This window comes from Acomys minous, assembly GCF_964271855.1.
Source record: "Acomys minous genome assembly, chromosome: 15".
Taxonomy (NCBI): Eukaryota; Metazoa; Chordata; class Mammalia; order Rodentia; family Muridae; genus Acomys; species Acomys minous.
Genome location: NC_140497.1, coordinates 60,556,153 through 60,680,812, shown reverse-complemented (window position 1 = coordinate 60,680,812; position 124,660 = coordinate 60,556,153). Strand labels below are relative to the sequence as shown.

At 42.8% G+C, this 124,660-nt stretch overlaps 2 protein-coding genes and 1 long non-coding RNA gene across 9 annotated transcripts; 1 reads left to right on the top strand and 2 right to left on the bottom strand.

Annotated features, from left to right (window-relative positions):
* Positions 1-13,484: 13,484 nt before the first annotated feature.
* EXOC1 (exocyst complex component 1) lies at positions 13,485-61,466 on the bottom strand. Of its 7 annotated transcripts, XM_084758418.1 has the most exons (21): positions 61,327-61,466; positions 56,359-56,492; positions 53,112-53,242; positions 49,126-49,285; positions 46,187-46,207; positions 44,517-44,704; positions 43,417-43,644; positions 43,091-43,223; positions 41,804-41,913; positions 41,068-41,121; positions 37,472-37,621; positions 30,710-30,815; positions 26,826-26,870; positions 25,326-25,489; positions 24,691-24,798; positions 22,990-23,066; positions 21,931-22,159; positions 19,716-19,899; positions 17,159-17,358; positions 15,772-15,966; positions 13,485-14,147 (listed from the first exon to the last, which is right to left on the bottom strand). In XM_084758418.1, the coding sequence occupies exons 2-21, from the start codon at positions 56,480-56,482 to the stop codon at positions 13,995-13,997; spliced, it is 2,760 nt and encodes a 919-aa protein (XP_084614544.1). In that variant the 5' UTR covers positions 56,483-56,492; positions 61,327-61,466; the 3' UTR covers positions 13,485-13,994. The 7 variants fall into 7 exon arrangements, with proteins under 7 accessions (XP_084614544.1, XP_084614546.1, XP_084614547.1 ...); XM_084758420.1 differs by lacking the exon at positions 26,826-26,870; XM_084758421.1 differs by lacking the exon at positions 41,068-41,121.
* LOC311584273 lies at positions 60,530-102,025 on the top strand. The gene is made up of 5 exons (XR_014774814.1): positions 60,530-61,133; positions 61,307-61,715; positions 68,753-68,889; positions 87,337-87,518; positions 100,346-102,025. It is a non-coding gene; the product is annotated as an uncharacterized lncRNA (long non-coding RNA).
* Positions 73,927-102,818, bottom strand: EXOC1L (exocyst complex component 1 like). Its single transcript, XM_084758425.1, has 3 exons — positions 102,546-102,818; positions 86,322-86,452; positions 73,927-74,310 (listed from the first exon to the last, which is right to left on the bottom strand). Exons 1-3 carry the CDS (start codon positions 102,664-102,666, stop codon positions 74,044-74,046), a joined length of 519 nt encoding a protein of 172 aa, XP_084614551.1. The 5' UTR covers positions 102,667-102,818; the 3' UTR covers positions 73,927-74,043.
* Between the last annotated feature and the right edge of the window lie 21,842 nt (positions 102,819-124,660).

Sequence of the window (124,660 nt, the reverse complement as noted above, 5' to 3'; positions counted from 1 at the left end):
CAGACCTTTTCCTGCCTTTTCATTCTTTAAACCAATGGGGAAAGGAATATATTCCTACAACCCTGGATGACATTATCGCTGCTGAAAACCATGAGCCAGTAGGAGAGAGGCACAGAAAAGATGGTTCCTGGTGGTCCTCAGAAGGAAGTAACACCGTGGGTTCCTTGGCCTAGAGTCTGACCTTCCAGAACGGTAAGGGGATGCCTCTCTGTTGCTTAAGCCAGGCAGTTGTCAGTTGCAGACCTTCCAGGTGGGTCCAAGTATCAAGTGATGCTACCCAGAATTAAGTAACAGGAATCAGAGATGGAAGAAAATGCAGGGACTAGCGTAGCTTTTCAAGGTTCCTCAACACAAGGGACTTGGTTTGGCCCTTGAGACAAATAGAACTCGCAATCAAGTTCATGAAGAACGGAGCTCTAGGGAAGGGGAGAGAAAAGATGGGGTGACCGGGAAGATACAGATAGAGAAGAAAACACTTCTGTCGGTGATAACATGGTTGTCTGGTAGGACCTGGACAGGATGAGGCGCAAGCATCCTGATAGAGAAGAGTTTGTAAAGGACCCACGGCATGTGAGATTGCAGAGTCGGACTTTATTCACTGCATCACCGGAAGCCAGTAAACCTTTACATATGGCTTTGGGTGTTTGCTGTGGCCAGCATAGTCACTGACTGTCCTGTATCTCTGCTTAGGAGACTAATGTGCCTTTCTCTGTAGGTATAATCCATGTGAAGTGACAGGCACCTGGCAGAAGATGGGGTATATGAATTGAATTGATTGGTCCAGGTCTTTCAGCTGATGTTCCTTCTGGCATCCCAAACCATGTGATGGTTTGAATGAAAACAGCCCCCTTAGGCTCACAGGGAGTGGCACTATTGGGGGGCGTGGCCTTTTGGAGTAGGGCTGACTTTATTGGAGGAGGTGTGTCACTGGGGGTGGACGTTGAGATTTCAGATGCTCAAGCCAAGCCCAGTGTCACTCTCTCTTCCTGTGGATGCAGATGTAGAACCATCAGCTCCCTCTCCTGCACCATGTCTGCCTTCATGCCCTGATAATGGACTGAACCTCTGAACTATAATCCAGCCCCAGCTAAATGTTTCTCTTTATAAGAGCTGATGTGGTGATGGTGCCTCTTCACAGCAATAAAACACTGAGTAAGACATACTGCTAAAATGTCAATACTGCCAGCTACTTGAATTCCTTTTATTTAAACAGCAGAGACTCAATTGTCCTGCTGCTGACGCTGTATACTTTGGCTGGCAACATGATTATCATTGTCAAAGAACATGGCTGGGTAGTTCCAGTCCATCTAGGGCCCAGTGGCAGGATTTGTAGTGACCTGGCAACAAAAAGATGTCTTCACTGTGTAAATGAATAGGTGTTGCAAGAAACTATTCTTTAGCAGAAGACACTGGGAAATTCCTCTCAGGAAATGATCACCTTAAAGAGCTCGGGCCAGAGCATCTTTTTGATATAGTGATTTCATTTTATGTCCTCAAAGTCCTGGGACCTTTTAATTTCAATATTTTTTGTACAAGAATCAGTCTTTCTTCACCTTTTGGATTGAGAAGGAATAGAGGCAGGTATGGAAGCTCTGAGGGCATGAAAAACTCAAGAAATATTACTGAATTAAAAAACTAACAAGCCGGGCGTGGTGGCACACCACTTTAATCCCAGCACTTGGGAGGCAGAGGCAGGCAGATCGCTATGAGTTCAAGGCCAGCCTGGTCTACAAAGTGAGTCCAGGACAGCCAAGGCTACACAGAGAAACCCTGTCTGGAAAAGCAAAAACAAAAACAAAACAACAACAACAACAACAACAAAAAACCAAAAAAAAAAAAAACACCCTAACAAAAGAGCAAGCCTTGTACATGTCAAACATTTCATGACAAATGACAAAGAACAAAATATTTAAAACTAATACCATAGACTGAAACATATTTCATTTCTACAAATTGATAATAAAACGACAACAGAATATATTAGAAAAATAATGTTAATATAGGCAAAAGTATGAAAATACAATTTGAAAAATGCCTATTATATCAAGAGACTCAACCCCTGAAAATGCTGGCCATGCATGTCTGTCATTTTTCATCACTGTGACAGATACGTGAGAGGAACAATTTCAAGGAGGGAAGACTGATTTTTGACTGGAAATTCCAGAAGCCTCAGACTGTGATGGCGGTGGACACATGTGGCAGAAGACGATGCTCACATATGGTGTCCAGAAAGCAGACAGAAACAGGAGCCCAGGACAAGCTAGAGGCCTCAAGAACCCAGCTCAGTAGCCAACTTCCTCTGTCTTGGAAGGGCTCTATCCCATCCTATCTCAGTGATGCCATCACATTATGAATCCATCAGGGGATACTTTCCTAGGTCAGCAGCCTCCTGAGCTGATCACTCCTTAAAAGCTCATCACCTGGAAATTAACCCTTTAATAACTAAGCCTTTGGGCCAGGCGTGGTGGTGCACGCCTTTAATCCTAGCACTTCGGAGGCAGAGGCAGGCGGATCGCTGTGAGTTCGAGGCCAGCCTGGTCAACAAAATGAGTCCAGGATAGCCAAGGCTACACAGAGAAAAAAACAAAAAACAAAAAACAAAAAAACCAAACAAACCAAAAAACAAAACAACAACAAAAACCCAAACAAACAAAAAACAAAAACAAAAACCCAAGCCTTTGAAGGGATACTTCATATCTAAATCAGATCAACACACAAATGAAAACTTAGGTGTGGAAGATGAGTAGTCATGTGGCTAAAAAAAAAAAAAGATGAGACAACGCGCTGAGAGACTAACAAAGTAACTGCTGCTGCTGTAGTGGGTTAGTGCTTCTGAGGTTCTCTTTAAGTGCTGGCTACACTCAACAAGTGCTGTCTCATGCCAGCACATAGCAACCCTATGAAGGCACTAATACCAGCATCCGCATTTTACACAAGGGCTTCGTGACTTAGCAGAAGTCACAGAACAAGTGCTAGCAGCTTGACTTGAACTCTGAGGAGTAAAGCAACTGTGTGTTGGACAGGCCATCATGAAAGCCAGTCCCAGAGCACAAGGGCACACAGATGCTACTCAGAGAAAGATCAACTCAACTTTGCGAGGACAGAATTTCCAGGGTCCTCAAAGGTCAAGGAGATCAACCTTCTAAGTAGGGTACAGATTTCCTCTCCCCCAAAGTCCCCATGGGAGCTGATGTAGGGATGTAACCATGACAACAGAACTGTGCTTTTCAAAGCAGCTCATTGCATTCCTGGCTATCTTTGGTCAAATGAGTTTCCTTTGCGCAGCTGAAGTGGGCTCCGCTCTGAGTGTGTGCCATTTTGAGCACTCATGAGGAAGTGAAGCATTTCCCTCGTGCACATGATGACCCTTCAGAGTATTATCCTAATTGTCAGTTTTTTTTCTCATAGGCTCTAAAGCTATTATTTATCTGGCTATAATCCTCTGAAGTAGAGACACTCCAGTTTCTTAGTCTTATTAAAATGTGTCCCTGAAAATGACTTGAGCTCAAGACCAGAATATATTTATTTTCTTTGATATGTCTGCACAGTGTTTTTCATGCACAGCAATACATACTAGTATTAGATTAGCTTTTTTAACAGTCATGTTACCATCTCCAGTAAAGAACTATGCATGGTCCTCTTTCTGCAGCTCATGGGCTTTTAATATCTACAATTGTTTCTGTTATCCTTGATGTTGAGTGTCACCGGACTTTTCATGACCCAAAGGCCTGGAGTGCTGACCTAAGTCAGTGGTTTTGGCTTTGCTATTTCATGTCTATGAAGATTAGAGACCACCAACGGCATATACGGAGCAGAAACAAGCTTTATTAAGAAGTACAGAAATGTGAGAAACTAAAGAAAAAATAGAAATAAGGAAAACTGAAACTCCTAAGACTGGAAGAGATGGGACTGCCCTGTCTAAGATTTTATGGGATGTAGGCAGAAACTGGACAAAAGCTGATGTAACTGCAATGTGAGTCATTGGCTATTGTGGGCTAGGCCGACGAGGGCTCACCCCCACCTCTTCCTTATTACAGGTTCCACGGACTCTATGTAAATATTGGTCAAATGTTTTTGTCTGTATTTCACAAAGACACATTTGTCATAAGGTCTAGTCATTGGTTTTAACAAAAGCATTTCATGCCTATATGGACACAGACACACACAGACAAAAGGAGGAGTGAGAGGAAGAGACAGAGATTGCCTGACAAAATTAAAGATTAAAAAAACTATATATACATGTACCTTATAGGCCTCTCCTCCCTTACCAGGGAGGACAGTGTCTCCCAGCACTCTGGCTGAGTTCTCTTTACTGGACAGAACAACATGGAATTTATCACTAAAGCAATCACTGGCAAAAAAGCTAGGATTGGTTAAGGTTTATTGCCAGACACAATTAGGTGTTGATAACCAAACATGACAAAAATGCTATAACACTTTAGCATGTTTGAGAAAGTTCTGTTCCTATCCAGTCAAGGGAGAAGGGATTTGAGGAAAACCACTCAGTAGACAGCCCTTGAGTGGAGGGTCTTAGCTGAGGATGCTTATTCAGGGCTTATCAGAATCACATGTGCTTTTCCCTTAACCAGACCTGCGCGTGCCGTGACAGCTGACTTTGGTGAGGGAGCTTCAGGGGCACCCAGTCATGGTCCCGTCCACTGGGAGCTATTTCTAGGAGCTTCCACCTGGAGTCTATTCTACCAGCCTCTCCCAACAATTCTGTAAGCTTCTTCCATTCTGCTCAGACTTGTCTCTCCGAAAGGTCTGCTGTCTGGACTCTAACAGGAAAGGGTCTGGGACGGTCTCCAGGGAAGACCACTTTTCTGCCTAGTGAAGTGGAGGCGATGGCAATTCTAGAGAATAAAGAATGAGCAGTGATGGGGCCAACAGAAATAGAGATGCATGGACCCCCAGGCAGGGGCTGCAGGGAGAGGTTTTCCGGGCAGAAAGATGGCTTTCTACAGAACACATTGAAAAAACAAAAAACAGCTGGGCGGTGGTGGTGCACACCTTTAACGCCAGCACTTGAGAGGCAGAGTCAGAGGCAGGTGGATCTCTGTGAGTTCGAGGCCAGCCTGGTCTACAGAGTGAGCTCCAGGACAGCCAAGGCTACGCGGAGAAACCTTGTCTTGAGAAACCAAAAAAGAAAAAAAAAAGTGAATAAATAAATTAAAGAAAAAAATAAACTAGGAGCATAGCAAAAACACACAAAAACAAAAAAACCAAAGAAGTCAAATTGAGGGGGCCTGTTTAAATAATCCTAACCGACTCGACGACGACAGGCTTCATTTTCTCACCGAGCCAGCCTAGGCCTACGCTTCTGTTTCTCAGAGATAGAAACTTCAGTTATAGGGAAAAAACACAGAAAATGGGCAGCCAATCAGAACTGGTCAAGACATCTGGCCAGGGGAGAGAAGGTTGCTCAACTGCCAGCTTAAGCAGGGCTGGGGCTGGGGGTGGGGGTGAGGTGAGGGGGGCTGGGAGGTGGGGGTGGGGGTTAACTCCTGACTAACTCCCGACTTGGTGCCACCCAATCCCCAGTGCACCCGACCCCTGCTTCTAGTTCACGCCAATGGAGATGAAGGTGACCTAACTGCATCTGGAGGGCCCCCACCTGGCTTTGAAAAGAGTCTTCGAACTCACCCCATGGCCTCCATTTTGTAAAGTGGCTGACTCCTGCGTGCAGGATTCTTATTTTCTTTCTTTTTTTTAAATTAAATTTTATTTTTTACACATACATTTATATTATTACACACATATACAATAGATTACCTATAGCAAGAAGAACCATGACACAATCAGGAATTATATAAATGTTACATTCTTAGTGTTTTGGCTATTTGTATTTGACAGCCTTGAAGAAGACATCTTTCCTATCCTGGTGCATCTAAATTTCTAAATGTAAACCAATCTCCATCACATACTGTCATTATCAACTTAGAACACCTATCTAGACCTAAAAACATCTTAACCCCTAAACAATTAAGCTTCATTGTAAAACTAAGCTACCTGGTCTTCAACTCCCTCAGAGACTTAAGAAGGAATAAACCTGATTACCTGAGTATGCCAGGAGTGTAGGTTAGTAGCTTTCCAAAAGGCTGAGGAAGATGCTCCAACGTTATAGGATTCTTATTTTTGAGAAATAAAAACACTCTTACCAATTGCATGTGTGAGTGGTGGTCTCCGAGTGGGGATTGCATTCTTAACAAAAATCACTCAGCTGATTACAAAGGAGTGTGAAAGTTTAGGCAAGATAGGCAAACGGATTGATGAATGGAAGAGTAACAAATTTATTATAAATACAAAAGGGATCTATATGCACATTATGGAAGAGCTGGTGACCTCTGGGGTAAACAGTAAAGACTACAGATCATCTCACACAATGAAACAGCTAGGCCAGGCAGACTGCTCACCAGGCTCTTCATGATCAGAGCTGCCACAGCGCTGACCAGCTCCCCATCTCTCCCCATCCTAGGAACGGAAATGAAGGTAAAGGCGACACAGCAACCAATGGAGAATAAGCTGAATAAAAGCCTCGTGGAATGAATTAAATTCAGAGGATCCAAGTGAATCCTATCTTCTGTAAAATTCAGGTATGTGCTTGTTGGGAGAAGGGCTGTCTACATGTACCTCTGTAAATTCCTCTGCTAAAGTCTAGGCTACGGGGCTGCCCCGCCCTCATTAACAGACCTCTTCTTTGTCTAGGGTAGAAAAATGCCCAACGAATGCAACAAACACAATCGGCCCAAACCATGGTCTTTCAACCTGTCCTTTCTTTTTTATTTAACCAATTAACTTTACATCTTGCTTGCAGCCCCCTTCCTCCTCATCTCCTGGAAGGGCAAAATTAATGCTATATTCTATACATATGTAATGTATATTCACAATTAAAGATGTTGTCCTCCATGTGACTTCACTTCCTGCTTTCCAGGAAAGACCACACACCGCCATAAACTTGACCTACCAGCAGTCTCCTGAAACTCCACTGGAGCGATTAGATACAATTAACTCCCAATGTTCCTCTGAGATTAAACAAACAATCAAACAAAACAACAACAACAAAAACCAAGCTTCCCCTCCAGACTCAGCCTCCACCCAACCTGCCTGAAGGTTGACATTCCTGAGACCCACAACTCCCACTCATGGGTTTTTTCCTTACTCCCCTTGACCCCATCCCCCAATTACAGTTTTTTCCTTATAAACCCATTACCCTTTTTACCCTTGAAGCTCTAGTATCATTCTCCTATCCAATCAGGAAGGCTCTGAGCCCATAATACAGGACCCTGTGTATGTTGCATGGGTATGGAGTCCTGGTGGTCATTTTGGGGGGTTTCGCGATCTGGGTGATCTCGGTATTTATGTTCCTGATCTAAAGGCAGGCACAGACTCCATGTAAGACTGTGCCTGGCCCACTTGCTAGGGGACCTGCATGAAGATCAAGCTGCATATGTGTCGGGGGTTTAGGTGCAGCCCATGCATGCTCTTAGGTTGGTGGTTCAGTCTCTGAGTCTCCAATGGGCCTAGGTTAGCTGACTCTGTTGGTATTCCTGTGAAGCTCTTGTCCCCACCAGGTCCTTCTATCCTTCCCCCAACTCTTACACAGCACTTCCTGAGCTCCACTTTATGGCTGTGGGTCTCAGCATCTGTTTCAATCTGCTGCTGGGTGGAGACTCTCACAGGACACTTATGCTAGGCTCCTGTCTGCAAGCATAGCAGGGTATCATTAAGTGTCAGGGGTTGGTTCTCTCCCATGGGGTGGGTCTCAGTTTGGGCCAGTCATTGATTGGCCATTCCCTCAATCTCTGCTCCATCTTCATCCCTGAACATCTTGAAGGCTGGATAAATTTTGGGTGGAAGGTTTTGTGGGTTGGTTGGTGTCCCCTTCCCTCTACTGGAAGTCCTACCTGGCCAGGAAGTAGCCTCTTCAGTCTCTATGTCCCCTGCCGCTAGGAGGCTCAGCTACAGTCACCCCCACATCCTCCCAGAAGTCTACCCTGTTACGGGTCTCCAGCCTGTCTCAGAGATGCCCCCCCTCAGTTTCCCTCTTCTCTCCCAGCTCTCTCACCTCCCACCCCCACCCCCGCCCCCGCCCTCCCCACATCTGATCTCCACCCTGTGCCCCCCTCCACTCCATTTTCCACCAGTTCCCTCTCTTCATCCACCTCCACGTCTTGTCTACTTCCCTTCTGAGTGGGATTCAAGCTTCCTCCCCTGGGACTTCCTTGTTACTTAGCTTCTTTGGGTCTGTGGGTTGTAGTATGGTTATTCTGCACTATATGGCTAATATCCACTTATAAATGAGTATTTCTGGGTCTTTCTGGGTCTGGGTTGCCTCACTTAGGATGATATTTTCTAGTTCTATGCATTTGCCTGCAAATTTCATGATTTCCTTGTTTTTAATAGCTGAGTAGTCTTCCATTGTGTACAAGTGCTACATTTTCTGCATCCATTCATACCTACAGACATTTGGTTTCTGACAAAGAAGCCAAAACTATACAATGGAAAAAGGACAGCATCTTCAACAAACGGTGCTGGCGTAACTGGATGTCTACATGTAGAAGAATGCAAATAGATCCATATTTACCACCCTGCACAAAACTCAAGTCCACATGGATCAAAAGCCTCAACCTAAAATCAGATACACTAAATCTAGTAGAAGAGAAAGTGGGAAATAGCCTTGAACTCATTGACACAGGAAACAACTTCCTGAATAGAACACCAACAGCTCAGGCTCTAAGATCAACAATTAATAAATTGGACTTCATTAAACTGAAAAGCTTTGTAAGGTAAATGTCACTGTCAATAGAACAAAACAGCAGCCTACAGACTAGGAAAAGATCTTCACCAACCCTACATCCAACAGAAAGCTAATATCCAAAATACATAAAGAACTCAAGAAATTAAATACCAACAAACAAAATAATACAATTAAAAATGGGGCTAAACAGAGAGCTAAACAGAGACTTCTCAACAGTAGAATCTCAAACGGTTGAGAGGCACTTAAAGAAATGCTCAAGTGCTGGGTGTGGTGGTGCATGCCTTTAATCCAGCACTCTGAAGGCAGAGGCAGAGGCAGAGGATCTCTGGAGTTCAGGCCAGCCTGCTCTAGAAAGAGAGTTCCAGAACAGCCAGGCCTATTACAAAGAGAAACCCTGCCTTAAAAAAACAAAAAACAAAACAAAACAAAATACCCCCCCCAAAAAAACAAACTGCAAAACCACCAAAAAACAAAACCAACCAAACAAAAAACCCCCAAAACAAACAAAAAACTCCAAACCTCAAAAAAACAAACAACAAAAACCCCTCAAGTCTTTAGTCATCAGGGGATTCCCTCTTACATCAGTCAGAATGGCTAAGAACAAAAACTCAAGTGGCAGCACACGCTGGTGAGGACGTGAAACAAGGGCAACACTCCTCCCCTGCTGCTGGGAGTGCAAACTTGTGCAACTTTGGAAATAAATCTGGTGCTTTCTCAGAAAACTGCGAATAGTGCTACCTCAAGACCCAGCTATACCCCTCCGGGGCATATACCCAAAAGACACTCCACCATACAAGGACACTTGCTCAACTATGTTCATAGCAGATTTGTAATAGATGGACTCACTTTCTTTTCCTTGAGGGCCAATTTCTTTACAAAAATTCCTAGCACTGTGGTTCTCAGCCTTCCTAATGCTGTCACCCTTTAATACAGGTAGTTCCTCATGTAGTGTGGTGATCCTCCAATCATAAAATTAGTTTCACTGCTACTTCATAAATGTCATTTTACTACTGTTCTGAATCACAATGTGAATATTTTTTGCCAAAGGGGTGTTGACCCACAGGTTGAGAACCATTGTGTATGAGGTAGGGAAAGGGAAGGAGGGAAGAGGAGAGAGAGATGGAGCGGGAGAGAGAACATGCCACAGTGCTCAGTGTGCACTTCATTAGGCACGGGATTTCTGGCAGGCCAGGGGTGGCCTACAACCTCCTGGCACCTCAGTGGTGGATGTGGCTGTGTCCAACCCCACAGGCTACTAAGGACATCCGCAGTTATGCTTTCCGCCCTCCAAGAACTAGTATCTGTTTGCTTTTCGCTCTTTACCTCAGGACTTAATAAGCAGTTAAGTGCTGGAGACAAGAGTCCACGGGGCAGCCCTGGCCCTTGCTGCCAAGCTCATCAGCAGAGATGACAAGTAAACTGCGTGAGAATCCCAAATGAGCATGTCTCAAAATGACAAGTCATGCGGGTTGACAATGGTTACTTATGAGAAGGGGGTGGGGCAATGCAAATTGAAAAGGGACCTGGAAAAGCTGTGGGTAATCAAATGGAGATTAGTACAAAATGCAGACTAGAGCCCAGCCATCAGTTTCCCAATTCCTTCCTAATTCCTCTCTCCTCTAGGCATTTAGGAACAAGACCTACCTTCAAGGCTCCACGTTGCACGAGGCCCACACGGGGAGGGATGCTGCGGAGATGCTCTCAAGCTGCCTTCTCAGACATAGCCACTGCCCGCCGACTGGTCGTGCTTTCTCCTGCTTGCCAGCCTGTTGTTGCCTCTAGTACCTATTTCCATGTAACCCTCTGCCCTGCTCCACCTACCCCACCACCTTCCGACTCCCCTCTTAAAAATGAAGATTGCTCCAAATACGCTTAGAAGTATACTCACTCAGGAATTTAGGTAAATGAACACTATCATCACGATTTGTCGAAAATAACCAGGGGACCTTGTTTAAACTGCATGTAAAAAAGCCAGCTGTCCCTCAAGAAAGGGCAAGTAGTCCTGACTTGTGTAGGGGTAGACGGTCACTGTCCTGTGAAGCTGTGCACCTCAGATTGAGGGCAGTGCAGCAGCAGTCCTGAAATGGCCTAGGAGATGGTCAGAAGGCAGACCTGGGCCACAGAGAGCCTACTGCCTAAGGATTCCCAGCTGGTTCATCACGGCCCCCATGTGCTGAGGCACTGGTACCCAGGATCTAAAGTGAGGGACACATAATCTCATCTCATTTATGTCAATCTGATATTATGTATTTTATAAAATAAAATAGTAACTTCCTCAGCTATTTTGACTCATGTTTTCATCCATATACAAGTATTCTCTCATGATTTTGAAGTGCATGTCTAGAAGTTCTATTTTCCTTTCTCCATATCCTTCCGGTAAATAATAGTACTGTTCTTTAAGGTCTGGAAAAACAGCAAGCAGATGGGAGCTTTAACTTAAAGAAAAGCCAAACTACCTGTTAAAGTTACCCTTTGCCCATTAATATGGTTTTCAGATATTGTTTTGTCTTTAGATGTGTTTGATAATATATGTATATTATGTATTCTTGCTACCAGTAGAGAAAGCAGAATTTGGTATATGGAACTTCACTTCAAATCACTAAGTCTCCGTTGGCTCTAAATTTTTAACCCTTCCATGTCCAAGTTTTGTATTAGTAAGTATGTGTGTGGATATGCACATAAATGAATATATTTAAAATTTTAAGTGCTGAGCTGACAGAAGACCTAAAGGATACAAGTGGGTACATACATATACGTGTATGTTCCTTCTGCTTAGAATAAGTAAAATAACCTTACCATGCGGACCCCCCTCACCCCTACCTGTGTGACAGTGTATCCAGTCCTGGCTGGCCTGGGACCTGCTATGCAGCTCAGGTTGGCCTTGAGCTTTCAGCAATGCTTCTGCCTCAGCCTCTTAAGTGCTGGGATGACTGGCACGCACTACCAAATGACGTTTTAATCCTCTATGCTCCTGCCAGATTCACTGATGATTACACCAGAAATGTGCAATTATCTACTTGGAACCCCAAGCCAAAATGGCTTGTTTTTAAAATGTTATATTAAAAAAAATTCCAGTACATACAGATGTTCCTGGTAATGCCTTTTACCTAACAGTATTTTCCTGGCATTTACCTCCATTTTCATTCTGATATCACTGTCCAGAGTACATGTTGCAGTAGAATAGGCCTAAAGATTAAATATCTTTGATGCTACTATAAATAGCTTTTTCTTATTATTCTATTAGCTTTCTTACTGTTAAAATTCTACATGTTTTATAGTATGAAGTCTTACAATTAATTTTGATACATAGATTTTGTAAGAGTTTGCTTTCATATGTAAGATATATAAAACCTAAGAATATTACCAAATACTAACTTTTTTCCTTAAAAAGTACTTTATTTTTAAATATTAAAGAGATTAACAATAGTCTTATTATTATTACAGTCACACAAACTCAGTTGAAAAGTCATAAAGTTGCAAGCTCATATAGTTCCCAACAATTCCTAAGTAGTCACTAAGAGACTTATAGACTGGAAACAGTGGATCAGGCCCATAGTCTCAGCACTTGAAAAGGTCATTCAGCAGGATTTCTTAGTTCCAGGCCAACCTGGATTTCCAGGTTAACTGGAGGAAGAAAACAAACAACAACAACAACAACAACAACAACAACAAACCCTCCATGTATTTTCAAGACAGGGTCTCTCTGTATAGCCCTGGCTGTCCTGGACTGGCTTTGTAGACCAGGCAGGCCTCGAACTCACAGTGATCCGCCTGCCTCTGCCTCCCTAGTGCTGGGATAAAGGTGTGTGCCACCAACCAACCTGGCCAGACATAATACATTTTATGTGCCTAGAAAGGAACAGAAAATGTGAATGAGAAGTATCTAGATAGAAATAATCCCTCTTCCCTGCTCCCTCCCCCTCCCCCTAAGAGTGGCCTTGAGCGCAATCCTCCTGCCACATCCTCAGCTGTTGGCACATATTACTAGAAATATAAGCTAAAAATGAATGACTTTTTCAAGTAAATCAAACAAATTTTGACAGGTGTGGTAGTGGTAGTTGCACATGTTTGATTCCAGCACTTGTAATTTGCAGCACACATCTTCTACTCTGTTGTTTCTGACTAGAGTCAGGGCCACTCTGAGAGTTTCTTGGGCACTTTCTTGAGCACTTTTTTGGGTACAAGACCATGGGCTTCCATAGTGAAGGCCTGAGCTCTGCTGAGCAGCGCCTTCATCTCCAGGGCGCTGAGCGTGTGGAGGGGCGTCTTGGTCAGCCAGGCAGCTCACCTGTTCTCATTCCTCATGAAGGAGTTCTCTTTCTAGTTTCTCTTTCTCGCCTTGCATAGCATCAGGGTGGATCTTGCCGTCACTTATTTCCTTGACAGCGCCAGGCTCTTGTCCTTTGGCTCCTGTCGTTTCTTCCTCTCGGTAGTTTCCTTCTCCATCTTTCCCAAGGTCTGCTCAGGCGTCTTCTGCTGCTTTTTCTGTACAGCTACGCTTGAGCAGACCTTGGAAGAGATGAGAGGGGGACGAAACTGAGAGGAAGAAACAACAGGAGGTAACGGATGGGAACTTTAGCTGTCAAGTCTACAGAGAGAAATGGAGAAGTTAGTCCTGCAAGCTCAGGGAAGACGGAGCAGCTGGGATGTCTCAAGCAGGAAAATAGGCAGCTCTCTCTCAGCTTAACTGACCAGGAGGGGCAGTAGAAGACCCTTGACCAAATAGCAACTTTTAAACATGTTCTTTATTCACTATACAGAGCCACATAGTCCTCAGCATCCAGGCTGGTAGCTGATTACCATGTCAGCCCCCTTTCCCATCTGTACACTTGTTAGACAAGGGGGCAAACACCACTGTGCAATGTTTTCATAGTTCCCTCGTTTGTGAGCAACTGGCACATAGTGAGTGCTGACGAACTCCCACCGTTCTCCTCAGGACCGCCACTCGCAAACACAAGAAGCTGGCAGTAGCAGAAAATGTCCTACCCTGCCACAGAGAAGTGCTAAAGGCATTTCATGATGCGATACATGCTTAAGTAAGTATATCACCTGGCGTCACAGAAAACTAAGCCACAGGCTGCTGCTGCCCCAAACACCTGAGTTGCGCGTCACTCAGTTACTTGACACTTAGACACAAACGCTTGAGTCTGGCTTCTCAGAGCATGCGCCTCACTGTTAATGTAGTGCTTGGTGCACTGAGAATGCCTGCTCACTTCCTTTCTCTCTGTCGTAAGACTTAGTGGGACTGTGCGATGCTGGAGCAGTAATCCAGAATGTCCTGAATAGTGAACTCCATTGTGACCCCAGAGCCAGGGTAACAGCGAGCTATCAACCCCTCGAAGTGCTTGTACTGACGTATGAATTCATCTTGCATGGAGTGCCACACTACCTGTTACAAAACACAAAGGGAAAGCCAGGAACCGTGAGCGGAAATGATGACATACTCGCACATGCACAGCAGATTTCAAGGCAGAATCTAAGAATTTGGTATAACATGGTAGTTAAGAACATGCAATCTGAAGCCGGGACCCTCAGTCCTACTTAAAAGACTTATGACCTCAAGAATATGCCACTGGTTCTGTGCGCTGCATGTTCCTGTCTGTAGCTGGGAGTGGAGAGTAACACGTGGTCCTCCTAGTTTAAACAAGGGCTAAGGCAGAACACTAACTAGGACAGGCCTGGCATGAGCACGTCCCCATTATGCGTTAGCTGTTATTTCATAAACTCTAGTAACAGGTGCAACTTTGCAGAATTACGTAGGGAACCAAGACCACCATTTAGGAAGTGCAATATTTAACAGTTTAGTTCCATTTCAGACATATTTATATCTTCTCTACATTGCTTGATGCTGTGGAGGGAGCGCAAGATGATCCAGGCTCACTGCCTGCAACTGCGTGAGTAATGACCTGGCCACTGGAGGTGGGGGGTGGGCAGACATGTAGATAATCTCAAGACAGACTTCTATACACACAATGATGCAAGGGCGTAAATTCGCCAATATGCTGCATCAGCACAGCTCCTGAGGACCTGGTGAGGGCAGGAACTTTGATCATATCCCAGCATATGGGGCTGTGTTCTTCTGGAGTTTTTCTCGTGACCCTCCCCTGTCCTCCGCTCCATCTGTTTAAGACCAGTCCCTCCCCACAGCATTACACCTTTTTCTTCTCATCATTAGCTTGTGCTGTTTCTTCCACCGAGCATCACACCTGCCACCCATTAGCAGGTGTTGTCCTTTGGAAGTGAACACAAATGTAGCATCATGGTGAATGCTCCTACGATGCTCACATTAGAACTATTTTCTTTCACCTCTGGGCCTTTCGACATAGTTTATAAAGAAGACAGCTTCCTTCCATCAGACCTGGCCCACTGCACATGAGGTAGGCTCGCTACCACCTCTCCATGCTCACTCTTGTATGAACTGAAGCAACGGCAGTGCCCACAGAGGCATCAACTGTCACATCCGGGCATTTGAAGCTCAGAACTCAAGTAGCTTGGCCTGAATTGCGCAGCTTAGTGTGGATCTAGATTACAGACCCATTCCTAGCTCCAACCTGCACTCAGAGCCACTGCACCATACGAGAAACAACACTGCATTCACAGTCACCAGAAATACAAAAACAATGGGACAAAAACTCAGTCAGAAAAGCAATGTCTCACCTTAGAAGAATGCAAAAATTAAAGGAGAAATGATTACAGTTACAGAGTGACACCTTTTCTCCTTACAACTCATCACCTGGTCTGTGCTTTATAGAACTTTCATTTGTCTTTACTTTTGTTTTGCTTTTGTGAGGCAGGGTCTCCTGTAGCCCAGGCTAGCCGTAAGCTTACTATATACTCTAGGATGACCGTGATCTCTTCATCCTGTGTCTCAGCCTCCCGAGTGCTGGGGCTGCAGGCGTGCACACCACTTGGCTATGGAACTTTTCTCAGGCCCCAAGACTAGCAGCATCTGTCGAGAGAGGCAGGCGCCTCCGAGCCCGCGCCCACCTGCAGCGCCCACTTGCAGCGCCCACCTGCAGCAGGTTCTCCTCTTCACACAGGTGCTTGTCAACCTTCTTGTAGAGGTTGTCCAGCCCCTTCTTCACCTCCTTGCCAGGGTACTCCTTAATGACTTTGCGGAGCTCTTGCTTGTTGAATGCGAGCTGGTAGCTCACTTCCTCCTCCCGAATGCCCTGGGCTACGCGGGCTTCAACGCCTTCAAAGAAATGCTTCAAGGAAATGAAAATGAATACTTTTATTATCACTTGAACGTCTTAAAAACCAGATTCAGAAGTGTGTAGGTGGATGGGAGCTGACATGCCATCTATTTCCGTGCTACTCAGTGACAGCTATTGCTAATCTTTTGGACTTCCTTCTATTTCTTCAATGTAGGTATATAAAACTATAATCTCGTATGCTGTATTTCCTGCATTTTCCACTTAATATGCTTACAGATTCAGAGTTTCTGTCTCTTTCAGCCTCCTGCATATTGGGATTACAAACACAAACCATTATACCCAGAAAAACCACCATGTCTTAATTTAATTATGTACCATTTATGCAGGGGGATAACTCAAGTCAGGAAAGAAAGGAAAGGCAATGTGCAAAATAATCTGTGTGTGTGTGTGTGTGTGTGTGGTGTGCGGGTGCACACGTGCATGGGTAGGTGGGCATGGATGCCAGAGGTTGACATCAGGATGCTTCCTTCAATTGCTTCTCTACCTTTTGAAGCAAGATCTCTCACTGAGTGTGGAACTCGCTGTTTGGGCTATATTTGCTGGCCAGTGAGCACTTGGGATCTGCCTGTCTGTATGTTCCTGAACTGGGGTTAGGGCATGCTTTTATGAGGGCGTTAGAAACTCAGAAGCAAGCCAAGTGTGGTGGCGCACGCCTTTAATCCCAGCAGTTGGTAGGCAAAGGCAGGCAGATCGATGTGAGTTCGAGGCCAGCCTGGTCTACAAAGTGAGTCCAGGACAGCCAAGGTTACACAGAGAAACCTTGTCTCGAAAAACTAAGTAAAACAAAGAAACTCAGCAAGCACTTCCTCCCTGAGCCATTTCCCCTGTCCTTTTATTTTATAAATACAATTTATATATTATTTATTTACTTTGAGACAGAGTTCTGCTCAGCTGCCCATGCAGGCACTGAACACAATTATGCCCCCTTCTTCAGCCTTGCAGGCAGTGAGGGTAACAGGAGTGCCACCCACACCTGGTACATCGCTGTTTACAGGAATTGAAATAAACTGGGGTACATCTATGAGGGTCTGGCATGTTGGCAGCTTCGTCAGGCAAGTCCTTAATCCTCATGCCCCTGTGTCACTACACAAGAAATTTGTGATAAGCATCTGTATGTTATTCTTATGTAAACTGGTGTATATGGAGTCAAGACCAGGAAAACACTGGATGAAAACATATTTACATTTAGTTTCTCAAGCGGCTGTCCTAAAGAGTAGATGACGTAAGACTGAAGGTGATCAGTGTACTTCTGCTTGGCTTCTTTTTTCTCAGCTTCCAGACATGAGATTTTCAAACGAGAAAGAGTTGCAAAAATATGGTGAAAGTTTTCCATCATAACCACATCCCTCGGAGTCTTCTGGCTCTCATTTGCTACTTTCTCCACTAAAATCAAAGCAGAAAAAGACTTCTCGGATATGAGTCAAATAGTTTAGGACTAAATACAATATTCTTCATCACAAGGTCCTCACGGCCTCCCAAAACAGTAAGTCATCTTCAAACAACACCATGCACACATGGAAATTCAGTATAGAGGAAAGGTGAATTTTCAAATCAGTGGAGAAATTATGAATTATAACTGGTATGCAAGGATAGCTAGATAATTCACATCATGGTTAGACTCAATCTTCTGAAGAATGACTCAAACACACGAGTTGAAAAAAAAATGACACAATCTGAAAACTACAAGGACACCCTGAGCAAAATCACACAGTGCAGCATATCGAGGGAGGACATCTAGAGCCTACTGCTCTGGCGAGGGGTAAAAAGACTAACAATAGGTCGTCATTTGCAGCATGGTAGAATATACAGAGCAATTAAAATTTCACCAAATGCTCAGAGCACAAAACTGGCATAAGCTCTATGCACCATGATTTAGCAAAACCTTGATATATACATAAACCTTTGAACCACCAGTTGGATTGTAGCTGGAAATACTAATGGCATATTCAGTAAGTAAACAGTGACATATGGAAGACCATGTGGTCATTAAAATGATTATAGTTACAGAAATGTTAGTATTGTCAGCTTGAGAGAGTCCAGAATAATGAGAGAGCAGGCCTTGGAGCTTGGCTGTGGGTGCGTATCTTGACTACACTGGCTGAGGTGGGCAGAACTGCCCGCTGCAGGCGGCACCATTCCCTGGGCAGGGGATCTTGGACTGCACAAGCATGGAGAAAGAAAACTGAACACTAACGTGCATGCGTTCATTGATGCCTGCTTCTGACTGTGGGTAAATGTGACCACCTGCTTCTAGCTTCCCATGACCTGACTTTTCGGCCATGACACACTGTACCTTGAACTGTGAGCTAAAATTTAATATTTCTCTCAAGTTGCCTTTTAATCAGAGTATTTTATCAAAGCAGCAGGAAAAACAAAACTAAGAAATCTATATCAGCTGACAGGGAAAGACAACAGGATTATGGAGTTAAGCAGTTCCAGTGAAAAAAAAATCACATTAAATTTTTTCTATTACAAAACCATATACATAAAATGTGTATATATACATGAGAGACATAGAAGGGCATGGAAAAGTATATACGTAGAAACATTAAATGCTACAAATAATTTTATCTTTCCCCCTCGATTTAAAATAGCCTATTTTCTAGCTTTGTGAATGTATAATAGCATTTTTTAAAAATTTATTTATTTTTATTTTATGTGCATTGGTGTTTTGCCTGCATGTATGTCTTTATGAAGGTGTCAGATCTTGAAGTTGTAGACAGCTGCAAGCTGCCATGTGGGTGCTGGGAACTGAACCCGGGTCCTTTGGAAGAGCAGTCAGTACTCTCAACCGCTGAGCCATCTCTCCAGCCCACATTTTTTAATTTTTAGAATCAAATAAAACAAACAAAATTATTTTTATTAAGTGTATGTATGTGTCTCTGTCTATTGTACAGTTTTCTACAGGTAACAGTAGCACCTGTGTAGGCAAAAAGAGGGCATCATATCCTGAGTTACAGTTACAGTTGAAAGCCACCTGATGTGGGTACTGGAAATTGAACCTGCAAAGGCAGCACATGCTCTGAACCACTACGCCATTTTGCCAGCCTCCAACTAAACTATTTAAAACTTAAATATCAAGCACCCTGTCATGAAATTTATCTATGCTTTCTCTAGACTGGCTTTCACAAAAAAGTTATGCGCAATATGACACTATTCACCTTCCTATTCAATTTTTGCTTTTGAAATCATTGAGTATAAGCACCAGACACATTTTAATTAAATAATGTCTCAGAATGTTTCTAATCGAGTGGGCTCCCACACAGGCCTGCCTAGCACCTTCAGAAGACCCCCGTGGTGGCGCACGCCTGTAATCCCAGCACTCGGGAGGCAGAGGCAGGCGGATCACTGTGAGTTCGAGGCCAGCCTGGTCTACAAAGTGAGTCCAGGACAGCCAAGGCTAACACAGAGAGACCCTGTCTCAAAAAATAAAAAATAAAAATAAAAAAAAATAAAATAAAATGCAAATGTACTCCTCCCTGCTGAGGTCTGCATTTAAAAAATGGCTTTCAAGTTTGCACCGTAATAAAGCTCTGGGAGCCTGGAGCAGGAGTGGCTCTCAATGGCCATCAGTCTTCTTAGGACCAGCTTAGTCTTCACATTGAGAGATGCTCAATTTCAGACAGCCTAACAAGACTGCAGACTACTGAAAACAGTAAGCATGTTTGCTCCGAGCTTCGCTACCCAGAAAAAAAGGAAAGAGTCCTAGCATGCTTTAGAATAAACCCACATGACCTCACCGTTAACAAACACTCCTCTGATTAGTTTGGTGTATGCTTTGTCCAGATCACCGCGGCGTTCAGCATTTTTGAAGATTGACTCTGCTAATCCAGCGAATTCTTCAAATTCGGCAACAAATGGAAGAATTCCTACTTTACTTTTCTTCGAGATCTTTACTTCTTCCATTTGCCTTATTTGGTTACTCTAAAGTTAGGGAGAAAGCAAGGGAGAAAAAGCCAAGTGACTTAGAAACCTCACATGTCCAAATGGCCACATCAGCGTCTACAGCACTGCGGGTGCTTGCTCAGAACTGCAGCCAAGAAAAGGGTACCGAAGAAAACCAACCCTCTAGACAAACACTCTATACTCTACTTTATTTAGAAAAAGAGAATTACATTTACTTAAAACCTGTTTCAATTAAGGATTTTGAACTTCAAGTCTGTATTCAAACTAGAAGCAGTACATATTTCTATTTTTCAGAAAGTCAGGGACAAGGCAGGGACCCATTAGCACTGGAGCAGAGCTGAGGCCAAGGCACGTAGGATGTCCCTAGCTTATTTCTGTTTGGTGGCCATGTGGCTAAGTTGAAAAGTGTAACCACTTCTAATTCCTACTCATCTAAAACTTTCATTTAGACAAACAAATTCTTGGAGTGGGAGGTTAGCAAGACAAGAGCAGAGGAGGAAGACACAAAGCTCTACCATGGAGTGCAGTACATCCCGAGAATGCGGCCTTCAGCATCCAGAAAGATCTACAGACTCAAGTACGTTGCTTCTCAGGGGGGTCGAGGCCTACTCACAAAGAATTTCATGTCTACTTAAAAGTTCAGTCTTAAGGTTTGGGGACTATAAGCTGAAAAACCACATGCTATACGGATCAGAGGATCAGATAGTAATTTCTAGACTGCAAATATTAGGGTAGAAAGCTCTGCGACAGAAGCAGCTGATGATAAACACGTACTATTTTGAAATATGTGCTTTATATTTCACTGGAATAAATGGTTAAAAAAAAAAGCTCTGCGAACTCTGTAAACAACTTGGGCTTAGCCTTTGAATGCTCTGCCTCATCAGCATAATAAGCCTGTGGCATTAGGTCAGATGCAGAGGGCAGTAGAGGACACAGAGCTGCCAGCAGCCTCCTGGGTCACTTTTTATCTGCTGCCTCTTGACCAGATGGACTGTGTGAACTGCTCAGGCCCATGCCACACTGCTGTGAATTACACAGGTCTGAAGCACTTAGGTGTTCCCTGCTGGGGAACATGCTGACAGAGTGAACAGCGCCTCCACGACTTTCAGCCGTGATGCTCAGTAGTTATCCCAGCCTTTGTCAGCTCTCTCTTATCTAGTGTCTTCCTGTAGTAAGAAGTGTTGTTTGTGTGATGCTGGGCAGGAGCCAGGCAGGACAAGTGCCACTGAAGTATGCCCCAACCCGGAGAGTGCTATTTTCTTAAATATATATATAAAAAAATGGCATGGGCTTTAATTGTCCTTAATATTTTCCCCTGCTGTTACTCTATGGATATTTAAGAATTAGATATAATTTATAGGCTATATTGGAGAACATTCAAATAATAAAACTCCAAAAGTACAAATGAAAGTGTTTTAAAGAACCAGGCCTTGCACAATTCATTCCTGCCTAACAGGAAACAATAAAGCTACTCACACTGCTTCTTATGGGGGGTTTGGGGAGGGGGGAGACACACAACACACGATGACTGCTAGAAGTTCTCCAGGCTGTCCTGGAACGCTACAGGAAGACCAGGCTGACCTTGATTGAGCTCAAGAGATCTGCCAGCTTCTGCCTTAGAGTGCTGGGACTAAAGCCATCGCCCTCATGCCCCGCAGCAAGTGATTCTTAAAGAAGTATGGTTCCTAGACTTTGTATACTATTAATTAAAATGAATTATAACAATGCAAACTATCAACTAGAGAAAGTTAATTTTACTAGAATTTATGAAAATAACAATAAATCCAAATACCTTTCAATTGTTTCATTAAATCAGAAGTCTCAGATCAGTAAACCGAGTCATCGGGAACCCAGCAGGCCACTGAGGCAGCAGCTGTCCTTATGTTGTATGCTACAGAGTTTGCCTGTCCCCAGCTGAGTCTGTTCAAATGAGCGAATGCCAACTCCCTACTTCACAATTTTGGGGAGGTCATGAACCCTAGACCCTGGGTTAAATAAATTAGCCATTTTACATAATAACTTGTTCTTGAGTTAAGTTTTACAACTTACAATGCATTTGTCAAAGTTCCTCTTCACGGTCACCAAAACGTTTCCCAACGTAGTACTTAGGAAAGAGGCAGGGTCCACATTCTGTGCAGTCCACACGTGATGGCTCATTTTGACTAGCATGTAAAGAGAGTTAAAGCTATCAATTTTGTCTCCCAATGCAATTAGGTTGTTCAATTCTGGTTCAATGCAACGAAATATTTTGATCATCATTTGGCGAATCATATCTTTCCTGTTGAGAAACCAAGAAAAAATATATAGTTAGCATAAACTTCACGTGAATTCATGTTTAACTACATAAAAATATAGCTAAAGCTGGTACTGCAGCTAAAAGTGTCAAGCTATGCTGAACTATTCTATAGCAGTTTTGAATAGAAAAAATGGACAGTGACAGTGAGGTTTGCCATTCCAATGAGCTTTGTTTCATTTATAAAGCTGGGCGCTGAACTGTGCTTTCCCATCTAAGAAATCCACCACAGTTTGAAGGCTACTTTCTAGCAGCAAATGCAGAAGAGTTCACGAGCCCTAGAACAGGACCAGTACCAGTTCCTAGTGAGAGAGTGAGTGTCACCTTGACAGGATGCAGAGTCACACCCAATAGGCAAGACTCCATGTACATCCTGACTGATTATCTGTGCTAGATTGCTTCTGGACACACCTGTGGGGACTGTCTTGATTACGTTAGTGAAGGTGGGAAGATCTGCCTACTGTGGTGGGCACCACGCCCTGGGCTGGATTCTGGATTGTATACAGGAGAAAGTGAGCTAAGCACAAGCATTCATTGCTCTCCTCTTCCTGATAACTGATGGAACATGACCACATGCTTCAAGTTCTTGCTGCCTTGACTTCCCCACCTGAACTGAGCGCCAAAACACACCCTTTGCTTTTTTCAGGGTTTTTCACCATCACAGCAACAGAAACGTAACTAGGAGAGCATCAGGTCTGTGTGGGTACCAGAAGGCTACTGAGAATCAGGCGGATGTTTCAATGAGAAACACCTCCTATGCCTCACTTAAAGTTTATTTTTTCCAGAACAAACAAACGATAGTAATAAATACATACTCAGACGAGACAGGCAGCAGTGTTCCAGAACTATGCTGCCGTGACAATAACCCTCCATCCGGGTCTTCTGCTTCAGTCTGAAAAGATATTCTCATACTTAAAATAATGAAAGACCACCACAGTGACAAGTTTACACATCAAAAGCCTGCTACTTTAAAAATACCTACAAGAAAATACATAATGGAAAATAGTTTTTATTACTATTAAAGCAACAATATTATATGCATTGTTCTTAGATTTTTAAAAATTAATTTGCTAAGTGTGTGTACAAATAAGTGCCCCGGCGCATGTGTGGCGGGCAGAGGAGACCATCAGGGAGTCTGTTCTTCATTCCACTCCTACCTGGGCTCCAGGAACTGAAGTCAGGTCATGAGGTTTGCTCAGCAAGCACCTCTACCCACTGACCCATCCTACCAGCCTGTTTTGTGTAAAAGTTGTATTTGTGTATGTGTACTGTGGTAACAGTTGTAAGGGGAAGAGAGAATGCTCAAGGCCAGAGGTAAAGAGTGTTTAGTGCATGTGCATATGTGCACACACACACAGACACAGACACACACATACACACACACACACACACACACACACACACACACGAAAACATCTCACAATTCCAGAATGAAAAAATCAGCATTGAAAAATGCTGTCAGGCCTGAAGATGGCTCGGCAGTTAGGAGCAGAGGCTGTTCTTCCAGAGGGCTCAGGCTGGATTCCCAACTCCCCCATGATGGCTCACAACCACCCGCAACTCCCCCATGATGGCTCACAACCACCCGCAACTCCCCCATGATGGCTCACAACCACCCGCAACTCCGGTTCCTGAGCATCCTACAGCCTCTTCTGCCTTCCCTGGGCAAGGTGCACATGTGGGACACAGACATACATGCAGACAAAACATGCAGACAAATAAAATAATAAACATATAAATGCTGTTATGGATTCTTTCTGGAGCTGAGCAAGCAAGTTTACCACCAGTCTTACTATCAGGAATGCCAGACTCAACAATCATGAACCTCTAACTCATCTTACGGTGGCTCTCTACATGAGTTGCCTGAGGCATGACATTTTGAGATGACTCTCATTTGAACTGTGGTTTTGAGTTCTTCTGTCATTTCATTCTTTCACCCTTATGCCCTGAGGCGTGCTGAGGAACAGCTATACTCACACGACACAGTGGGGACTGGGGACCAGGGTAGCAGCTAGTGTTCACAAGACAAAATCAGACTCAAATTCTCCTCTGTATATTATTATCCCTTAGGTTGGATTTTTTTTTTGAGAACATTGAAATATTAAAATTGGTAGGATTTCTGGTTTTTTAGATCTGATACTCTGCATCCCAGGCTTGCCTGGAACTCATGCAATCTTCCCACCTAAGTTTCCCAAGTGCTTGAATTACAGACATGAGTTATCACATCTTGCTTAAACTTGCCTTTTGAATGATGCTCCCCACATAGTAAACATAGACATTTCGTCTTGTATTAATTTAGAGGTTGTGAGCTTAAAACATTCTGGAATACTAGAAATCCAAAGCCAACTACTTCCCTGTTAGTATGTTAGAAATAACAAGAATACTTAAGCATTGATTTACTGCAAATCCTTCCCTTTTCTGTTTGGATACTGAAACTGTCCATACTGTACTAGAATAGTAAATAGGTTAATTATGTTACAGACTGTAAGTACTGACCAAATAAATGTTAGCCATACCATTGACGCAGACATGTTCTGATGCTGCTGTAGTTTGAAAAATTTACTGATGAAGTCCTGTTCTGCCAGACACAGCGGCTCCAGCTCACTTAGTACCTGTTCAAAGATCTGAAGGAAACCAAAATGACCCAAGGATTAAAACACCACAGGGATCCTTAAACAACACTGCACAGTTAGTTCACTTTTCAGCAAGGACACACATCACAGTGTGAACAATCTCCTAAGTCTAGACTCCCCCAGTATGGCAAAGACAGACTCTCCTAGACTGAGGGAGTAATGCAGTACCACGGCACGGTTACTCACTTCAGATCTGGAAGAAGGAAGAGAACCTTTGAAACTTGAGGCGCTGCAGCCACAATGAAGCTGTTACTCCCTGTCGAGTCTGTCTTTCCTCAAACAAGTTACATGTGATTTTCACTTGCACATCATATTTCTAACAAGTAAATGTTAATCAATCATTTATGTTAATTGACACGCCATATTTTAGTTGCCCCTTTGACTGGCATCTTTTTTTCAGATTCCAGCCAGACCTGGAAGGATGTGGTAATGACTGTAAAAGGTATCCCGAGAGCCCGCATCTCTGGAAACGTTTAAGGCAACCACGATGCTAATGTTAAGAGCCACTGCTATTTTACCTTATCAAATTTGGTTCTGTCGGCAACATCGAGGTCAGAGGCGGACATGTTCCCCATGTCCAGCAGGGAGGACGACTGGGACCTGCGGTTGCCTGAGCTCTGCACGCTCAGTTTATTCAGACTAGACGTCGATCCCGTGAGCTTCCCAGAGCTTCCATGGAGACCTAAGAAACAAGAGCACTTTGAAAGCTGCGTCTCCCAAATGGAAGGCCTGTGGTTTGCCCAGAGCTACCTTGTGCGTCTTGGTCTTCCAGGACTCGTATACTACGACCTGGTCTGCAGAGCCCTTGCCATTCATTACCGCTCGGGTCTCACTGCAGAGACTACTGCAGTGGAAGGAACCCTACACCTGTGTGTGGACGAGGACGGAAAGGACGCTCTCATCCCAGAGGTAAAGCCATCTGCTGCTCTCTAAGCTAGAGCAGGCGAGGGTCACTGAGTACTACGCTAATACCACAGCTGACACAGCTCGGTGATATTCCTAGAGAAAACCTTTAGCTGAGTATTAATCGTCTCTGAACACCACTCTGTTAAGGTGAACCACATGAAACTATCACTTAGTAATAAATTTTCCCATACAACTCAATCACTTATGATTAAACTTAGTATGTTCCTGCGTCTAGAAATTCTTGTGTTTCTGAGTAGGTGACTTGGCTAACAATAGAGACACGAGTGAAAACATCCTGAGCATCTGATATCTTTAAAACATAACAGAAATGTAACATTTCACTAGCCATACGAGTAAAACACATTTGTGCTTAGGTAAAATTTAGAAATTCACCATGGCTATGGGGAAAATGAGAAAATAAGGCTGAGCAACAGTTCCCATACATTAAGAATTAATGGTTCACTCTTAGAACATATAATATTTAGATTCAGAATATAAACAATAAAACATTTTTTAAAAACCCTACACTTTTTGAATACTGCTCCGCTAACTTGCACTACTTACTAATGGGCAGAAAGTTAAAATAAAGTCATAACAGGGACAATTCAAGCTTTGGCCTCAATATACAAACCACTATCAGACCTCTAAGACTTTTTCAAGAGTGAATTTTTTTATTAGTTTAAACATGTGTGTGCAGGTGTCAGCAGAAGGCAGAGGTATGGTACCCCACTGGAGCTGGAGTTACAGGTGGCTGTGAGGCGCCTGGGGTGGGTGCTGGGAGCTGCACTCACGCCCCTTAGTTGCTGAGCCATCCCTCCAGTGCCCTACAGTAAGAGCTACAGCTCCTCTAAACACAGCCTGTAACAGAAGCATGATGTTAAGGTTTCCCATAATTTCTGATAACAACGCTTTCTCTCCCTTTAGTGTAACTGTAACCACGTCTCTTATTTCTTGGATGTACACACAACCACCATGCTGGGTTTCTTTTTCCAATACCTGGCGATTCGGTGCAATCAACATATCTGTATTAAGGTTTTTCAAGACAAGTAACTAACATCTAGACGTTAACAAACATGCACTGAGGGTGCCTGCTAGCACAGAAGCATACTCACTCTCGGTCTCCTGTTTGACAGCACTTTCTTTTCGAGGCAGTGTAGCTGTGATGGATTAGGTTGCAAGCATCAAAGACAAAGACAAGTTAATAAACTGCAATTTGCACAAACCATGCACAAGAGGCAGTTAAAGCTCTAGTTTAAAAGACACATGCAAAGAGCTATGAGCACTGACTAACAAGAAGTGCAAACACACGTGTAGTTGTCAGCGACTGTTGAGAAAGTGTAAGAGAAGTTTTACAGTTCTTTAATGTAGGGTTTCTACTTATATATTCAGAAATAAAATATAGTGTTGAACCTTCTTGCCCAACCTTTTAAATGTAGGGGTTTGTTGTTTTGGTTTAGGAAGTTGGCACACTTTCACTCAGCGAAGAATGAAGGGGGAACTTCAGACACGAGCAACCTTGTGTCTCCCGAGGCCCTGAGCGGAGCTCCACCACACTACTTCCATGTTGTTAATGATTATGTAAGTGGGGCTCTTAAGATAACTTTAAAGTGAAAATCAGGTATCACGCTGCATGACTTGGTAACTAGCCTATGAATACAGGACTGAAAGGCAGGTCAACAGCAATCAGGAGCTGTGTGGGAGAGCGATGCTGAGGACAGGTCAGCTAGGCAAGTCTGAACTCTCTCATGGCCACTGGCTTTCTTTTATTCTCAAACTGCTCTACATAATATCTAGAGATCAGTTTTAGAGCTTATGCTACGAAATATTCTGAACTCAAAGTCAGAAGTTAAGGTGAAAGACAAGAATTAATCATGTCTTGGAACTAAAGAACAAGCTACAACCTAACAGCATCCTGCAGAGAGCACTGTGTCGACTGGCAGGTGCCAGGCAGCAGCCCGAGAAGAGCTCTAAGCTGGTCACTCCAGTGCTACTGCATCTTGCCAGCTTCGGCCGCTGAAGCTCAAGGGGACGAGGGACAGGAAGCAAAGGCCACAGTGCAGTTAGCAGTTCAGCCAAGTGAACACTACTGCCCAAGGCCCCACACTGCCATGCTGTCTGCTCACCTGCCCTCAGTAAAGTCTAACTCATAGGGGTTTGTGTGTTTTTTGTTTTTTCCCTCCAGCAGCCAATCATGCCTAATCTCCAGCACTGCCTGTGTACTACAAACCACTCTAGATTCGCTCTCAGCAGCACACTCTCCTGTAAAGTGTGGATAGGGCCTTTGTTCACTGCTGCCATTTCAGTGCAGAACTGTGTTTATGTGTATAAAGGAGATTTATAAACATTTACTCAAGTTAGTCTTCCACCAAGCCTTGAATCCAGCCTTGAATTCAACTACCTTTGGAATCAAAAGCTTACTTAGTTTAATTGAGAAACATTAAGATGGTTTCAGGTATACTTTAAAGGTTTTACAATATTAAACAGGAACATTATAATTATAAAACTATATATACGAATGAACTAAAGCTCATGTATATTTTATAAATAACTTAATTGTTTTTTTAATATATATGGTATCATATATTATATGCCAAACTCAAAGCTAAAGTTCAACTGTTAGCACTACCTTGTCAACCCAGTGACACATCTGTCTTTAAGTGAGGAAGGAAAAACCAATAAATATAGTAATTGTAAAAGTAGTCACTGTTTCCTTTGCCTCCATCATATTAAGTCCATTGAAAAGAGAAATGGAGGACCCCATTGAAATACCAATCCCAGGAGGAAAGCCTACGCCCTGAGAATATTGAGGTAAAACTATTCACCAAAAAATGAAATAATTTACATAGAGACCTTATCACAAAGAACAGATATCCTCTTGGCACCTTTAACCTGACTTTCTTGAAGTAAGTGACGATAAAGATAAAATCAAGTTCTCAAGAAGAAAGAGACAAGCCCATCCTGATGACGTCCATAACATCATGCTCTTCCTTTGTGAGAGCTGTGACACAGGATTTCTAGAGCAAGTTCAGAGCAGAAGCTTGTATTTAAAGCAATCAATTCTTGAGTCATTGAAAACCTAACTTTCCAAATTTGGGGGTTTCAGTTTTAATTATAATTACTATTAAAATTAATTTAAACAAAATCTGGATCATTGAAAAAAATTCTCTTGGGAATAATTTTCTATCCTACTTGACTCAGAATTTCTGAAGTCATGTACGTTTAACTTGAATTTTACTTTTAAAATGTTAACAAGTCAAATCTTAAGAGATGAACAAATTGCTGTTATTTTCTGAATTGAGTTTTTCTTCTCTTGTATTTGATAACAAAATAAGTGATACTGTAATTTTCTGCAATGGATTAGCACAAATTACTCCTATCCATCAATATTTAGCAGATATAGAAAATTTATCATTTTGTTATGACATTGTTTTTTGTTTTTGTTTTGGGTTTTTTGAGACAGGGTTTCTCTGTGTAGCCTTGGCTGTCCTGGACTCACTTTGTAGACCAGGCTGGTCTCGAACTCACAGAGATCTGCCTGCCTCTGCCTCCTGAATGCTGGGATTAAAGGCACGTGTCACCATGCCTGGCCTATTATGACATTGTTTTAAAATTATAAAATACATTTTAAACCTATAATATGTAAATTAAGATATTTTAACAAGATAATTTAAGAATTTAGAGTAGGAAAAGAAAAAGATTAAGCTTTAAGATAACCTGATGATAATATAAAGGTGCTATTGTATTTTATTTAAGTTGTATTTTTATTTCATTTATCTTAATGTGTATCCAACATTGTTTTCACATACCAAAAAAGATTTCTCAGCATTAAATGGTACACTAACAAGTGATGACAAATATACTTAATGAAAACATTAAACATGTAACTGCATTAATACTATGCTCTTTGCCCAAAATAGGCATAACATAACCACAGTGAAAACATCAACAAGGATATAAACACACTGCTGTTTAAGAACAATTAGCCTTTAGGATGAGTTAGCATTTCTGTTTTCAAAAGCCTACTGCCCCAAGACAGTGTTTTACAAAGTATAGCATATTAATAGACAAATCCAAACCACTTCAAATTCATCAATTAGACATCTAAGGACAGTGTTCTCTGTCCTAAAGACAAGAACGGCAACAGGAGCCAGCAATCGTCAATGCTGCTGTCTGCTTCCTTTACTCACTTAGGGCACAGGCTCCTTTCAACAGTAAATGCTAAACTCAGTGTTCTAAAGGGACTCCGCAGGCACACTGAGGAGTGCACACTGTAGCCCTTAAAGGCCAGGTTTGGACTTGAGTAGGCACAACACTCCATCCAAAGAGAACTCCAGAGATGGGTACATGCAAGAGCAGAACGTGGCCTCAGCACATCCTTTCTTAGCTTGATACTTTCACTGGCTCTTCTTTCAAATAATGTTTTATGTCTTTAAATATTAGGAAATAAAAAGCAATATGCACCAAATATATTGCTTTACAACAATCATGTACAACTGGGGATTCTGGTGACATTTTTATATGCCATTGGCAAGAGAGAAGAGAATCACCTTTCCCCTAAAGTTCAGAGCAGCCGGTGAGAAGTTAAGAAGCCAGGAACGACTTTGAGCTCTTTCTCGGTAGAGCGATGACTTGCCCCCACCTGCAAACAGTCTTCTGGGATCAGAAAGCAGACCCTCGGCAGTCTCTGTCTAAACCTTCTCTACCAGGCTACACTGCACTTTCCCAGCTACATTTTCCCTATCGACAGAGGCGTCCAAACCACAGCACGAGTGTCCCCTGTTGCTGGACTGATACACTACATAACCCTAGCTTGTAAAAAAACAGAGAGATACACATTTCTTTTCAAGCACATTTTCTTTGAAACATCTGTAAATTAAATGTATTAGCTAGCCTTCCTTTGTCTTGTGTTTTCTCCCACCTTGTTAAAGGCCTCAGAGTTACTTGTCAGCGAGTAAGACCCCTCTTAGTAGGAGGCGCTGAGCCACGCGAGGCTTACCAAACTTCTTGCTCTCTTTAGTGGTGCCAGTCATCTTGATCTTTGCAACTTCAAAGAAATCCTTGATTTCTCTTTCATATAGTCGGGATAGATAATCCATGTAATTCTTAAAATAAATGGAACATGCAGTTATTGGTAAATAATTAACAATTTTCTCCTTAATCTTCCCCTTAAATCCTTCATGCTTGTAAAACCTTAGTATATTTCAGAGAATATAAAAAGTTGGGCTATGTTCTCTTTGAAAAAGAAACAAAGCAAAATGAATAGGTAACATATCACTACATATGTCATGTTAAACAATCATACTTACATTTCCACTTTTAAGTGTTACCTTGGCACATTGTAACTACAGTTGCGACCACACTGACTAGGATATGTGAACAAGAGCAGCTGTGCTTCTGTATCACTGTGATGGCAGTGTGTGGGTGTGTGGGTGTACCACAGGCCTGCACGTGAATTCCCTAACAAAGGACACTGAAGCTGGTCCAGTGTTTGCTATGACAGTGTCCCAGTGAGCTTTCTGGTTCCTTGGGGACTTTCCTACGGGCAGATTACAGGGTCAGAGAGTACGGGATCTTTCTGAGACTGCTGCTGCTGCACTTGGAAGACCACCCTTCCTCCACACTGCCATGCCACCCAACAGTGCCACTGGAATGCACCACGCCAGTTCTGACGGAGGACGTCTTCTGATTGCTGAACCCTTGTCAGCCTTGGGTACAGGCCCAGAGGTCAGAATTGAATTAATATACATACAACACAATTTTCAAAATTATTTTTCTTAAAACAGATTTGATTAGTTGAGCCTTAAATGAAGATATCTATTATTTAGCGTAAAGACTGATTTTTAAATCACACCTGTTTATCCTTCCATGAAATATTCAGGGTCCCAGTAAGGACTCCTCACTAGTCAGAGTCCCCTATCTCTCCAGGTCCTGAGTTAAATGGCAGGAGAGAATTTAGCTTAATTTAAGGAAACTGACAGCAGGAAAATTATTACAGTCATTCTCTTAAACTTGGGATGGAATTTTATCTTCAATATTCTTATCTCAAATTAATCTATCATTTTGTAGAGCAGGCTCTATAACAAACAATAGCTGGGTTACACATACTTTAGAGCCGTCCCCTTTTCAGTGTAGAGCAGATCTGTAAGAACAGTTCCCACTCAACTGAGCAGTTATTTTCTATGGCCCCTGCATAAACTCAAAAGGACTTAAAAATGAAAACGCACCACACAATTAATTCCTTTAACATCTGACTTGAAATTTATCTTGTGTTTAAATACTGCTGTCCTAGGTGGCTTTTCACATTTGCCTCCTGTTGGCTGTACGGTGTCTTCCAGAGACCTTTTATGCTTTCATCTCTTCTTGCACACTCAGGCACAGTCCTCAGATGTGGAGCTAAGACTGGGGGTAATACAGCTACTTTCACAGTGTTAAATCTGCCTATCCTTGAGTATGGGATGATTTTCCATCATAAAAACATGGACTGCTTCACGAACACGCAGCCTTATGCACCCACATAGGGCGGTGCTGTTCCAATCTTAGTGTACATGCTGCTGGACTGGACACTGGAACAAAGATGGAGATGTGCTTGAGACTCTCAGGACTGCCAGCCTCAGACTGCTACTGCACAGGAAAGCCCAAGGCTCTCCTCATCACCAGTCAATCATCCTCGACATGCACAACCCAGAAACACAGACAGACGCTGGAGTCCTGGGAGAGGTGGGATCTGAGTAGATGGAAGACACACCCAAAGCCCTTGTCTTCCAAGGGCTCTAATTATGTAAACAGAAATAAGGATTCTGCCTACATTCAGCCTGAGTACAGCTGGGAGACATGGCGAAAACTAACTTCTCATGCCTCGGGGTTCTGCAACAGGCTTTTCCTATTCATTCCGTAAGAGTGAGCAGTGTACACCCAACCAGGTGCTTAGAGAAACATGGGGTTGCTTGTTTACTCGAGTTCTTTTTGTTTTTATGTCATTTTTCCTTCCTTTTAACACATAATTCCTGATTTTCCACAATATTTTAGCAGCTATTGGCTATATAAGGTGTGTGTGTACCAAAAGCTCAAAACAAAGAATCAAGTAACATTCCTAGGAAATGTCAATTTCATTTAATACATTCATTAGTAGTGTCATTCAAATACTCTCTAAGCAGAGAATGGTGCATAAGTCACCACTAGACTGGTGCTAATCTTATTTCTTCACTTTAGATTACAGTCACGAATACTGCATAATATATAAAGACAAGATAATAATACTCTGAGAACACAATTAGGCAAAAAGCTTATTGATTACTTATTTGAATAGTCACTAGGGGACAAACCACTTGTTGGCATGGAACTCTTAAGAAGACTTAATTATTTAAAATATTGATATCCTAAAACTTCAAAAAGGAAAGAATTTGAGTACTATAAATATTTTTACTTAACATACCTCCAAATCAGAATTCTATTGAATGAAATAAAACAGAATAACACAACAGAAGAATTGCATTTTTATAACACTCAATAGATTCATTCTCAGGAGCAAAAATAACCTTATCCACACTAGCAAGCCAGGTGAGATTCACACAGACACTTCAGGGGATAAAAATTTGTTTTGAAGAACATTTTTAAAAATTTTGTGCACTCACACTGTGTGTACATGTGTAGTGTATGTGTGTGTGTGTGTGTGTGTGTGTGTGTGTGTGCATGGGATGGGGGTGGACAGCTTGTGAGAACTGGTTTTCTCCTTCTCCTGTGTGGGTCCTGGGGATTGGCAACAGTTACCTTTACTAGCTGAACCATCTCACCAGCCCTTAGGAGGCATTTTAAATTATCTTCTTTTTCTTAAAATCTCAGTTTATGATGGTAAGGCCCTATAGCTGAATACAATACTTCCAAATCTCACTGACTATGGAGAAGTCAAGCTAGTGCCTAACTGGAGCCTTCGCCCTACTGACTAGTGTTCGTAGTGCGGGAAGATACTCTGCACACTACCAGAGGAGGAGGGTCAACCCAGCTATAATCCCTGCGGTGACAGTGGTGACCTGCCTGCATGAGATGCCAGTGCAACGGTGGGTTGTGTTTTGTTTTTCCTGTTTGGTTTCTAAAGAGAGACAGAAAGGGTAAGGATGGGTGGGGAGGTATGGAGGGTCTGGAAGGAGCTGGGAAAGTGAAAACCATGATCAAAATATAACGTATGACAAATAATTTTTTCAATGAACAAAAGAGGGTTGAGTTACAGGACAAGTTTTAAATGGTTCACCACCAAGTGAAAATACTTATATTAAAAAAAGAAACAAAGAAAGAAAGAAATGGCACGTAAGTCCAGATGAATTTCAACAAGAAGTGTAAGCAGCCTCCATTTAATCACGTGCCTTTTCTCCAGCAAACCCCACCCAGCTGTAGTAGCTGCACAACCACCTAAAAACTATGACAACAGAACACCAAGCGAAGAGGAGGGTCTGATGAGAGCACACCAGGGTGGGGTGCGGTGGGTGCTTTGCCAATTCATGAGGGAAGTGAAATAGGAAGAGACTGAACTACTGAAAGCCAGAAAGTAAACTAATGAGAGGAGTGTGCTGGGCGTGTGTGCAGGGTGGAGGAGCAAGCAAACAAAAAGCCCACCGCAGGTCAGGAGCAGAGGGAGCCAGATTTACTTCAAAGAGAAAGCATGTGTGGACTGATTAAGCTAACACAAGCCAGGCACACTGTCTGCCTCTTTCTTGAATCCCCACCTGTCCCTCTGCCACCCCTGAAGCAGAAATTTAAGGCAGCTGCTAGGAGTTGCTGTTTTGTTTTGTTTTGAATGGACAATTTTAGTATTCTTACTCTACAAAGACACAACCTCTCATTTCAATTCCACGATATTTTTTAGTGCCCTATTATATACATAATTATTAAATTACGAGAAGAATTTAATATATTATTTGAACGTTTTATTTTCAGCTCTCAATTCACAAAATCTTAAAGACAGAACAATTGTAATGTTTCTCATAATTTAAACTGCTCTCTCAGCCTGTTCTATCCAGGGTATATGAGCTATTTATGTCTGAGATAGGTGGGTGACAATTCTTTCTGTCTTTTTAAATGGACATTGGTGTTCAGTTTCTAACGGTGATGCATAAATGCCACTGGCTTTTGCTACACTCCCTGATGGTATGAAGGCAACGGTGGATTACATCACTCTGTCCCTTAACACCCAAGGCTCTTCCCTCTCCACTGTCACACAGACTGCCCCCTTCTGGTGCTCTACATCTGCCCGCCCACAGAGGCTCCACCCCCAGTTCACAGTGCTGGGACCACAGTGGCCTCCTGGTGGAGTCTCAAGAACATTGGGCATGCTTAGTGCACAGGCCTGTACTGCAACAGGAAATTCTCACTGTTCACTCCTCACTTACCTCTATGATAAGTGCTCCCGCCCTACTTTTTCATGACTCTGTGCCTCACTACTGGAGTTAAAACCCAACCCTTCTCCAAACACTGGCTTCCCCTCCCCCGCATTTCTCCAGCGCACTCCCAGTACTTCTTTCACACATATAGCTAACTTCCTTTGTCTTTCTTAAGACACACACTGACTTGGCAAGTGCTTGCCTGTGTCCTTCACTGCCAAACCGCCAGTGCTCGGCACAGAATGTGCCGAATGTGCTATCGATGACTCAGACACCTGGGTCACTGTGTGCGTCACTGTTGTAATGACCAATCCTGGCAAGTTAGAGGCATCCCAGTTCCTCTGCCTCCGGAGCCACGCTTTCACGTTACATGCTCATCATCGCCGTCCCGAGTGAAACCTTCGCTCCTCGGAATCATTACAGTAGATCCAGAATAGGCTTCCCCATCTTTTTTTTGTGTGTGTGTGGTTTTTTGAGACAGGGTTTCTCTGTGTAGCCTTGGCTGTCCTGGAGTCACTTTGTAGACTAGGCTGGCCTCGAACTCACAGCGATCCACCAGGCTCTGCCTCCCAAGTGCTGGGATTAAAGGCGTGTGCTACCACCGCCCGGCTGGTTCCTATTATTCTTATTCATATAATTAATTTGTTTGAGACAAGCGTCTCACATGTAGCCCTGGCTGGCCTGGAACTCAGAGAAATCCGCCTGCACCTGCCTCCTACGTGCTGGGACTGAGGGCGTGAGCTGCCACAGCTGGCCATCCCCATCTCACTATGTCTGAGCAGTGCTGCTGGGTACAGTGACTCATCTGCTTCAGTCTCTTTTCTCACCGCTCTGGAGACTGAGAGCTCTACTCTGGTCCTGCTAATCTTCCCCGCTGTCACATGACAGGGACATATGGTCACCACTTTTATCTGTACATACTGTGCGCACACTCCTTTGTGCCCTTCGTCTTATTTCCGGTTTATCTAATCTTACTTGTTATTTATTTAAAGGGAACAGGTTACAAAGCTCATTGTAAGGGGCAGCGGGCCCACCGGCAGCCGTGTTCACTCTTTAAAACTCAGTCCTGGTAGGCACCTCCCAAGAAGCCTCCCCCATGGCTCCAGAACCTGGACTTGGCTTCTCCAAACTGCCATGTAGTAAACAATTTCCAGGTCCGTACTTAGGTTTTTGCTGAGTGTTTAATATGTCCTCCCAGCCATTCTTAAAGCTCTTTGGAGGTAGAGATTTGCATGTTACATTCCAGGAGCCTGTGAGTAGAATGTTTGCTTAATAAACATATAACTTCATTTTTATTAAAAATGGATTATTTTATGTGCATTTTCCTGTCTGTGTGTCTGTGTATCATGTACATGCCTGGTACCCATGGAAGTTAGAGGCACACATGTGTGGGCGGGTGGTGTGGGTGCAGGGGTGCTTGGGTTTCCCTGAAGTAGAGTTCTGGTCGGTTCTAAGCCAGCATGTGTGTGCTGGGAAGTGAACCTGGGTCCCCTGCAGGAGAGACAAGCGCTCTTCAGTGTGGAGCCTTGCTCCCAGGACCTCTTCTTTAGAACAAACAAAAACCCCAACAGGTTATAAGGTCTGAGGAAGGTAATACTCGGCTCACACACATTTATATCCTCTCTACTGCACATAAAGAATCACCCAGGAGGGACTCAGGAGCTAGCTCAGTGGGTAAAGTGCTTGCTGTGTAGGCAAAAGGACCCAAGTCCGATCAGAGCACCATGCCACGGAGAGACGGCTAAACAGTTCAGAGCAAGCTCTGCTCTTCCAGGGAAGCGGGGTTGGTTCCCACCACACACGTCAGGTGGCTCATAATGCTTGTACTCCAACTAGGAGCCACTGGCAGTGGCACTCACGGACACATACTCACACACAAACACAGAGCTAAAAGTAAATCTTTACATAAAAAACTAGGTGTGGCCAAATAAATTGTAGGGGCAAGCAGAGACAGGAGGATCTTTGGGACCTGCTGTCCAGCATGCCTAGTTAAAAATAAGTCCCAGGTTCAGTGAGAGACTCTATCTAAACAGAACAAGGCAGACAGCAACAGAGGAAGACTCTCAATGTCCTCCTGTGGCCTCTACACAAGTGCATACACAGACACACAGACACATACAAAAGAAAAACAAAGAAGAAAAAAGCATTGCTCATGAGAGCATTTGACTAAACAGACAAATATGTCAGGTTACAGTATGGCTTAATCTTATTTTCACACTGAAGTTCAAAATTTAGCTCTTTTTATCCAAGCAAATAAATGAGCACTCAGAAATTCAATTATCTTTTGCTTTGTCAAAAACATACTTCAGTATTTCAAACTTAAGGAACTAAACACACAATTTAAGACTCTACTGTTGGCCCAGTGAGTACTGAAATCAAATCCGTACCTTTGTCAGTCCCTCGTACTTCCCGTAATCTGTACTCTTTAGCCACTCCATCAGCTTGGCATAGCGGAGCAGGTCTCTATGAAATGGATGGTGGTTGGGTAGGGTAAGCTCAACAGAGTGCTGAGCAAGAGTTGAACTCTGGTCATGACCCTAGAGTGAGTAAATACGGAAATAAACATGATGGAATGTTCAAGGGAACAGTTACAACAGGAAATTCTAAACAATGACCAGATGTCATCAAGCAACACCAACCTAATACAGAAAAATAAAACTGAGTACTTACTTGTCTATTTTATCGTCCTGCACAGCCAAGGAATATACCACCATTACTACTCACAAACATGCATAGGTGGCGCTGATAAAGCGGCACTCACTCCATCTTTGAAGAGTTGAGAAAGTCTGCATAAGCTCGTCCCTCTACATCACTCTACAACTTACTAAGCAGATTAACTTCTTGATACAGACTGTGTTAGGAAACACACTAGAGGGAAGTCATTCCAAAACAAACTGTCCACTTTAAAGAGATTTCCATTAGAAGCTATAATTTTTTGCAACAGACAAAAATGTACAAGATATAAAATTTAAAATTAGCTTTCCATGATAATCCCTAGTAACAATGCAATTCTACTTTTTCCATTAAAGCGATATGCTAGTCAAACTTTTGTATGACTATTTTAAATTTTGACAATTTATGTAAGTAAATTAATAATAAATAGTCTTAGATCATATGTCTTGACTTTTGCTTTAGAAAAATACAGACTGCTGTATTATTGACCTATTAACCCTATTTTCTACAAGAACCCCAGGCTCAGGCACTAAGTGACTTACTCAGGTCACACAGAAGGGGAGCTATACTTGGAATCGTGTTCAGCCAAGATTCTACCTTCTGTCTTCCTTTAAAGACATTTGAACTAAAACCACTTAACCAGAATCAAAAACTGCAACTGCCAACTAGCTCATAGTGTGTGGAGAAGAGTGTGTGCATGCGCGCATCTCTCCATAAGTGTATCATGCGTGAATGAGTGTGTGTGTGAGCGCACATCTCTCTCTATAAATGTATCATGATTCAGTGTGTGTGTGTACACATCTCTCCATAAATATAGTATCTCTGGCTTCTGTTGAACTATCTGGCTTTCTTGCTCTTCAGTCAACATCTGTGATGGAAGTTAAAAGTCAGTGCGCCAGAGATGAGGAGCTGCCAGATCAGATCTCACTTGAAACAAGTTCCCAAGGAGCAAGCAAAGCCAACACAAGCCCTTTTACTTCAAGTCACTTTCGTTCATTTGAGTTGCCTAGTCAGAGGCTGTTTCAGTATCTTATGGAAATTATTAAATTTACAAAGGCTGCTGAATTGGGGAGGGGAGTTGGGTAATTTCCTGGTAAAGTCACTTAAATGTATATAATATTAGTTGAAAATCAATAGTCTAATAAGCACCTCAAGTTTACAGACTGAAAATTATTTTAAGTTGAAAGACTTATCACTTTTAATTTACATGCTTTATTATGTATCCCACTGCTCTCTCTCCATCTCTACCCTTTCCAAGGTCATACAATACCACATTACACACACTTGTCGCACTCATGACACACAGGTGTTGATAAACGCTGCACTTTCAGGTGTCTCTTACCCAGCTGTGCCAATAGAGGGAAGACGGTCTCCCGCTTCACAAATGTTCCAAATACTGTGCCAGTGAGCAGCATCACAAGTGCTTTCATCACCCAAAATACTCTTCTCCATTAGCTTTTCTCAGTGACTCAAGACACAAAAGTATGTTTTGTACAACTATTTACTTAGTCTATTAATGTGTTAAGTTGCATTATTTCAAGTTGAGAAAGCTTTAAAATCATTAAAAAAAAAATCTCTTCAGGGGAGTGGAAGAGTTAATCAATAACAGTTGTGTGGGGGACCTTTCAGTTTACAAAGCTCCTTGCACTGACATGATGCTAAATTTTCTTAGCATTTCCATGTCACAAACACCCGAGAAAGTGGTGTTTCACATACTGATTACCATTGCCTTTAAATATCACTGTCAAGATAGCCTGAATGTTACGAAGACATTTGCTTTTTACATAAAATGGTTCAATAATAAGTATAAGAAATTGTAAAATTGTTTAAGTTGCTTAATTTGATTAATATTATAAAAATTATCACATGCAAAACATGTAAATTTTTTCTTTATATGCATAAAAACATTAAGCATTTTAAAAGTTTATATTATACATAATAATAGATTACCAACAACTACAGAATTACTGAATGCCCACTGCCTAGGTACTTTTTATATATAAATTTGAATTTTTACAATAACCTTGCAATGTACTTCTCTATCTGAGAAAACAGCAACTCTATGAGTATCATAATTCACAGGGTATTCAAATTAAAAAACATTATATAAAAACTTGGTGAACCACAAGATTGTACCAGCATATATATATATTAAATACTGTAATTTTTGTTTTTGAAACAGGGTCTCACTATGCAGCCTTGGCTAGCTTGGAACTCTCTATGTAGAGCAGGTTAGCCTCAAAGTCATAGTAATCTGCCTGTCTCTGTTTCCCAAGTACCAGAATTAAAGTCATGTGCCCCACATCCAATTTGATAACAGAAGTTTTAATAAAATTTATTATGGAACAACATCCTATAGCCAAACACTAGTCTAAGTGAACTAGATACTTTTATTATCTCCATTATTAAATTAGGCAACTAAGATGGGACTTAACAGAGGCTCACGGCCATATGGTAGTCAAACCCCTCAGCCATTTCCCCTCCATCTGGAGTGGAAATCTCTGACCTGATGACTAAGTTCAACAGCAACATTCTCTTTCTTATACTTGAGACATCCTTCTCCATCTTTGGCAACACATCGCAGGCTGTTGCAACATTCTGGTTTTTAACATGCATCATTCACATGTTAACAGTACATATTAGATTTTCAGAAATGGGAAGCACTCATTTTAAACAAAGCCATTAGTTTAAAAGGCAAAGAAGAAAACAGTATGAATAACTGTACATTATAACCAATAGTTAAGGATACAAAAAGACCACCATTGACTGATATTTTTCATGGCATCTACACATGTGGCTAGCATCATAGCCAACATTAAAAATAAAAAGCTAAGAAAAATGGGAGTTTCCATGTGACTTTTCAGTTGACTTCTTTGTGCTTTTTGGGCCCAGTGAAACGTTCAGGGCGTCTGCCCTGATCCCGCCTCCCATGCTTTATTAGTGAGGCGGCCTCTTCTTTTATGCTCACAGCACCTTCACAGCTGCACTCCCAAGTGTATCTGTCCGTCTCCCTCGCTAGACTCTGAGCTTCTCAAGGACAAGGTCTGCCCCGTTTATCCCAAAGCAACGTCTACTATGCACCTCAAGCACAGATGAGCGTTACTAAGCAATCAGGGCGAGGGGAAACAGGGAGAAAGGCAAGCAGAGTGAGGTGAACGGCCTTTTGGCCAAATGGGACATTTAAAAACTATTATAAATATAGTTAACGGGTAGCTCAAGTCAGTAAGTTAAGCTGGAAGCATAAATATTGCTAACTTTATAGACATGTTAAAAAAAATCAGAGAAGCTTGAGCCAACTGGATGTACTCACAGGAACCGAAAGAAAGTAGGACCTGTTATAGAGTTGTAGGAGAGCTTGAGTAAACTAGCCGGGAATAAGACACAACAAAGACAGCCGTTTAGAACACTGCAAAGAGAATCCAATGTTTTCAGAGAGCATCTGTTGATTATTAAGATTTCTCATTATTTTTCTGTTCAGTATATGTAATAAAGTAAAAGACAAAACCCCCATGAGAACATAATTATTAAAATATCTTTTGTTCAAATCCTATAAGGTGCCCTTGGCATTAATAAAATATTGCTATCATATCGTTAATTATAGCATCTCTCTCCATAAAAACGAGGCAAGTTTGTAACACGGGGACCCAATCAACTAAAATGCAGAGTTGGGCTAGTTGTCTCCTTACACGGACACCATGTACTGGACTACACAGAACCTAGGGAGCACGGAAACGTACTAGAGGCTCGACAGTTAGCACGTAACACCCATCTGCCAATTGTGTCTCTAACTAGTGAATGTAGCTATGGATTGATCCCTAGTGTCAGTGTCAGCTACAAGGACCGTGCCGTCTGTGTAAAGGGTTACCTGAAATCCAAGGCACTTCTACAGAAACTACGCACGTATTTCAAAAATCTTAAAATCATAGAAATGTGTGAAGGAATATAGCCCCAAATGAGGAAATTAAATTTTTGTGGTAATTTAAGTTTAGGGCAACATATAAATGACCTGTGGAAACATGTCAATATTAATAGTAAATTAAAATTACCTGTTGAACAAAAACATTGTTGAGATGGCTGGCCAGTCTCCGGGCGAAGTGCTCCCTCAGGTCACTGAAACGCTGCTGCTGCTGCTTGACGGCCAGGAGCATGTCGTGGCCTGCATCAGAACACAGGCCTCCGTGTTCCAACAAGGAACACCACGCCACAGTGTGCGTGTGCAGGTCAGAGGACAATTCTGTGGAGTCTGTTCTCAGCCTCCATCTTTACATGGGGTCCAGTGATCCAACTCAGGGCGCCAAGTGGTACAGCAAACACCTCTTCCGGGTGGACCGTCTCGCTGGCCTTCCCTTCATACTTAATAAGCCCATTTGCCCCCTACTCCGCGAGGCACCTAGAGCCTTGTTAGGCAAACAGTCTCCACTGAGCTACAGCTCAGATCTATACAATCCTAACGATAAGAATCTAAGGCTGTAATGGCTTATTGATTTGCTTTATAAAATTTAAGGAGGAGGAAAAAATAATACAATATACTGGTTCTTCTTCAGTATCACCTGTCAACCACTAGAAATGTGACTTCTAGGGCCTTACCCCAGACCTATGGAACATGGGCATGCCTGGTGCTCTGTTTTAATGGGCCCTCTAGGTTATGTGAATGCACGCTCAAGTCTTGGAGTCATTGCCTGGAGAAACCTTATCTCCGCTGCCCTAGCTTAACGTTTACTTGTGCTGGTTCTACTAAGGAAACACTGAAAGACTGTGGTAGGGCAGTGAGATAGCTGCGCAGGTCAGGTGCTTGCCACACACACAAACCCAGTGGTCTGAGGTCAACCCCTGGAACCCACAGAAAGGTGGAAGAACAGAACTGAATCTACAAAGATGTCCTCTGACCTCAACATGTACACTGTTATACACAGTGTGCACGTGCACATATGTGTGCACACACATACAATAATAAATAAAAGTATACTTTTGAACAAGATTATGGTGAAAGCACTGCATTGTGATGTCTGCCTGTACTCTTAGCACTTGGGAAGCAGGGGCATTGTGGGTTTGAGGCCAGCCTAGACTATGTAGTGAGATGCTAACCCAAACTAAACGAAATAAAAACTAGACAAACCATAGTAATGCGTTTGTGAAGTGAAGCTGTTGGAACCGATGACAGACCATTAGCAGGAAGTGACATGCAAAGGGTCTTGGAGTTACAGAGAAGTGTGAAGCTCACCCACATAGCTACGGAAGTGACCCCAAGTCACTCAGCCTGAGCTGTTTCTTGTCAAAATTTCCAGTGTTGGTCTCAGCTCTTGGTCAGATTTTACCCCGGCTACTGAACACACCTGGTCGAAGAGCGACACTCATGCACTGCAGAAGGGCGTCAGCAGCATTGGTGCAGGCCTCAATGCCTCTGGAAGAAGCGAGGTCTCCTTCCTGAAGGGCCTTTATGTGACCCTTGGCCAAGTCCATGTGGTTCTGGAACACATTCAAACACACCACTTGCACGTGTAATGTGGGGAAAATACAGGCAGGACCTACTCAATCCCATCGCTCTGTCTTGTAATTACTTTAAATCCTGACCTCCCAAGGAAGTTGGTTTGTAAATGATTTTACATAGCATTGCTAGGCTCCCTGCCCTGGCTGTGCTGGTAATCTATGGAACGCTCACCACGAGGAACTCTATCTCTGACAGCAGCTTCACGTTGTTCGTGTTGCTGAGATGAATCAGGTGGTTGCTTTCCGAGATCTGGTCCATTTGCTCTTTCACACTCTGGAGCATTTCCTCGTAACTGCTCAGCTTCAGTTCGATCTGATCCACCTCCTTCAGGGCCTCATCCAGCAACTGCATCAGGATGTTCACTTGCTTCTCCGAGGCCATGATTGACTGGATGTTGGCCTACAGCGTGAAGGAAAAGTTCATGCCCTTTCAATGTGTAAAGGGAGCAGAGAGGTGAAACACTGCCAGCGCTCTCTGCAGTTAGTCAATTAGTTTCTGGGTCACTTCCTATGCAGTGTCTTGCAAGGCTTACCTGTCTCTATATTAAGGTTTGAGACTATCAACGGAGGGCTCTGTTCCAAACCCGGTCAGCAGCAAGCCCTACCTACATCCTTTCCTGTTCCTACCACACGTACCCTTCTCTCCTTGGTAAATGATTTGGTTATTTCAGCTGCATTTCTCTTATTTTAATTCGTACTTATTTTACAAACAATAAAAATGCTTGTTCTTTGGAAATGGACTACTCAGAGCCTAAGGGAATTGGCCCTAAGACAGTACCTGGCTGTCTAACATCTTCTTCCACACTGCATACTAAGAACATTCCAAAATCTAAAACCTTAGGCAGATGTCTTCACTGGAAATGGTTTGTGTGAGAGGGGTGCGTGCGTGCATGTGAATCCCTTCGGGCAGGCGTGTCAGCGAGCGTGGACACTTAATGTAGGTGCCTTCCTTAATTGCTCTCTCCCTTATTTTTGAGACAGTCACCTAAACCCAGAGCTCCTGGATTTGTCCAATCAGCTTGTCCTAGAGACCCGCCATCTCTGACTTATAAGCACTGGGAACAGATAAGCTGCTACGCCCACCCACTATTTACTTGGGTTGTGGGGATCTGAACTCTGGTCCTCAAGCTTGCAGGAGACCATCTCCTCAGTACCTGGCTCTGTCTTTGGAACAGCTGACAACAAGCTTACAAAGACAGCAGTACACGTGAGCGTCACCAGCCTCTGCCACCCACTGTGCGCCGCTCAGTCCATCTCATGAGGAATCCTTACCCCGTCGAGCACCTGCAGCTCTCGGGACAGCTTCTCTGCAAAGGCTTCGGCATTAGAGATGGCACATTCGCAGCCTTCCATCATTATCTCAATATCCTGCTCTTCTCTCGCGTTTAGCTCTTGGTACTCATCTACTGCCTCCTCATCCCCGCCTGTTACACTCTGATTCTCTCCACTTGGAACAGACTCTTAAAGAAGGTAAAAAACGTAAGGAAAGAACGCCATCAAAATGGGAAGAACTAAAACATGGAACCTGAAGTGACAGCCAGTTAAGACTGATGGTAAGCACAGCGCACACTTAGTGGCTGAAGGGTAGAAAAGAACGATTCAAAATATATGAAAAAAAAAAGGCTCAAACCTTATTTTCATACAGAATCACAATGTTACTGCAGTGAGGGCCTAAGAGCCACAGAAAGCATGCAGTCTAGTACGCTCCCTGACTCCTGGGTGTTAAAATGGGCTTTAGTCACAGTCTCTCAAGACATAATTCCACTGACCTAGAAAGCATGAGGAAGTGGACCTGATCCCTCTTTCCCCACCGGGGTGGCTGCTGCCCTAACACAACAGCACTGAACTGTGAACATGGAAAACACTCTTTCATTTCTTTCCAGGCCACATTTTCCCTTGCTGATTTTGCTACGCCTCCCGCCCCCAACACCTTTCGAATAACTTCTAATTGAGGTGAGAAGTGAGTGTATTATCCATAAGAAATTGAGAATAGTGAAAATATTAACTGCATTTTCTTTTTTTTTTTTTTGTTCTTTTAAAAATTTTCACATGTATAGATCAAACAGCTAAAGAAGTGTCCTTAGTAATTCTACTGAGAGAACAACAGTGTGGCAACCTGATGTAAAATCGGATAGTTTCCATGCTGTCTAACAAATGTAAGAGGTCAGGTCTGAGGTGCTTTCTAGGTCAACATCTCGATCCACTTTGGGGAAAGAACACACATAGAACGCGAGCATTTTATACAAAACTGAGTTTGGTAGAGGTGAGATGAAAATCACTGTTAGTTCTCATGACAGCTCTAAAAAACAATCTACTGATATTTCTAGTCTGCCAGTAACGGGAACTAAATCACAAAGTTTGGATGCTGTTATTTTACATGAAAATGAGTATTTTCGGTCAGCATGACTTGAAATATATTTGTTTCAGAACAAAAACCTGGTAATTCCAAGTGAGATGGGATTTGTTCTAATGAAGATAATAAGTTAGGCAGATTTTGTTATATCCCAGGAGGAAAAGGAGATGAAAATTTCTGGTTCAGGCAGTTCACAGACCACACTCTAGAAACGTTTCTAGAGAGGCACTGCCGAGTTCCTTGTCTTTTCAATGATGCTGGGTCATTGTGAAAATGCTAACCTAGCAGCTGTGACTCTGTATTAACCACTAGAGGGCAGGGGTGGCCTAAGTAACCCACCGTTGCCTTACAGTAAACATTTCAAATAAACAAGTGCTTTAAGTATCCATACTGTATTAGTTGTATTTTCTTTCCCTGAAACAGTACTTTGGAAGCCACTAATGAATAGTACTATTACTTTTATTACTATATGGATTTTGTAATAAATGTATCTTGCACACAACTCCATAAAATATGCAACCAACGGTATATAACAGAGGCAAGTAATACATATACATGGAATAGAAAAAGAAGAAAAGGTGTTACGCACCTTCTGTAACTTTAGGCAGTTCTGGAGTGAAAGGTATGAGAAAAGCAGAGGAAAGTAAGCACAGAATATTAGCTGGGTAGAAAAGTCACAGATGTAAAACTTTAACTACTACCCGTATCTCATCCGAACTTTATGACAGACTTGGGCTCTCAGCTGGCTCAGCGAAGCCAACCACGCAGTTGGAAGGCCCCTAAGACGCTAACTTCCATGCTTGTTGTTTGTTCATTGTCTAAAAGTGTATTTCCCTATTTTCTCTCACAGAAACAGGACCGACTAGTCCTTGAAGAAAAAAAGCTGGAATCAAAATCATTTCCTGGGGATTATTTTTAGGTCAGTTGTGACTCATGCATTTAATGTTGTTATTTTCACTCAAGGCCCAAAGCTTTGCCAGGACATTCCCTCACAAAGGATTAGTCACAAACACTGTTTCAAAGAATAAGGCTGAGGCAAGAAACAAACACAGGAGAGAGCAGTGCGAGCAGGCATTCAAGGATTCAAGTGCAAGATTGTTTAAAAATCTGGCTGCAAGTCAAAGGATAAAAAAGAAAAGAAGGGGGGAAAAAAGTTCCATTTCTAAAACTCCAACATCTCACTGTCATTTATAAAACTACAAAAACTGCTGCTGTAACAGTGTCAGCTTACTCAGGTGATTACTGAGCTCTTCAAATGAAGTAGTAATGAAGGTTTTCTGTTTGCCTGTCTTTTTTTTTGTTTTGTTTTGTTTTTCTTCCCCTAATATTATGTAAAGCCTAGAGACATTTACTTCTTTAAAAAAAAGGGGGGGGGAATTAATGGCTGTGACTTTAGGGCCCATTAAAACTAGTTTTTAGATATTTATAAAGCTTTTCCCTGAATACTAAACTAAAACAATGGTTATTGATCAACAGAAAATGCTTTCCAAAATGATACCCTGAAGGATTTTAACATCCTTAAAACTGATCTCAATTGGAGTTAATCTTTATAAACATTGAACCATCTACATTTTTGTTGTATGTCCTGAAAAAATAAGTACTTTAATAAGAATTTCAATGCTATCCTTAAAGTCAGCAACAGTCTTTGCATTCTTTTGGTACTGTGTTTTAGTGAAAGATAAAGTATGCATTTTTCAATATGGCTTGCCTAATGAAATACATTAGCTTAAAATATAGATTAGGAATACAAAACATGTGGAAACACTGAATATTGAAAACAGTACAGCAAGTTTTTCAATGAATGACTAACTAATCAGAATACTCTTGCCTCAATTGGTAAAACAACAATCCCCAAAGTCATTCAAAGTAAATGAATCTGTAGTTGAAGGCAAGAAAAATTAGTGCACATTTCTAGGAAGTCATTTCCTCAATACACCCCACATGAAGGCACTGGCTTGGTGGGTACAGGTGCTTGCCTGGTGACCCAAATTCAATCCCTGGAAGTCATATAAAGATGGAAGGAAGAACCAACTGTACAACGTTGTCTCTGACCCCCACACAGGTGCCATGGGATGCATATGTCTTCCTCCCAGGAAAAACATGAATAAAGTTTTAAGGCAGATTTGATGGCTCACTAGGAAAGTTAGGTGCAGGAGGCCTGCCATGAGTTCAAGTCAGCCTGAGGTATACAATGAGTTCCAAGCTAGCCTGGGTTTCATAGGCAGACCCTGTTTGAAAACAACAACAAAACAGTTGGTTTCTTCTTCTATGAGATAAAGAATACTAAAGCAATGGCATCCATAGGGCATTCCCAACCATTTCCATACTTCGCTTCACCGTTAGGGAAAAAACTTCCAGAGAAAGAACTCTCACTGAACATTTAATACTTCAGAGTAGAGGTTGTCTTGCCCCACAGAACAGTCCACAGTAACATTTGCAAAGGCAGACAAATCACAGATGCCCTCGACAACCTCTTGTCCAAGGGTTCTACTACCAAGAAGAGATGAGATTTGTGGAACATGTACTATAAACTTGACACCTTTTGCATCATGTTTACATACTAAGAAATGGGATATTTATAATAACCATAGGGAGATACTATCACATCTCCTATTTTGGAAATAAGGGAAACTGAGGCTGCCATTAACTATATAAAGGCAGGCAGTAGCTGGCAAAGCCAGAATTTAAATGTAGACAGTATAACATCAGAACTGTTTTAGGCATAAAAGTACGGCTCTACGATCATTTATCCCACAGCCATTTAAAATAAGAAAGAACAGAAATTTAATAAATAAATAAATAATGGTATAGCCAGATAATGGAATACTATGGTGCTAATAAAATTTTGGAGTAAGTATTTAGTAACATTAAAAAAAAAGTTTGTGTTGAATTCATTACATAAAAAAAGAATGTTAGGAAACAAAAGTGTAAGTTGCTCTATTTAAGTATTCATAGAAAAAAGGCCTTGAATATACGTCCAAATGTTAACAGTAGCTATCTACAACAGTAATAGCTCTAAGTTATTTTCATGTGTAAAAATATTTATATGTGAATATTTTTAAGTTCTGAGATTGAATCCAGTATCCCTGCACATGCTAGGCAAGTGCTCTACCAACGAGCTGTCTCTCTAGGTCATCACTGCTTATTTTTAGACAGATCTCACGAAGTTGCCCAAGCAACTTGCTCTGGAACTGAAGCAGGGCCTGGAGCTTGTGGTCCTTCTGCCTTACCCTCCCAGGGAGCTGAGGCCGCTGGCCTATGCCACTAAGCCCAGAATAATGAGCAATTTTACTTTTAAACTTAATATACCAGTATTTTACAATGTACGCATATAATGTCTTCAAGAAGAAAAATTACTTTGAAGTTTTTTATGACATATTGCAGGGTAAACTCAGTATCCTAATTACTTTAAATAATGCCAAGTTTTATATATATAATATATATAGTTTACATAATGTATTGGTTTATATCATGCCAAGTCATTTAAGGATACATGTGATCATGCATACACATTTTCTTTTCCTTTACCTTCCAAAAGCTGTGAGCTAACATTAACAAAATCGATTTTCTTGCGGAGATAACGCTGATTCAATTTCCAAATGCAGCAAATGAAAGCATTCTTTTCAGCAGTGCTGCTGGCAACCCACTTATAGATTTTCTCAAAATGTAAATCAAATTCAGGATTTTCCTAGAACAAAAAAAAAATATAGAAATAGGTTTTGATCCTATCACTTTTCATTGCCAATATAAAAATCTTCTTAAAAATTAAGAATGGAAGTTGTTCTTGAGAGGCAAAAACAAACAAACAAACAAACAAATAAAAACAAAACCATTAAAAACAGTGTAAATGGCTAGGTGTACACTTGCGCCACATGTTCAGGGGCCTGTCTTCAATTACTACACACATACACCAACCAAATGACTTGAACTGCTTAGAGAACACAGTGTATAGGAGAAACTGGGCAGGCAACAACAGCCTCTGTGCCCTGAAGCCCAGGAGTGAAAGGTCACGCTACACACCTGACGCCTTTGTGCTCAGCTTCCTTCCCTGCGGCGACATGACAAAGGCGTCTAGATTTAATGTGGCTCTCCTTTTCTCTTTTTAAGTTTCTTATGACGCTTTGGTTACGTATTTCTCTGACAAGGTGTGACTTGATACTAACACCCTACTAAGGAATATACCTAATTAAACCACCAAGGAAACATTTAATCTAAACCCTCGTATACTTTCTAAGACCAAGCAAAGTGAGAAATAAGAGCTGCACTTACTGTTCCCTGTTTTGAAAATGCAGAATTATTAGAGGCATCTCAAAAGACAAAAATGTCGGTAACCCTTCAAAGCGTTTAAGAAACTGAGGCAATCTGACCACATTGTGTCTTCTACAGGTCTCCAGGTCAGAGCTTAGTCTGCTTCTCTGTGGCTGTGATAAAACGCCGACCAAACCAACTTGGGGAAGGAAAGGGTTTATTTCATCTTATACTTCCGGGTAACTGCATTGCAGAGGGAAGTCAGGGCAGGAGCCATGAAGGAAAGCTGCTTGCTGGCCTGCTCCCATGCTCTCCTATGTTTATTATACCTCCACGGGCCTGCCCAGGGATGGCCCCGCCCACACTGGGTTGGCCCCGCCCACATCAGCCAACAACCAAAAAACGCTATAGAGATACGCCTATAGGCCAATCTGATGGCGGGAGACATTTTCTCATGGAAGTTCCTTCTTGGTGACTCTACTTTGTCTAACCAGTGCAGCCATCATAAAGCAATATTTCTTTCTTGACTATAGGACTACTTGACTCTTACGTGGAAATGAAATCATATGAATGTATACTATTGTCCACTTCCAAATAATTAAAAAATAGACTCAAATGCACCACAGCATAAGGTAGTAATGCATTCCAACATATTAATCTTCTACAGGGTATAGAGTAATTCTATTCATTAAAAAGCACTAGTTAGGGGGAACAAAATGTTAGCAGACCTTCAAGGCAAGAAAAGTTAGACGAGGTTATTTGAAGAGCAGGGTATTTTAAGGAGCAACACTTGAGTTTTTCCTTGATAGTCATAGAACAGTAGGATACAATTAGTAATTTGTTCAACTTACATCTTTTTTTTTTTTTTTTTTTTTTTTGGCTTTTCGAGACAGGGTTTCTCTGTGTAGCCTTGGCTGTACTGGGCTCACTTTGTAGATCCACCTGCCTCTGCCTCCTGAGTGCGGGGATTAAAGGCATGCGTCACCACACCTGGCTCAATTTACATCTTAAATAAACTGAGCCTAATCTTTCAAGAAACTATAAACCTGAGCTGGTGAGACGGCTCAGCACGTAAAGGCACTGCTGCCAATCTAACAAGCCGCTGCACACAGTGGGAGGAGAGAAAAGATGCACAAACTGCCCTCCAAACGCTACATGCATGCTATGTCACATGCTATGCTACATGCATGCTATGTCACATGTGCAACCCCTCACTAATGTAGTAAACTAACTGTAATTGGAAACTTGTATTTATGATTGAAAAGTAATCTCTTTCCTACTTATAACCATATCTTAGAGCACTGGCAACGCGTGCGAGCCTGATGGGAAACGGTCACTTTCTTGGGAGTCCTTCCCATTACGCCAATAATGGGCTGAGTGCTCCAGCAGCAGCAGCAATCAATGCACGGTACTAAATGAAAATCTTCCTATTTTATATCCATCTATAGTAAACACACACCAAGGTGCCTACATAAAATGAAACAACTAAAAAAAAAAAACCCAGTAAAAAAAACCCCACCCATTAAGCAAGTCGCATAGGGGAGTCTGTCTGAGAAAGCACTGGGCTGTGTGCGTGAACTTCACAAAGGCCATGCTCCTGCTCCTGTGTATTTCTGAAAAGCTGCCAACATCCTTCCTCTTAAAACTTTCCAAAAGGCTTCCTTCTCTTGCTACCTGAGTATCAGAAATTATTTAATGAAGCTAAAAAAAAAAAAAAATCCCCCACAAAACCAAAAACCTTTTACTTTTCCCAAATATTCCTCCCTCTCCCCCCACACTTGTCAAACCACTTTATACATTTTCCTAAACCCTGTGTGCTTGTTAGGAATAAAGGAAAAGTCTAGCTTACAAAAATATACTCTCTCACACACACACTCTCTCTCTGTCTCTCTCTCTGTCTCTCTCTCTCTCTCTGTCTCTCTCTCTCTGTCTGTCTGTCTCTCTCTCTCTCTCTCTCTCTCTCTCTCTCTCTCTCTCTCTCTCTCTCACACACACACACACACACACACACACACACACACACACACACACACACGGGTGGGGGGATTGATTGATTTAGGAGGAATCTGACACAGATTGGCAAGGATTTCCTAAAATTACCCTTGCTTTTATTTCTTAGTACATGCCTCAGTTGCCTTCCATTTGACTCAGCGTTGTGATGCCTAGGTTTATGCCACAGTAAGAGTGAAAGCGGAGTCAGCCAGGTGTGGTGGTGCCTGCTGAAGAGAAGCGTTTGGAGACGGAGGGTAACAAGCAGGAGTTTACAGACAGCCGCGGCTACCCCAGTAAGTTAGATGCCGACATGGGTTACAGGAAGTCCTGTCTCAAAGTAACAAACAAAACCCTGGACTTTTGTCTCACCAGATTACTTTACAAATGTCTAAGCCATTTGTTCTTCCTCATATCTTCCTGATAAACAGACACAACTGCCTGAGTTGCCGTAGGTCTGACAGTTGCGTTAGTGCACGCCTTGCTCTGAGTCCCAGCTATACAGTGGCTGTGCTCTGGAGGCATACAGAGGACAAGACAAGACATGGCAGCAGAGGGCAGAGCCAGCCGGGAGGGGAGGTGGAGGAAGTACCCATTAACTAAGGGAGGGAGCTCTGCTTGCTCTCACAGGGCACCGCTGAGAACTGGCGTGAGCTGCCAGGAATACAGGTGGTCCTTTAATGTGATTTCTTAATTATTCTATGCCAAGTTTGAGCGCACTCCTAGGTATAAAAATTTACATCCCTAAAAATGTTATTTCATCACCTCAAAGTGAGGTGTGTGACCCCTATCACTTCCTTTACTTGATCCGCAAACATCAAATGTCCAGATTGGCTGCGGTGGCTGCTGAGCCTTCGCTTCACTCAGGACGGTTACAGAAGGACCGCCCCCCTCCCTACGTATGTCACACACACCTCTGAATCAACTCTTACCACAGCAATGACTATGTTTTAGAGTTAACTCATACAACATATTAAAGTCCATACTAATTTATAGAATTTTAAACTAAGTATATTTAATTTAAATAAAGAACTACACGTATTAAGGTTAATTTGCTCTAGTTTATAGTTTGAACATAAATATAACTTGAACAAAGTAAAAAATGGAAACAAGCTTATGTATGTAGTTATTTTAGGTAGTCTAATAGTAGGGCTGAAGAAGCGGGGATTAATGTATTTTAGACTAACAGATGGCAGACTTACAGCCACAGAACAAGTTTGATTATATAACAAGAAAGACACTTCCTGAATCAGGTCAAAGGACCATGGAAAACATACTTTGATGGCATCTTTAGCATCTACCACAGCAAGGTCTCGAAGGGCCCAAGCAATCTGCCTTTTGTAGAAATCTCCCTTGTCAGACTTCTTGACTTTGACCACCTTCACCTGCACGGGGCGTTCAGTTGTCACTGTGGAACAGAACACACATGACGGTTAGCAATACCAGTCACCTGCTCATTCTTCATTCTCTCACTGTAAATGTGGCTTTTAGGTGCCTGATATGGTGACACTAAAGTAATTGCAATGTTTTGTAATATGTCACCTGAAGAGTTCATAGAATCCTAAAGGCTTGGAGGCCCTGGGAGGGAAAGCTTCAGGCCTCTTTTACACGGTGCAGGAAGAAAAATCTAGTGACTGACACATACAGGTGCGGAGAGTCCCCACAGAGCCTAATGTCTTCACACAGGGCAACAGTAAGTGATTCAACATGGAGGCACAGTGTAATCCAAGGTGGGTGGGAACGAAGCCACCACCAGGGCCGGGTGCTCAGCTCTTCAAGGCGCGCGCCGAGGCAGAAGCCTGCAACTGGACAAGTGGCATGCTCTAGTTTCAAAACACGACTCTGGCAACAGAGTGCAGTTTGGATTTGAAACGAATACTGATACATATCAAAATAAATGGCTTTCCAAACAGCAATAATGAACAAACAAAAAACAACAAACCCTTAAATACATGGTTCAGAATCTTATATACCAAGCAGAGTAGAACAGAGGTTCTCAACCTGGGAGTTGAATGGACCTTTCACCAGGGTCATCAACGACCATGAGAAAACAGAGATATTTACATTACGATCCCTAACAGTAGCAAAATTATAGTTATGAAGTAGCAACAAAGATAATTTTATGGATGGTGGTCACCACAATACGAAGAATTATTTTAAATGGTTGAAGGTGTTTTTTCATTATTATTGTTTGGAAAGGTTGAGTGTTGGGGGATTGGTCTGGTTGCTGCCCAAATGAGCAGGCTCATGTATTCCAAAATGTTTGTAACCTTGCCTAAGAACTTATTTCTGTTGGACCAATAAAAGCCAATACACCTGGGCAGGGCAAATGGGATAGGCATAGCTAAGGTTCTCAGGTTTTTGGGAGAAGACTTGAGGAGGAGGAGGAGGAGGAAGAGGAGGAAGAGGAGGAAGAGGAGGAAGAGGAGGAGGAGGAGGAAGAGGAGGAGGAGGAGGAAGAGGAGGAAGAGGAGGAAGAGGAGGAGGAGGAGGAAGAGGAAGAGGGAAAGCTGGCACTATGGGTGAGGTGCAGTAAGAAGCACATGGCAGGCGTGGATGGAGATTTGGACCAGATGACAATAATTAGCAAGTATTTAGGATTCTGGATGGGAGGTAGCTCGAGAGAAATTATTAGAAGCAGATGGCATGGGATTGGGGCACATAGAAGATATAGGAGGTAGTTTAGGTTCACCTGCTCCAGGTGAACCAAGGCTACTTTAAAATATAACAAGTGTCTGTGTTTTCATTGATTGTTAGTGGGTTAAAAAATACTGCTGTAATAATAATTATAGGGCTAATGACAAACCTTTATTAGACCCTGCAACAGTTGAAAACTGGGGGACAGAAAACACACCTACTAAACTGTGTTTGCTAAGCAAAATCTGTCATCATCTCTACTCCCCTACTAGTCCAGGAGTGTTACCTGCATCTCCTGCCAAGTGTTCTAGGAAAGAGTAGCTCCAAACACACAAGTATTCCAGTGAGAAGCAAGGGCTGGGCCTTCATTTCTTTAATAACTGGTTAACAAGCCCAAGGTAACAAGAGGAAAATTACACAGACAATAAACCAGTATACTGGCAAACAGGGTATTTACAAAAGGAAGCATTTTGTTTTGCCAAATCTTACACTATTACTGGTAACAGCACACAGATCTAAGAAAAAATAACTTGTAGCAAATATAACATGCAAAACTATTAGAGAGAACAGTGAGGCTTATAAAAACAGAACATGAGCATGGTCACGAACATAAACATACCATTAAAAATGCAAGTTCCCCACAACTTGAACAATAGCTTAAAAACAATTCCAATCAAAACTGCAACAAAATCTGGAACTTAAGACGTTGGTCCTAGAGCTGGAGAGATGGCTCAGAGGTTAGGAGCGCCATCTGCTCTTTCCAAAGTTCAATTCCCAGCAACCACATACTGCTCATAACCATCTGTAATGAGATCTGGTGCTCTCTTCTGGTGTGCAGATGTACATGCAGGCATAACACTGTATAAATAATACATAAATACATCTTAAAAAAAAAAAGAAATTGATCCTAAAATTAGGGTGAAAGAGTAAGGAACAAAATAAAACAACAATGAGATGTAAGAGAAAAATCATGAAATACACACGTGTTCGTGCACAGACACACAGACACACACAAATACACCACTCTAAGACACAGTGAATCAAAACCTTTACAAAACAATGCTGTAGAAGCCATAATGCATCAAATTATTTTTATTTAATGACAATTAAATTTCATTAAAACTAACTATAAAAAGTACAAAGATAAAGCCACAAGCCAGAAAGTATACAACTACATAAGAGAAATATCTGTGCTGCAGCTAATAGATAATATCTATCCAGATAATAATAATTAAAAAAAAAAAAAAGATAACAATCTGTGTTAAGGACAACCAACCCAATAGGAAAATGAGCAAAAATCTTAAATGATACGTTTCATAAGGAACGAAAAAGGCCAAAAACTTCATGAGCAGATGCACAACCTCAGCTTTAATTAGCAAAGTGCATTTGAAACCACAAGCTCAAAAACAAAACAATAAAAAGCACCAAAATAAAACAAAATTCTCATGAACATACTGATGAACAACGGGAGGGGGGGGTCACAAAAAATTATAAATCAGTTTATTGAAAGTTTAAAGTCAAGTAAAACTAAATAGTATAGTTTGAGTTACACATGGGGAGTGATAAGACTCAGGGTACCAGACACCTGTTACTGGCGAGCAGAAAGGAATGGGGGGAGGAAGACACTATGACATTTCAAAGATAACAGTGCTGTAATAGTAAAATGTGTGTAGAGTGTTCTCCCTGACTTGTTATCCACCTTAGACACAAGTTATAAAAATTCTCTTATACCCACTCATCAGTCAATAAAACAATTAAAATTAACTTGTCAAATTTATAACAATTAAAAATTAACTTAATAATTTTCCCAGTTACAGAAACAAAGAGAATGTGACCCTAAGGAATGGAGGAATATCAAACAAGTGTTTTTGCTTAATAAACACCTACCTGTGGCACACAGAAAACAGTTCTTTTTCTTCTTGCCTGCTTTGCAGACGTTCACGATGCTCAGCAGGCGTTCATCGTTTGGTGTGAAGATGTCCCTCTGTAACGCATGCTTGATTGCTGTCATCTTTCCTCAGCTGAAAAAAATTTGTGATAAAGGTAGTGAGCTCCTTGTCAAAATATATATTAATATATCTACATCATAAAAGCATGGGGCTTCGAGTTTGGAAATAAAATCAGAGATATCAGTGTTGCCAAAGTCAAAATTTTTCTAATTGTTCAACAACAACAACACACACACACACACACACACACACACACACACGCCCATACAGACATGTACAAATTGCCAATAAATATACAAAAAAGAAAGTTCGTTCGTTCAGTCAGTGCTGGGCTGGGGCGATCACTGGCTGTAGTAAGGCAGGAGGACACAAGTCCAGTCTTGTTTAAGCTCGAGAGCTCACACAACAGGCAGCGCATGGCGGGGCCTGCTTTCACCCTAGTGCTGGGGTGGCAGAGACTCCCTGAGCAGATAGCCTCCCTCACCTATTTGTGGAGTGCTGGTCTGGGGAGAGACTGTGTCTAAGGAAAAGGGGAGGAGTGTGAATGGTGCCTTAAGCAAAACACATGTGCAGCTGCCTTTTGGCTTTTGCAAAGATTTATATCAAACCCAAAAGCTTTCTGTATTATTAACTACTTGGGAAGTACAAATGAAATCCACAGTGAGAGAGCTACTACTTTCACCTGCTAGGAAGGCTACACATCCAAAGGACACACAGCCTCAAGTACCAATGGAGAAGACGCTCCCACATGGCTGGTGGAATTACAACTGGTAGTTGCTTTAGGAAACAGTTCCACAGTTTCTTCAAAAAGTCAACTACCATTATGATCCAGCATATTACTCCCAAAAGAAACAAAAAAATCGCCACAAAAAAACTTGCATGTAGCCAGGCGCAGTGGTGCACTCCTGTAATCCCATAATTAGGGAAGCAGAGGCAGGAAGATCTCTGAGTTCAAGGCCAACCTGGTCTACGAAGCGAATCCAAGACACCCACGGCTAAACCTGTCTCAAAACAAAACAAATAAATAAATAACTCCCATGAGAGTGTTCACAGAAACATAACAAACACTTCAGTTTATGTGGCAAGGCACCAGCTCCAGGCTTCCTAGATACCAAAACCTACAGTGTCCAAGTCCCCTACACAGGATGCTATAGTATTGTTAATAGAATATGATACACAGACTTGTATAATCTCTAGATTACTTTTGATTCCAAGTGCAATGCAGATGCTATATAGTTATTCTGTATTGTTAGAGAATATTTAAGAAAAAACCCTCTGTACATGCTCAGTACAAAAACCATTTTTCTTCAGTTGGAGGCTGGTTGGAAGCACCTAGAACCAGCAGACACAGAAGGCGAACTACATTTGTTCAGGAACAACCCAAACACTCATCAATGGAGAGATAAGGTAGATGTGACACAGTTAGGCTGAGAAAAATAACAGGGATGGAGAACGGATACAGGCGCAATGTGGACAAACTGTGAAACACTGTGCTAAGCAAAAGCAATCAGGTACAAGAGACCACATATGATAAGATTGCATTGATAACAATGCCCAGAAAGGGAAAATTTCATGAGGACAGATGAGAAGTTGTTAGGAATGGAGATAAAGAATATAAACAGCTGCTAAAGGGGCGAGAACAACGTTCTTCAGCCACTGGGATGGTGTACACACTTGTGTGTACACTAATTGATGAAGAGATGCTTGAGATGGGGATGCTATAAGTGAATTACACAGCAAACCATTATAAAAGGAGCTTCCCTTCTCCTTTCTTCTCATCTAATTCAGTCTTTCTTCAAACATTAATTTGTGAAAATCTTCGATTTTTAATGAAAATAATTTAAATAGTTTCCTGTATTTATCAATTACTGTTTTCCAAGGAAAATATGCCTATGGCATTAATTTCTTCTAGTACCACTTATTTTAATGGGAAAGGAAGAAAACAAACTTTAATTAAGTATATTTTGATAGAACAATGACTTCTTTATAGAACTTAACAAACTGTGTCTCTGCAACATTTTACTCGCTCTCGAAGCTTCTGTCTGTACTCTGACACCTTCCATCTCCACCCTCGTTCCCCTCAGCTTGAGTCTTAGTCGTAACTTCTTCTGCAGCCTAGCCGGAGGCAGTGCTCACTTCCCCACACCCACAGAACCCACCCCCCTTGATTACTTCACCATACACGCAGACCAGTCTAACCTCACGTGTTTATCAATCTCATAAACTGGGTTTCTACTTCTCCACGGCCACTAGGCAGTTAAAAGAGCCACATCAATCACAATCCCTGCAAACACCTAAGCCCAGTCTGAACTGGGGTTCTGAGCTGCCCAGCAGTTCTTTACCTCCACCCTGACGGCCCTTCCCGGTCCCATCACTCCTGTGGCCCTTCTTCCTGCTCTCCTATTCTCAACTCTAGAACCAGTCTCCTCCCTCCCCTGTCCCACAGAGAGGAAACAGGAAGTTCACTCTCTCCCTGGTGCTCTCTTCTCCATCTCTGCACACTCGCCTGTCCTACCCTCCGCTCTAGCACAGAGTGTCTATGCTCCTAACTCCTTGCCCACGTTAGGGCTATTCCTGTGATGAAACACAAAAGCAACACGAAGAGGCAAGAGCTTATTTGGCTCATGCTTCTACATCATAGTTCGTCAGAGGAAGTCAAGACAGAAACTCAAACAAGGCAGGAAGCTGGAGGCAGGAGCTGATGCAGAGGCCATGGAGGAAGGAGTGCTGCTTCCTGACTTGCTCAGCCTGCTTATAGAACTTATGACCACCAGCCTAGGGTTGACACCACCCACAATGTGCTGGCCCCTCCCCCACCAAACACTAATTAAGAAAATGCCCAACCTTCCGGAAGCATTTTCTCAACTGAGGTCCCCTCCTTTCAGACTATTCTAGCCTGTGTCACATTGACATGAAACCAGCCAGCACGCCCCTTAATGTGTCCTAGGGCCTGGATGTGACATTAAAGCTCTATTCCATCTTATCCTCAAGCCAAACTGGACACGGTCCAGTTTACTGTTCTGTCTCTGGGCTTTTGTTCACTTTTTTTCCTTTTTCTGAAATTCTTGTCACTGCATCAAATTCCAACTCGCCCCCAAAGATACTGATAAAACACACTGCCTCTTTTTGAAGCCTTGTCTCCTAGAAAAACTCCTTTACTGTTTACTCACCTCTACTTTGATAGTAGCCCTTCCACATTGTGTTTTTTAGCTAGTGCACCCTAGCCCTTATTAAAGTAGTTCTCTGTTGGCAAGGACCGTATCCTAGCCATGTTCCTAGCATTGGCAAGAGGCACGCAATAGGTGCTTAGTGAACATTTAAGGGAACAATGTAGCACCCAATAACAGACCATGGATAGTTCCCTCAAAGTTGCCTCTTTCCAACTTTCACATCTGTAAGCAAATACTCAGGTTCAAAATCTGTCATAATTAGTCACTTCCTCCACGTCAGTGTGAAATCTGTTAACATAGTCTTCGACTTCTCCATCGACAATTGACTTTTCCTCTGCTTTGCTGCCAACACATCAGCCAAGACCTATTACCTTTAAGTAACAGCATCTGTTATCTCTTTTTAGGCTTCCACAACCTTGTAAAACTAGCAAATAACTTTAGAACAGTTCTCATTACACCGCACACCTGTTCAACAGTAAGCCAATGTTCTCAAGGCAAGCCTTTCATTCAAAGCACCTGTCCATTTCTGGCTTGCTCCCTTCACTCAAGCACTTTCCCATGCAAGACATATGAAGCTGATCCAATAAAGATCACAATCCACATTGATCTTTCATCTCAATTTCTAGAGCACTTACATTTACTACACAAGGGCTTGCTATCTAATTGGGAGGTGTGTGTCATCACCTGGGTCTCCATTGCCATCTCTGAGGGCAAGGAGGAGGAGCAGGAGGAGAGGGGTGCTCTATCATAGGTTTGTGGGTTAGTACTTACCAACAACCTCTTCAAGTAACCTGTTTTACTGCAACAATTAACAGCTGGCCAAAAAAACAATTAACAATGGCCAATGTTCAGCACACTGGAGACTCAGTGCATGGTAAAACTGGAGATGGTTGTTCATTAAGTCCTAAAGGAATTAGATATAATTCAACAAATATTGCTATGTGCTAAGTGTCCAGCAACACTCTAGGGTATAGAAGAGAATCTGACAGACATGAATGGGATGACGTAGCTACGTGACAGCCAGTCATCTCTGGGGCTAGTAATGGGCGCTCCAGTGTTCATACAGAACTTTTCATTATGCCAACAACTAAATCAATAGACGCCTTCTCAGCGATTCCCTAAGTCTAAAATCCATGCCCACACTTTGGGTTCTCTTTGGATCTTCACCTTCTAAAACCGCAAGCCTGTCTGTTACAGAGGCAGCTAACCAGCGTTCACAGTGGGTCTCGTTTCCTTCAGCCCAGCAGGGCTATCATTAAACTGTCAATGCAAGTGCGTTAGTGGGTTGGGCCCATCTGCTGCAGAGATCTCAGCGCGGAGGGAGAGATGTCATTCAGAGGAGAAAACTGCTCAGAGGCTGCGCAGGGCACTTATGAGATTTATAAGGACATGTTATGTTGCTTTGAACCAGGGGAAGCCATGTCACGCCCTCCTTTCCCAGGCCACGCTAATTTGGCAAAATGAAATCTGTCCAGGATGGATGGAACCGTGGGGAGAGAGTCTCCCGGCTCCGCCTTCTCCCAGCACCGGGGACAGCCGAGGGGTAAGGACCGGATCCACAGGCCCGACGTGTGCGTGTGTGTGTGTGTTTGGGTGTGTATGTCGCGGGGAGGGGGTAACAGGGAGCCGGGTGGGTGGGTTGGGTCACCTGGGAGTGGCCGACCCGGGGAGGACAGAACATAGCCTCCACTTAGGCCACCACCTCCATTACCGCAGGCCCCGGGTCAGATGCTTACCGCGAGGCCGGGCCAGGCCGAGGAGGGTGCGCCGAAACCGACAATGGAAGGGAACCGGCAGCGAAAGACGCTAAGAAGCGCTTCTCATTGAGCAAGAAAAAGCAGCAGCCAGAACCCGCCACTTCCCGTATCCAGTCACATGAACGCTCTGCGCCGGAAGTTGACCCTGTGGGGAAGGAAATGGAGGCGGTGTAGGAAAAGGGACTGGCCAATGGATGTGGAGGAGGCGGGACATCGCCCTTGAAGGGTGGGGCGTGGCCACATTGTGGGCGTGGAAAGGTCAGGGACGGGGCCCATATGCTTATGGGCTGGTGGTTCGCAACCTGTGGGTCTTTGGGTTCAAACGACCCTTCTGTTGCCGGTAACGTATCAGATATGCTGCATATCAGGTATTTTACACTACGATTCATAACAGTAGTGAAATTACAATTGGGAAGTAGCATCAAAAATAATTTTATGCTTGGGCTCACTGCAACCTGAGGAAGGCATTAAAGGGTCACAGCATTAGGAAAGTTGAGAACCACTGACATAGGCTTGATTGGAGGAGCTGATATGGTGTTATCTCCTTTTTCTAGAAATACCCATTCTGGTCTTTACAGCAATTCATTTGAGAGCTCATTAAATGTTTTCTCCTTTACATACGCAAAATCCTGTAAACTCGAGATCCGTGGGAGCACTTCAGTGAATTAAGTCAGGATCTCTGGAAGAGGAACCTAAACATCGTTAGTTTTCTTAATTTCTTCCCACGTAATTCCCACAAACACTTATGAACGTCACACTCTTCCCGGACTGCGCAGGCCTTCTTCTTGGGCGTCTTATTAGAAAGTACACCCTCACCGGCTCACATCAATTCTGAATCAGAATCATCGTTTTAAGATGATGCTTGTCTCAGCGTGAGAGGCATGAATGATGCCAAGATTTGGCCACATCTCTTGACAGGATTTGAGTGCTGGGAACTTAAAGCCTGTTCTGAAGAAGTTCACGGCGAAGTTGAACTAGACAGGGTGATTGTGACAGGAAAGCATATACTGCCAGGATGGATTTGTTAAGAAAATGACAGATACCTGTGCAAAGCATATTGCACCATTTATCTGAAGACAGAACGTTGTAAAGATTAGGAGAAATAATAAATAGGGACCTGTTTGCTGCTGAGATTATTGTCACACTACTTGGGATGAATTTCACGGAATCTACTCCTATATTTGGGAGTGTTGTGGGGTCCACTTCAATCTAACATAACTCAAACACCAGGTCAATGCAGGTGACAAAAGTTTATTGTCATCAAGCCACTACTGATCGATCAGGGCTGCAGAACAGACTCCCCGGAGCTAAGCTACAACCCTGAAGGGACGTTGTACAGCATGTTTAAAGGATGAAACCGTAAAGCAAGGAGGGCAAGGTGGGCTGTAGCACTGTCGGATCACATTTTGACCTAAGGGGTTGAGCAAGGGAGTTTCCATCACTCAGGATAGGAGTAGCTTCCTGGGCCTGGGAACATGAACTTAGTTGACCCTGCCAGAAAGATGGAGAACTGTCTCTGAGATGGCTGCAATCAGACAAATGTTTTCTTACAACAGGTGCCGTTCAGCTATTGGGAAGTCCCCAGCTCCCCTAGGCCTGGGAACTTGAATTTAGTTTCTCCCTATGATTAAATGGGAGTCTGAAAACAAAATGGGATTTAGAATTTAGTTTTTTAGTATTTAGTATTTAGAATAAGTTTCTTTTGCTTGTTCCCAACATGAAAGACTTCTTGGGTCCCTCCTTCTGAGTTCCAAAATGTTTGCCTTGGACACCTTACCTGGCAATTGCATGTGGGTGTATTTTGTTGTCCTTTTGTGTGCATGTGTGTGCGTGTGCATGTGTGTGCGTGCGCGTGTGTGTGCGTGTGTGTGTGTGTGTGTGCGCGCACGCATGTGTGTGCATGCGCATATGTATGTATATATTATATATACATGTATATACATATTATTATAGTTCTCCTCAGGGTCCTCTTCTGAACACCAGATTTGTGTATTCACTTCTCCACCTCTGATATTTCTGTTTGGATAACTGAAAGGCAATAATAATAATGATAATAACATATATGTTCACAATTAATTCGATAACATATTTGTATAAATTATAAATATTTTATATAAAATATATTTATGTAAAATAAAATTTATGTCTGTTAATCATATTTAATCGTTGTTATTATACTGATTCTCCTCCCTCTCCTCTGGATTTTTTTCATGTGCTATAGTCTGTTTGAGGGTTTGACCCCAGGGGGCAGAAAGGATTGGAGTGAGGGTAGAAATGAAACATTGCAAAAAGGTGCAGTCAGAGGAGGCATCGTGGTTGATCATCAACGCACTTGAATATTTTCTGACTCTCTTAGGACTTTTCAAAAACTTATAGTTACAGACATAGGGAGTAGGGGGGAAGTGGGAGGGAGGAAGGAATGGGAGGATACAACGGACGGGCTAACATTTGAGATGTAATATGAATAAATTAATAAAAAACGTATCAATCTCTGGACTGTCTACTTCGGGCAAGAATGAAGGAGTCACTCATATGTCCGCCCCTTCCTTTGATCAAAAGCTAATAATACTCCTGTGCATTAACTACTCTGCACTTTGAAATTGCCCAGTTGGGAAGCTCAGCTCTCATCAAAGATGTACTGCCGCGGGAGCAAGGGAAGAGGTGCTGCTGTGGTGCCCTGCAGAGCTCATCAACCCGGCTCAGAACAGGTTGTTGGAAACAGCAGTTAAAATTATGAAGGAATTTGAAGTGGTAACAGAAACTGTGCAGAAATGCATTCATCCTGAGGGTGCTGTTAAAAAAACAAACAAACAAACAAACAAAAGGATTTGTCGGTTGAAGTAGTGATGATCAGTTCTGCTGTAGCTTTAGTGACTGTGGACATTGGCATAACTAAGGAGAGAAAGAAAAGTCTTACTTCAGGTCACCTCTTTCCCCTATTCATAAAAATAAACAGTAAAGTGTGTTTCTACAAGCTCTGCTGACAGCACAGATTCCCGGGGGGGACTTAATGTTCCTAAGAGCTATCCCCGAGTGGGAATGACATGCAGCAACAATTCCATGTCACCAACCAGTTAGTGTGATCCAGAATCCAGTCCCCTGTTCTGTATTTGGTAGTCACAAAGAACTCCTACGTGGCCATGGAAGTGAGTTGCAGAAGAGATGTCAGCGTTGGGTAAATAAATGATGAGGGAGTTGGACCCACCCATTCTTGAAATGGCTTGTGTTTTCTAGTCCCACTCAACTTGATCCTGTGCCATGTTCATTCTTCAACAGGTTCCTCTGAACTAGTAATTTACCCATCTCATGGTAGATGACCCTCATGTTCCCAGGAGAGAATTATTCTCTGCTTCAGAAAGCATGTCTTGCAGAACAGTAGGGACCAGTGTAGCAACCCTTAACTGTAGTTTTCTGGGGATGCCACACAGTGCTTTTCTCCATCACAGATTCCAAGCCTTCTGTTTGGATAACTGAAAGGCAATAATAATAATAATGATAGTAAAATATTATATTTATAATTAATTTGATAACATATTTGGGGCAAACAGTCTGGTAGTAGGGCAACTTGACATCCCTTCTGGGCAATATAGGGAAGAGGTGATTACCATATTTTTGCGTTGAGTTCATTCCAATGTCCATCCTTCTGGGAAACAGTGTAGTAACTGTTCTTCCTTCTTCACAGAATTAATTCATTCATTCCCCATCCAATTAACTCCCAGCACCCAGTCGGCACTGTTGTAGCATCTCACTCTCACCTGGCATAGGTCATCGCAGGTCCAGGAAGCACAAAGGCCGTGTTTTAGAACTTACTCCACCTATCCTGGCCAAACCGTTGAGTGTGTGAATCAGCTGATGTCCTCTACTTTCCTCTCTCTCCAGCCTTACACCTGTATTTATTCTTCTGACCTAAAGCGTTCAATGTTTATTCACACCCCACTTGTTTCTATTGGTGCGTATTAGCCCATTTTTGCTGTATCTTTTGAGTTAGCATAGTTCAGTGGATCTCATCATCCGTGGGGGGACATTTGACAATGTTTTGAGACATTTTTGGTTGTCATTACTGAAAGAGATCTGCTGACATCTAGTGGGTAGAAGAAGCCAGACTTGGTGTTAACCAATCTATAACACTAAGGATAGCCCTTCACAACAAAGAACCACTCACTGCAAATATCCCAATTGTCCAAATCGAGAAACCTTTGCTGTAGTTATTTTGTTTTGGTTTTTGGTTTTTGTTTGTTTGTTTGTTTCCCCTAGGGTAGATATTGAATTTTCTCAAAAGGCTGGTCTGGCTTAGCTTGGTTATGTTGTGGAGGCACTAGGGGAGGGATTTTATAGAGATGGGAAACAAAGAAATAGAGTTATATTTTGAAGCAGTTGTTTTTGTAACATTTAAAGACATGGGGGAGATTGCTCTTCAGTGTCAAAAGGAAAAAAGACATTGAGATTGAGAAAGATCTGATGGTTTAAGAGTGTGAAGCCTGAAAGGAAAAGTATCAGCTTAGGACCCCAGGGAGCAAGGTCTCAGCTCAAAGGACATGTCTTTGCTGCAGAGAGACTGAGGGCAGGGACTAAGAGCCAAAGACAGGAGAGAGGGGATGAGGGAGAAGGGGAAGGGAACAAGGAGGAGGAGGAGGAGGAGGGTGTTTGTTCCAGAGTGTGACAAAGGACTGCCTCTGGATAGCAAAGGGACAGGCATGGCACAAAGGAAAATGGTGTTTTATAAAAGTAAAGGGGAAATCTGGTTTTAGGATGAGGTGTTTAATTTTGATTGAGCATGTCGATTAGGTGAGCCAAAGGGGGCTTTTGGTTGCTGGATTTCAATACTTTGATAGCTGGACCTTGGTAGTCAGCCTCAGGAGGAGGAAGTGGCCAAATAAGGGAATAGACTTCGGTGGCTAGCTTTAGGAATGTAATCTCATGGTTTTGTTTGTTTTTTTGTTTTTTGTTTTGTTTTTTTGTTTTGTTTTGTTTTTAGCAAGGCAGAGGGAATAAGGGAGAAGGGCAAGGCCTGCCAGTGCCATGCTGGCCACATGTGAGCTGACCAGAGTCCTTTTAAAGATTTCACAGTGTCCCCATTCTAGATTTCAACAACCCATCACTTTCCTATTAGTGCCCTGGCTTGGTGTAGATGGTATTTCTAGGCTATGAATTTATATTCTCTTGAACTTCTATTTCTTTTTATTATTATTATTATTAAATACTGCACAGGCTGCAGAGTGGTTCCACTGCCCCTGAGTGATTTTTGTGGTACTTTCTGAGAACCTTAGAGATGTGTCTTACAATTCCACACAAGTGAAGAAAGAGAAGTGTTCACCTGTCGGCTTCCCCTGCCACCACTGCCTATTTCAGCACATCTGAGTGCACGTGTGATGGGAGGGCCGACTCATGCAGGTATTCCAGGCCCTGGCATTGTCTGGATTGCTAGGGAGTGGGAGAAGCAGCTGTCATGTCATCCTTGCGAGAAGCTAGCTGATGCCTCTGATTGGTCACTGCAGCAAATACCTAGACTAAGAGATGAAGCTAGAAGGCTTTTGAGTAGGACTCAAGGAAATGAACACTGCTGGTCCCTCAGTACATCAGGGTTTGATCTAATCTGCATGGGAGGAATTTGGGCATGGTGCTACTGGCAAGCCCAGAGTCGCCTCTTAGAAACATAAGCAAGCCAACATAAACATAACCGGATCCTTGGGTTTGCTATATTAATTTTTATTGAAAATCATATTTCATGTTAAGCGTCCAAAACACATTTTATTAAGCTTATTTTCCTCCTTCATCCTAAGAGGTATTAAATTATGATTTTATTTGTATATATTCAGCTGGAGAATGTGTTCTCACATAACCCAGTAAGCCACATTTAAACACTAGGAAGTATTTTTCTGGAACGTGGCATTTAAACCACACAAAGCTAGGTCTGTTCTTAATGAGGCAGATTCAGAATTAGCATTTTCCTTTAGTGAGGGCCCTTGAGAAGCATGGCCTTCCTAGGAGAGACATGGGATGCATCCTGAAGAGTACAGTTGCTTTGGGGTACTATATGAACCTAGTATTTCTCTAAGAGCTTGTTATCTATTTCTATAGACTCTTGAGTCTCTCAGGAAAAATACTTTAAGTCAGTAGGAAGCTAACACAGAAACTAAACAGTGAGATGGGCAAGCGCATAGGTGAGAGTCAGTGCTTGACCTCTACAGTAAAATCTCCTGGCTCTCAGAACAAAACAGCAACAAAAAAGTTAATTATCTAACTGAATCCGAAAGTGGTATAAATAAAAGGTTTCCGAACACAATGAATTTACTTTTCTGCACATTTTACTTAAAAATGTAAAAGTGTAATGTAAGTGGGGGAAAACCCAAACCAAAGCAAACCAAAACTGGTCTCTGCCCTGTGATTGGTGACATCACACAGGTGTGGGTTCATATTTGGTTCCGGCCTTTGCTGAATCATTTAGCCACAAGGAAAGTTATTTGACCCTCATTTTCCTCATCATCAGGAAATTAAAAATAATAGACTCCATCTGTGAATCTGTGTCCACTCTGGTGGAGAGCGTTGTGATTTTACTGCTGCAACGTTCTCATCAATGTTAATTTTCAGGGGAACCTACAGCCTTTCTGTTAGCTGATCTTTTAGTTACTGGTGGGAGAAATTTGAAAATGTAATACATTGTTTATAGGCTGTGTTTTCTTTTTTTTTTTTTTTATTGCATTTGAACTCATGTAACACAAAATCTAACCATTTTAGTCACTTTTTTTTTTTTTTTTGAGACAGGGTCTCACTGTGAATCCCTAACTGGCCTGAATCTAACTATGTAGATGAGGCTGGCCTTGAAGTCATAGAGATCCACTTGCCTCTGCCTGCAGAGTGCAGGAGTAAAGATATTCATTACTACACCTGTCCTTATTTTAGTCACCTTTATGCATAGAGTTTGGTGGTGGTTTTACATCCATTCATTGTGCACAGAGGCACATACTTGGAATCTCAGCATTCAGGAGGCTGAGGCAGGAGGCTCTATATGAAGTCAAGGCCAGGTTGAGATACAGAGACCATGTCTAAAAAAAATATACACTGATATAATGTATAATATTGTGTGATGTTGCCAGCACCCACTTCAGAACTGCTCTTTTGTTGCAAAACTGAAGCTCTGTATCTAAGAAACAATGGCTTCCCTTATTTTCCTTACCCTAAGCTGACAGCCACATTTTACACAGTCATGTTCCCTCTACTTCACAATACAGTATTTCCCTTTCAATGGGATTTTGGGGGTAGAGAATTTTATAAATATTGTTGTAAGATAAATATTTATGTAGCTCTATTATATCTGGAATCTATGTTAATTAATAATATATTGTCCCAAATTTTACCCAAGAAAGCAGAGATGCCTGCTCACAGTCTTGGTTTGATCCCCCGTTAGGTGGAGCGCAGTTGCCCTTTTCAGACTTTGGGCTTGACTTGCTTGCTGTGACCAGTGGGTTGCTAGTGGACTTGACCTGAGCAAAAATTTGAAATGTACCTGGAAAATAGCCATCTTCTTTATGTCGTTGGATACATGTAAGTCCTTGGATCTTATACCTCTGAAAATCTATTTGTCATCATTGTGATATTTAGACATTGATGAATAAAGAAAAGGGGCAAGCATGTTTGTATTTACCTTTTCTGATAGGAGCTGTAGTGCAAGTGACAGCAGAGAAGGGCACACCATCAGGGATCAATCCCAAATAATAAGGGAAGAAGGTGTGACAGAGCCAGAAAGCAAAATAAAGTTGAGAATTGCTTGAAATCCCTTTTTGTAACGAGGTCTTTCAGCTCAGGAACAGCTGCAAGAGAGAAATATTGCATGGACTAGGATAACTAGTGCCAGCTGATGAGGAAGTGCTCTAAAAACCCATACACAGATGTATAAACATCCATAGGAAATATTAACTATTCGGGCTTTGTCAGGGGAGTGTTGTAGACGAATCATATGCCCAATATTAATGCCATTATGAACAAAGGATAAGAGAGAGAATATAAGCACATAAAATCAAAGAAGAGGAAACCTCAGCCTGCTAAACTTTAGTTGTAAATACTGACATAAACCCACTAACATGAGTGTCTGTTTTCAAAAGCAAGCATGCATTTCCTGTCTGTTTGTCTTTAGGCAAAGCATGTGGGTTAAGCACCCTCACCAGCTAGGTGGTCCTGAGTTTCATCAAGAGGACCACATTCAGGAAGTGGTACCCACAGTCCACCCCACATGGTAAGCTGCAGGTTCAATATTATCAATTAACCTGCTTGCTTCAGGTATCAGTGAACAGACCTAGGGAATGTAGGCATGTTTCAAATAGATTTTATGCCTTTATTGTATCTATGTCTTAGTTACTGTTCTCTGCTGTGAATGGATACGATGACCAAGGCAATTTAATGAACTATAGAACTGATCCCTGAAAGTATAGTCTTGACCAAGGCAATTTAAAATGAAGCATTTAATTTGGGATTTAATATCATAGTGTTAGTTTGCAACAGGCATGGCACTGACCATTAGCTGAGAGCCTATATGTGTGTGCTTTTGAAATCTAAGACTGTTCCTCAAATAACATCCCTCCTCCAAAAAGGCTACACCTCCTCCAGCAAGGCCACACCTCCTCCAACAAGGCCACACCTCCTAAACTGTCCCAGACAGTTCCACATACTGGAGACGAAGCAATCAAACACAGGAGCTGAAGAGGATTCTCATTCATACCACCACAATCTCTGAGTATGCTTTTAGGTTTGCTGGGTTTTGACAAATTTACATAGCTGTAACCACGACCACCACGATGATACTTCTGAGTAGTCAAACAATGACCATGTTATATGCAGAAACAGAACCCTGGCTTACAACCTGCAGCAAGCAGCCCAAGACCCAACATGCTACATACGGTAACTAGTCCATGCTGTTATCCACCGTATATAGTATATAGTCCAGGCAACTAACCAAGACACTCTGGAGCAACAGGACCCATGTGGGCAGGACTTAATCATTAATGGTGCCCCTAATTCTTGGCTCCTCATTAAAAACTTAGGACGAAACTGAAGAACCCAAATACGTATTCCTAAGTAACCATATAAGACTCCTGCTTCTAATTATCTACCCCAGCCCCAGTCCGGTTGTACCGAAGCCTTTGATGTTTCCTTCTGCACACTGCCCCATTTTATATATAATAGTTTACTCATTCTGTTAACCTTCCAATGTTACATACTTGAGCTCATGTAAACATTTTGCAAACAACATGTGCCTACACAAGTGTCTTTGAGAACACACACACACTGAGACAATATCACTATTTTGGGATTTTTTTTCCCCTATAAGACAAGAAGTGAGCTCACCCCACAGATACAATGTCTGCTTCTCTCCTGAACCAGGTTGAGCATCTTTTCAGGCTTCCCAGTGCCATTTACGATTCCTTTCCTCTGAACTGTCTGCTCATGTATTTTCCAATTGGTTGCTAACCTTTTTTAAAAAAGGGTCTTCAGCTTTAGGAGTACGTACATGCATGTTTTTATACAAGTTGCAATTTTTCCAGGTTTGCAATTCATTTTGTCTTTGTCATTTTTTTCATATATATTTTATATAGTTAATATTATTTACCCTGTTTCTGGATTCTGAGCGATGGCAAGGAAAGTTTTTCCCATTCTTAGTTTGTGGAAAGTTTATATAGTTTCCTTCTAGTAGACTCAAGGATGTCCTTTTTTCCTTTTATATCTTGATTATTGTATAGTTATTCACCATATAACCTACCATTTAAAGTATAGTATATGTTGTTTATTTAACACATTTTAAAGTTATGTTCAATATATAATATTATGTTGACCTTTTTAACCATTTTCAATGTACAATAAGGTGGTATTAGTCCCACTTGCCATGTAGCACAACCATCTCCATGTCTAAAGCTTTTTCACCACAGAATCTGTATAACAATAAAAAAAAATCTTCATTTTTCTCTCCTCCAGTGTGTTAGTTAGCTTTTCCTCTAGTCTGTCTCTGAATTTTTCTACTCCAAATATTTCATCAAGTAAAATCATGCAACAATTGTCCTTTCCTTTGTAGTGAGCACCAAAAGTTTTGTCCCTTTAAAGTCTGAATAATATTTCATTACTTGTTAATTCATTCATCTTTGATGGACACAAGATGTTTTTCTCTTTTTGTATTACAAGGAATGCTGCAGACACAATTATAAGCCGATTTATAATATTATGTACATTGGTTAGCAACTATTTGCTCAAGTCACAGTTTTGAATTTGCTTGGGTCTGCACCTAAAAGCAAACTGCTAAGTCATTTGGTAACTTTACTTCTTCTAAGGAAATGCCTGTAAGGAATGAGACTTCTTGAACTGTGCATTCCATGGCTGGCCTTGAATATCACTGCTCAGTTCTCTCTTTGCTTCCTAGAAAGTATAAACAAGTCATTAGAGTAAAACGTGTTTTACCACTGAACCCAGAACGATGAGGGCACCAATACCAATTCTTTAAAAGGGACACTTTGCTACCGAGTGTGCTTAAACAAGGCGCATTCCAGCTTAACTGAATTCACTTGTGTCCTCACCCAAATTGCAGGGATCCAGCTGGTACTCTGATCACCAAGACCTATATTTTTTTCAGCAAGTCCCCAGTAGGCTGTAGTCTGTGCAACCCTAGATCCGTGTGCATCTTTTCTTTGGCCCCATGACTCCCTGGGGCTGGTTCTTGTACTTTGGGCGTGGCTTGCTCCAGTACACCATCAAACCCATCTCTTCTGTGCCTGCAGCATTTACATCCCCACAGCCATGGAAGGGGACTCCAGTTGCTGTACACCTTCACTCACTCCTCTCTCCCACTTTTATTTCATAAAGACATAGTGTAATAAACATGTCAGGGCTTGTTTCAAAGCCCAGTGTAGAAAGCAGCTGACAGTCCAAAAAGCTGACGTGTGACCAGATGTGTGAGTGATAGATAAAACCTTAGTAGTAAATTCTGACCTAGGAGCAGCCACGACTGCAAGTTGGTGATAAGAGTGACGCAGAAAGCTAGATGTGTGAATTAGAGAGGATAAGGTTAAGTTAAGTATAAAAACCCTGAGAAGAAGCAGCCAGCTCTCTGGCTGTCACCATGACTACCTGAAATGCTGCCAGCCGATGGGGCGCTCTCCCTGGACGGAGCAGACAGACATGCTGTCAGATAACAACCCGAGAACTGATTCAAGTCGCAGCAGCGAACCTGTTCGACAGATCATCGCGATATCAGGTCGTATACCCTAATGGCATAAGCTCCCAGAACATTGATATTATAAGATGCTAAATGCTACTCCTATTGGAATTAGGATAGTTTTAAGAGTATAATGGAATGGTATTGGTGGCTTGGCCTTGGAGCCTTAGCTGCTGCCTTTTGCTGTAGTTGCCTTTGTATTGCTAATAAATCTCTCTTGCTAAAACATACCACTTGCTCTTGGCCTGCCTCCTTTGTTCCGGATCCTGAGTGTAAACTCTCTGCTTGCGACACATAGTCATCCTAGTAGATGTGAAAGCAGATCTGACTTGGCATTTCCCTAATGACTAGTGATGCCAAACATCTTTCTCATGCTTGTTATGTCACCGAGTTCTCTGTGTCTGGGTGGTAAATCTTCAGACAGGTGATTTGAAGATATGTTCTTTCCTCCAAGGCTTGTTTTCAATTTCTTTATAATGTCCTTTGGTGCAAAGATATCTTTATTTTTCATGAAATTTAGGTTAGTTCTTTTTTCTTTTTAGTTATGATTCTTTTGATTATAAGAATACAGCATCAAGGCCAGGCATGGTGGTGCACACCTTTAATCCCAGCACTCGAGAGGCAGAGGCAGGCAGATTGCTGTGAGTTCGAGGCCAGCCTGGTCTACAAAGCAAGTCTGGGACAGCCAAGGCTAACACAGAGAGACCTTGTCTCAAAAAACTTAAAGAATACAGCCTCAATCTCAAAGTCCTTAAGATTTACCTTATATTTCATTATAATAGTTTATGGATTTAGTTACTATGTTTAGGTTAATGATTCATTTAAAATTTTATAGCTGGTGTGAGGTATATGTCCAACTCATTTTTTCTGTGTGGGTATCCAATATCCTAGCCTTATCAGTTGACGAGACTATTCCTTCTCCCCTGGATGAACTCAGTAGCTTTGTGTTCTGGGACTATTTTTATGCTAATACCATGCTGTTTTAATTATAATAGTTTTTTAGTGAGTTTAAAAAGCAGACAGCATGAGTCCTCCAACTTTGTATTTAGTTTTCAAGTGTTTTTTTTGTTTGTTTGCTTGTTTTTCCTACCAGGAATTCCGTATGAATTTTGAAGATTGGATTTTCCATGTTTACAATACAAGCCACTGAAAAATTTTTTAGAAGAATTATCTAGGGTTTTAAGAATATCTTGAACCTTACTGATATGGAATCATCTTCTTATTTATGAACCCAGGATCTCTTTTAATTTTTTCTTGAGTCTAATTTAGTGCAAACCATGCAACACCCCCCCAAAGTTACTAAGGAACACAGTAGACCAAAGAGAGCCCCAGCTTTTGAATGATTGCACCAAAGTGCATTTCACTGTAATTCACAAAGCCTCGTTTTATTTTACTGTAAATAATAGCCGTCCATGAAGAGGCAGAACAACCTTCTGACTGTCGGTATTCAGTTGGGGTGCCAGTTTCTTCTGACACTAATGAAGGACTTTGGGGGTACAGCTTCAAAGTGGCAGGGGACACAGGGACAGGCACACCAGATTGAAAGCATAAAAGCATATTCTCATAAGGACCAGGCAGTCCTTATTGTTGGAGGACCAAATGGAGTCATCGTTAATGTAGGTAGAGTCGAAGTTCACAATGTGTAAGTCCTTCTTAAGGTACGCGTGATTCAGCCTGTTCACCGTCCGAGCAAAGGAGTACTTGGAGGCGCAGCTGTAGGCCTCCAAGCAGTACACTTTCTTGAAGTGCAGATCAAAAAACGGATTGTCCTAGAAGAGGAAGAGGGAGCTGATTTACTTTTTATTCAAAGACATTTCCTGGATTCCTTTAGTCTTCTGGCCGTGCCTATCCGTCGTAAAGTATCAGTAATCGGAAATGTTTCTAAAAATCTACAGATCAGCTTTCCAAAGCCAAGAGCGCCAAATAGAAGTACTTCTTAACACCAACAGTACAACCATTGATTTATCCTAGCCTCCAATTCCAGCAGGCATTCCCTGGGAACCCTGCAGAGAAGCCCGGAGGCTAATTGCAGCTCTTCACCTTTCCTCCCATTCTTTTAGCTCTATCCCTGAGTCCTATGCTCAGCTCTGCAGCAGTCCACTTGCTGAAGCCTCCCTTCCACCTCCAGTGGCTCACACAGGTCTTTCATACACCGCCCCCCCCCCCCCCCCCCCCGCCCCATTGCTTTATCCCAGCCGCCAACTACAGCAGCCATTCCTTGGGAACGTGCAGGCCACTCTGGCCAGAACAGGAAGTAATCTGCAGATCTCCATCGCTCCCTCTTCTCCTCCAAATCCAATCTCCCAGTCTCAAACCATCTCTACAGAAGCGCGCAGGTCACCAGGCTATTAATCACATCCACTCCAGGCTTTCCGGGCAGAAAACAGGTTACATGTCTCTCCCTTTGAGGAGATATCCCTGCACATTTACCTCTCCTGGCTCCTCTAGCGCTTCTCTGTGAGCACAAGGACCTACATGCCTCCTACAGAGCACCTTGCTTCCCTCCCTCTTGTGGACACCCCCAACCCTCCCTAGTCCATCCCTTTCCTAGGTGTTAACTTTCAATACTTAGAAATACATTTTACCTGGAAACCCCAATGGCCACACCCATCAGGATCCCAGAAGAGCCTTCTACCAGGCAACACACTGCCACTGTGCTCTCCTGAGAACCAGAGAGGTCAACAGCAACCAAAGAACACATTAGACAAAGACAAGTCCAGATTTCAGCACCTAGATTACAGTCTTCCCAAGCTCAGATGCCTAGATGCTAGCATAAAGACCGAATCAGCTAGGACACTATGTCTCCACTAGAGGCCAGCAAGCCTGTAACAGCAAGCCCTGAGCACCGCAACATAGCTGAAGCACAAGAAAAAGACCTTAAGAGAGCAACTATGAATATGATAGAAGTCCTTAAAGAGGAAATGAATAAATCCCTTAAAGAAATATATGAAAACACAAACAGTGGAAGAAAATGAACAGAGCAGTTCAGGACCTGAAAATGGAAATAACTAATAAAGAAAATCCAAAACTGAGGAAATCTGAAAGTAAAAGATTTAGACACTCAAACAGTAGCCTTGGGAGGCAAGCCTCACCAACAGAATACTAGAGATTGAAAAAAGAACCCCAGGCATTGAAGACATGATAGAAGAAATAGATACCTCAGTCAAAAAAAAGTTAATTAAAAAAAAAAACTCCTGCACAAAACATTCAGAAAATCTTGGACACTATGTAAAGACCAACCTTAGAATACTAGGAATAAAGGAAGGAAAAGAAACAGCTCAAAGGCACGGGAAATATTTTCAACAAAGTCATAGAAGAAAAATTTCTTAACCTAAAGAAGGAGATGCCTATCAAGGCACAAGAGGCATGCAGAATACCAAATAGGTTGGACCAGAAAAGAATTTCCCCTCAGCACATAATAATCAAAACACTAAGCATACAGAACAAAGAATGACTAATAAAAGCTGAAAGGGAAGCTAGGCGGTGGCGCACACCTTTGATCCCAGCACGCAGGGAGGCAGAGGCAGGCGGATCTCTCTGAGTTTGAGGCCAGCCTGGTCTACAAAGCAAGTCCAGGACCTGCAGGGCTACACAGAGAAACCCTGTCTTAAAAAACAAAAACAAACAAACAAACAAACAAAGGAAAAAGACCAAGTAACTATGCATGCAGACCTATTATAATTACATCTGACTTTTCGATGCAGACCTCTGTCCCCTAGTAAAATGAAAGTACTCCACTCTTGCCAATAGACAGATCATCCGGACCAAAAACAAACGGAGAAATGCTGGAGTTGACTGATAGTATAGTCCCAATAGACCTTACAGGTATTTATAAAACATTTTACCCAAATACAAAAGAATAAGCCTTCTCAGTGTCTCATGGAACTTTCTCTAAAGCTGCCCACATACTTGGACACAAAACACGTCTCCACAGATAGGAGAAAACTGAAGCAACACCCTCCATCCTGTCTGACCACCACACAACGAAACTGGATATCAACAATAACAGAAACAACAGGAAGCCTACAGCTCATGGAAACCAAATGACTCTCTATTGAATGAAAATCATCAAGACAGAAACTAAGGAAAATATTAAAGACTTTTTAGAATTAAATGAACATGAATATACACAGCATACCTAAACATAGGGGACACAGTGAAAGTGGTGCTAAGAGGAAAGTTCATAGTACAAAGTGCCCACATAAAAAAAAAAAATTGGAGAAATCTCATACTAGCAACTTTATAGTGCACATGAAAACTCCAGAACGAAATGAAGAAATTATACCCAAGAGGAGTAGATGACAAGAAATAATCTCAGGATTAAAATCAATAAAATAGAAACAAAACAAACAATTAAATTAACAAGTAAGAAGAATCAATAAAACAAAGAGTTGGTTCTTTGAGAAAATCAGTAAAATTGGCAAGCCATTATCCAAACTAACTAAAAGACACAGAGAGAAGATACAAATTTAAAAAATTATAAGTGAAAAGGAGGACATAACAACAACAGATTCTTAGGAAATCCAGAAATTCATAAGAACATACTTTAAAACCCTGTAGCCTGACAAGCTGGAAAATCTAAAGGGGATAATTTTCTCAATGCATACCACTTACCAATGTTAAGTCCAGATAACCAGTTTAAAGAGACTTATAACTCCTAGTGAGTAGTCATTAAAAGTCCCCCAAGCAAGAAAAAAAAAATCCCAGGGCTAGATGGTTTTAGTGCAAAATTTACCAGACTTTCAAAGAGAGAAGGCCTTTGACAAAATCCGACGGTTCTTTAGCATGAATGCCCTGGAGAGATTAGGGATTAAAGGGACATACTGTAAACATAATAAAGACAAAACAGCAAGCCCACAGCTAACATCAATTTAAATGGAGAGAAATTCAAACCAATTGCAGTAAAACCAGGAAGAAGAGAAGGCTGTCCACTCTCTCCATGCCTATTCAGTATAGTCCTAGCTAGAGCAATAAGCCACCTGAAGGAGATCAAAGGGATACAAATTGAGAAGGAGGAAGCCAAAGTATCTTTATTTGCAGATAATATGATAGTATATACAAGTGACACTAAAAATCTCACCAGGAAACTTCTACAGCTAATAAACACTTTCAGCAAAATAGCAGGATACAAAGTTAACTCACAAAAATCACTAGGCTTCCTATATAAAATGACAAATGGACCGAGGATGAAATCAGAGAAACAATACCTTTCACAGTAGTCTCAACTAATATAAAATCCTTGAGTCTAACACAGCAAGTGAAAGACTTGTATGATTTAAAAAAAAACACCTTTAAGACTTTAAAGGAAGATATTGAAGAAGACACCGGGAGATCAAAAGATCTTCCCTGCTCATGGAGCAGTAGAATTAATAATGTAAAAATGGCCATCCTACCAAGAGCAGTCTACAGACTTGATGTAATCCCCATAAAAATTCCAACATAGTTCTTCACAGATCTTGAAAGACAATCTTCAGTTTCGTCTGGGAACACAACAGAACCCAGCATGGCTAAGATAGTACTGAATAATAAAAGAACTGCTGGAGGTTTCCCTATCCCTGACCTCAGATTGTACTACAGAGCTATAGTAATAAAAACAGCATGGTATTGGTGTAAGAACAGCCACATTGTTCAATGGATTGGAATTGAAGACCCAGACATAAATCTACACCTGATTTTTTAAAAGAGCAAGCCAGAAGTACATATCAGAAAAAAAAATACAGCACCTTTAAGAAACTGTGCTGGTCAAACTGGACAGCTACATGTAGAAGAATCCAAACAGACTTGTATTTAGCACCTTGCACAAAACTCAACTCCAAATGGATCAAAAACTTTAACTTAAAACAAATACACTGAATTTGATAGACTAGAAAGTAGGGAATAGCCTTGAATTCGTAGGCGCTGGAGATGCCTTCCTGAACAGAACACTTAGCATGGGCACCAAGACCAACAATTAATAAGTGGGACCTTATGAAACTGAAAATCTTCTGCACTGCAAAGGACATTCTCTTTTGGACAAAGTACCAGCCTACAGAATGGGAAAGGATTTTTACCAACTATACATCAATAGAAGGCTAATATACAAAACATATAAAGAATTAAAATTATTAGATATCAAGAAAACAAATAACCCAAAACAAATAACTCTTAAAAAATGGAGTACAGAGCTAAACACAGAATTGTCAAGATCAAAAATTCAAATGGCTGAGACACACTTAAAGAAAAGATCAATATCCTTAGTCATCTGGGAAATGCAAATCAAACCTATCTTGAGATTTCATCTTATACTTGTCAGAATGACTCAGATCAATAATACAAGTGACAGCTCATGCTGGCAAGCAAGTGGAGCAAGGGGAACACTCATCCATTGCTGCTGGGAGTGCAAACTTGTATCACTACCGTGGAGATCAGTACGGTTGATCCTCAGGATGATGGAATGGATCTATGCCAGTATCCAGCAATGCCATTCTTGAATGTACACCCAAATGATGCTTACTTCTACCCATAGAGACACTTGCTCAACTATGATCATTGCTGCTCTATTCATAACAGCCAGGAAATGGAAACAACATAGATGTCTTAAACATAAGAAGGATAAAGAAAATGTGGTACATTTAGACAGTGGAGCCTTACTCAGCTATTAAAAATCATAAAATTTGCAGATAAATGGATGAATAAAATCCCAAGTGAAATAACCCTGACCCAGATAGACAGATACGGTATGTACTCACTTATATGTGGACGTTAGCTACTAAGTCAATGATAACCAAGCTACAATCCATAGAACCACAGAGGTTGGGTGAAGAGTAAGAGAACAGGGTTGGGGGTGTGTGTGGGGGGTGATAGATCTTCCTAGGAAAAGGAAATAAAGGCAATTATGGATGCAGTGGGCAGAGACTGGAATGGGAGGATCAAGTGGAGAGAGGAAGGAAGATGGGGACAAGGGAAGGAGAGACAGCTAAAATTAAAGGCCACTTGAAGGGTAGTTGGATACTACTTATAGTAGACGCTTCCTAAAATGTATACATGTATGAAGTCTATGTAAAAGAAATCACCAGATAATAGGAGACAGAGTCTCAACTAGCCATCTCTTATAATCAAACGAAGCTTCCGGTACTGGGTTGAGTTACATCTAATTGAGTTGTTGGCCAAAGGGGTCCCATGGGAATCCTCAAACAACCCAGGCTGTTGCCAAAACTATAAGTTGCTCTCCACACACTGAAAGCAAGGCCTCACTGCTGAAAACAACACTTACACAATGCATTGCATACAGAGAAGTTGAGTTGGTGCCTACATAGAGCCTTTGCCCCTATGTTCTAGTGTCTTTGAGTTAAGAAGGTGCTCTGTAGGCTACTGAAGGAGAAATGGAAACACTAACCGAGCCACAAACCCTTTGATATACAGTCGTGTCCTACTTGCAAGATGTGCTAATGCAATGGTGGCACAAAGTCTGTGGGAGTAACCAACCAATATCTGACTTGACTTCAGGCCCACTGCATAAGGTGAAACCCATACCTTACAGTGCTTGAGTGACCAAGAATCTGAGACTAGATAGCCTAAGGTAAAACCAAAATCTACTGTTAAAAACAAACTAACTAGCTAACTAAACCAACCAACCAATCAAAACCAAAAAACCAAACCTAGCAATAAATAACTCCTAATGATATTCTGCGATACTCATAGATCAGTGCCTTGTTCAGTCCTAAACCAGTGTCCTCATCAAATCCTTCCCCTCAGGGCTCAGGCAGAGAGGAGGTGGGAAAAATGTAAGAGCCAGAGAGGAGAGAAGACAGCAAGAAACAAGGCCCTCTAGATCAACAGGATGAGCTTACAAGTGGATGCCCAAGAAAAAATGAGCTCAGTGGCAACTTTGGAGGGTTCTTGTCTCAGATTGTGTCAGGGCTCTTCCTTTTAAATTTTATTGTTTATTATTATTATTATTATTATTATTATTATTATTATTATTATATTTGCTTTTTTTACCCTACAGGTTCTTTGTGTATAGATTATCACTTCCAGTTTAGTGTTTCTTTATGGGGTTCCTGAACATGCAAACAAGTGGATCTCTTTTTTTCTTGTGTCTACTCTTGGGCTCTTTTCCTTCTGTTTGTTTATTTTGACCAATTCTGATGTTTTATTTTATTTTATTTTATTTTATTACTATCCCATAGAGGCCTGTTTGTTTCCTAGTGAGAGAAAGAAAGGTGGGAAGTCTGCATGGGAGGGGAGGAGAAGAGGGAGGGGAAACTGTAATCAGGGTATATTATATGAGAAAGAAATCTATTTTTAATAAAAGGAAAAGAAAAAGTAAACAGTACCAAAGCCTTTGGAACATCCATGTCATTTCAGTTGTACATATATATAATCATGTAATATGTCGGTATCAAGTTTCCTGGTACATTTTAGAGTGTGGGTAAGGATGGAAGAAGAGACTCAACTCACTTGCAGACTTCTGGAGGAAGTAATAGCTTTCTCTCTGTTTTAAGGGATTCTGTGGTTCTGTGATTAAAAAGTGGGTCCTTCGTGCTATTTTGGAGGCAAATGGGGACACACGGGATGGCCAACTTACCCTTTGACATTGTACTGTTTACCAACTTGATAACTTTGAAGTTAACAATGTGGAATAAGCTTTGGCAGAGTAGAGAGAGCCATAAAGTCTTTTGACCAATATGGACAAAAACCCAACGCTGACACAGCTCTTGCTGCTTCTAGTCATCTCTTTTGTTATGTGTATAGACAATGACAAGCCCTGCTGTTATTAATGGGAAAGACAGTGCTTTAAAGCAGTGTTCAAAACGCGTTTCTATTTACAAAATACACCATCTGCCCGGCTTCTAACTAGCCTGGAGAGCAAAGAGTTTAAATTTTCTGCTTCTGTGTTCCCAGCGTTTGTCTATTGCAGCTAAGGTCTCAGCAAATGTGTGCTGAGCTGATGTGAACTATATCTTTGAAAAGAGGGATGGAGTTAACCGTTGTCCTAAATAACAAAGAAATTGAGAGGGTCCAAACCCCACAAGAGCACTAATGACCATTTAAGATCCTGTTATAACAATACAAATTATTTGTCTGAGGTGGTCGTCCCTTTTTGACCATCATTTTAGATAGGGTTGCTGTGACATTTTCCTGAGATCAGCTATATAAGCTGCTAGTATAAAGCTTAATAATGGAAGATCCTTTTGTCAGATTTGCTCAGTCTTTGCTACTTGGTGTTAAAATATTTCCTTAGTTTATACAGTCAATATTTAAAAAACAAAACAAAACCGAAGCCCTAGTCACTAGAGTCTGCAGAGATGGCTCATAGGGTAAGTTCTTGCCTACCCAGCATGAGTACCTGAGTTCAAATCCCCAACACTCATCTTAGAAGCTAGGCATGGCAGCATGCACCTATAACCCCATTACTGTGGAGAAATGGGGATAGGTGGGTTCCAAAGGCTCAGTAGCCAGGGATTGCTGGGAATATCCGGGCTAGTCTAGCCTAAAATGATAAGTCCTGGGTTTGTTGAGAGACTTGCCTCAAAGAAAAGCAGGGAGCAGCTAGGCAGTGGTGGCATATACCTTTAATTAATTCCAGCACTCAGGAAGCAGAAGCAGGCGGATCTCTGAGTTCACAGTCAGCCTGGTCTACATAGCCAGTTCTGTGACAGCCATGGCTACATATGGAAACCATGTCTCCAACAGACAAAAACAAAACAAAACAAAACAAAACAAAACAAAACAAAACAAAACAAAAAATGGGAGCAATTAAGGAAGATACCTGAAGGTGACCCCTGACTTCACACACATGTGCAAGCACATTTACACATATACCTGCCCACATGCGCCTTCCTACTCACACAACAATGGGTGAACATAGGAGCACATGCCTATCCTCGTAGCACCTGGGAGGCTGGTGCTTGACAATAGCCATGATTTTGAGGCCAGTACCAGACACAGAATGACCTCAGGATAGTAAGACTGTTTACAAAGCAAAAATAAATGATGTACAGGGGTGCCAAGGCTTCACGTGCTCTGCATGTCACACCTCACAACTGTTTTCTAGCTGTCATTATTGCAGTTGAAGGACAATCATAGAGAATCTCAACCAAAGAAAATCACACTGATTGTGCCTTCAGGTAGTTTTCTCTCCCAACACTTGCCCCTTATCATGGTGGGAAAATCTTTCATGTCTTTGAAATACTTAGAAAAGATTGAAATTTCCTTTAGCCTAATAATTGAAGGCTGAGCAAGTGTATTCATAAAATACTGTCTCTTCTTCCCTCTTTCCTTTCTTTGCATTCTTTTTTTCTGCTAAATTCCAGAGCTGAGCTGGGCGTGGTGGCACACGCCTTTAATCCCAGCACTCAGGAGGCAGAGGCAGGCGGATCGCTGTGAGTTCGAGGCCAGCCTGGTCTACACAGTGGGTCCAGGACAGTCAAGGATACACAGAGAAACTCTGTCTCATAAAAAAACAAAACAAAACAACCCCCCCCCCCAAATCTAGAGCTGAGAAGAGACCTCATGGATTTGTAGTTTTCGAAGAGGTGACATTCGGGTGACCCATGTAGAGCCCAGGCAGAGCCCAGGACAAGAGCCGAGGCCCCAGTCAGCTCAAGCCACAGTTGCTCCAGCGCCCGCTCCTGTTACACCCCAGTCACTCTTCCAATCTCAAATTCTTTCTTCTTCTGCCCTACAAATTGAATTGAATTCCAGTTCTTTTCATTTATAGTTGACAACTGGCTTGAAATTGCACTACTTACCACTTTATCATTGCCATTGATTTAAGAAAAAAAAAAATCACAATTTGTACATACTCCTGAAGATTCAACCCCAAGATAAAGAGGTAGGCATTCCCAGAGTAGCCAGGAAGAGAAATTCTTTTTTTTCCCATGTTTTAATTAATTTATTCTTGTTACATCTCAATGGTTATCCCATCCCTTGTATCCTCCTATTCCTCCCTCCCTCCCGCTTCCCCTGCTACTCCCCTCCCCTATGTCTGTGACTGAGGGGGACCTCCTCCCCCTGTATATGCTCATAGGGTATCAAGTCTCTCCTTGGTGACCTATTATCCTTCCTCCGAGTGCCACCAGGCCTCCCCATCCAAGGGATGTGGTCAAATATGAGGCACCAGAGTTTGTGTGAAAGTCAGATCTCCTTCTCCACTTAACAGTGGAGAATGTCCTGTCCATTGGCTAGTCTGGGTAGGGGTTCAAAGTTTACTACCTATATTTTCCTTGGCTGGTGCCATAGTTTGAAGAGGACCCCAGGGCCCAGACCCGCCTGTAGTTTTCCAGGACCTTCTGGATCCTTCTATTTCCTCATTCTCCCAGGCTTCTCACTCTTAAAGTCTCAACAGGATGTCCTCCCCTCTGACCCACTTTCCTGGTAGGTAAAGTTTTTCATGGGGACGTACTCCTTGGACTAGTGTCTTGATATAAGTGAGTATATACCATTTAACTCTTTTTGCTTCTGGGTGAACTCACTCATGATAATTTCTAGTTCAATCCATTTGTCCACAAATTTCAGAAATTCCTTGTTTTTAATAGAGAAAACAACTATTTGGGTCTTATAGTGTTTCTTCAAGCAATTTAGTATTGTAGGTCCTTAAGTGATGAGAGAAGCAGAAATAGTGGGCTTTCTTTCTTTTTTAAAAATTGGTTCACTATCAAAGACCATGATCTTCACATTGAAAAGGGGAGAATCAATCATTTTGCAATGGAATTAGAGGCCAAAAAAAGTAGGGAAGAAATAGAACACAGTTAACCTCTTCAAATGGATCAGACTTGACGGGCTTCATTTGTACGTCCCCGGGCACTGGCTAAACCCAGCAGATAATTATGACATATGTAATATTTGAGAATAAGAGAGGAGAAAGACGAATGGACTAAAAATGAATGAAGATGGCTAACTTCTAATCCACAGATTGGTAAACATGCTATAGATGTCTCATAAGAGTCAATGCAATATAAAAAATTGGCAAGCACCAAAAAGTATAATGAAGAAAAAAAGTTTTACCACTATCACTCAGGAAAATATTATTAAAGTTTGTTTCATATATATATGCATATATATATGCATATACACATATGTATACTTTCATATAAAATATAAGGTTTAACATTTTGCACTGGGTGAGAACTAATCGAACTTGTAGATATGCCATGCTTAATCATTTTCTAAGTCTTCCACATTTAGGTAAAATATGTTTTCAGGACATTTTTAAGTGCTTAGGACACAAAACAATGATATACCCCAATTCTTTGGCTAAGAGTCTTGTCAAATACACTCAAAAGTGGAATTTCTAGGTGACCACAAAGATAATAACAGGGTATGTTAATGGTCCAGAAAATGATAAAGTTTAGACAATGGCAACATCAAATGCTTATGAGTGTCTCAATACTCACTTTTTCCTCAGAGCCTAGCAGATTCTGATAGTCTATACATCCCCAATAAATGACTGAAGAATGAAGGAGTATATGAATTCTTGCATATTAAACAACTAATCTAAAGAACACAAATTAATAAATTTACAAGTAGTCTAGATCTGCCACTTAATAGTTGTGTGACCTAGGACCAGTCAATTAGTCTCTTAAATATGGTATTTTCTTCCCCTATTGAATTGTAGCAGTAATAGAATTTAATCCATAGGGCTTAAAATGAGGTAAAATTATGTGTCATATAAATATAGTTGTACATAGTGTATTGCATATTATATTATGGTCAGTTTGGTTCCTGTCCCTCTTGTTTACTATGTGTAAGATGGCAGCTGGTGACAGATCCAACATCAGCAGCCGCGATAACCATCTATTCTGTATAGGTTAGTACTTGGTCCTACCTCTTGGTCTTTAAGGTTGATTTGCTTAACTCTGGATCACAACATAGTGATGCCAAAGCATCAAGATATGAGAGTACTCAGTATGTCAGGCTATAGTATGAGCTAAGAATATGCTATTATTTGATTATAACAAATGACTTTAAGTTATATAATTCACTCAACCATAACACCACAGATATTTATTGAGCCATCTATTAGGCAGTAGGCTATAATAAAGAATGAAGTCATGGTCCCAGAATGTTAGGAGTTTTCTATCCAAAGGGGAGCTGGGTAGCCTATCAACCATGTGTTTGGATTCATAATGAATGAGTTATGGAGATTGGCAGTCGTGAGCAGCATTTACTCAATGGGAAATCTGGGAGTGGGTAAGAGATGAGTGTGACTGGGCATTCTCAGCCTAAACAGTAAGCAGTTAAGCACTGCAGACATACAAAGGTCAATGGTGGAGGGTGACCTTTCCATCAACAGAAGAGTTCAAGAACAGACTGAGAAAATTACTGACTGAATGAGGAGACTGGGACAGCCTCTTGGTCCCCTTTCAATGCTAAGTCTGTAGATTTCCACGGTAATCCTTCTGGAAGGTGAAGTGGGCTTGCTGACTGTGCATTTGTTGTCAGAAGAAAAGGACTCCCCAAAACAACAAAACAAAACAAAACAACTCAGCAAATTGGAAATGTCATCTGTTTGAGAAGGTTGCATTTAAAGGTGCATGATTGACTGTGTTTAACCTGTCAAGAAGATCTTAGGAAAGATGCTTTTAAATTTAATAGATAAAATTCAGATTCCAACTCATAAAAGCAAATCATAAAAGCCAGTATAGATCATCCCAGGAAATTAATCCATACCACTTAAGAACAACATAATGTCATCTTAACACTTCGTATATGCCAAAAATCTATAAAGTAGGAAATCGAACGCACCGATCTCCAGCATATTGATCCCACACCGCCTTTATAAAATGGTAACACTTACCGTATCTGCTTCCTTCCCGTCAATCATCCGCAGATCACTCAAAGACCACTTTTTTGTTACCTCGTACTTTTCATCTAGACCTACTCTGTAGTGTTTCACTATGATTATTTTTACTTCCTTAGTTTTGGTCACTGCAAGACAGAAAAAAAATACTCAGTTTATACAGACATATACTTTATCAATTCTCTAAGTCACATTTTAGAATTTACTCATCTCCCTTTTATTTAATGACCTCATACCCAAATATAAGTACGCGCCTAGTATGAGTCCTGGCGTAATTGAACTTTTGCCAACATGCCCTCAGATTTGCTCAAGATATTAACTTCGTTTTGTGACACTTGCCTGTTAGAGCACTGAGCAATGCACTTTGAACTCCGAGCTTTGTGGGGAAGGGTGTCCAGCTTGGGGCAGAAAATTAAAGGATGAGCAGACCGTCAAGGACAAAATGTTCACCAGAGCTAGTTAGACTTTTAGTTGATGACTAAATAATAGGAAAATAAGGTACAAATGGCAAAGAGCTCTTCTCGTTCAGCAATTCAGTACTGAAGTGTGACCAAAGAGAATGGTGACACTTCCTTTGTAACCTGCTATGTGACTTTAAACGTGGAAGTGCCTGTGACAGAGCTCCCAGGGACTTGCTGGGTAATGTTTGAGATTGTCACCTTCTCACATGTGTCTCTCCAACTCTAGTGTTCGAAATGTGCCACCAGCACAGATTGTTTTAATATCCTACTTTGAAAGGCGTGGGGGAAATCTTTTCTTAGCTACTGTGAACAAAACGGGAATAATAATTTCCTGGCCCTGATATCATTTGTCTCTGGCCTCATTGGAATATTAGTTCTTCTCTTAAAACTATCAACGAGTCAATAAGTATTCAGTATATACTGAGTACTTTATATTTGCTGAGTAGATTATACATGCCACAGGGCAGACAAGTGAGAAATCCTGTAGATGCTCAGGATTTTAGTAAGAAGACAGGACTATCCATGGGTCACATCCTCTCACATCTTTTCAGATGGTTCATGTCACCTGGAGAGTTGGAAGCTGATTGTCTTCTTAGAGTGAGATTGGAGTTTGTTCTGGGAAAAGATTCCTTTTGGTTCTGGAAAATTCCTTTGGCATGCTGCTGTGACTTGAATGCCCCTTCCTTCAAGTTCCCTTGCTGGAAACTTCATCTGCATTGGATCAGTGTTGGAGGTGAGGCCTTTAAGAGATTAGGTCTTGAGGCCAGAGCCCTCATGGAAGGACCAATGCTACTGTTGTGGGGGTGGGGATGGGTGAGAGGGCGGGGCAGCTTTTGTGGGAGTGTGTTGCTAATGAAAGGATGCTCAATCTAATGCCTGCATCTCTCTTCCTCTCCTATTTGCACTCACACTCCTTCACCCTTGGCTTTCCACTACAGATGATCCAACAAAAAGGCTCTCACCAGATATGAGCTCCTCAAGATTGGAATCCTTGCCGCCCTCCATTACTTAGAGCCCCCCCCCCCCCAGAGCTCTAAGAAATACTGTTATAGTTTTTTTTTTTTTTTGTAAAATTGTGTTTATTTTTCAGCTTCTTTCTTAACCTGGCTATCACACAAATAATTGAGACTCTATTATGTTATTATTTTTAATTAATTAATTTATTTAATTAGTTTTTTTGAGACAGGATTTCTCTGTGTAGTCTTGCCTGTCCTCAATTTGCTTTGTAGTCTAGCCTGGCCTGGAACTCACAGAGATCTGCCTGCCTCTGCCTCCCCAAGTACTGGAGGCATTCGCCACCATGCCCAGGTCTAATATATTATTTTTACCAAGATTCACAGCACAAGAACTGAGCAGTTACTACTCTATTACTCTATTCTTAACCCTCTAAGCTAATTTGGCTTCCTTCCAGTGTACATGCCAGAGATACTTGCTCTTTGTAGCTTTTTCTGTTCCAGCTCCTCTCATGTCACTTGGATCTCTCCTGAACCTCAATCCCCTACTTTCTCTTTTGACTCCTCCTCCCCTGGCTGGCAGGAAGTCCAGTCCTATTCTCTCCCCTGCTCAGCAATTGGCTATAAGCTGCTTTACTGGCATACCAGGGGACAGCTGGGGAGCAGTGTTTACACAACATTGAGACCAGAGGTTCTGAGAACAAGGGTTGAAAACTTATATGACAGGTACAGAAATCAGCATTTGAATTACTCAGCAGCCTTAAGCCTATAAAAACACATCTCTGTTCTTTATAAATTACTAAATCATGAGTAGTTTGTTATAGTAGCACAAACACACTAAGGCATGTGACCTTCTAGTTATGTAGATATAAAGTAATTACAATAGAACCATAGTCATCGGTGACTGATAGAAACAGACTATCCAGTTTGGGAATAGATGCTCACTATGTGGGTACTTCTAGGGGAATGAGAGTATGAGGAAACGGACAACGGAAGCTAAGTTGTACCAGGTAAAATAAAGAAGGTGGACTGTGTAGGCTGGTTGGTATTAAGATATGGTCGAAACCAAGATTAACTATAGGTTTGGAAAGTTGTTAAAACTTTTTAAAAGACTTTGAACTTCAGAAGAGGAAGAAACCACTCTGGAGTTGCAGTGTTTAGGATGTATCCTCTGGAAAACCTAAAAGTGATCCGCTGAACTCCGAGTTGATGGCAGAGTGCGTTCAGCCTCCTACAGAAGGGAGTCGGAGCCAGTTGACAATAGCAACATGAGGGTGCTATGTCAGGTATTCCATGCAAGCTCAGGCAGTGACGCCTGGTCCGTAGTCTCCCTTCCCTTTGTGAGCCAGGGATTAATAAAATGGTGCCCTGTAGAAGAAGTTTTCCAGCAGCACAGAACCCACTATGGAAGCAAGTAGAGGTGAAGGGCTTGGGAGAGACGACGCTGTCAGTGGGCTCTGCTGTTTGGGAGACATCCCAGCACCATGCAGGGAGGTTGACACGAGCTAATTCATCTCTAGGGAGTAAACATCGCCCACTGGTGTTATTAAGGGGGCACAAGAGTAAACTGACGCATAAGGAAAAGCTAAAGCACAGAGATGACTCCAGATGGTGCTAGGGGTGTTGGTAGCCTCAGAGCAACAAACAGAAACCGACAAACTGAAGTAAAGTTTCGGGGAGGCTTTGCTGGCACTGGTTTAGGATGCTACAGTGAGTCCAAATGGGATGCGTGGGACGTGGGTGGACGGTGGGAGAAAGAGCCTCGGTATACCCGGGGGGCGTCTGCTAGGCTCCTCAGAAGTGGCTGAGATGGACGTGCTATAGTTTTGGAATGATTTGAGATTTGTGTGTGTGTGGAATGACTTTGCGGATCCAGAAAATAGGGACTTTTTCAGAGGAAGGAGTGATGGTAGAAAAAAGGTGACAGCTAAGAGCCTGGAGGAGAAGGAAGAAGCAAGCCCGACGGCTGGTTTAGGGCCTTGAAGATCAGGTAAGGGGACAGCTCAGAGGACAACGCTGTGGATTCACGGAGGTAAGGTAGAGAGGCACGGGTCCGAGGAAGATCATTGACTCCCGCCATGAAGACCGTTTCTCCACAGTGACAGGAGAAGGTGGCTTGCAAGGAACTCTGCACACTGACACAGATTGCATGTACACTGTGTGCTGGCCGCTGGACCAGGTAAGGTTTTAAAGGCTAGTAGGAAGGGAGGCTGAAGGGTATGATGTGGACCCCATATCCTAGGAATTGAGAAGAGATGGCACATCCGGTGTACAGAGGAATTAATTAAGGGGCATGTCTGAGAAGACATCCATTATAGGTCTAAGCTTGGGGCCAGTGGAGGCAGAGACCCTGGAATATTCCTGATAGTGTACAGAAGTGGGTGGGTTTCTGCTTTTCTGTATTTCTCTAGCCCCAAAGAAGATCCAAGCACACGGACCTAGATGTTAGGGTTGGAAAGACGCAAAGGTGAGCCGACAGCAGTGTGCTGGAGGGCTGAAGTACAGGCACTGAAGGTTTTGTAGTTTCCACTAGGAGGCAGCTGTTCCGGCTAGTTACAACAGTGGCTCTCAAGCTGTGGGTCGAGACCTCTCCGACAAACCTCTGTCTCCAAAAATATTTGCATTACAATTCATAACAGTAGCAAAATTACAGTTATAAGCTAGTAATGAAAATAATTTTATGGTCGGTGTTTTAGTTAGGGTTTCTACTGCTGCAACGAAAACACCGTGACCAAAAAGCAAGTTGGGGAGGAAAGAATTTATTTAGCCTACACTCCCACATTGTTGTACATCACCAAAGGAAGTCAGGGTAAGAACTCAAAACAGGGCAGGAACCTGGAGGCAGCAGCTGATGCAGAGGCCACGGAAGGGTGCTACTTACTGGCTAGCTTCACATGGCTTGCTCAGACTACCCAGGACTACCAGCTAAAGGATGCCCCCACCCACCGTGGGCTGGGTCCTCCCCCATTGATCACTAAATGAGAAAATGCCTCACAGACAGATTTTATGGAGGCATTTCCTCAACTGAGGCTCCTTCCTCTCTGATGACACTATCTCAGGTCAAGTTGACACACAAACCCAGCCAGGACAGTTGGGGTCACCGCATGAAGAACTGTATTAAAGGGTCACAGCATTAGGAAGGTGGAGAACCACTGAGTTAGAAGACCCACCTCAGTACTGGGACGCTGTTACTGCCTCACTAGCAAGAGAGGGGCCGAGAGACAATCATAGTAAAGAAATTTGGAGAGATAATTAGACATCGTGTGAGTTTCAAGGAGCAAGTCCCATGGCATAATCTACAAGTTATGAGAGCCAGCTGAGTGGCTATGGAGCCACTCACTCACTTCATTAAGCTGATAAATATTTAAATGTCCCTTGTGAACCAAGTACAGTGCTAGGAATTGAAAAAAAATAATAACGAATTCCCATAAGGTACGATTCCTGCTCTCACTGAGACAGCGGGGAAAGGAAGCTTCAGAAGAAAATATGCGAAGTGTGCAGTGAACAGTGCTATAAACGGGGCCTGGAGAAGGTCACGGTCGAGGGGCGTGGCCAGGGCCATAAAGGAGGGGCTCGGCTGGCTATCTGACTGTAGGAGGAAAGGCTTAGGGAGGGAGGAATCTGAGTTATAAAAGGCAACGGAAGTTACTGGAATAAAGAAAGGGATGAAGGCACTTTTAGCAATGTGTGGGTACAAAGGCGCGAAACACCTGGCACTATCGAGTCCTGGCAAGTATTTAGTATTGTTGGCATGAAGCAAGAAGGTGGCCAGGTGGTAGGAAGAAGGTTAGGGAGGAGTTTGTTCCTGAAAAGACTGGAACAGGTTCAGATGTTCAGTTCTTCTGAAAATTATGTATGTATGAGGGTGTCACTGAAAGTTTTTAAATAAATGTAGAGGCCGTGGTGTAGAAGAATGCTAATTCAGAACATGGCTGTTCTGGCAAGAGATCACATCCAAAGGCCTTCTAGGTCTGTGGGGTCCAGCTGGGAAGAGATAACAGCCAAAGATCTTCTATGTCTGTGTGATCCGTCTGGAATACAAAAATACCTTTAATCCAGGAGACAGAGGCAAACAGATCTGAGTTCAAGGCCAGCCTGATATAAAGCAAGTATCGGGTAAAGAAAAGCTTAGATCTAGGCTTGGGAATGCAGGCCTTTAATTGCAAACAAAGGTAAAGTTAGTTTGTAGAAGGAAGCACTCATGTTTGAAAATTATGTCTTAATTGAGTGGCAGAAAAGGTGACAAATCAGAGAGTGACAGAATAGGATACGCCCAACTCTAACAAGTAGAGAAAGGAAAGAGAAGCTACTTAAGAGGCAGTTTTACAGAGAGAGGTTTTACCAGGACAGTGATAGAGAAATGGGTTGCTGAGAGAGAGAGAACTCAGGTGAAGACAGAAGGAGCCAGAAAATGAGAAGAAGCCAGATTAGAGCAGATGGCTGAGTTCGTTTGAGGCCAAGCAGAGCAATTCCAGGCTGAGAGAGAAGCCATATTAAAGATGTCAGCTGGGAGAAGAGTTTGAGCCAGAACAGCTGAGTTGAATCAGCCAGCCCAGAGCTCAGAAAAAACAAGAAAGGGTGAGCTTATTAAGCAGTAAGTCTCAGAGGCTGAAAACGTTCTAGGCGTAGGTTAGACTGTATGGATGCTAGAAGCTTCCAGGGCCAGGCCTAGGTTAGCAGACAGAGGCAGTGAGCCTCCAAGACAACAACTGAGCCAGGAGAATAAAAGTTACTTTTACACTGTGGTTTAAAGTTTAGAACATTTTTTGAACCAAGAAAAGATATTTATTCTTTAGACTTCATTTGGAAGATCTATATACATATATCTGCAGCTAGGTAAATATTAAATATATTTACTCACGACATCTTATATTCTGCATAGTTATTTTTGTCAGTTACACACACATGTGCAATGTATATGTCATATTCATTCCCATCACCCTGTCTTATGCCCCTTCTACTCCTGGTGTGTGTGTGCACGTGTGTGTGTGTGTGTGTGTGTGTGTGTGTGTGTGTGTGTGTGTTGCAGGTAGCCATAGTTGTGGAATGCTCGTGAAGGCAAAAGCCATGTACCATTCAGAAGCCTGTATCTCCATCAACCAGCTTTTACAGTCTTTCCTCCTGTTCTTCCTGTTGGAAGGCGTGTACCCACCTCCTCTTTAGGGCTACACAGTCAACAGTCACGTATCCTCAGCATGTAGAACACTTTTGATAACATTAAAACGTTCTTTTGGGAAGTTCCATAAAGGATGGGTTGGTGGTAGAGAAAGAAAAGAGATGTTAAGAAAGTAAGCCCTACCAGCCCAGTGTTTGTACGTACAATAGTGGTCATGTATCCCCTTAGTACTAGACTCAGAAAACATAAGGGCCTGTCTAAAGGTTTAGCTTCAGTACGATGATGCTGCGGTGCGGAAAGAGACCAGCCTCCTTCGTCAGAGGTTCCAAGGGTTCTCCTCAGCCAGGAGCCAGCGGAGTCTGCTGAGGCTGGAGTTGACCCAATCCCCAAGCTCCACCCTCGAGCTCTGCTGCCAGCGGGAATTAAGTGGCCATCTCCACGTTAATGCAGTGGCAAAATGGAAACTTATCACATTGTCTTAAACCCAAATGTGTTTATAAAGTGTAAACGCTAGAGCGTTAGGGCATTGTTTTCTCTTCCTTAGAGGATCTGTTTTGTAACTGTGGTTTAGGGAGTGATATCTGCAATTTGGGGGGGGGGGACAGGGAGGGGGAGGGGAGGGGGAAACATGGGACAACTTCAGAAGCAACCAATTCTGGGCTTAAAATTTTATTCTGTTTTTTTTTCCTCCCAGGTCTTATATTTTAGATATTCACAAAATCCCAGTCTTTGTAGCCATCACTGTTTTAATTTTAATGTAAGATTTGTCATTAATAAATTCTTCTACCACCTTTAAAGAGCTACCAGTATTTAGGAAGCTAATGGAACAAGAATTGGCCAATTGATTTAAAATAATTAGAATTGAGGAAATGTGAGACTCACAATTAAGTCACACAGAAATGCATTAAATAAATAAATGTGTCTTTTGTGTTCTAGTCCAGTGTTATGTAATGGTTTTCATCATTTATATTAAATGATAGGAGAAGTTATCATGAAATATTTTAAAAGCCTCAGTGAAATGTCATACTGTATCAGTAATGCCTTGTGGGTGTTGGGAAGGCTATGGTTGATTTCAGCAAAAACATATTTTCAAATAATATTTTTTTCTAGAAATATCTTTATAAAATCCATTTCAGGCTACACTGTGAGTCCTTAAAATATTAAGATGATTGTCCTTAAGCAAGTTAGGGCTTGGGTCATTGGTGACCTTATAGAAATACAAGACTTGTAGAAGAGAAAAAAGCTGATTCTATAGGAACAGAAGTGCCAAAGGAACAAAAACAGCCACCCAATGAGGTTTATGCCAGGTTTGTTTCATCAGCTTCCCTGCTAGAATATTCTCAGCGCACCTGCTGAAAGCAATGTGGCAGAACATGTAAGCATGAACGGGCTCGGCTCTCCAGCCTCAGTCTGTCGTCTCCTGTGGGTGAACTTGGGCAATGGCAATTTGACTTTCTCCTCTATAAGAAGTGGCAAATGAGGTACCATGTGTGACATCTTGAAGTGTCTGCACACACATGCTCAGAGGTGCAATTATTCTTACCAGTCAGACGCACCTGCAGCGGCAAAGTGGGGTCAGAATTAGAATGGCTAATTCTAATGAGTCTAGTCACAAAGCCAGCCTGTGACCTGAGGCCAATACCTAACTTCCTGTGCCCATGTTTTCCTCATCTACAAAACGTCTCATCCACATGAAGATGACAGAGAACAACACACGAAAATGGCATTCAGTGAACTCGTCCCTGACCCTGAGTAGGCTTACCTCACAGCTCTCCCTTCTAGCTCATCAACAGAGCTAACGATTAAGTGGTTTTTCTTCTATAAAACTTTAGAGTTTCTAAGCATGCTACAAACGATGTGGCTTGGACCACATTTATATCTCCACAGTGCTAAATTAAACACTGGGAAGATCTGCTTCAGGTAACTCACCGATGAGGATACATTTTGTGTTGTTGATTTTATTATTTGTTTGGTGTTTTTATGTGTACAGTGTATACACAGTTATGAATGTGTGTGCATGTGGTCTCTCTCTCTCTCTCTCTCTCTCTCTCTCTCTCTCTCTCTCTCTGTGTGTGTGTGTGTGTGTGTGTGTGTCTGTGTCTGTGTGTCTGTGTGTATGAACCTCAGATGTCATCCCTCAGGACACCATCTACCCAGTTTTTTGAGATAGAGTGTCTCACTGGCCTGAAATTCAGATTCAGGGATTGACTTGCCTCTGCCTCCTGAATGCTGGAAGTAAAGGAATGTGCCAGGCTTTTAATACAGGTTCTGAGGGTTGAACTCAGGTCCTGATGCTTGCACAGCTAGCTCCTTAGCTTGCCTCTTGAGTTTAGTGATAAAGACAATACATCAGGTTGCACAGCCAAGTCCTTTGTCAACAAAAATGACATCACAAGTGCAAGGTAACAAGAGGACCCAGAAGAGCTCACTGCTTTCTGTATTGTGCATTCTGATTTGGAAAGTCAGAACACTTTTTTTTATATTTCCCTATAGAGACAGTGATAATCCACTAATGTACTCTGTGTGTGTGTGTGTGTGTGTGTGTGTGTGTGTGTGTGTGTGTGAGAGAGAGAGAGAGAGAGAGAGAGAGAGAGAGAGAGAGAGAGAGAGAGGGAGGGGCAGGGAAAGAGGGGCGGGGGAAGAAGGAGGAGGGAGGAGGAGGAGGAAAGAGAGAATTTACTTTGATAGCTAAGATTTCATATATGCCATTTTTGATTGTAATCAAGTTATGTGACAGCTTCGTGTTTTGTGCAGTTTTAGTAAGATGTATATTTGTTTCATAAGCCAGCTCTGTATTAATTCCCCATTTTAACAGTAGATAATGAAAGGCAGCCCAAGGATAGTTTCTTCAAGTGTGTTCTCTTTTGGGAACACAGATTTCTATACCTTTGCAAAATCAAGTGTGTTCATAGCTGTGTTATTGAGTGAAAGCAAATATGCACACTGGCTGTGTTCTGTTCTGTGTTCAAGATGTATATAGTTTGGGTAAATTATGGCCCAAGTATTGTTATATTGTCATGATGATAATATTTTTATGCATAAGAAAACATTTCAAAAATAGTATCCCATACTTTTGTTCTCACAAATAATTACCAGTGAGCAGGACTCTTCTCAAGTTAGTGTTGAAAAGTTGAAGCTCTTTGGTAGAATTGGAGCTTTTAAACACTCTTTGGATTTGTGCTCTCTGGGAAGTCGTGAATTTACCCATGGAGGCTCTGAAGGGAGTCTTGGGAAGTGCTTCCCCATAGCTTCCTTTGCATGCTATCCTGTTTAATCCTCCTTTATAAGTGATGTGACTAAATCAATCTTTTCTTTGGGTCACAGAGAAAGAAGTTCTGGTTAGTATAAAAACCTAATGAGTAGAAAAATTATGTTCAGTTGAGCATGATAACTCACACCTTTAATCCCAGCACTTGGGAGGCTGTGTGAGGCCAGCTTGGTCTACAGAGTGAGTTTCAGGATAGTCAGGGCTACACATAGAAATCTTGTCAAAGAAGAAAAGAAAGAAAGAAAGAAAAAAGAAAGAAAGAAAGTGAACTAGAGAGAGTGAGAAAGGGAGGGAGGAAGGGAAGGAAGGAAGGAAAGGAAAGGAAGGAAGGATATAAAAAAGAAAAGAAAAACTGTGGTCACTGTCTTCAGAACTCTGACAAGTGTCACTTATTTTCAAATTAATACTTATGAGTATGTACATTTTAGACTAGGATCAATCAGCGTGAAGAAAAGCATGCAGGTGTCTTTTCTCTTTGAGATTGGGTCATCTCACTTAATATTATACATTCTAAGTCCATCTAAGTAAGCACAGCTGTAAGTGTGGATAGAACATAACATTTAGAAAAGAGACTACGAAAGGGTAACATGAGGTCCCGAGGAAGGACACAATGCAGGCAAAAAGACACCTGAGACATGAAAGAGGAAATGAAGCCAAATGTTTTTCTAGTTTCAACTCTGAATTTTTTTATTATTTTCTTTCTTTCTTTCTTCCTTCTTTCCTTCCTTTCTATGTCATTCTTTCCTTCCTTCTTTCTTTTTCTGGTGGTGGATAGGGGCATAAAATTTAATTGACAGTGAAAATGTAAAACTCCAAGCGAAGCTCCATGGTTTTCCAGTGGCCATTCTGACTGTACAGAAGTTCACTGAGGTACACAGAGTTTCACCGAAACTGTGGCAGCAGGCATCACTGAGATACACAGAGTTTCACAGTGGCAGCAGGCATCACTGAGATGCACAGAGGAGTTTCACAGTGGCAGCAGGCATCACTGAGATGCACAGAGTTTCACAGTGGCAGCAGGCATCACTGAGATACACAGAGGAGTTTCACAGCAGCAGCAGGCATCACTGAGATGCACATGGTTTCACAGTGGCAGCAGGCATCACTGAGATGCACAGAGGAGTTTCATAGTGGCAGCAGGCATCACTGAGATGCACATGGTTTCACAGTGGCAGCAGGCATCACTGAGATGCACAGAGGAGTTTCATAGTGGCAGCAGGCATCACTGAGATGCACATGGTTTCACAGTGGCAGCAGGCATCATTGAGATACACAGAGTTTCACAGTAGCAGCAGGCATCACTGAGATGCACAGGGTTTCACAGTAGCAGCAGGCATCACTGAGATGCACATGGTTTCACAGTGGCAGCAGGCATCATTGAGATACACAGAGTTTCACAGTAGCAGCAGGCATCACTGAGATGCACAGGGTTTCACAGTGGCAGCAGGCATCACTGAGATGCACATGGTTTCACAGTGGCAGCAGGCATCACTGAGATGCACATGGTTTCACAGTGGCAGCAGGCATCACTGAGATGCACATGGTTTCACAGTGGCAGCAGGCATCACTGAGAAGCACAGAGGAGTTTCACAGTGGCAGCAGGCATCACTGAGATGCACAGGGTTTCACAGTAGCAGCAGGCATCACTGAGATACACAGAGTTTCACAGTGACAGCAGGCATCACTGAGATGCACAGGGTTTCACAGTAGCAGCAGGCATCACTGAGATGCACAGGGTTTCACAGTAGCAGCAGGCATCACTGAGATACACAGGGTTTCACAGTGACAGCAGGCATCACTGAGATGCACAGGGTTTCACAGTAGCAGCAGGCATCACTGAGATACACAGGGTTTCACAGTGACAGCAGGCATCACTGAGATGCACAGGGTTTCACAGTAGCAGCAGGCATCACTGAGATACACAGGGTTTCACAGTGGCAGCAGGCATCACTGAGATGCACAGAGGAGTTTCATTCACAGTGGTAGCAGGCACTAGTCCTACACAGGTTCAAGCTAGATGAGGTCCCAGCAATGAGAGGGGAAGTAGACATGCATACAGCCCCTAATCAAGAAGCTATTTGCAATCGTTTCCTACTGGTGAAGGGAAACCCAGTTTCCCCACTGTATATCAATTATGCCCAGAGCAGGCCCAGAGATAGTTAGACAAGCTAAAATGAACTCAGTGGTAGTTTTGTGTACTTTTCCTGTTTCTGCTTTGCCATTTTTTGTCTTATTTGCCTTTAGTTTATTTGTTTTGATTTTTTTTTATCTGTTTTGTTTTAATGAGTGAGAAAGGTGAGGGAGAGAGAGAGTGAGAGAGAGAGAGAGAGAGAGAGAGAGAGAGAGAGAGAGAGAGAGAGCAAAGAGAAAGAACATAGAGTTGAGTGGATAGGGAGGTGGAGAGGGTTTGGGAAGGGTTGGGGTAGGGGAGAACATGATCAAAACACATTGTATGGTGAACAATTTTTATTTAAAAACAAAAAAGAAATGGGAAAAAAATTTGGCCACAAAACCTTTGATTCACAAATTGTTCTGCCTACAAGATGAGCAGGGATAAAGATGGAGCAAAAATTGAGGGAATGGCCAACCAATGACCGGCCCAACTTGAGACCCATGCCATGAGAGAGAGCCCACCCCTGACGCTGTTAGTGATTTTCTGCTATACTTGCAGACAGGAGCCTAGCATAACTGTCATCTGAGAGGTTTAACCCAGAAACTGATGGAAATAGATGCAGAGACCCAGAGCCAAACACTAGGTGGAGTTTGGGGAATTTTATGGAAGAGGGGAAGGATGGATTGAAGGAGCCAGAGAGGTCAAGGACACCACAAGAAAACATACAGAACCAACGAAGTGGGACTCATATGGACTCATAGAGACTGAACTGCCAACCAGAGGGCATGCACGGGCCTTCTACACATATACCAGATGAGCAGCTTGGCCTTCATGTGGGACCCTTAACCGCAGGAACAGGGGCTGCCTCTGACTCTGTTGCCTGCCTTTGGATCCCTTTCCCCTAAATGGGCTGCCTTGTCTAGCCTCAAGAGAAGATGTGCCTAGTCCTACTGCCACCTGATATGCCAAGGCAGGTTAATATCCATGGGAGACCTCCCTTTTCTGAGAAGAAAGAGGAAATGGAGAAGGGGAAGTGAGTGGAAGGGTCTAGAAAAAGAAAGGAAGGGAAATACGTGATCAGGATGTAAAATAAATAAATTAATTAATTAATAAAAATGTATAGCACTGGAACTAGCCAAGAGTTTGTTTGAGTGGCCACATTAATTTAGCTGCATAATGTTTCTATTTTTAAGTTCATAACAATAAAGTGATTTTTATTGAAAGTTGTCTTCTTAAAAGTATAAGAACACTTTATACTCATATATTCTATGTATATGAATATGTATATAATTTAAAAGGTAACAGAGTATACCTATTTTTGCTATATACTTGTTACTATGAATATATATTTATGACACTGTAAATATATAAACTAGTATATATGTACTGACATTAAATATTTTCTATATATTTTAGAACTCTAAGCTATCTCTTTTAAGGTTGTACTTTTATTTGCTTAGAATATAAGCTATCATTAATAAAATTAAGGAGGGAGACTAATAGAGGAGCACTTCATAGATGTTTAAATTTTTATGAGCTTTTTGAGAATGCTAGACATATTTACCACCTCCCAACACTTCCCAGATTCATCCATCCACCGTCCATACTCACCGTTGTGCTGCCCCAATATTTTTAAGCGATGAAGTCTAGTCTGTGCTTCCCATATACTCTTGGATGTAAGGCCAATCCATTGGAGCCTGGTGGACCCGCCACGGGCCACACCCTTAAAGAGAACTGACGCGCCCCCCACCTCCCAGCAGCCTTCAGTTGCCCATAGCTCCTCAGCCAGGGATTCGTGGCCACGTCCCCTGTCCATGGTGGGATGTTTGTCTAGCTTGAGCGTGTGCAGGTCTTGTGCATGCTGTCACAACCACTGTGAGTTCACATGCACGCCTGTTTTTACTTCTATCTCAGAGATGGCAGCAATGAGCCCATAAGTGATAATCACTTGTCCCCAGTGTCACAGCCAATAGGCAACAAAGCAGGGCCAGATTTCACAGTAAGACGTGCTGTCAAGAATTCCCATGTTTTAGTTTTAGCTAATGCTACAACACAGGTTTTCACACACTTCTCATTACACCTGTGACTTATCCTTTCCTCATACCTGCAGGCAACAGAGAGCCTCCCTTCACCAGGAGATACTGCTTTTAATCGCCAGGAGGAGTGATGTTTTAAGTGGGGATAAACCAGTTCCAGAGAGAAGTCACCATGAAAAGCCTGAGACTCAAAGGATGTAGGTTTCCGGGAATGCCCCATGTACTTTGTAGCCAACTACTGGGAGGGACACTCAGTTTATGATGTCTTATTTTTATATCAGTCATTGAATCATTAAGAGTGACTAGAAAACATTCCTCGCTGCAATGATGGCCCTACTCATATAAGAAGGGAGCTCATCCATGTTTACAAATAGTCCCTTTAACCAGGAAATGCATGGTGGGGCCAACAGGTCGCATGTGTAAGAACCCTTGGATTAAAGTGCATGAGGAGCGATCATGTGACTCTACTCCCTGGAGACACACAGTGCTCGAAGTATGGAGTCACCAAACGCCCAATGGCTTGCTTGCTTCATGCCGACGATGGCCACACTCTTAGGACTGTCAAGCATCATCTAAACAGCTGTTTGGTTGAAACGGTGTTGGAGTGGTCATTTTAAAAAAGTGTTACACTTTGGGAAAGTGTTTCCAGACTGACAGACATGGCAAGTATGCTATGAAAGTGGTTCCCAGACTGACGGACATGGCAAGTATGAAAGTGGGAGAACTAGCAAGGCTTAGCGAGTTAACTTTATGTGGAATATCACGAAATAATTTCTTCCTCATCTCTGAGAAAAGCTCGATTTCCTTAGTACAGGTCAGAATCACTGAATACTTTCCAAATGTTTAATTGCAGAATATATATTTAATTATATAGTTACTAAAGAGAGACAGTAAGATTTGTTTGGCAAATTAGATCAATAACACACAGTGGCTATTTTGTTTCTAAAACTTAAAAAAAAAAAATACTGCCAATACTACCTAATGAGAAGTTACTTTCACAAAGCAGGCATCATAAAAGGTAAAACACTTTACATCTTATATTAGAATAGGCATCCTCTTTAGCACAATGGGTAAAAATACTTTTGATTTGGTGATTTGGTAGGCCTCAATGTGGTCCATTAAGGAATTTTAATTTACCTAGTTACATAATTTATTTTTATAAGCTGATTAAGTCTCTTCTATTTTTTGATGTGCCAAATCCTCATACTTCAAATGTGTAGTAACATAAGCTTGGACATTAGTAGGTAATGCTACTTTTATTGCTGGATGCATACTTCTACATTTATGTATGTATGTATAACCTTTTAAACTGTTTTTTAAGAACTTTCTTTAAAGATGCTTGCCTCCCTTTTGATACATCTAGAAAGCTTTTCTAAGCCAGTTATCTGGGGGATGCAGATGATGAGCTGTCTGAAAATGAGTGTTTGCCTTTTTAGGAACACCTCAGCCTCAATCATTTAGAGTTTCCAAGCTCTTTTTTTCCAAGCCCCTGATGAGTACTGAGAAGCATGGGACAGAGAAAAGGAAGGCTGCATATCAAACTGAATAATGACAACAACATTTCTATCTAAATTCATAAAAAGGTTGGAAAATCATAATTAATGCAAAAGTTGGTACATGGATAATTTTCATGTATTTTTAAAACAGGAAGGAACTATTTATTTTACTGAATACTGTACACATCAGATCTCTAGGGATTGTTCCCTCGTCTGTAAAGTTCTGTCTTCATGAACTAATTCTACTATTAAAGTATTGGTACTGTGTTTTTTCTGCAAGAGAATCTTTTAAAAGAGAATGTCTTTCTTTAAAATATACTATCAGAGGTCTTAATAAGTCCTGGGGAGGGGGGGGACCCAAGGTTGTGCTTCTGTTCCAGGAGAGAAAGTAATCGGCGATGGCCATATAACTTGTTTCTGCAAGACATTTAATCACATTCTGAATGCTGTTGAATTTTTCAAAGTAAGCTTTATGTAAAAAAAAAATTGTAGGCAGTGAAGCAAATCAGATAAAGATTGGAGAAAAGAAACGACCAAACCAAGAGAAGTGCAGACCCAGTTTCACTTCTGAACTATTCATGTTGTCTAACACGTTTTTCGTTCACTTCGGCGCTTTAAAATGCCTGTAGAATATAGATTCCTTTACTTAGCCAATTAAGCTCTCAAGAAGATCTGTGCATGCCTGGGCTGCTTAGGAACGCAGACGCAAGCCCCCTCTACCCCGTAGACACCTTTGAGCTCGTTGCTTTTTGAAATGATATCAGAAAGCTCTGCTTACCTGACACACAGAGGTAATACCTGTCCTGGACTGAGAACTCAATCTCAATAAACTCGCAGAGATTATGTGCCAGTGGCTTAAACAGTTTTTTCTCCAAGTCTTCCTTCACCAGCGAAGACATCTCGGGCTCCACCTGCCTTCTGTTTTGGTTCAAGCTCACACTTCTCTTTGCCGCTGCAGCTAGCTGCAGCTTAGATGTCTTCTTTGGAGGTTCCCGCTCTCTTTACCTCTTTCTCGTAGCAAAAGGCTAGGCTCCCGGCAGTGGGTGCCTGCTCACTGGCAGCCCCACCTCAGCAGCCCCAACCCAGCGTTAACCTCCTCGTCGTCTTCATTCAGCATCCGGCCCGCGCCCTGCTGCTCTCTGAGAACTCTCCTGTGGCTCGCTGATGGGGGAACATATTGACGAACACTGACAGCTGGCCACAGATCTGCTTCGGGAGTCCCGGGGTCGGCAGCCTTTCCCCTTTCACAGTCACAGTAGCACTATGCAGAGAAAGACCACCACTTCAGCGTGAGGCCATTATATAAATCAGCTGTCTGGCGCTATTGATTGGGATCATCTTCCATTAAGAACTTCGCTTTCACTGCCCAGAAAAAAAGGCATCCGTGCTTGCACCCAACACTTCCAACAAGTCTCCTCTCCTCCTTCCTCTGCCCTCCTGCAAATCACTCCTAGCCTTTGCGTTCAAGAGTCTGCACCAATCCCTAGGCTCACATTATTTTTTAAGGTGGACATTTAAATGGGCTCACTTTAATTCTATTTGTGCCTCCACTGAAATGCAAATATAATTAGGTACCTGCTAGAGTGAAGCATTCATTACATTTGTTTCTCAGGAGGATGAACCTCCTGTTCTGGAGCTTACGGTCTAATGGAAGAGAGTCATAGCAAGTAAGTATTTGAACCATGAAGAAGTAAACACTGCACAAAAGAGAAGGGAAAACATGAGAGAAAGGATGTTTGTATTAAAGCATCTTCATCACCGTCCTATGGCTGTGAAGAGACACCATGACCAAGGCAACTTATGAGGACGGCATTTGAGATGAGTCCATACCCATCACAGCAGGGGGTGTGGCAGAAGACAGGCAGGCATGGCCTTGGAGCAGTAAGTAGTTGAGGGCTGAGAGAAAGGGGGGGGGAGGGGAGGGAGGGACGGAGGGAGGGAGAGAGGGAGGAGAGTTTTTGAATCTTGAAAGCCCATCCCCAGTGGCACACCTACTCCGAGAAGTCCACGCCTCCTAATCCTTCCTGAACAGTTCCATCAAACTAAGGAACAAGCATTCAAATACATGAGCCCATGGGAGCCATTGTCATTCAGACCAGCTCAGCAAGGGTCTGAGGAAGTGAGAGCTTTGCAGCAAGACCAGCAGAAGGGCACAGAGGTAGAGAAGAAGCCTCCACATCAGTAAAAACCTCCGGGGTGTGCTGTGCTGAGTGCTTCCTCTCCAAAATTCACAGGTGGTTAGGGTGGTGATGGTGGGGGGGCGGCGTTAAGAGCACTGACCGCTCTTCCACATGATCCAGGTTCATCCCAGCATCTCGCCCGTGGATTTCATTCCCATCACCTATATGTTATCTCGCAACACTTACAACGTTAGTTCCAAGGAGATCCTAAGCCCTCTGGTATGCCCAGGCACTGGTCACACATGCAGTACACAGACATACATGCGGGCGAAACACCAATTCACATAACATAAAAAAATAAGCCTCGGAAAAAATGCCCCGGAGGCCATGGGATTAAGAGATGGAGTAAGAATAAATCTTTTAACGGACTCTGCTAGAATCTGACCAAGGAACTTTTCACTCCCCTAAGGCTTGCTGGGATCCCCTGTCCCTAGGTTGGAGAAGCAGCCTCTTCTGTCTCACTGCCATCCCCTAACTCAGTCAGTCATCCACTATAAACTGCATCCTGGTAGTCAAGGAAAGAGTCTAGAAATGTAGAAAAAATTTAAGGCCTTAATTTTATTGTTTAATTCAGAGAAATAATATATTAGACTTTTGAAATTTAACAATAAGAAGATCATAGGAAAATAGATACCTAAATACATTCACTAATGTTAACAATACGCTATAGACGTTCTTGGCTTTGTTTTCACATAGATGAGCACTGTTCTAGTTTGTAGATGTATTTTCTGAATGCTGTCAATGAGGATAAGGGGGAAAACAGAACAAAATGACATCTAAGAGTCTCCCAAGTTGCTGCACTAGAGAGGACATGCTAGCCCAGCACTGTGGATAAAGAAACAAAGTGTGTGGCTTTGCAGGTGTCGCAGCCCAGCTGGTGCAGAGGAAGGCGAGTCACTCAGGACAGAAAGTCTCTTTGTGTGTAGCCGTTGGAGAGCAACTACAGGGTTAGCCATGGAACTGAAGGCTAAGCTCTGAAAGACAACCAGAGGAATCAGCCATGAATTCAAAGCTTGGGAATAAACGCTCTTATTGTGTTAGCAACCAGCGGTCCGGGAATCCCTTTGCTTTTCCCAGACAGCAATTGGGTAGCATTACTTTAACTGTCCAGTTGACACAACCTGGAAGAGAGTCTCAGTGAAGGATTGCCTAGATTAAGTGGCTCTGTTAACTGACGCGAGCAGATCCAGCCGTAGGGTGGACGGCACCATTCCTAGGGCTTGCCTCCTGGACCATATGGAAGAGGAGGAAGTGAGTTGAACACAGGCATGCGCGCATCCAGCTGAGCGCAGAGGCCATGTCCGGATGTGACTAGTTACTTCAAGTTTTTGTCTTCACTTTCCCATGAGGGTATACTAAACCCGTTCTCCCTCTAACCTGCTTCTGCCGGGGTTATTCCATCACAGCGACAGGAAACAAAGGCAGGCAGAAGGCGAGATGCGCATGCGCATCCGGTGCAGCACTAAGCAGCACCACCAGGAGACAAGCAAGGGCAGCAGCAGGCGAGGTCAGGCCTCAGTTACCAGCCCTCTTAGTGTAACAGTGATCTCCTTCTTGAAGCCATGGTGAGAAAGTAAGTACCGTAAAGAGAGACACAGCACACCTCCCTTCAGCTGTCCGACCGTTTCCTGCCCCCTACCCCACCCCTTTCACTTGCTGCGTTGATGTGTTTCAAAGGCACGCAGAAAGTCAAACACAAAGGTGATTTCCTATGCAACGATGTAACAGGCTTGCACCCTGAACCTGTCAGCGAAATAGACCAGACCCAAGAGCTCAGAAAGCTGCCAGGCCTGGCGCAGGTCAGGGTCTTACACACACCACTCCATAAAATCCTTAAGTCTCTTTTTCTCTTTCAAAACTGGAAAAGCTTTAAGGCTTAATGTCTGTTTTAGTTTCCTTGGCCTAGTGTTGAATGATTAAAAATAAATAAAATAAAATAAAATAAAATAAAATAAAAGTGTCTCTCTAACAGAGAACAGAGACACGAAGGCAGCCTGGGGTCTGGGCGCTGTAACCCCAGGTGAGGACTAGTTTGCCTGTCTCAGAGCCGACGTTACTTGCATTCTGGTCTCAGTCTCATAGGGCTTTTCTTCAACTACAAAATGGCTACAGGTGGCAGCTAGGGTGGGGAGTACTGAGAACCCCTCTCCTCTCGATTTGGCTAAATTCTATTCAGTACATTTTACTCTACCTATTTTTGATTCATAATTCCTTTAGAATGCAAAAAAATGGGGTGGGGGGAGCTGGTTTATGGATCTAAGTGCCCAGATATATTAGCCCTAAGTGACAAGTGATCCAGCTGTCTTCTAGAGACCTAGGAGTGTTGAGATCTGTGCAGACCTAGGGAGCTGGGATTCCTCAGCCCCAGACAGCAGCTGGTGCTGTAGCTTCTGGGCCGAGGAGTGGCATCCTGTGGTCACCAATGCCAGCAGCCCTCTGTCCTCTCTACACCTTGGCTGCTGGTCTTTCTCCACATTAGTGGCTCAGACCACATTATAACAGCAAGTTGGTGTTCATTATACAAAGAAGTTGATGTTAAGCCGTAAAAGAGACAAATGTCCTAGCTCTGAACCCAACTGTGTAATACAAAACTCACTCATAAACCCCTCACATACAGTATTCACTGCACAACAATGCTACACTGTCCCAAGTAAAATAAATCACTGACAAATTAAAAAAACAATCCAGCAAGTTGGGGCAGGGTACTTGAGTGCTTTTCTTTCTTTTTCTTTTTTTTTTTTTAAAGGATTTAGTTTGTGTTTTTAAAAGTCTCTCTCTCTCTCTCTCTCTCTCTCTCTCTCTCTCTCTCTCTGTGTGTGTGTGTGTGTGTGTGTGTGTGTGTGTGTGTGTGTCTGTGTTTGTAGTCTGTGTGTGTACATAAGTAAATATGGCCACAGAGGCCAGAGAAAGGTATAAACTTTCCTGGAGCTGAGTTACAGGTGGCTGTGAGCTGCCGGATGGATGCCAGGAACTGAACTCAGATTGTCTTCATCACTAAACCATTCCCTTAGCTTTGAGAGCAGCCTTTTATTAGGGGTTTTAACACTAGGGGAAACAGCACAGGGAAGGTTTTTTTTCCAGGCAGTCTGTGTGTACAGCCAGAATGGGGCTGTTTTGCCAATCCAGGAACACTTTATTCAGGCGGAGGTTCGAATTTCTACTAATTATGACATTATTCCTTTTGCAGCGGTCACAACGGACCCGCTGGGCCACCAGGGGAGGTGTCCTCTGTCCAACCCCATCTGGACAGAATTGGCTGCAAGTTAAGTGTGCAAGCTGTTTAGAACAGTCAGAGCTGGGCCAGCACCTCCAGGAACCCAAACGCGTGGTGGTAATTACCCGTGGCTTCCCCGTTGCACCAGTTCTCACCTAACATGCCAGTGGTCTAGGGCTGGCAAGGGTTAGCTTAAATAAGTGCTCAGTGGACGGGTGCAGAGCTATTGATCTTCAAGAAAGGCTGTAGTTTTCCCTTTTTTTTTAACTGGTGACCCCCAACGAGAACCAGCTATTCTGGTGTTTCTTTAGCGCTCTTCCCTTTCCTGTGGGGGAATTCCCCTTGCTTCTTCACAGAAACTGGTCCACTTTTGAGGTGAATTGCTTGCCCTGCATTGGGCTTGACCACAGCAACCACTATTTGAACCAGACCTGGACTTGGCTCATCAGCGTTGTCCTTCCCTTATTTAGGGTGAGTGCTTCAGGCCTGCGCCTGTCACTCAAGTGGGACTGGACCTCATTTATTGGCTCCTAGTCCCAAACCTGCTCTTCTTCACTTTATTTTATACCCTTGAGGTTGAGCCCTAGGGATATTTCGGCCTTCCCTGCCAGCAGAATGGTAAGCCACCTTTGTATTTATAGATTCATTCATTTATTCACATATGGGTTTACATATTATATTTACAACATTTAAAATATTATCTATTTTTAAGAGGCTGTGAATTTGAGAGGAAGCTTGGGAGGACTTGCTTTGCCCCTACAAGGCAACAGCATCAAAAGATACTGCCCTTCTGGTTCTGTCCCTCTGTTGTTACCATGGTAGTGAGAGCCATGTGACTATAGAGAGGAACTCTCTCTGCCTCCTTCTGCCTGGCTCTCAGGTCAGGAAGATGAAATAAACTAATATTGTTAGGGTCCCGAACATGCCGAAGAAAAGACCCTAGACTCAAATAGTATGCAAGCAACAAAGAGTGTTTACTCTGCAGAAATCCAGCATGCTGGGATCACCACTTAGGCACCATGGTAACCGAGTTTAGCTCACAGGCTCCTTTTAAAGACCTCTTGGGGCCTTCCAAGGGCATTAGGTAATCTTTAACATGATTGGAGCACTCAAACTAGAAAGGCTGGACAAGCTGAGTAGACATGGGCTACCCTAGCCAGTGGCAGGAAATCTTCCTTAAGCACTTATACTAGCAGGAAAAGAAGCTTAAGCAGTCTTGTCTTCCTCTGGCCAGGTAGCCAGGCCGTCTCTGATTAGCTGCTCATTTTCTGCAGCATTTCCATTGATGGCTGAGCTCCCTTCTGAGGAATGGGGGACCCAATCTTGCTCTGAATCAATGAGAAACTGAAGCCTGTTGTAAAGTCAGCTTGGCCCCTAGATCAAGCCTTTTGGGGGCCTCAGTGTTCCTCAGAGGTCTAGAATAAGGAGTTCCTCTAGGGCCCCACCACATCTGTAAGGATCTCTGAATGGTGCCTACCAAACAGCTCATATGACAGCAGCTATTATGTAAGTTGATTAGTGTCGTGTGGATATCACGTCATGTGACTTTCTCTCCATCAGTAGCTTTACCCCATAGACATCGCTCAGCCAGACTCTCGGGCAAGGGTGGCTGTTTCTATAGACTGCACGCAGTCCACTCCCTCCCAGGATAAGAGCACTTCCTTAGGAAGACCGCTCTCTGTGCCTTGTGGCAGATCCCTTACCAACAGCAGCTCTGCTTCTTAGGTGGCTGCGTCCTTTCGAAGAGTCTCTAGGTCATTGTTAGTCAACCATGGTCTTTTTTTTTTCTCTTTCGTTCCTTAAGATCTTTAAATTATTATTACCATTATTACTATCATCATTACTAGTTCTTATTATTAATTTGTTTAATTAGGTTGTCAAAGAATAGGTTTTTACCTCGGATTCTCACTAATCTTTCATTTTGGTTGATTTTCTAGCTCCCATCTCCACTCCTCATTTCTCTGCCTCGCTTCTGGGTAGGGCAGAAGTGTTGTCTTCAGCTTTGCTTTCTTGCCTTCCCACCCACGTCCTCTTTATCCCCCCTGGTCTCAGGGGCCCTTTTGTAGTTTTCAGGCCTTCATCCATGTTACCCCCGCTTGGACACATAGTTAACAGTTAGAGGCTAGGCTCCGCATGTGAGAGAACATCCTCTTCTGTTGTTCTAGTACCTGAAGCCTGGGGCTAGGAGATGGTTATTTGTACCCGCTCTCTCCGTGCCTGTTAGGAGTCCTTTCTTGTGTTTTCAGTGACTTTTGCTTCACAGAGATAAAGGGGGGAGGGACTAACTTTCAGGAAAAGCATCTTTCACACATTTCTAGTTAGAAATCGGATGTATTAAATTCCCCCTGCTCAGACAAACAGTTGGGTTTCTGTGCCCCAGCTGATCCTGATTGATGTATAGTCAATCACTGTCCTCTCTGATTTTATTTTTTTAAGATTCTAGAAAAAACAAACAAACAAACAAACAATAAAGGCAGCCTTTCTCTTCCTTCTTCCCACTGGATCAGGAGCTGAAAGTGTAAAGTAAGCAGGAGCTGCCTGAAGCCACCGTCCCTGACAACAGAGAGGCTATTTTCAGTATAAGAGAAAGAGAAGATGATGAGCTCATGCACAGAAAGACAGACAGGAGGCAGATGAAGACAGAGAGAGGTTCCTGCTGGCATCGCTGGGAGCTCTTGGATCCAGCCGTGCCCGAAGTCAGCACTCCAGCCCACGAACTGTGCCGTCTTTCGTCCTTTTAAGGGTGAATTACTTGCTTCTCTTGCGAATTTAAGAACACTAACTGTAAGATAACGTAGTTTGCTTCAAAAGGAATAAGCACTCACTTTTTATTTTTGTCATACATTGAATTTCTTTTTTAAATTACTGTATTACATCATCACCTCTCTCCCTCTAATCCCTGCAACCCCTCCCCAAATCCCTCTCTAATTCGTGGCCTCTCTAAAAATTATAGAAACTATATATGTGTATCTAGATATGAATAAATGGCTGCATCTATAAATAGTCTAGTCTAACCACTTAGTGTTGCTCATATGCATACATCTTTAGGGCTGATCGCTGGTACTGATAGCCAGTTAGGGGCCTCATTTCTGGAGAAGACTAACTTTCTCTCTGCCAGCAGACTTAATCGTCTGTGGTCCTTCATCATGGGCTCGGTGAGACCCCCCTCCCCATCTATTTTGGGATGTCAGCTGGTGTTATTGTTTAGGGAGAGAGGCAGGGAGGGTGAGAGGGAGGAACAGACAGACAGACAGACAGACAGACAGACAGACAGAGAAACATGGCTCGATGCCCCTGATGAGTGGTTCCCTTAAACCTGACCCTGAGCGTGCTTCTGCAGACACCCTGTCCCTTTTTGTTTTGCTCAGTGGACCTAATAAACTTTACCTGTGCTGTCTTCTGTCTCAGGTGGATTTATTCACAGCTGGCATCCTAGACGTCAGGGTCTCACGATCCTTCTAGTACCCGTTAGTTCTCAAGCCTGGCACAAACTGGCCAGCTAAGGTGCCTATTAACATATCAACGCTGATGCTGGCTGCCTTGCTCTCCCAGCGTCTCTAGTTCCAACTTGATACAGGGTCCTGCTGGCTGGCGTACCCATGCTCCCTACTCTAAGTTTCTCCAACGCAGGGACTGGGCTGGGCTTTCCCTTCCTCTAGCTTCTCCGATTCCTATGTAACTCAGCCATTTTGGCTGCCCCAGTCCTTTTTGTCCTCTTGATCACTGCTCCTGGCTCCCCTCTCACATGGCCCTGGTTTAGCCTGGTGAGCATGCCCACTCTGGACTCTCCCAGAAGTCTCTGCATCTGCTTGTTTTCTCCCTTTCACCTATAATAAAACCCACAACCCCTTAGGAGTGGTCATGTCTTCCTTTTATTTCATTTTTTTCATTTTTATTTTTAATTTTTAATTAAAGTATTTTTAATTTTTTTGTGAAAGATTACAGGGTTTTCTAACAGTCTAGTGAGAGCAATCTCTGCTGTCTGCTGTTACCGTGCCCTCATTAAAGGGTGTTCAAGCAGTGCACTGAAGTGTCCACATATGCTTGTCTGAAGAATTAGATTTCTTAGATGCCCTAAGAATGTGGCCATCTGCAGGTCACTGAGGGAAGCTGAGACCTGTCCTACTCTCCCAGGCATTGGCTCAGTGAGCGGCCGCAGCCGCTGACCATCCCTCAGACTGAGGATTCCCGCTGTTCATTAGGTACACATCACTGTGACAGATATTAGGAATTTAAAGTGGAATATTGGCCCTGCTTTGAAGACATACAATTGGCCATTTACTTAACTTCCTATAACCCAATGCTTTGACATCTGGAGCCTCGATGACCCTGGAGGGCTAAGTCCTTCCTGCAAGTTAAATAATTTCCAAAGAAGGTAATGTCAAGGCGAGTAGGCTCCCTGGGAGGGCACGTCACGACACCAGGAAAGACCAGTCAACTATGGACAGCCCCAATCTTCCAGAGTCCACAGAAATTACTCAGACCAGCCAATCCTAAACACGCTCCCTCAGCCTGTCTCTTGCTGCCCACAGAAACCATAGGAAAAATCCTGCCACGTGCTCTAGACAGTGCGCATGTGCTGTGAAGAGCCCCTGCGTCAGGAGCCATAGTGCAAAGAGCTATCTTCTTCACGGCAACTGTCTACTGCCCCAGGGGCTTTACTGAGCACGGAGTCTTCTATCAGTAAACTATGTTTTAAAAAGGGCAGCCCTACGGAAATGTCAAGTGTTTTTCCTACTCATTGCAATTTGGCTTGAAAATAGACCGCGCGCACCTGTTCATCTTCATCTATAGTAATCTATATTTACAATCATAACCACCCACAGGCGTTTTCAAGCATCCATCACTCACACACACCGCTCTCCGATTTTGACCAAACTCTACTTCCTACAGGCAGCTATCAGTTACTATGAGTGCCATCCTCACACAGATGGCCGTGTGGAGACAGTTCTTCCCTTAGGACAAAGTTGTTTTGCATCACAGCTGGGGGGGTCTCAGAGCAAGGCCACCACCGCTGTCCCCCAGAAGGACTGCTATCTCATCAGAAAGAGCTAATTCATATCAAACCGGAACTGCAAAGCGTGGGTACCACTTTAGGAAGGTAGTGGCTGTATGAACCATTTCTGACTTAGGACAAGACAGCCAACATCCCAAGGCCCTGCCTGTTGCTAAGCAAAATAAGCCCAAACCACAATTAGCCCAGAACACTCTGCTAAATAAATACCATCCCACTGCCTTGTAGAACTCCCTCTTAGGAGCTGCTCTTTAGCAGGCCTCTGCAGACAGCTTCCCTTTCCTGTTTCTCTCACTGTGGTTGTGCCTCATGCTAGGATACTCCACTTTTGCCTTAGGTGAATTTATTGGCAGCCCATTTGTCACCACCATGTCAATGACATCCCTGAAAGGGCAGTTACTTCCTTCATTGTTCTGTCTCTCAGCTTTGTTCTTCAGCAAATGACAAATCCACAAACCTCTCCTGGTTTCTTCCCCAGCCAAGCTGACTCATTTTATTCTTTGGTTATTACTTGGTGACACTGGGGAATTGAATTTAGGCTTTGTGCATGCTAGGCAAATGTTCTACTATTGATCTATAACCCCCTCAAACCTATTTTGTTGTTTGTTTGTTTGTTTGTTTGGTGGTTGGTTTGAGACAAAGTCTCCTTACATTTCCTAGGTTAGCCTTGAACTTGTGATCTTCATGCCTTTAGAGTAGCTGGGATTACAAGGCTAGCCTCATTCTCCTATCCCCGCACTCAGCCTGGTTGGCTGTGTCCACCTTCTCTCTGCCTCTGCTGTCTTCATCCATCTCTCTGTCCCTGGCTGTCTCTCTGTGTGTCTCTGTCTCTCTCTCCCCTAGATTGTTATACCCTTGTAGAAAGAAACCACACTTTCAGCCTTGCTGTATTCTCAGCTACCAGCAGTGTCTGCTAGCTGGTATTCCGTTAGCTGATTATTAGATGCATGGGAAAATATTGGATTGTAAACTCCCTTTGGCCAGGAACCATGATTGACTTCTCTTTGTATACTTTGGGATATTTACTGCAAGACCTTGCCTGTAGATGATAAATATTGAGTGAACGGGATAACCTTATAGGTAGGCAGGGTGTGCAGGATGTATAACCTCAGTTGACAAAGAAACTGGTTAAGTAAAGTCAATGGCTTCTTGAAGGGGACTGAGATGGTTCACTTGGGTGGTCTGCTTGACACAATGCGGACTCAACTGGAAAGGAGTCCTAATGAGGAGTTATCTGGGTTAACTGTGCTGTGAATATCTGCGCTGGGTGTGGGCAGTGCCCTGAACTGCATGAAAAGCGTTGAGATGAGCATTGGCACACATGCACTAACCCGTTTCTCTCTGCCCTTGACTGTGGATGTGATGTGTGATCTGCTGCATCAAGTCCTTACCACCTTGGCTTCCACGCAATGATGGGCTATAACCTGCCACCGTGAGCCGAATAAACCTTTTCTCCCTTAAGTGGCTTCTGTCAGGCTATTTCATCAAGGCAACGGGAAAGGAAACTTGAGACACTCACCAAAGCACCATCAAGTCTAGGAGGAAGGAAAAGGTGTTGGGGCATTTCCAAGCGGGCAGAACCTTGCTCTCCACTATTGGTATGTTTGAAGGCCTCTCCATTTTCATAATGTTAGAAATGTATCGTGGCCCTTCTTGACAGCAGATACTTGGATGGGTCTCTGGTATTGATGTCCTAAAGACTGAACATGAATTGAGGAATTGGCAGGTGCCAGGAGCTCAGCATCGCTTCCTGTGTATGGCACACAGGAAGCTCAATCTCCTCCTTAAGATGCCACACACACCTGTCCCCAACCTTGGCAGTATCTCCTGAACTACCAATTATTATTATTATTATTATTATTATTATTATTATTATTAATTTTTGGTTTTTCTGGACAGGGTTTCTCTGTGTAACCTTGGCTGTCCTAGATTCGCTTTGTAGACCAGGCTGGCCTCAAACTCACAGCGATCCACCTGCCTCTGCTTCCCTAGTGCTGGGATTAGAGTGTGCACCACCACTCCCGGCCACCAATTAATTATTAAACTCGTATGTAAACCGAAGTGCTGGGATTGAACCTAAAACGCAGTAATCATCGGAGAGGTCTGTCGAGAGACAGAAACACACAGATGTTGAAAGAAATTGATTGGGCACAAAGGACCTATCATTGAAAAGACAAAAATACTCTTGCATCCTTCTGCCTGGGTGGGGTGGGGTGGGGGGGAAGAAGCTAAAGACTGAAGTGATTAAAACGTTGAAAAACTCAGGAGTTGGTGTGGGCTATTTCTGATTTCCTAAAGAGACTGCAGCTGGAGCCTGGCACTGGGTCGAGAGCCCCCCAGCTCTCCCATGTGGCTATCCCTGATGAGGATGTGGCCGAGGAGTGACTGAGTGGGACAGGAAGCTTCCAAGGAAGAAACCCATCAAATTCAGCTAGGTCTCTCTTCCTCTCCTAGCCCCCACAAGGCTCCTGGGAGACCCTCTTGGCAAGGGGAGTAAAGATCATACCTCTAGAGCAAAACCTGGGTTTGTACGTTCCTGGAGCCAGCGTTGCCATGGCAGGTATCAAAGGATGGGTTAGAGGCAGAGAGGCCATAGTTTCATATTGACTGCAGGTGACGATTTGGTTCTGTGTTTTTCTTTGGCCTGGAATTCCTGACAATATCACCTGACAGCATCACTTGATGTTAGCACTTTGACTGGACTTGCTTTTATATCTGATCCGAAATTGTCTTAAAACATATAAGAGGGGGAGAAAAAGTGTGTGTAGGAAGCAAAATAAAACTGTCAACTGTTGATTAATGTTGGTAACTGTTAAACTTGGGGATGTGTTATGCTCTTCTTCCCTACTTTAGTATATTTTGAACTTTTCCATGGTGAAAGCTTGATCAACCTCATAAAAGAAAGTGATGGAGAGAAAAGGAAAATTCTAGAAAGCCCTATGCAGACCAGGGATTTAAAGCGTACAAGACATAGAAGTCTCTTTTTAGGTATGGGGACGCAGCCTTGAGTCTGTCCTAGTTCTAGGTCTTTTTTCTTAGCTGGGTATGGTCTTGGCTCCATCTCTTCATATCTCTGAATCTGTTTCCTTACTTAAGAAATTAAGAAAAGTCAAAGCCATCTGACCTCCAGGCCCGGCCTGGCCTCACATTCTCTGTGCTTGCCCAGCCTAGTGAATCCCTGAACCACCGGCCTGTTTTTGTCACCTCCAACTTTCAGGCCTAGCTTTGATTTGCACAGCCCATCGGCTTGCTTAGCCTGTGAGTGCCCAATACTCTTGCCCCGCCCCCCACATCATCCTCAACTCTGCCAGGCATAGCTCGGGCAGCACAGTTTGCACACCAACTAATCATTCTATTTGCATGCTTTCTTGTCTCCCACTGAATTTGGAATCCCCGTGTTCCTCCAATCAGGGTGTGAAAAACTGACCTACCAAGTCCTCACGCCAGACCTGATAATCAACAAGAGAAAAATAAAAATTTCAGTTTTGCTGAAAAAAAAAAAAAAGGACCAGTTTCAGCGATAACATGTCAAGACTGCACTCTGATTCAATGCTTTTTACAAATGTTTCAAGGTTGCTTCTTACCTAGGTAGTCCCTGGGGAAACACACAGTCTGGTGGAGATGACAGTGTCAGATGGGAAGCCGCGAGCAGCAGTCGACACTAGTGTGATAACGGGCGGCATCTTAAAAGCATAGGGAATTTTATTTAGTGTTCTAAGATTGATGACTCGCCAAGCGCTATTCTGGGAAAGAGCACTTTGTCAGTGTTGGAGGAGATGCTGACGGTGGGTCCTGGTAGTTCTTTTAAAAATTATTTTATGGCTTCCCACTAATATATGTTCAGCTGCTAACTAATGGGGCATTGTGGGAGGCACTGTGCATACAAAGGTTTTATTCTAAAGTCCGAAGCAGCATGGTGAATTATATATTATCGCTCAGTCTAACTGTTCTTTATAATATATCATATTTCTACTGGAAAACTCTAACGTTAAAGTGAATATTTGACTGGGGGCTGAGCTGAGTTGAAATGCAGAGGCTTTTTCTACAGCCAGCAAGGTGGACTCAGTTGACTCAGTAGACTCCACTTTGAAAATACATGTCTAATCCTTTAAACACGGTCTCCCTAGTCACTGGGGAAGCAAAGTGGAATGCAGGACCTGAAACTTCAGTGAAGATAGTGGAGACAGCCAGGAAAGCTACATTATTTCAAAGCTATAGTTGGATTAGGATGGGATGTCGTTAACCAGTAATGCTAGGCAAAGTGGGAAGATCGGTAATGTTGTTAGGCATTTAATAAAACATGAAGAAAAGTCACGTAAGAAGGCTTAAGACAGAACTCCCAGCAATGTTTATTTTAGGATATGCAGGAAGAGGCTACTATGGGTGCCAACGGAAGGGTGCTGAACTGTGTGATCTTACTGTTTAAAATTAACCTTGCCTTTTCTTTCTTTCTTTTTTTTTCTTTTTCTTTTTTTTTAACCTTGCCTTTTCTTTCTTTCTTTTTTTTTTTTCTTTTTTTTTAACCTTGCCTTTTCAATGATTTGGCTGCCTAAAATGATTTTGAATTTATTGTTCATGTTACTTGTTTGTAATAACAGAATTCGGGTATATAATTAAGAAGGTTGTTTCTAGAATTTTTTTGAAAAGCAGCAGTCCTGGCCAGGTGTGGTGACAGAGAGCTGTAATTCCAGCCCTTGGCAGGCAGAAGCAGGTTATCTCAAGGCCAGCCTTGTTTGCACAGTAAATTCCAGGCGAGCCAGGGCTACATGGCAAGAACATGTTAAAATAAATAAATGAACATAAAAAATAAAAGAAAGGAAGAAAAGCAGTAGTTTGCCATCCTAGGAGGGAAACTCTCCGCTCCCAACTGTTGAGCCATTTTATTTAATTTTGCTTCTGTTTCTTGTAAATTGCGTATCTCACTGTTAGTTTTTTCTTATGGGAACACACGTTCAAGATTTATCCTTTTAGGAGCACCACTCATTGTGTGCTGGTCACCACTATCCACTTCAACTCTTTATCCCCTCAAAAGGAAACTCCATATGGCCTGGACAGCTGCCCCGCCCCAGACCCAGCTGTCAGCACTCTTTTGGCCTCGGTGTATTTAACTACATTGAATGTCTCATATAAGTGGAATTTTGCAGCATTTGTTCTTCATGACTGGGTTGTTTTATTTAGCACAGTGTATTAAAGGCTCCTCCACACTGTAACATGGATCAGCACCCTCTTTCTTTCGAAGGCTGAATAGCATTCCATCATATTACACGTTTTGTTTATCATTAATCTGTCAGTAGGCAAGGGAATTATTTCTATCTTTTGACTATTGGGAGTAAGGCTGCTTTGAACATGTTTGTACAAATACCCATCTACATCTTTGTTTTTATTCTTTTTAATAAGATCTTAGAAAACGAATTATTGCATCATATGGTACTGGGCTTAATTTTTTTTTTTTTTTTAAGAAACCGCCTTACTATTTTCCATAGAGGTTCACCATTTCACACTTCTATCTGCAGTGTGGAAGAGTTTTAGTTTCCGTGCCTTCTCACCAACACTTGTTATTTTCTGTTTTCTTTAAATGTAGACAACGCCACCACTTAGTGCTGTATATACTCAGAAGTGGAATTGTTCAATCAAAACTGGAATTCTTGAGCAAACTGTCTGGGGTAATTGTGTAGATTTTTAATGTATGTCAACTTGGGTTTTTCGCGTGTGCTAATCTTCTAGGCTTCTTTGTGATGAAATACCCAGAAAAGTCGGCTTAAAGGAGGAAGGGCTTATCCTCGCGCAGGCTTACAGAGGTTTTAGCCTGCGGTCAGCTGGCTCCATCACTTTGGACAGAGGTGAATTGGGGCAATATGGTGGGAGGAGGGTGAACGGAGGTGGATGCTCATGTCCTGGCAGCGGAGGAGACAGAACAAGGAAGGGGACCAAGTGGATAGACCCTTCAAAAGCATACCCTCCCCCAGTGGCCCACATCTTCCAGTAGGACCCCTCCTTCTAATAGCCCTCCAAATCAATAGGTTGGTGCACTGATGAAGCTAGCACCCCTGTGATGTAATCCCATCTGAACAGTGCCACGAGCTGGGGACCAAGCCACCGATATGTGAACCTCTGGGATATTTGATACTAAACCCATGACATTGCTCTTACAAGAAGTCATGCTAAGCCCCAACTGTTCCAGCATAACATATCCACTGTGCAAGCATGCACTCTGGCACATCGGCTCCCCACTTTCCAGAAGACTTGCCTCATGTTGTCTTCTTTCCTCTCTGTGGAGTTTTCACTTCTGCGATTACTTGTGTGCATACTTGCCAGGAATTTTTGGTTTCCTGAAAATTTATTTTAAAGACACCTTTGGGTCTAGAAAGATGGCTCAGTGAGTGAAAGCATGTGCTGCCAAGCTTGGCTGCCAGATTTCCACCCTCAAGACTCACAAGGTGAAGGGGTGAACTTATTCCTGAGAGATGGCCTCTGACCTCCACAGGTGTAGGAGTGAGCACACACACACACACACACACACACACACACATACACACACACACACACACACACACACACACACAGAGAGAGAGAGAGAGAGAGAGAGAGAGAGAGAGACAGACAGACAGACAGACAGACAGACAGACAGACAGACAGAGGATGCTCTTTTCATAAATAAAATGCCATTTTCTATCCAAGCACGTTAATTGCCTTAAGACATACAGTGACCTCTGTTTTTCAGAGTTGCTCCCCTGCCTGATCCTCTGTGTCAGTCTGTCTCCTAGGCTGCTTTTCTCTGGGTACCTGGTGATGCTCAGCCAGTAGCTCACACTTGAGAGCTCTCAGCTATCTGGAAGCTGTGGGCTTGCAGACAATGGGACTCACTGGAGGGTGGTTTCCAGGGGGCACTTTGTGGACATCGTCACATATGGCAGTTAGGTCGCTCTTTTCTCCTAGGGAAGCCTGTTCTTCACTTGAAGGAAACAGCCCTGTGAGCATGCTTAGAAACTGTCCCATCAGGCAAAGGGTTCAGGGAGGATGGGGTGTTTCCTCAACACGCAGTAGGTAATGTGGTGTTCCTAATTCTGGCTGCAGCACAGAAGTCCCTCCACTGTGCCTAACATCCCTCAACAAAAACCCCACTTTCTGTCTCCAGAGCTTGAGCCTCCTGCATCTGGGGGGATAGTGCTGGACAGGTGTGTGATTTGCCGCACATCGCCTATTCCTTCAGCCTTCCTGGTTTTGCTGCTTCCAGAAGTATCTGGTGTTGCTCATTCCAGAGACTTCTGGGGTTCTCAGTGGAGCCAGGATGCTGCTCCTTAGCCATCTCCTTGCAGGTTCAGGATTGAGATTACAGTCAGCCTTCTGGTGGAAAGAAATAGGAAATTTCTGTGGGACAGGCAGAGCAAGATGGGGGGTGCGACATTGTAGTGACCTCTGCACACTGTGATGACAGGGGATGATAAAGCATTGTGCATTTCAAAATAGCTAAAAGAGCCAGGCATGATGGTGCACGTCTTTAATCCCAGCACTCAGGAGGCAGAAACAGGCGGATAGCTGTGAATTTAAGGGTAGCCTGGTCTACAAAGCAAGTCTAGGACAGCCAAGGCTACACAGAGAAAACTTGTATCAAAAACAAACAAACAAAAAACACAGCAAGAAATGATGTAAATGTTCTCACTACAAAAAAAAAAAAAAAAGGAGATGTAAATAATAAAATTATCTGTGTTAATTACCTGACCCAAGCATCCTACAAACATATGCTTGTATAGAAACATCATATTACATTTCATATGTAAAACTGTTTTTTTCAGCAACAAAGAAAATAAAAAGCATGTACAGGAGTAATTATCCCTTACCCGCTATTTTTTAACTGGTTACATTTTGCGATGTTCTTTCTCCACCTCTTATCTTGGATGCATTACGGTAATCACCGTAGCATCTTTGTGACAGTGCAAGCTCATGTTCAATCTTCTTTTCTCCCGAATGCTATATATTTTCTGGCTCTAACCAACTAAGCATCTAAAATTTTGGCAGTAGCAATGTGACAAAGCCCCCTAAGTCCACTCGTGTAAGGCTATGTATGTCGTGCAAAATATACTTTTCCCCTTAATTACCAGCACATGTTTTATACTGTCTGGTCATCTGGTTGATTTTACAACTATTGTAGTCAGGGGGAGAGAGGGTGGTGCGATGTCTAGCAACTTGTTCCACAGCTCATCCTCTTTGCTGAAAGGATATAGGAAGGATCTTGGCTTAAAAGTGAGGAGTAGCTGTGTTAAATTGCTTATGTTCTTCTAGCCTTCAGTTAGTTTCAGATATTTGTATTTTATTTATTACTTGTATTATTGTTGTTGTTGCTGTGTGTGTGTGATGTGTGTGTGTGTGTGTGTGTGTGTGTGTGTGTGTGGTGTGTATGTGTAAGTGGGGGTGCGTGTGACACGGGGTGCATGTGGAGTTCAGAAGACAAACTTCGGGAGTTAGTCTTCTCCTTCCACTGTGGGTTCGGGCGGGGAACTCAGTTCGGCAGACTTGGGTGTCTTTACCCGCTGAGGCGTCTTGCCAGCCCAGCTTCAAAACACTTTTAAAACCACACGCCTTTCAACAAGTAATATACGAATAATCGTGTCACCTCGATGTGGTATATTTGGTCAAAGCGGTTTTTTATGGTCACAGTGACTATACAAGGTGTGTTCAGATAAAGACACCGAGGCATTAGAGCGATCAGACAAGCATCCTGAATAAGGGCAGGTGACACAGGCCCTTCCTGAAGTTGGGAAAATCATGGTTTCCATCTCTTCCGTATCCCCTCGACACAATTAGAACTATCTAGTATCCTGAGAAGTGTCTGGTCTGAGAGGAGATTGGAGGTAGACTTGCAGCCAGCCGTCTGTGACGACGAGTTCCTTAAGTGCCTGGTGATGTGCAGATTACGTAACGCACGGTGCCTGGTTGATCTTCGTTATGATCCTCGTTTTTTACAGAATGGAACGTGCTGGAAAGCATGGCTGGTGAGCACAGGGGAGGGACCGGGAGCCCAGTCCCTCTACCATGAGCTCAGGCTCCTCCCACACTCAGCTTCCTTTTGCACACAGGTTGTTTAGTTGGTGTAAGGGTGAAATAAAGGGAAGTAGATATGCGCCACATGCTAGACCAGAGGCCCTCAACCTTCCTAATGCTCCGGGCCCTTTAATACGCTTCCTTATGAGGTGACCCCTCCCCCAACCATAAAATTATTTTCTTTGCTACTTCATAACTATAGTTTTGCTCTTCTTCTTCTTCTTCTTCTTCTTCTTCTTCTTCTTCTTCTTCTTCTTCTTCTTCTTCTTCTTCTTCTTCTTCTTTTTGGTTTTTCAAGACAGGGTTTCTCTGTGTCCCTGGCTGTCCTGGACTCCCTTTGTAGACCAGGCTGGCCTTGAACTCACAGCAATCTGCCTGCCTCTGCCTCCCGAGTGCTGGAGTTTTGCAATTCTTATAATGTGAGTATCTGTGCTTTCTGGTGGTCTTAGGTTGAAAATCCAAGGCCTACAGGTTGAAAATCACTGTGCCGGAAACGGGCAGGGTTGCAAGGTGGGGTTTTGAGCCACTGTAAGAGGAGGCCCTGAGAAACTGGCTACAGGAAGAAAGAACTGCAGGGTGATTTGGGCTAAGTGATCAAAGAGATGTGCTTGAGCCTTGGGGAAATCAGAGTAATTTAACCAGCACCCCTGGAGGCAAGGGTTGGAAGAGGGTAGCGAGGAGGGTATAAGACTCAAGAAGGCAGTGGGGGGTGAGGCGGCTAAGAAAAAGCCCTTTAAAATCAAATGACGTAGACTGTCCTCAGGCTGGTGTAGAACCATTTAGGAAATTGAGTGGAAGAGAAATATGTGTACAAATGCGCATTTCACACAGAACATTCTGTCGGTTGGAGGTGTGGTCCCAGCTCCAGCTCCCTGCAGGAGAAGGGATATGGAGGACCTGGTTACTAGGCTTTCCTATCTAAGGGGTGTGGCCCCCAAAGCCCCTTACTCCAGCCCTTCTCTGATGGCTTGGTCCCCTTGTGCCAGGGATAGCACTTGTTGGGTGATCACCAAGGTGATGATGGCTTTCTCTCTAGACACCATGGGCTCCTTGGGGTGCTCCTAATCTAGCATCTAAGGAAGCAGGGAGGGCCTGCATCTTGGTAACCTCTGCCTTGTATGCCTTTGCCCAGGCTCTGAGGACCATCACTGCGAGGTCCAACCCCAGAACTTGTGGGCTTTTCTTCAGGAGAAAAAGCACTTTCCCCATCTATCCACAGGGACCCTGCTTGCTACCTAGTGGCTCACTCCACCTTCTCTTGTTGTGCCTGAGGCAGAGATCCCAAATTGCACTGTCTTCTCAACTCCCTGTAGGAGACAGAATGGGAGAAAGTGGGGTTTCTCATGCTTGCTTTGGGAGGGTACAGGACTCCAAGAACAGGCCCTCTAATGTTTTGATTTTGCTCATGTCTCCAAGTAGCAGGTGTCAGGTGTGTCTGTGGGCACCATCTGCCCTAGAGAACTCTTGTTTCCTGGTTGATGTTGGAGGGCCTGGGGGAGGTAGTTTTTTTCTGCCATGTGCCACATGGAGAAGCATTTACCTATTTAGGGCTTCCCCAAAACCAAGTTGGTGATGAGCTAGCTTCTCATAGTTTGACCCAAATACAATTATTTCTTTCCTAGCACTAGATGTCCACAGGGAATTCTCTGTACATTTATAGGGGACTCAAAAGCCCCTGAGGTTACAGGCTTAATCTGCAACAAGTGGCTCCATTCGAAGGCCATGGGACTTTTAACAGGTGATCAACAAATCGGACTATGACCTGGAAGAGGGTACTGGTGATGCTTGTCGGCTCACACTAGGTGATGATGATGATGCCTCTGGCTGCTTGTCTGCTCACACTAGGTGAATAGGCCTTCTCCATTGGAGCAGCCACTGTGTAGCGCTGGGCCAAGCCAGACCCAGAGAAACAGGGCCAAGTGACTGTAGGTTGAAACTCTGAGCCACAACAAATCCTTCCCCCTTTCAGAGTTGATTTAGATCAGACGCACTTTCTGTGGTGGTGGAAACTTAACAGCCTCCATCTGCACTCTTGAAGGACAAACTCAGGGATGATTAATCTTGTTTGACTTTAAACCGGAGATATCGCCGGATAAAACGAGGGTGTGTGTGTGTGTGTGTGTGTGTGTGTGTGTGTGTGTGTGTGTGTGTCTTGGTAGTCTTCCACACGCGGACTCTTTAGGCTACAGGTAAGCCCATCGTCGGGGCAGTAATTCTCACTCCTCAATGTCCAGCCATGGAGAACAACTGGATAGTGCTTGCTTAATAGCCCAGTTGGTGTGGAAATCTCTCAGAACAGCACAGTGGCAACACATCAGCTCTGCCCCTGGCGAGCATTCACGCTGTCAATGACTCTAAGTGAATTGCATGTGTGCTCCTATATGAAGTGCTACCCCGGGTGCTTGCACGCATTTGTTCTCAGACGGTTGAGTGTGCGACGCAGCTGTTCTCCTTAGTTCCTTTACAGAGGAGGAGACTGCAACACAGGCTACCGAACGCTGAAGCCAAATTCAACCTAAGCAGTTTCCCTGACAGTAGGGTCCTTTCCCAGCAGCGGGTGCCCATCACTTGGCTTCCCTGAGTCTAGGCTTCCACTGGGACAAGGCTGTACCTTTGGTCATGAGTAGCCCTTGCTGTGGAGTATCTAGCAGATTATGCCTCAAGACTGCAGTGTGATGCTTAGCCAAAAGATGACAGGTGTGTGTGTGTGGGGCGGGGGGGGGGGGGTTGGTCCACGCAGCCAATTTTAGTGCTTTAAGAGGAGCGCACTTCAATGTCACTCACCCTCCGTGGGTCCCTGTGGGGTCAGGCTGGGACTGGGACACTACTGGGCCCACACCTTGGCTTCTTGCTTCTGTTCACCCTGTTTTCCCAGAGATCTCAACACAGTGGTGTCAGAATGCGTGCCTCAGGCTCCAAGTCTATGAAAAGTGACCGCAGATGGCCACTCAGCTCTACTGGAGTCTCCAAAGATTTATTTATTCACTAGCAACCGGCGATGCACCCACTGGTTTCAGACATACAGTAGGGGACTTTCTCTTTTGATCAACACAGAGGGATATATTATGGACTCCTAAAAGAGTCTTAAGTTTCTTAACAACAAGATGCATGTTTTCTGGGAAATGTCATTAGGCAGATTGGAACAGCATCAACAGACTATATAATTTTATGGTATCATTGTCATATGTGTTGTCTATTATTGATCAAAACTATTTTATGAGGCTGAAGAGATGGCTCAGAAGAGAACACAGGCTGCTCTTTTGGGGTACAGCAATTCCCATCACCCATGTTGGATAGCTCACAATTGCCTGTGATTTCAGCTTTAGAGGATTTAATGACCTCATCTGGCCTCCTTGGGCACCTGCACACACACACACACACACACACACACACACACACACACACACACACACACACACACCCCTCAAAATAAATATTTAAAAATA

Bases quoted from the DNA above. Each gene is read 5' to 3' on its own strand.
- EXOC1 (XM_084758418.1), bottom strand. From the start codon at position 56,482: ATGACAGCAATCAAGCATGCGTTACAGAGGGACATCTTCACACCAAAC. The intron at 41,914-43,090 runs GTGTGTTCAGTA...GTTCTGATGCAG, and splicing joins GAGTGTCGCTCTTCGACCAG to GCCACGACATGCTCCTGGCC. The intron at 37,622-41,067 runs GTGAGTACATCC...TACTCACTCTAG, and splicing joins CCTACTTTCTTTCGGTTCCT to GGTCATGACCAGAGTTCAAC.
- EXOC1L (XM_084758425.1), bottom strand. From the start codon at position 102,666: ATGTCTTCGCTGGTGAAGGAAGACTTGGAGAAAAAACTGTTTAAGCCA. The intron at 86,453-102,545 runs GTAAGCAGAGCT...TCTGTCTTGCAG, and splicing joins GTATTACCTCTGTGTGTCAG to TGACCAAAACTAAGGAAGTA. The intron at 74,311-86,321 runs GTAAGTGTTACC...TTCCTCTTCTAG, and splicing joins ACGGGAAGGAAGCAGATACG to GACAATCCGTTTTTTGATCT.